Below are 142569 nucleotides of genomic sequence, written 5' to 3' on the forward strand. Positions count from 1 at the left end.
ATAATGTGTTTACGTTATCCCTTTGATGTTCTTTTAGCTTTATCAGTTTCTACCCCCACATGTGATTAAATTGGCATACTAATGGTGCGATTTCACAAAATGTAAACCGATAATGCAACTGGCACTCAGCAATATTTATATATCAACAACTGGTCAAATGTATGTATGATGTGAAAGGGGTTGTTACTCTTAGTGATGGGCCCACAGAGAATTATCACCCAACTGTGCGTTTCCTTCAGCTCCACAGAGTGTTTTAGTGTCTTTTAGCTCATTGTTTTGGTTTTACGTCCCACAACTTTAATCTTTTGGTTAACTCTCACTGCTGTGATTAGCAATGTATCCAGGTGTAGAATGCAACTGTTTTCAAAGAAAGAGCCCTGATAAACCAACTGTACACTACCTACCCAGCACCCAACAGCAGACAGACATGTAAACAACAGGCCGGTGAACATTGTGGAGCATTCAGCAGCTGGAGAACCCAATGTTTCCTCCTAGGAGTTGGTGAACCATAAACAGAGCTAAAAGGAGAGTTAACATTGGATTTACATTTATCAGGTGGACTCAAACACGACTCCAAGTGGACGCAATTTAGCACGTTAGCCAAATAGACTATATATGGCCATGGTAAAATGTCAGTGTTGTGTTTACAGCTTGTTCCACTGCCTATTTGTTTTTTATTTGTTTATTTTGCACAATAACACAAAAAAGTTAAATAATAAAAAATAAAGATTGTGCAGGTGAGATTAAGAAAACCCCTAGGGGCTTATAGAAAGTGTCTCACCTAAGGAAGAGAGGCTTTAAAAAAGCACAACTAATCAAGCTTTCAAATTGTGACACATCAGCTGGATATATTACAGAGTGAAACAGTCTCCATCATTAATGGCTCTGAGAGATGAATCAGAATTCTGAGTCTGACCAGTTTCTTTTTTTCATTTAGGAACCTGATGCCTCGGACGCTGGATGGCCAGATCACCATGGAGAAGACCCCCAGCTACTTTGTCACGAAGGAGGCTCCTAGCCGTGTCTGCATTATGAACTGCCAAACCAAGCTCATTGTTGTGGTCAGGGATCCTGTGACGCGGGCTGTATCTGACTACACCCAGACACTGTCCAAGAACCCAGGCCTTCCATCCTTCCAGAGCCTGGCTTTAAAAAACTCCACCACAGGTGTGATTGACACCACGTGGAGCGCTGTGCGCATCGGCCTCTATGCCAAACATCTGGAGAACTGGCTTCAGTACTTCCCCTTGTCTCATTTTCTGTTTGTTAGCGGTGAGCGGCTGGTGTCTGATCCGGCAGGGGAGATGGGCCGAGTTCAGGACTTCCTGGGTCTGAAAAGGGTTGTTTCAGACAAACACTTCTACTTCAACCAGACCAAAGGTTTTCCCTGCTTGAAGAAGCCAGAAGGGAGCAGCAGACCTCGCTGCCTTGGTAAGTCTAAGGGTAGACCCCATCCCCAAATCCCATCCGAGATCCTACAGAGGCTCAGAGACTTCTACAGGCCCTTCAACCACCGTTTCTACCAGATGAGTGGACAAGACTTTGGCTGGGACTAATAGGGGAGATTCCTGTCATAAGCCAGATAAAAGCCAGTTTGACTGTTTTTATTTTTTTTTGGCCTTTTCCACCTTTAATTTTTGACAGGACAGCTAGGTGAGAAAGGGGGAAGACATGCAGGAAATTGTCACAGGTCAGATTTGGACCCAGGACCTCTGCATCAAGGTATAAACCTCTCAGTATAAGTGCGCCTGCTCTACCCACTGAGCCAACCTGGCCATACCCAGTTTGACTGTTTAATGCTCCACAGGACTAACGTTCTCAGGGACTGGGTAGAGGAATACTAAGTCCACCAACTTCTGCCTCAGTATAGACTCAACATGACATGCAGCACATGAACTGTTACTTTTTTGATGTAGCATAGAAGCCGACATGAACACAGTGCTGCCAATATGCAAGTTACACACATGGTTAATGGCTTATTTATTAAACCATTAAAAGATTAATGTTAAGCGGAAGTTAGAAGAAAAGTACATACCAAAGGGATGGAAAAAAACATTGCCTTTGAATATCATTTTTGACTTTTGTTTATAAAATAAGCTGATATTTATAGTTTCTGTTGATTTGAAATACAACAGTTACAGATTTATTTTATGAAAGAAATGTATTTATTACACGACAAGGCAAGACATAAAACTGAATTATGTTTTCACTGACAGGACATTGGAAAAAATGTCATACTCCATGTTACACCACTCTCTTCTTAATTATTAGCAGTGTTACTTTGACTGCATAATGTTTTCATTACATTTTCTGTTTCCAAATGTCCTTTGAAATGCTACATATCTTAGTTTGATGTTGCAGGGTATTTCTCTGTACATTGCAGTTGATATACCAATGATACCTCATCTGTAAATATTAAATGTGTTACAATGATCAGAAACCACACATACACACTTTCCATTTGTAGGCATTTGTAGATATTTCTCCTCTCAAAGCCACACATATTTTAATTGCCTTTAACAGTACTAACTATCCACTGTTACTCACTTAAATAAATTACTGTCTTGAGCTTTGATTGTTTTCAACTATTTAAAACTCCATATGTAAGGTACACAAAGCACAGTGGTGTGTTTAAAACTGTAATTCTGATGCTTTGTGTTGTGAAGTAAAGCTGTATCTGACATGACATCCCGAGTACAATGTTTCGTCTTTTTTCATTTCATGTGTTACTGTAATGTTATCAAGCAAACTGAGGATGTTTCTATAAAGACTGCTAGAATAATGATATATATTTGGCCCTCAAAAAGTAAACCTAATCCAATAAATGTAAATGAAACCTATGCCTATTCTAATCCACGTAAAGCTTGACAGACATAGCAACATTAACTAAGGGGGGCGGGCTTAGCGAATGGTCAGTTCTTCCATGGTAACCCAGTTAGTGCTGCCCATGGATGTATTATATTGACGGTGGTCAAATCTAATTGACCAAAATGTCTCTCTCTCTTTCTGTCCCACACTTTATTTATGCTTTCAAACTTTAGCTCCAAAATCTCATTCTTCCCTCTTTTTCTCTCTCACACTGCTTTTCCCTATCGCCACTTCCACACAGTGAGACCACATGCACAGTCTGAGGCCAGTGAGCTGCTGAGGCCTTTAATTATGAAATATGTCAGTTCACTCAGAAAGCCCCCGTCCTTCCTCTCTGGGTTAAGAATTAGCAGCAAAGCCCTTCTCTTTTAACGTATACACTATCCTGTATGGAAGAAGAAGAAAAAAAAAACATCTGTTGGATGGAACAACCAAAAAAAAAGGAACCCACTTAAGATCTGAAAAATACACTGAGCTGCAGATGTTTTGTTTGTTCGTAACAATGAATGGAAATATTCCTGACAAGTGCTCAAATTCAATGATTAAACCAAACATATTCAATCAAAACTATCAACATGGAGCTTTTATTGCTTGCATTAGCGTGCTAGTGTATACTGTACCTGCAAGTTTGCATGCACATACACCCATTGCTTTGGCTCTTTCCATACATCTTGCCTTCTCTAATTTTAGTCAATATTTCTGTCACATTCCCCCCTCTGTTTTATATGTCTGGCATTAGTTTTTAGAGGGCCTCGCTAAAATTTAAATGTGCTTGCCTCACTTCATCTGTGCCAACTTTTATTACCAGCCATAGTGATAGCTGCCTTTTCGCTGTGCCAGTCCAACAGCAGGCATTAAAATGGACTGATTTCCCATTCTGCCATCTGCGAAAGATGTTAGTGTCAGTGTTCGCAGGACTAGCCTAGACGTTAAGTTTCATTAAATCAGCAGGACATTCGGCATAATCTACGGTTGTCACTAAACACTGGTAATGATGTGATAAATCCAAGTGAGGTGAAGGAAGAAAGAGCGAGTATAATGTAGGAATGATTGAGAATGTGTTCCGTTAAAGCGAGACGTAAAGATGTACGTTGGTGTTCATCAAAATGAGCTACTGCATATCTAATAAACCATAACTTCATCCAACTCTGTGATCTAAGCAAACAAGCCTTACAGTGTTCCATCAGGTCCGTCTTTGCACAGATTGCCCTGTAGAGACCACCAGCACTTAGTCATGTTTTATGACTCTGTCATCAATATTGTAGGTGTACGGCAATTCACAAAATTCACGATTTGATTTGATTCAATAGAGTACGGTGCTGTCACAGTTCCAGACATCCTCACTGCAGATGTGTAAATGTCTTACTTTTCCATTACAAATTTATTTGAGGATTCAAGAAGAATAGTAAGTAGGCAATAAGTAAAACATGTAGATATGACTTATCCTTTAAGTTTTAGTGTTGATTCCTTTTTACACTGAGGGGAAGTTTGGATGTAACCATTTAAAGGGACAATTCACCCCCAAATCAAAAATACATATTTTAAATACATACTTTAAATTCGATAAAGAGATTTTAGACTCAACACCTACACCAAATCCAGATAGAGAGACAATCACTTTTCTCAAAAATTTGTTTGAAATCCAGGATATGCTGAATTACAATTGCTTAAAACAACTGAAATGTATGGCCAATAAATCACAGGGCCATAAAACTCCAAATCTTCCCTTCTCATGGGAACAGTAATTTGTTTAGCTTTGGCTGGCATGCAGCTTCCAAGGATTTTGAGCATACAATTTAATGCATGCCATCAATTCCAACCATTGTGGATTTGTTTGCAAGAGTGCAAATAGCCCAATGTGGATTGAGTTGCTGGCCACTGTGACCATTTGAGATTAGGCGTGATGAGGGATATATATTTTGTGCGGTGACTCTTGTTTGGGAATAATGGGCACATGGCAGACTAATCAGAAACACCCCAAGGGAGGGATGAACCACTCTGAAAGCTGCGTTGAAGGAAAGGGGGAATGATTGCTACACAACAGATAAAAAGTAGGATTAGAGTGTAAAAGCGGTTTCCCTTTGAGGAGCCACAAATGAAGACGGTTCATACTGAGGACTCCACACATTTTCCACCCATACCGCAGTCTCCTTCGATTCAGGGAAGAGATGCTCGGGGATTTTCTCTCTTCTCTGTGGTTTAGGCCTCACAGCATCTTGTAAAATGGTGACTCCAGCTTTAATTGATGCAAGAGTAATTCGGGTTAGAGAGATTTACAAATGTTCATGGTAGCTCAACTCAAATTAGGGAAGTTTTTTAGGGTTTTGGCATTAGGAACTTTTACAATAGGATTTTATAACAATGTTTTTCTGGACACATTTCAGTGCATACTTCTGATGCCGTTTTAGTCAGCAAAATACCAGTGGGTGTAAACCTTTTACACTACGAATTAAAACGGCATTCTTACATTCAAAATACAACTCTTCTGGAACATCCTTATTCGCATGGAACTTTAAACACTGTATGGAAGAAGCATTCTTAAATTAAATGCTGTGTTTGGTTGGTAAACCTACAGTATGTTCCATGGCACACTACCCACTTTGCTTTCCACCTGCATCTTCAAACAAAATGTTAACACACTACGTGCAGTCAATCATCCTGAATGAAAGAGGCTCGCACCTGGCCTTCATGCATGGTTTCTTTTCATTTGCCAAAGACCCCATTCATTATTCTACGAATGAATTACAGCCCTTAAGTTTTACTTGCAAAAAGAAATCACAAAATGTTTTTGGATTTGCTCCATGGTGTTATTAATTCCCCACCACCCACTTGTCCATATTGTATGACATTGATTAATTACATGCACTGTAATTGTTACGTGCAGAAGAACCAGTCAAGACGTGTCAATGATTTTTGAAAAAAGTGGGGTAAGGGCAACTTCAAGGTGTATTCACTGTAAGCACAGGGTTGACATCCAAGGATGTAAACTTAAACATACATACATACAGTGCAGACACGCAGTAGCCCATCTGTCTTTCCAAAAACTAAATAAAATCAATTTCCTGCCCATGTGAGTGTGTGTCTTATTGATGCGATGTGTCATATCCATCCTGTCTGACTCAGTCCTTCCAATGGTTGTGTGTGTTGGTGGTTTCTTTCTAAGAATGGCCACACCACATCACTGTCTAGTGACATACAGTGCAGCACGCAAAGCGAGGCATCACGAATGGTCACTTTCTGAACACACACACTGCCAAGTTGTAAATCATTTTCACATGTTGGACCTTCTTGCCATACATTTCATGTCATGAGCTGGTGCTTTAATCCACCGGAAAAAAAGGTCAGTGCAAAATCTTTTAAAATTAACTTTCTGTCATCTAAGGATGGTATGAGTTAGGATTTGTGCAATTCATGGACAAAAACATGCTGTTGTGTGTTTCTCTTTACATGTTTCTTTATATAAAGATTAACTTAACTGGGTTTCATTGTGAGAAAAAGAAAGAAAAAAGGTACAAAATCGTACTCCCCTTCAGAATCTTTATAAACCGTGGATACATGTTCAAGCCCGTATTCATGTTCAAGTTGTTTTCCGTGTGAACCTGAGAGATTTGACCCGGTAACCTCCAGCAGGATAAATGGGCTACTTCTGCACTAAAACTACTGCTAAACTGATGGCTACTAACAGATGTTTGAATATGTCAGTGGTAATATGTCACATATTACTACAGACAGCTTAGGGCTGGGTGATATGGAGAAAATCAAATATCACGATATTTTTGACCAAATACCTCGATATCGATACTGCAACGATATTGTAGTGTTGACTATTGGTGCTTTCACAAAATATTTACACAATGAGAGTTTTGATAAATAATCATCTGTAATGTGGATATAATGGCTAAGTGGGTAAAGGCAAATAATAGAACAGTTACAACAGTCTGGTAAGTTCAGAAAATGACATAACTTTACTGTAATGCAGCCTTTAAAATCAGGAAAAGACAACACTTATGCCATATTACGATATTACGATATCCAAAATCTAAGACGATATCTAGTCTCATATCACGATATCGATATAATATCGATATATTGCCCAGCTCTAAGACAGCCTCATATTCAACCACTCATGTATCCCGTCTTATCATCGTACAGTCCCTTTTCGTCTATATGTGCACCTACATGTGTAATATGCTAGCATGCTCACAATGGGCATTGGGAGTTGTCATTAGTTTTGCAAGTATTTATAAAATATTCATAAAGTATTGGACAAACCAAAATTTTACTTGAGGATGTCACTAGATGAAAAGCCAGGGGATCACCAAAGTGATCACAATTTATCCTGAGAGCGACGTAAATGTGTTTACCAAATTTTTTGGCAATTCGTCTTATAGTAGTTGAGACATGTCACTCAAAGTCACAAAAGTAAACCATCATTGTGAGAAATGTCAGATCATCAAAGTTATTAGGATTTATCATCTGGGACCCATAAATATGTGTACCAAATTTTGTGCCAATCTATTTAATAGTTGTTGAGATATTTCAGCGTAAATATCTCAATGTAAAAATGTATCTTTACGCCATGTTTTTCTCAGTATTAGATAGGATGGGGTAGAAAATTGACTCTGTTTACGAGAGAATTCCCTCAGATCTCTCTGTTGCACAGTTACCAGCTGGCTTGATTTCATGTCACAAGTGACATCATTGGTGTGTGTTAGGTCGGAAGACTGTGGTCGCCACGTAATCCCCTCTCCATTGAAAGCGTTAAATATACCTCAGCAAACTCCTTCTCGATGACAACACCACTTCATGTGGTGAATGCTAAACCAGAGCTGAGCACGAGCTTTGAAGCCATTGTTAAAAACCTTTAAGGGTGTAATACCTTCAGTCAAACAGGGACAATGAACAGTATGATTCATATCTCATAAAAGACGACACCTGTGTGCACATGCCACACTGTGCACTGCTCTAACCATGTTCTAAAAAAAAACAGGCCACGACTACATTTCCCAGATACCAAATCTAATTGAATCTGTCATAACTGCTCTGATGATGGACACATATAACCACGGAGTCCCCCCAGGGCCAGGGCTTGGGTCCTGTGAGTCTTGGAGATAGCATGCCCCACAGGTGTGGGAAGATGATGTACACAGACTCGGGTTACGGCAGACTGGCCTGGGACAGGTTGATGGAGGCTCTGATTGATCCTGAAAACAGATAAGCCTGTGGAAGAATTGTAATTGAACCTGGAACAGATGTTAAACAGTCCAGGAAGAATGTGTTTATGATAAAGATTCACAGCCTGAAAGTCAAAATTACACTGGAAGAACAGAAATACTATGGCCATGGGAGTCTTTTTGGTGCATTGTTGAAGGTCTAACCAGACAACATATGTTAAAGAGGCAACAGGGTTCACTGTGTAGTTACATAAACTATCAAAACGTGGTCCATCAAACATTCTGTAGAAAACACATCTCAGCTAATTCAACTAGCAGCAAAATGTGTTCCAAATTTACAAATAACCACATGTAGCCAGTGCCAAACCCTCAGTCCTCGAAACTCCCTCACTAACATGACTATTTTCTCAACTTGAACTCATCTGGGATAAACTCTACTTTACATTTAAGCTACTGACGGGAACATTGCATTAATTCAGACTGTGATGCCTAATGTGACTGTAAATATCCTCATCATAAGTATATCACTCTAGTGAAAATATAGTAATGCATATAGTATGAAAAGTTGAAAATGCTATAGATGTTGGTTCTTTATACTGCTATTATCAGACTATCACTATAATCACAACATTTATTTCCTCTACTTCTATATCAGTAGTATCATGACTATTTGGGTATGACGGATGCTGTATGACTGTATTAAATCAGTAGTGATGTATTGAAGCTTAAACATCTTCTCCATTACATTTCAGAGGGAAATACTTCTTCTACACTATATTTTGTTGGCAGCTGTAGTTACTAATAACTTTGCTGAGTCAGATGTTTAATACAAAACATAATCAACAATTAGATTATGATATATTGTTATAGGTTAAGCTTCCCAGCAGTTTATAAAGTAGTTAAAATTAGCCTCGCATTTACCAGCTGCAACATTCAGGTGATGAACAAATGAATGCATCAATAATTATATAAAAAAAAATACAATTATATAACATATATTATTGTGAAATGTGTCATTCTGAATAATTTTGATGCCTACATTTTGCTGCTAATACTTTTGTACTTCTACTCAAATTTAACAAAGTACTTCTACACCGTTGTATCGGTACTTTCACGGACATCACAGCACTTCTTCCACCACTGTATTTAACTCAGTATATACAGATTATAAAGTTTTTAAATACTTCTTAATGCATATCAATCTAGTCATTTTATATCTATAAAAGTACAACACTGACTGGTCTATCTTCAATAACAATAATAACATACCCTTTGATCGTTTTGCTGATTATACATTTTTATTTTAACTTTATTTAATAAAAACATGCTTTTCACAATCCCTGGTTTAAGTAGCTAATGATCAGAAGTGCACTCATGAAATCAATCAATGTTACCAAACTGTGTTTTATTCAAGTACTGGCCACAATGCAGCATCAGAAATATGGTGCTGATGGCACAGCGCTGCCATCTGCTGATCCACACAGATATTGAAAATATATTTAAAAATAATTACATTCAACCTTCAAGTAAAACAATCTCTTTTCATGAATCTGTGTATTTAGTTCGCCTAAAGTCATTCGTGTTTTGTTTTATTTTATTTTGTTTGTTTTTACTACTGGTGTTGTCTGTCCACTCTGAAGCTCATGGTGACAATGTCCTCGATCCCAGCCTGCAGCTTATCATGCTGCTGCACGGCGGAGACTCCTTTCGGGGTCCCGGTCAGGATGAGATCCCCCTCCTCCAGGGTGATGAACTCGCTGATGTAGCTGATAAGATAGGGGATGGAGAAAATCATCTGGGAGGTGCAGCCGTTCTGCCGCAGCTGGTCGTTCACCTTAAGCCACAGCTTCACGTTCCCCGGGTCAGGGATGCGCTCTTTGGGGATGAACTCGCTGATGGGACAGGAGGTGTTAAAAGCTTTAGCCATGGTCCAGGGCAGACCCTTGGACTTACACTCGTCTTGGACGTCCCGGGCTGTCATGTCCAAGCACAGAGCGTAGCCTGCAACGTGCTCCATAGCGGTGGACTGAGGAATGGCCGTCCCCCCTTTCCCGATGACCACTCCTAACTCCACTTCATGGTGCAGGTTACTGGAGTACATGGGCACCAGGATGGAGGAGCCCTCTCTTACATATGCAGAAGGTGGTTTAAGGAATAGGACGGGCTCTGTAGGAATCGCATTTTTCAGCTCTTTGGCGTGGTCGGCATAGTTTCTCCCCACACAAATTATCTTCCTCCCCCATTCCCAGAATCGAGATATATTTCGTGCTGCCATTGTGGAGAAATGTGAACGTTTGAGCCAGTCTGAAGCTGTCAGCACCAGTTAAACCAAACTTTGACCGACACTGGTCCCAGAAGCGAGATTATTAACCTACGGCAAGCCTGAAAGGACATACAGTAAACTCAAAATATCAAGTTAAAGCTGTTATATCAATCTATTTAAGAAGTTTATCAGGACTAAAAATATCAAATATCCCCCACATATACCATACTGTATACTGATGGATTCGTCGTTCAAAAAATGCAGAAATAACCAATGTATTTGAGTTTTTAACTGAATATTCCTGATCTACTCCCCCAGACTTGATTGGTGGAGCCTGGGAGGTTAAAGTTGAAAAGGGACGGACGCGGAACTAAACCGAGCTAAACTTTTCTGGTTTACGTGAATGCGATAACGCTTTATCGGCTGTTGCTATGTTATTGAAGTCACTAGTAGGGGGTGCCTGCACTCTGCTTGGAGCTGCAACAGCCTTCAGATTTGGTACGTGGTCACGATTTTTCACTGTGCAAACATGTAGCTTAGCATGTTACCTTGTGCAGTTACATGAATGTAAACTAGTTACGAACGGCTAATGTTTTTCTTTTGTCGTGTCTGAAGAGGAGGGTTGTGAGCACAGCTGGCCTGTCTTAGCAAACACTTGCACCTAATTACATACAGCAATCCCCATTAACAGTCAAGTTAGATCAATGCTGTGGCAGCTAGTTAGCTAGGTGAAAAAAATGAATGCATTTTTAAAGTTAGCATGGAAGCTAACGTTGTTTACTTTATGTTGTTGTCGTGTTAGCTTAACTTACAGTTTCATACTTGTCCAGCCAATGGCTAACGTCACGGTTTAATGCCATTAGTTTCCTGGTGTTGTTTGTGGCTCCATAAAATAATATTTCTAGGGAAAGGGTGCCTGTCATGAAGACAGAATATTTTATAGGAATAAAATTAATTATTTAAGACAAACGGTGTCCTCATGTCATTCTTAAAGCGAGACTAGTCTATATATAAACACACCGGGGGGAGGGGTGTTTAGAGTAGTACAGTAACACAATATAGGAAAAGTACATATAGTATAATACTTAAATGTAAAGTAATAAGCTGTAGACATTATGATAGTAGTGATAATAATATGAGAATATTGACTTGTATCTTCTCATGAAGCACCTGTGGAAGTCCAGGCCCAAGCAGCTGCCCTCCTTCACAGCGCAGTGAGGAAATCCTCTCTGGTAGAACAAGCAAATATGAGGATTGAACTTCTCCCTGCACTCAGTGACAACTACATGTACCTCCTGATTGATGTGGACTCCAGAGAAGCAGCTATTGTTGACCCTGTGGAGCCAATAAAGGTTTGTGTATTATATTGTAGTACTTTTGAGGTACCTTTTACTCAAGCATTTCCTTATACTTTTACTACTATATGGACCGTTGGCTTTGCTGTATTATTAAACCAACCACTATTTTGTAAAGTAGTTAAAATTAGCTCCACCTTGACCAGCTGCCACATCAAAAGGCTGCTAGCTGTTTTTGCATTAATAATCCAGTGCAGTACTTTTATTTGGAATCCTGCATTCCAAATCTTACTTAAGTAAAAGTACAGTAATATCATTTGCAAAGACTTCCATTTAGGGCTACAGCTAATGCTTATTACTGTATATTGTTGTTTTGACTAATCTTTTAGTCTGTAAAATGTCAAAACATAGTGAAGAATTCCCATCAGAGATTTTCTGAGCGCATTTGAAGTTCTTCACTCCCAAACCCACAGATATTCAATTGTAATGATATAAAACCGAAACAATGCAGCATATCTTCACATATGAGAAGCCAGAACCAACAAATATTTTGCACTTTTGCTGGATAAAGGTTTCAAGCAATTGCCAAAATTGTTGGTGATTCATTTTCTTTTGATTTAATCATTAAGGCACTACTCCAGTTTGACCATTTCCTGCTTTAAACAGGTTGTGGAAGCTGTCAGAAAACATGGTGTAAAACTCACAACAATTCTGACCACTCATCACCACTGGTAAGCTATAAGTTAAGTCAATATTTTATTTTACATATAGTGTTACAATGGCTATCATTTTTTTTTATATATTCATGAGAGAATTCTGAAAACTAGTTCAGAAAAAGACGATGTAGTGCGCATCCATGTAGTTGCTGGTGCAGGGAAAAAAAGTAAATGTAGAAAGAAGGTATAGTCTGTATAACCGCTCACTGCTGATTTTGCACTATTAAAGTATTTTTCGGAGCGTTGAGCTGTTGTGCGGACTTTACCTTCTTTCAGAATTCTGAAAACTCTCAAGCTAACCAGCCAAAAATGCCAGTATGCTAAGAAACCTATCTGCATAAAACGTTTGCTGAGGAATAGTAACAATACACTGATAATTTCCCCCTCTCAGGGATCATGCTAGTGGAAATGAGAAGATGATAAAGTTAATGCCAGGACTGAGGGTCTATGGAGGAGATGACAGAATTGATGCTATTACAAAGAAAGTTTCTCATTCCAACAATCTCAAAGTAAGACTATCAACCAATCTATTCTACCATCCAAAAATAAGCCTCAAATGAGTGATGTTTGCTCACCGGTGTCATTCTTTCCCAGGTTGGATCGCTCAATGTCAAATGCCTGTACACACCATGTCACACAACTGGTCACATCTGCTACTATGTGACAAAAGAAAACAGCACCGAGCCACCAGCAGTTTTCACAGGTATGTTTTTAATCACATCAGATGCATATATTTTGTCCTTCACAAGAAATCGTACAGGCACAAGGTATAATTCTAGTGAAATGTAATCTGCAGATGTATTGCACAAATAAATACCATGAGTCAATGAAGTCTCTGACAACAGCCTTAAAGTGTTCATATTATGCTTTTTGGCTTTTTCCCTTTCCTTTATTGTTATATATCTTTTTTGTGCACATTATAGGTTTACAAAGTGGAAAAAGCCCAAAGTCCACCCCAAAGGAACTTACCATCTTCCAGAGAAAACACTGTTCACAAACTGCTCCAAACAGCACTATTGTAGTCCAGCCTTTACTTCCGTGACGAACGTGCGTCACTTTGTAACCCACGTTATAATGCTCGCCTAGCTGCTAGAGTGGCACGCCCTCGTACTCTGCAACTGACTAGATAGCCGTACTTACTGCTCATGTGCGACTCTCAACAAAGATGGAACAGAAGTGAGATGCCTCACTCTGTAGCTAAAACGGAGAGCTCAACATACAGGGTGAAAAGAGGAGCTGCAGCGATGTGCAGTACAACAAATATATGGTGTTTTCTGAAAATTAAACTACATAAACCTATTCTGGTACAACCTCTAAATACAATAATGAACCTGAAAATGAGCAGAATATGAGCACTTTAAATCTGTCAAGCTTGCCAAATATGTATTGATGCAAGCTCTGTATGTGTGACCTTTTTTAATGCTCTAAGGATTTTTTTTTTTTTTTCCATGCAGGCGACACGCTGTTTATGGCTGGTTGTGGTAAATTCTTCGAGGGTACAGCAGAGCAGATGTACAAAGCCTTGATAGAAATTCTGGGAAGCCTGCCTCCTGAAACGGTAAATATATGTACTCCATCGGTAACGTGTATTATTGAAAAATGTTTTTAAGAGGTTTCTTCAGCAGAGATATGCAACACATTTTCAATTCTGGGTGTTGAAAATGACACATTCTGATAAAGTATACCTAAGCTGTATGGCAGACTGGCTAACAATGGTGTGTTTGTTTGTGTTTGTTTGTGTTTTAAGCATGTTTACTGCGGTCACGAGTACACCGTCAGCAATCTGAAATTTGCCCGTTCTGTGGAACCAGACAATGAAGTCATTCAGAAGAAGCTAGCTTGGGCAAAGGTATTTGACTGACGTGTCACATCCAAACAATGACTGCCTCAGATGATCAACCCCTGAAACTGAAAATCTTAACGTCTGTGTTTGAATTTCTGTAGGAGAAATGCAGCAATGGAGAACCTACCATCCCGTCCACTTTGGCAGAGGAATTCACATTTAACCCCTTTATGAGAGTAAAGTATGTAGAGCATGATTTCATTCTTAGTTATATTTTATTTACTTACAACACATGTATATGTCGGAGTAGTTTTGTTTAGACCTAATTACAGTTCTTTGATCTTTGTTCTTTGTTTAATGCAGAGAGAAGTCAGTGCAAGACCATGTAAAGCAGACAAACCCGGTTGAAACCATGAGAAGTCTCCGGAAAGAAAAAGATAGCTTCCGGGTGCCCAAGGAGTGATGGCCAGTGCACTCATGCTGACTGTTTCTTAACTGCTTCCAACACTGCAGCTTGTCAATAATCGAGTACTACAGAAATCTATATAATATCTGCACTTCAATTTTAAAGCGAATTCAGGTAGATGTACTACATTTACTCTCAGTCAAGGCACACATTTTATATCCCTATATTCAGCCCTGATATGGCTATAAATGTCATGTAGTTGTATTTGGTTTGTTTGGAGGATATTGGTGTGATAGTTGTAAGTAATATATGGCCATTAATTGAATGATTTAAAATCAATGAAAAATAAATTTGTTCATCTGTAAATCTGAGTTTAAGAGTATATTTAGTATTATGTTGTAATATATTCATGTAAAAAACCTCAACTTCATAAAATGTTAAAATTGAAAGATTTTTAACAAGACAGGGAACTGCTTGAGGAACAAATGTTGAAATATGTAACATTTCTGTAAATTGATGAATAATTTCTTTGTAAAGATTCAAATCAATGCTTTAGGAGTGCATTTATTTTCATATTTCTTTGGAAGCTGTTGGTTTGATGTAAAATTCGGCACAAATGCTTTTTATTTCTTCCTTTTTATTTAAAAGGATTTTGTGAGCAAAGCATTGTCTACTTATTGGCTTGTCAGCATTAAATGTTAGATACCGTGAATGCTCTTTTGCATGTAAAGTACAATCTTACAAAGAATATTGCATTGTGTTCTTTGGAAAAAGCAATAAAACACATTTATTCAAGTCAGTGGAATTAAGTCTTGAATTGAAAATGTGCTTTAAAATGGCTCATTATGCAGACTGGCCCAATTACAACTGTTATCATTAATATTATATTGGATTATTAAGAGCATTAACATGTAGTCACCACTATGCATCATGGGTGTGTTGGGGCCTTCAACTAAGTTATACCCTGTTGGGTAGTTTATAAACTGCGTCACATTTTATATGATTGTATATTTTATATAAAAATAAAATTTGTACTTAACCTTTTGATTCCATTAAAGTATTTTACATCCAGATTTAAATCTTTATAATTTGGAAATCAAATTTTCTTTTTTAATGGTTTTATTATATGGTTATTTTATAACATTTACCATACAAAATACTGTATGGCAAATGTATGTGTGTGTGTGTATATATATATATATATATATATAAACAAATCTATGAAAAAAACATTCAGACCAAATTTCCTTTATTTCAAAATCCAAGATGGAAAGACATTGTTGAATGTTTCCGGCTCGATTAAAACGTCTTGGATTTCACATGATGTCTCGATGATGTCGCGAGAACTTCACAATCTGAATCGTCTGAATTCAGAGATGTAGAATAATAACTTTCAGACCATAACAGTCGGACAAGGATACAACAACCTCTAATCGATATCAGATAGACTGAGGTAACGGAGGTTCATTTATTGACTTGTGTTTAATTTCCCATTGATGTTCAAGCTGTAGAAAATGTTCAGTTTTATGACACATCACCAGAGCCAGAGATAGTTTTAACGCTGGTCCTGCTAACAGAAGTCTGAAGACAGTTGCATGCTTTCATTAGCTAACAGTATCAGTGATAAATTAACAACTGGTGCATATTGATAGTTGGATGATAATGTTGACTAATAAAACTCTTTCTGAAGTGTTGCGCACTGTGGTGCGCATGCGTTTAACGGTGCCATGAAGGTAAAGGTGATCTCCATACTGGAGGACAACTACATGTACCTGGTGATTGACGAGCAGAGTAAACGGGCCGTAGCTGTGGACCCTGCTGTACCACACCGGGTGAGAGACAGATCCTCCTGTTTTGGTCCATGTGATGAACATTAAAAATGTGTCATCTTCACAGATTGTATTCCTGTCAATTGACTAAAAGTTACATACATGTATTTTTAAAGCTGCTAGAAATAGTGAAGAGAGAGGGCTTGTCTCTGACAGCTGTCCTCACCACACACCATCACTGGTAAGACCACTGGTTTGGTACAAGAGGGCGGTAGCCTTGCCATAATAAAGTAAATCAGTAATACCAGAACACCCAGACAAATCACTAATAATAATTAACCAACATCTTTTTACTGTTCAGGGACCATGCTCGGGGGAATGAGGCTCTGTTGAAGGAGGTTCCTGGGCTGAGGGTGTATGGGGGAGACGATCGGATCGGGGGTCTGACGGATAAAGTAACTGACGCCCAGGAACTCAAGGTGCCCAAAACGAACAGTAAAATGTCTCCAGTTTCCATTTTCAACATTATTTACAAAATACTGTTGTTGTTTTTTGTTGGGTCTCTGCCATGTTGTCTTTTGATATTTTGTTTTCTCTATTTGCAGTTTAACTCCATCAATGTGAGGTGCCTATTCACTCCCTGCCATACCTCTGGGCACATGTGCTACTTTGTTTGGGAGGATGAGTGCACTGACGCCCCTGCTGTGTTCACAGGTCTTTGTAAACATAAAGAGCTGGGGAACCAGTTGAAACCTGTGAAGTACATTTCTGAACACAGCTCATACCTGTACAGCACATGTTATGTGGTATCAATTGTAAATATAACTTCATTTTGAGTGGCTAGAGATATGAATCCTTGTTGACCAGTACGATGTCCATTGTTCTTATTGTGATTGCGATGACTGGGACTGACCACTCTCTCTCTTCCTCCGCTTGTCCTTTCTTTTGGTTGTTAGGGGATACATTGTTTATCAGTGGATGCGGGCGGTTTCTTGAGGGCACAGCAGAACAGATGTACCACAATCTCACCCAGGTGCTGGGCTCCCTACCTCAAGACACGGTTTGTGGAAATAGGATATTTTTGTTGTGGTTGTGTGCAGCACTCACAGGGTTATCGGCAGCTAACATGACCCCAGATAAGAACTGCTGTAAGACTGCGTCACAGTGATGAACAAACACACGTACAATGAGGTGATTGAGTGCAGCCTGGCTCTCTTTTCTGCCTACATAGTACAAAACATCTAAAAAATGTCCAGAGGCCCAGAATGACCAAGATACTCAAACTCTACTGCTATGTGTGTGAGTTAATCAGAAATCCTGCCCTTAAAATCATTCTTTGTTCATCTGTAGAAGGTGTTCTGTGGACACGAGTACACCATTAAGAACCTGAAATTTGCCATGCTGGTGGAGCCAGAGAATGAAAAGGTTAAAGAGATGCTGAGCTGGGCCAGGGTGAGCAATTCAATGAAAACTGCTTAAAAAAATAAAGCTCATATTCTCTATTTTTGTTATTGTCAACAAAAGACAAAAAAACCTTAGAAGTGCTTAGTCTGTCTCATAATACTTTACTCTCCCAAGCCCACTGATTCCAACGTAAATCTTTAAAAACGGGTCACAATATAGACTGTTAATTTTTTACAGTATATAGTATATTAAATGTAGGTCTTTGCAACAATACCCAAAAATTAGTAAATAGTGCATTTGCTGGGGGCTATTTTCAGCCGTGGAATAATACATATTTACTTGTACAGTTTTTTAGTGAGTATTTCCGGCAACAGAATGGTGTTTGTGGGATTGAATCAAAGGTAAACTACAGTGCACGTTAAAGGTAATGAAGTTGGCTCATTAAAGTGTTTTCAATAGTTGTTGCACAACAATGGAGGTCTATAGAACAGTGAAATAAGCTTTACATAACCAGCAATCATTGCTGGTTATGGTCTTTTCATGGCATTGGACAAAAACTAAAATACTGCCAGTTTTATTCTTTGAATATAAATTGAGAAATATTTATTTTGCTGCGTTGCCTGACAGTTTTTGTTCTCGCAGGCGAGAGATGATGATGACAAACCCACAGTGCCTTCTACCCTAATGGAGGAGTTTGAGTACAACCCTTTTCTTCGCCTCTCGTGAGTTTGAATATTTATATACAGCATGTATGAGAGGATGAACCTGGTGAATACATGTCTCCAGCCATTTTGAGTTTTTCAACCAATTTAAAAAAATTGCCAAAAAAAAATGATTCAGACTTTCTTGTTTTGGCATGGATGTAGTTTATCTTTGCACTTGTTTTGGTGCTTCTCGTAGTTTTAGTACACAGCATATGTTGGTAAAACAAGTTTATTTGGATGAGCTTGTCTTTCCAGATGAATCTGGACATTTCCTGCCACAATTTTGTGTTATACTCTCAGTTGTTGTTTCTTTCTTATCCTCTTCCTTTACTGTAGAAAGGAAGGAGTACAAAAGTTCACTGGAAAGACAGACCCCATAGAGGTGCTGAGGGTCCTGCGGAAGGAGAGGGACACATTTAAGAAGCCCAAGCAGAGGCTTCCTCCCCATGCCATGTTGGCTTTGGAGTGGGGGCTTCTCAGACCCTGAGATCCAGTTTCAGAGATCTGAACATACTCAACTATCAAGGAGAGATAGTTTGAATGACTGAATGCAGCAAGACACAACTCTGTAGAGTGTTATGTGTTGCTCTAACCCTCAATGTAACCAATGTATACTACTGGGAACCTGGTTGACCATAATGTGTGTGTTGTTTAAGTAATAATGAAACAATGACTGCACAAAGAAGGCAGTGTAAAGCTGCTTTCATTAAATATTCCTACAAGCTAAATTAACGAAGGGCTGGTCTCTTACGCACAAACTAACTGCACCAGGTAACGTCTGCTAATACCAATACTAATGTGTTTTGTGTATTTATTGCTTTAAATAACTGGTTTTGGGAGAAAACTACGCTTTATTTCTTTATAACTTATTTGGTTTTTGAATGTTTGTGTTTGTTTTCTGTCTGGTAACCTTGTTACTGCCAGTGCATTTTACTTTACTTTTTTACTAATTTCAGTTTGGACATACCGTATATATACTGTACAATTGCTCTCTTTCTTGCATTAGCAGTTGGACACAATTGATTTACTGTAAAAATACAATTTAAGTAAATTTAGACTGCACATACACATACCTTTGGTAACAGTAATATGATATGTTGTACAAGGGTAGAAAGAATGTACATGCAGTGTATATCATTATTGCTTTTCATCCCAAAGTGAGTAAATCCTCACTTTGCTAGAGCGTAATATAGAGTCAGAGTCAAGATTATTCAATAAAAGATATCAGTCTGAAACATTATTCTGTTGGAGATCTTTTAGAAAAAACTTGCAAGTGGCCAGGTTGGCTCAGTGGGTAGAGCAGGCGCCAGAGGTCCAGGGTTTGAATCCAACCTGTGACGTCTTCCCCCTCTCTCACCTAGCTGTCCTATCAATTAAAGGCGGAGAAGCCCAAAAAATAATCTTTGCAAAACAAATGGCTAGAATTAAATAAAGTTTTTATTTTTCTATATATATATATATATATATATATATGTATGTATGTGTATGTATGTATGTATGTATGTATGTATATATATAATCAATCATGAGTTAAATAAGGAATGATTATACTTTTCTTTGTGTTATTTCAGCTCACATTTTCAAGTGTAACAGGTCCCAAACAAATGAATGATTTACTATACATTTGAAAGGACAATCAGCAGTATACTGTAATGGCAAATAATCAGACCAAATAAATAATTTGGCTTCAACATTGTGTCTACTATCTACGCCTATTATCTTCCACTTTGCCAGGCACACAATTTTTAGATGAGGGGAGAAGTGGTTTAACAGGTTATTGGCATACATCAAAACTGCTTATATTTGACTTTGCCCATAACCCTGAAGAGAGACAGAAAAAGTCAGTTATATTTGGACGGTTCTGTAGTCAGTGTTTGCTGAAAAATGATGCGCTTATCATGGATTGTAGCAAAAGCTTGTTTCACCACTTCATAGTGAGTCCGTTTTTCATCTTCTCCACAGGGTGGTAGTGTGTGTGCAGCAGCTCTTTGGCTCTCTCCTCCCCTACACTGTGGAGCCAGGACTGGTACAGCTCGGCCACACGGGTGTCATCTTCTGGTGATAGGGAGCGCTCTGCCTTGTAGAGCTCCTCAACTTTCTGGAGAAGCTCCTTTGGGCTCTGACCAGGTTTGGGCTTCACCTGTCCACCACCATTTAGACAACCTGCATAATAACAAAAGGTTAGGGGAACATGCTGGGTTTATTGTTTTAATTTGCTTGCAAACATCGGCAAATATCAAATTAGTAAAGCAGTGCTGGTGAGACTTCTCTGCAAGTTGTGCTTGTCAGTTATCCATCCGATAACTCGATGCATGTATTTAAATTGCCTGTCTATTTCCACAGATGTGACTGACCACTGCATTTAATATTTTCCATGTGCACATATATGTAACAAGCATGTCATTTATGACACGTGAGGCCAGTTGAAAACACATGGTAGTAGTAAATTCTTTCTGGTGTGGCAAATATATGCTGTACCAATCAAGCAAAAACACAATGGCTCACACTAAGGAAGAGTTCACATCTGCATGTTTCACTTTACCTGATGGACAGGCCATAACTTCCACAAAGTGGTAAGGTGACTTCCCCCTCTTAAGTTTCTGCACCAGGTTCTGGATGTTACGGAATCCGTACGTGGAAGCAAAGTTCAACAAGACTACTCCATCTTTCTCTAGAGTCACTTCTTGGAAGTCGTTATTCCTGTGGCAGAGGAGTTAAGTTAGCAAAACAGGGTTTGGCAGTAAGCTGGTATACTTCGATCCGCACATGTAAAGTCTCTCAAACAACATCAATACGCTAGACGCCTGGCTGAGTGACATTATAATTAAGCATTATCGACAAGCATTTTGGGATCATTGAACTGGAACAGCTCTTCATTCATACTGAATTTAAGTCTGACTGTTCCAGACATAATGAGCCTCCACAAACACCACTAAGCAGGCTTCTTAAAGTTGTTGAGACAGACTCACCTGAGGATCTTGTACGTGAGATCCTTCACCTCCTCTCCAAACAGCTGCTTAGCAGCATAGGTGAAGACATGATGGAGGTAACCCCCTGACCCGCTTCCGGCATGGCTCAGGAACTCGCCCCCACTCACACTGCTGAACCTGGAATAATATGTAGTGTGTGAGTTCACTTATTCTTCTGGAAAGTCATGCGACGGATAACAAAAACAAAATGTCACAGAACTTACAATGTATCTAGGGGTGCAGGTTCCACATCATTAAGAGACACATTTTTCTCCTCCAGCATTTTCTGAACCTCTCCTACACACAAGACATGAGAAAAGTATAAAAGAGAAGATACTCCACATTCATATAGACCAAAAAAAAAGCATCATAAGAGTAGTTCCTGTACCAGATGTGATGACACAGTCCACTTCTCGAGTCTCGTCTTTTTCCAGGTAGAAGTCTGACCTCGAGGCCTCAAGTTTCTTATCAAAGCAGGGCATAACTGCCACATGGTAGATCTGCTGTGGACTTAACCCCTAACAACACACACAATACACAGCTCAACTCATTATTCTAAGTAATATATATAATAAAAAGTGTCAAAGTCACTTTAACCTCCATGAGGTGGAGCACACTGTTTGACTGCAATCTCTGATGTGTCCGGTACCTGTTGTTCAGCAAAATAGCCTTTAACCAGAGAGCCCATCATCGCCTGGGGGGAGCGAGTGGTACTAATGTATGGAAGAATAAACTCGCCATGGGTCTTCTCTGCATAGCAAATCCAACCTGAGCAACACACACGTACACGAAGGGAGAGGTATTTGAGCAAACACTGAAATAATAATAAGAAATGTAAGTATTATTACACAACAGTGAACTTCGCTGCCGCCTCTTGCCTTTTATTAAGTATAAGTTATGTGGTCCACCACGAATATGACAAATGAGGTTGACACGCAACAAAGGCCTGCATGGCAGGATGCTCCAACCTTAAAACATACAGGGTTTGTAGTGGAATACCTGGACAGGCCGATGTCAGCATGGGAAGTCTGTTGCTGTCCTGCTCCTTCCTCTGGAAACGCTCCACGAACTCTCTCTGGCTTTCCAGCAGGCTAAAGGTCCGACTAAAGCTTGTTTCAAACACATGATGAACCCCTGCCATAATGATAATAATCTTCAGAAGTGACTTTGTCTGCATTATTTTCATTTCCTGTTTTACTTTGTGCTGTTTGACTTAAATAGAACAGAAAAAGTAATATTTTGCACTCACCAAGGCCTTTAAAGAAGGATGTGAGCCTCCTGCCTGTCTCACTACTGCTGAGGTCAAAGTATGCTGCGAGGGAGGCTCTGGACTGCGGTGACACCGACACCACCACCACCTTCTGCTCTGTCGCGTTTAACTGTGGAGGGAGACACTCAAAAATATTACTATTACATTCAAAAGGCTGCAAAAGCACCAATAACCAGACACATACTACACAAGCATTCAAACACATACATCCATCTCTACCTTGTTATTGCGCAGCACTTTTAAGAGCTCCTCGTGGCTCTGCTGCGTGATGAGGACGCTCTCAGCTGAGGTGACACAGCCACTGCAGGCCAAACAGTCATTCAGTGAGATCTTTGCTTTCTCCAGCTTCTGCTTCCCACCATCCTGCAAACACAAGAGGTGAATAACTTCAGGGTAAATTGTGGTGCAATAATTAAATTTTACTTAACACGCAGGTTTTGATTAAGCCTTAAAGCCCACCTGGTTGACTTGGACGTAACTGCCATCATCTTCTATTTGAATCTTGGCCAAAGATTTACCTTGTTTCTTCTCTATTTTAATAGGTTTTACACATTCCTGCAACAGAAACCACACATGTAAGCCAAACCTACTTGAGTTAATTTTTTATGAACTTTATGCACAAGATAAACACAGCAATTTATAACAACACCCACAGGTACCAGACAGAACTGGGTAAGAACAAACTAGAATAAATAAGTAGCAGGTAACGAAATAAAATACCAGACAAAAAAAAGTCAACACTCGGGTTTTAGATAGACCAACCTTTTTAGACTGATTCAACAGTCATTTCATTCCCCCCCACCCTCACAAAGATCACAAGAAATGAGTAAATTCATCGCGACAGGTAAGAAATGAGAGTTCAAAACGCAAATGATCAGTGTCACACCATCCTGCATAACGTTATATCGCAGGTGATTCTAAATAATATAAAGTGACATATACCAGGTCTACAGTTTTTCAAGGACTTTCAGTTAGACAAGTTGGGCAATAACTCAAGCTGCAGTAACGTATTGTCTATTGAGTGAAAGTATAACTTAATATCTATATCCACTAAAACCAAATTATCACCCAACACTACTATTTCACCGTAGTTACATCATTGCTAACATTAGCAGCAAGCTAACTACTTAGCTAGCAGGCATTTTATGTTTTTAACATTAGCGGGGTTTGCGATCAGTAACAGTTAAACCAATTAGTTAGTATTACATTATCATACGCTTTTGTCAAGCGGGTTTCATGGTTGTGGTTATTTTTTAGTTGTTCTCTTACACAGCCGGTTTGTAGAACTGACTAAGACCCCTGTTAGCTAGCTAACAGTTACCACGAATGCTATGTCGGTACGTTTTCGCTATCGACTGCTTTTATAAAGGAAGTGAATTATTAGCGTTACCTATGTCTTTTTAAAATAAAGCCGATGTTATGACATGTTAGAATAGTTCAACTACCTGAGAGGGTGTGATAAAATCATCGAGATCTGTCAGCTGCAACACACTGCTAAAGTGCGAAGCCATAATTACTGCCGTAAAGTGTTTGTTGTTTACTTTTGTGTCGTGAATAGGTATCCAGCAGAGATAAACCTCACTATCAACCAGATCTTCCTGTGCTTACCTATCTTGTCTATCTGTATTTTATATGTTTTTTTTAACGTACTGTAAGCTTATAAGAAGAGGAATCCACAAGTTTATAATTTTAAAATGCTGGTATGAGTCATGTTCATCCAAAATAAAAGGGAAGGGATGTCAGGCACTGGGAAAATAGAGGTCAAGACTGGTCAGAAATAAACAGGTAAAACATTATCTTTAAAAAAAAATTAAACATAGTCACGGGTTTATGCGATGACACCCCCTCACCCAATTATTCCTCTTTCTAAACTGCATCTCTCTGTAAACTGTATCCCTCTTTTACATGTTTTCTTTTTTCTTTTCAACTATTTCATTTGTTTTAAATTGCAGCAAGAAAGGTCTCTCTGTAAATTGTATCCCTCTTTTACATGTTTTCTTTTTTCTTTTCAACGATTTCATTTATTTTAAATTGCAGCAAGAAAGGAATGCAGAACAAGAATCATTGTACAGTTTTAAGTTCTTTGTTTCTTGATGCAGTTACCCTGCATGGCAAATTACACAAGTGTTGAATGTAAAGTTGCTGCCTGGACTGACCTCTAGTTGCTACTTCTGTGTGTTGGTTAATCACATGTCATCATCATTGAATACATGGTCACTTTAAACATTTAGGGGCCATTTAAGGAGAAAAATGCACTATGGGCCCCTAATCTCCTTTCAACCTGCTGCCAAAACTCTTTAGGAGGGTGGGCTTCTGTTTTATTTAACCTTTATTTAACCAGATAGTCCCTTTTTGCTGTTGGATATGTTTCCAATGTTTAAGAAAGCGTCTCCACATTACTGTACCATCCATCTTACATGAATACAGCTGAACATGCAGATAATGTTTAAAGCATCTGTGAGAGCAAAACATAGGCTACATGCATTATGACTTTAAAAAATATATTATTAATAATCATTTAACCTATATAGGCTATCACATATACATAGGGGATGAATGGAAGCCATCTATATATAAATGTATTTCAGAAAGATTTTGGAACATACTGAAATATATATTTCACACGATTCTTGCATCTGTCAGTGAAAAGACACACGCACGCGCCCTTTTGTTGTTATGACTACGAGGTCGTAAATCCGCCATGTTTTCCCCCCTTGTGGCGGCGTTGCGACAGAGACGGAGAATTCGAACGACATGAATGTAGAAAATAATCATACGGCAGAAACAGAAAGGGAGCAAACGACGAACGGCAACGAGACGATCACCATTGAGACAACACTGGGAGATGAAGGTTAGTTATTTTTCTGGGTGAAACAAGACTGAAATATTTATCAGATATTGTGTTTGGGCCTAGCTAACTTCCTCCATCATGAATTGTTGCTAGCAGCTAGCAGCCATTAGTAACAACATTAGCTAGCGTTAGTTGTAGCTTTACTCCAGCCAGTCAGCAGTCTTTAGAATGGTTTAACGTTACATCAGCTAGGTGGTAGCTGGCCGCACAAATACTTAGTGAAGTTGTCTCATTCTGTAATGTGTATGTCTCCGTGCTGTCAGATGAAGATGTGCACAAGTGCGGACGCTGCCAGTCCGAGTTTTCCACGCTGGAGGCTTTCATCCAGCACAAGCTGCAACACAACTGCAAACGTGTGGAGTCACGGGAGGCGAGCAGCCAGGAGGCCAGTCAAGAGGTGTGGACTGTGATGTGTGGGTTTATATGCAGGAGACACTATAAACAGCAGAGGTAGACCAAATGTTTATCTACGTTTTGCCAGGTTACTGCAGCCAATGGAAGTTCTTCAGAGGTGAAAACAGCTGAAGGTGCATCCTCAGATGAACCAGTGAAGGCCACTAATGGTGGGTCAAAATTAGAACTGCAACTTACTATTTATTATCAATACATTTGCCATTTATTTTCTCGATAAATCGGGAAAAAAGGCCCATTATAATCTCCTGCAGGTGACAAGGTGACTAATTCCAGTTGCCTAATTTATCCAACAATCACTCCAAAACCAAATATTTTCAGTTTACTCCAATATATGACAAAGTAAAGTATTAAATGCACATATATTTTTGCTTGAAATAATACTGAAGCAGTAAACTCAAAAAAAAGAAAAAAGCTGCCGATTGTTGTTGATGATTGACTAATACATTTATCGACTAGTCAACATAATTTCAAACTGTAAATTAGATCTCAGATCTGCGGGAAGACTAATTTGTTATTTTGTCTGTTTATCAAACAGATGGAAGCAGTGGCATATTGGGTCGAGGTCGCAGGAAAAAAAATGTATCGCTCAAAGTCACTGACCACTCAGATGGGACTGAAGGATCTTTATCTGACAATGCTGACAGTGACAAGCCTGTGTACAAAGTCAACCAAGAAGGACGCTACATTTGCCAACTTTGTGACAAGACATTTAAAACAGTGAGTCATACATATAATTTGTGTGTGTGTGTGTGTGTCTTTCATGAGAAAATGTGGGTTTTATTTCCTAGTACCTGAGATGAGTAACATGAGATCTTCTAATTGTTACCAGGCAGGGTATTTATCACACTTTATTGCTTGTATTGTCTCTCTAATACGTTCTATTTTCACCCAACAGACCAACATCTTGAGAACTCACTTGAAAACTCACAGTGACCAGAAGAACTTCTCATGTGACCTATGTGGGACCTCATTTCGCACAAAAGGCTCCCTGATTCGTCACAACCGTCGTCACACAGGTACAGCCGGTAAACAGGGACTGTTTTTGTCTTGAATGGATGTCCTCTAATACATTTTGATGATAACACTACTTTCTTCCTGTTCTCTTGCAGATGAGCGGCCGTATCGCTGTACCCTATGTGGCCAGTCCTTCAGAGAGTCGGGTGCCCTCACCAGACACCTTAAGGCCCTCACACCCTGCACAGAAAAGATCCGCTTTGTTCAGTACAAGGAGATCTTGGTCAGCAAAGATGGAGTACAAAAAGGTCAGATTTATACAGCAGGAGCTGTTATCTTGTGCCAGGTGTGTCTAGGGCTGGGTACCGAATTCAATACTTTTTAGGCACAGACCGAATTGCCCCTAAAGTATTGAGTATCGAAAAATGCCTCGTCATTCAATACCCAATTTCAATACCTAAGGAGTGAATCCTATCAGCGTCCGAGAGCCAATAAGCATGCAGCATGCTTCTACCAAGATCTAATAATGTTTGTGATTGGCTGTGTAACATTACACGTCGTAGAGGCAGGCAGTAAAAACTCTGTTACACAGAGACAGGGCTCGCGTAGTAGGAGCTGAAAAATAAATAAAAAGATTTGTGCCGCAATGTTGTAATTTCTTTTCATTTTATAAAATTAGAATAGAAAAAAAAGTATCGTTTAGGAACCGGTATCAAAGTCAGAGTATTGGTGCCGGTATCGAAAATCTTTGAATGATACCCAGCCCTAGGTGTGTCTGTGCTGATGAGGGTAGGGCACAATCTTATCTATCAAAGCAAATGAGCTGTAGCGATCGATGAAATACTTGAGAATTTTAAAAGTTGACAATGCAATAGATTTGAGTGCCCAAGGAAGTGACAATCAATTGAGTCACTGACCGGTTTGTTTGAATTGTCCAGGAGTCGAAGATGATCACGCTGCAGTGGAAGGGCAGCAGCAGGAGGTAGTGGTTGTGGAGCAACAGCCAGAGGATCAGGAGATGGTAGAGGCTCAGACTGCTGTTGTCAGCGTGGTAGAGGCTGGTTCCCAAGAGGTCCTCCATCAGGTCCACTTCACAATGGAGGTGAATGGAACGACGCAGGAGCAACAGGTGAGTAAAGAAAGGGTGCACATTTAGCTAAAAGTCCTGTATTTGCTGTAACTGATAATAACTCGCACAAAACACATACTCTTTAATTTCCTTAAAATGCTTTTTGGTACATTTTTGCAATGGTAAAGAAAAAGTGGAGTTGTCGGGATTTGGTATGAGAGTGTTTTGCCTGTAACTTTCATCCAACCTTTTCTGTTGTTCTGTTGCTCTGCCTCTGGCCAGGTTGTAGTAGAGCAATCTCAAGCAGAAGCCCTGGCTGCTGCTGCAGCAGCAGGCAACAACCTCATCTGCCAGGCCATTATCAACTCGGGCATTGCACTGGGGACGGAAGAAGCCGTGGTTCAGGAGACCTCGCAGGCAACTGAGGAGATGGATAAAGTAGTTTCTGAGTGCCCTGATGCTGATGAGAGTATCACTGAGATCCAGGTTAAAGAAGAGTTTGTGGAGATGGAGGCAGAGGTAAGGAAAGAGTCATTTGGATTGACCAGTACATTTATTGCATTTCATTGTGTTGTTAGATGTTTTGCAGTGCTTTGAAAACAGGGTCAACATTGGTTTGACAATTTTATTTTTCCTTTTCTGCAATGTTTTCAGTTTGTCCTTTTTAAATATTAGCTTACCATTACTATAAAAGTGCTGGCTCCCATCACAGACCCCAATAGAAGGAGAACACTATTACTCAATATTGAAACCTTAATTTTTGAGTCGCTGACAAAAACTTTGTTGTTTGTTGTTGAGTGACTTTTAAAATTGTCATTTGATGTGAAACTAGAGGTTAGTAAGCTGTGTGTTCAGCTCAGTTAAGTCTTTACCACGCCCTGTTCTTGAGATGCTCTGAGCTGCAGAGATCAGATCATATTTTGCTTCTGCCAAGATTTCTACACTGCATTCAGCATTCAGTTCTGGCAACATTTGAACCAGTTCTCAGCAGAGCTTGGGCTGGTGTTGCAATGATTATTTGCACTCTTTTTGTCTTTTTTTTTTTTTAGCTTTAGTTTTTAGCTTTTTTAATGTCTTCTTGTCTGCTTTTCGTTTCTTTTGCAGGAAGCAGGTGATGGTGATGATCAAACAACCTTAAAATTGCACATGTGTCCACACTGTAATCGCTCCTTCAAGGGGCTGAATTACTTCCGCTTTCATGTCAAAGGCCATATGGGTAAGTCCATAACTATTAATAATGACTCACAGCATGACTTTGCTCCATTCTTATTATCCTTTTGGTCAACTTTTGAGAACAATGTGAAACCAAAAGAAAGCGGTTGATTGTACACTGACCGATTTTTTTTTTATTTATTTTTATTTAATTTAATTTTTTTGGGAAAAAGAATTACCTTTCAAATTTCAGGAACTTTTATGGACCTTTTGTTGGCCAAAAAAATATTTTCGTTCTTCTCTGTGTAATCCTTTCTTTTATGCAGGTTACAAGCCTTTTAAGTGCACACTTTGCCATAAAGAGTTTCTAACTGGTTACCTACTGAAGAAACACATGGAAGTCCACGTCAGTGAGAGGAGGTACAAGTGTGGTGAGTGTGGCAAGCTGTACAAAACCATCGGGCATGTACGTGAGCACATGAGGGCCCATTCAGATGAAAGACCCTACCGCTGTGCCAGATGCAACAAGGGCTACAAGACCAAGGTGAGTTCATTGTTTAGTTTCTGACCAAGTTATCACTCAGACACAATGAAAGGCTCTTAACAGATCTCTTTGTCTTGCTCAGAATGCCTTGCAGGTGCATCAGCGGACCCATGGTGACGAGAAACCTTATGTGTGTGAGTTCTGCTTGAGAGGCTTCAGGGAGAAAGGCTCTCTGGTGCGACATATCCGCCATCACACCGGAGAGAAGCCTTTCAAGTGCCCAAAGTGCGGGCGAGGCTTTGCTGAACACGGGACTCTCAATCGGCACATGCGTGCAAAAGGTCTGTCTGTTTGACAGACAACAAAACTTGAAGGAAAAAAAGCATTTGTAGCACTGACAGACAAACATAACAACAACATGTAATTTCCACCAGGAGGATGCCAGAAGGACGATTCCAGTGAGCCGCAGGATGCGATAACGGAGGAGCAGGCGTCGGTGGACAGCCTCGCTACAGAAGCCATTAACTCGGAGGATCCTCATGCTGTCCTGGTGGAATTCTCCTCAGTGGTGGCAGACACACAGGAGTACATCATCAAGGTGAGACACAGGGAAGCAGGGTTAAGAGAATGTGTAGTTTCTCTCCTTACATCACAGCTTCAGGGTGCATCATGTAAATCGTAAGTAGAATTTTTTGGCATCAAACTTTTTTAAGCACCTCTATCTGATGGTGAGTTGTTGTTTTTTCCTTTTCTTTTAATTAGTAATCAATAACAGGATACGTGCGGTTATATCAGAGAGGAGTAACCATACACTGAATTGACAGGAATGGAAATGCCTACTTCAACAGCATTTGTTGTGTTCTACATTATTTTGTAAATGAGTGACTGACAGACACGGTAGTCAAAAACAAAATACCAACACAAAAATAATGTATTTGCATGGTCCAAATATTGGAAGTAGGATGGGCCAGTAGATTCATTAGAAGTCAGCACTACCCCTTACATATTGTTTCCAAATGATGGTCTTTAGCTTATTCATATCAGAGAAACAATTTAAAGACAGAAAAAAGTGCCCTTTCTTGTTAAAGACAAATTAAACGTGTGGGCCCGCCAAGGCTGGAAAGGCCTACAAAGGACTACGCTACTTTTAAACCCTTGGATTAACGCTGTGGTAGAACTGTAGAGCAGCAACTGAATTTGCAGCCATTTGCAAATGTTTACTCTATCTTTATTTTTTTTAGTGCAAACTAGAAGGACTTAACTAAAGGTGATTTATGTAGATGACTTGCATAACAAGTTTTACCACAGCAACTTAAACTTACCTAAACAGCATGCATAAACAATGTTTATAATTTTTTGTTTTGTGCTAATTATTTCTTTTGAGGTTGATATCATGACTAGATTTAGACCACATATAAGAAATTACTTTTCCCCCTTTTATTCATTTTTTTTATTCCAGTTATTGTTAAGAAGCTAATTGAATGCACTTTATTAATGATTGGCGTAACAGACTGCTAACTTTTGTCATTAATTGTATTTGCTCTGCTTCTGTCATCCTAGACTCAAACAGAGGAGGAGGTCCGGGAGGAAGAGGTTACACTCATTCAAGACAGCCAAAATGAGGTCAGTATACACACACACACACACACACACACACACACACACACACACACACACACACACACACACACACACACACACACACACACAAGAACGTCTGCATGATTTATAGCAGTTACAGAGTGTGGATCTGATAAGAATTGCTAAATGTATTTTCATTATCTTACAACTCTTCTCCTACCTTTTTTTTTTTTTATATCAAACCTCACCCTGCAAGATGGGAAACCACATCATGAAAGTGGTGCAGCGAATCGTCAGCCAGTCACATGCCGCCGGCGGCACAGGCAGCCACCAGATCATTGTGCGCAATGTGGCGATGAACGAGGAGGGCGCATCCATCTCTGACTGCGGTGACACCATCACCATCGCTACACCTGAGAGCCTGACGGAGCAGGTGGCCATGACGCTGGCCTCCGCCATCAGTGACGGCACGCTACTGGCCACGGCGGGCACCGTGGAGATGGCAGACGGAACCGTTACTATGGTTACCACAGAGGAAGCAGTGGAGGAGGGAATACAGATGGTGCAGCAGCAAGAGGAATATGTCATCACCTCCCCAGAGGAGGTGGAGATTCAGACTGTCATTATATGATCAAAGAGGATACTAACTGTGGACTGATACATTTGGCTGGACTGTACCTGTGTAGCCCATAGAGTTTATATGAGCCTCATGTGTGAGTTTTGATTACGAAACAAAGGCCAAAGTGTTTATAATGTTTATAATTACAGAAATAGAACAACCTACAAAGAAACGTCTGTGTGAAACATCAAGAATGAGTGTGGACTAGTTCTATTGTGTATTTAATTTTTAAATGAATTGCTTTACTAGAATGAAGCACTGCATTCAGTAGGTTAGCTGCATTTTTTTTTTTTATCTTTTAGGTGCATACAGTTTAAAAGATGAACCAAAATAATTTAAGGTTTTCATTTTGAAGGCCTGAACAGATGCATATTTCTTTTTAGGTGGTACAAACGGAACATGTCTTTGCCTTCATCTGTTGTAGCCTTGTCTCCTTTTCTTTTGCTGCAGTCAAAAAGTGACATTCCTTCTTACTTTTGCTACCTTAAACGGCATCATTCCATCGCAGTTTTTACTTCTGATGTCTGGGTCGGCTACAGTACAAGTTTTGAAACCCTTCATCTCCAAATTAAAATGTGTTGCCCTTTTAAAGGTGGAATCTGCGATTTTGGAGAAAGATTGTTTGTTGATATTTCAACTCCACACTCAAACAAATACCCCCCACCCCCTCCCTTGCTCCTTTTTTACCATCCCTCTCGCTCTCGCTGCCTTTCTCTTTCTACATCCATACCCTTTCCTCTATCCTGGGTACAAGCACGAACACGGCTGTTGCTGTTTGCCTGGAATAATGTTGTGTGGCTTGGTCCGACTATGTTTGTTACCCTTTTTACAGAGCCAAGGCTGCGCACACATGGACAGTAAGGAGATATTTGCTGAATTTAACAAAAAGGGAACTGGGATAGAATCACAGACTCCCACCTTTTAAAGAGCCTGCCTGTTTAAAACCATTACCATTCAACTGATTACCATTCAAGAAGAGTATGAACTTTCCACGGTACACTGTTTAATCATAATGGATCTTTAAGCACAACCCATACACTAGACCCATTTAAATGTGGTCCGTTTACTTAAGCAGAGTTAGTATCAAATAAATGCTATTTTCTTTTCGTTGGCTTCCTTTTTTTCTGTGCTGATATTCTGTTTTTCTGATTGAGAAGATTTCTGGCCTTTAAGTGTGTGATTGTATAGAGTACTGGTTAGATTTCTGTGAGCATATTTGTTTTTGCAAACATTTTTGATTCTCGCTTTTGTTAGTGAGAGAAACAATCGCATAGAACTTGCCTTGGTCAACCCTAAATAATAAACTGCCACTGGTTCACTGTGGCTTGTTGATTTCTGCTTTCCAATTCATAGTAGTTGTGCTTCCCCAAAGACCCCCCAACCTTAGTAAAAAAAATAACACATGAATTAATTGCTATAGTAAAATCTTATTTTTCTTATCTTGTGTAGCATTCTTATTCCATTTTTTTCTCTGTTTTTTAAAAGTGTGTGGCTGTGGAGTGAATGTCATCTTCCATCTCATCATGGGAATACCACCTGCTTTAAAACCACACACACCTGCCAGGTAAAACACATCTGGTACACAATGTACACACACTACCAAGCTTGTACTGCCTGATGTCATGCTGTCACGTCGGTGTTAGTATTTGCAATCCTAGGCTTAATTCACCACAGTTAATTGGCTTGGCTGAAATTTTGCAGGCAACCTTGAGCATATCTGCAGGCTACATCTCTTGTCTCTACATCCAGTACTGAGGTTAACGCAGCCGCTATAATCAGAGTGTCCCTGGCTGGTATACCACACACTGGTTTCTGGGTCACTTCTCAGCCCTCTGAGAGAGCCCTATCCAAATGAGCAACAGAGGAAGGCAGAGAGAGAGCGGATGGGAGAGAGAGAGAGAGAGAGAGAGAGAGAAGCAAAGGTATTTATAGAAAAATGGGGCTTCGCAGTACCTTTTCTTGCAAAGAACCATTTCAGGACCGTGTTAGTGTGTCCCAGTTTTCTGATCACCACTCAGCCATAGGGTTTGGACTGAGGCTGAGACTGGACCACCTCACCCAGGATGAAGAGCCTGACTTTCAGACACTATACCCTCTTCACCGGCCTCCCTTTCCTTAGCTGCAGACTGCTGGTTCTCTGATTGAGAACAGAGGGAGGCATTGGCCCAGATAACCTACAGATGTGACCTTTTAGGTGCACTTGTTTTGCCTAGCTGGGTGAAGGCTTTTGGCACCAGTGAGCTCAGGTAAGGAGCAGCACAAAGGTGTCCGAGGGCACTCTTTGGCTGCATCAACCTCCAGGCCGGGGGCGAAGAGAGGCTGGCTGGAACGTGCCCTGCCGCAAGCCGGGCGAGGATGAGGCGTTTCCTGAGCAGAAAGGGCCGCTTCTCCCTGCGCCAGAGCAAGTCTGGTACCCGGAGTGCCTCTAAAGATTTCTGTAAGTCTCCTTCTCTGAATGGTAGTTTGTACATTATGTTTCTGAACTGCTTCATCTGCTGGAGGTAAGATAAAGAGGAGAGCTAAAAGGAGCTAAAGCTGACATTGTGTAACTGGGTCGCAGGCTAGAGAGAATAGGACAGACAGAAGTCTGAGTGCTGCTTGTGTTCTGGTGGAGAGAAAATATTATGAGCTCCATGTCAGTGATTTCCCAATCTATTTTAGATCAATAATCAGCTGCAGTTTGATGTTTCCTCAGCAAGTCGATACCACATTCTGTGGCTCTTTGAGTCTTTGCCTTTTGATATATGTTTTATTCACTCAGCCACATCTCTCCCTGAATATATAGCCCTGTGCTGCAGTGAGATCTGATTTGTCTTTGTTTTGCATTTAAGCAGATCTGGCATTTCTTTGCCAAGTTTTGAACAGACTTATTTTCTCACTTCTCATGCACTTTTGTGTTACTTTTCTTACGTCTCGTCTCTAATTTGGTCTTTCTCCATCTGACTGACTTTTCCTCTGTCTCCATCTTTCTATGCCTCTAATCAGTTACAAAAAGAAAAACAGAGCAGTTTGGTGCTGACTCTTTGATTAATGACTGCATGCCATTGTTTATGCATCTGCAGTTTTATAATGTGTCTTACAGTGTGCTGTTCTATTTCCCAATGTTAAATTGTCTCTTCTAATTTTGCACCTTGGAGTCATTTTGTCATTTTATAAGACTTTTTTTGTTGATGTGAGTGCCAGTGCTGTCTTGACTTGAGCCAAACATTACTTATATTCACACATATTTACACAGAAATCTAACATAAACACAAACAGTAGATTAAATGAAGTTTTTAATTTCCTCTAAGTAGCCTTTTAATATCAATGTGAAAAGTAACTAAATTAAACAAACTACCAAACTATCAGCAAGTGTTGTGGATTTTCATTTTAGTGAATATATATATCAATATGAAGTGGTTTTGGGGTGTTGATGTACTGACCAATCCCTATAATGGCCTATATATATCTTTGACGTATCTAGATGGCTGTAGATAAAGTCAAGTGAGCCTGCTGGGACACGTTCTGCTGCAGTAGAAGGAGGCCAGTGACCAGGGGAAGGCCAGCAGTTCATGCGGGCTACATACCATCAGTCAGAAATAACCTCCTTCACTCTATTCTTTTCTTCTTCATTTATTCAACTAAGAGAAAAACTAATCTACCAATCTAAAAAAGTTGTTTAAGTGACTTCTGTCTCTTTATGTTTGAGGGTTCATTACATAGACCCGTGTACCTGCTGCTACAGCTAGGCAGCTCCATCTCTGAGATGCCCTAATTAAACCAATGGACTCCATTTTACAGCTCACAACCTGCTTGTCTGTATGAGCAGCTTGCTCCTGATTAGAAATGTTCCTACATGCTAATAGGACATACATATCGGCAAGCAGTAAAACATTTCACCTCACAATTAAAAACCCATTAAAGTCTAATCCGACATAATAACTCCGGCTTTCCTTTGACACTAAGCTCCTGCCTTGTTTATTGCCTTGTTGTTCTGTCCATCCTCCAGACCTCGGCCTCCCAGCCACCAATCAGAACTGGCCTGAGGCATTTGGCTTCCGATTAGGTGGCACTGGGCCCAGCTACATCCTGTCTGTGGTGGAGGGCAGTAGTGCCTACCTGGCTGGCCTGCAGCCCGGGGACCAAGTGGTGGACATTGAGGGCCAGGATGTGACCAACCTCAGCACACCGGCTCTGATCGCTCTGGCTCAGACCCTCAAGACGGTACCACCCAGCATCGGAGTGGTGTCACGGATTGAACAGGTCAGACGACACCCAGTAATCCACATTTTTGTGTGTGTGTTTTTTTTTTTATTGGTGGAAAAACACTAAGAACATTCAGGTGAAAACGGCAATGAGGTGGCAAACATGCTCTCCCCTTCCTCAGATTGACATCGCTCCTGGCCCAGATGGCCGTTTTGGGTTCACCATCGTTGGAGACAGCCCTCTGATGGTGGAGGACTGCATGCCCAACGGTCCTGCTGGACGCAATGGCCTCAAGGCTGGGGACTACGTCATGGAGGTCAACGGCATCCCAGTGAAGCATCATGAAACGGCAGCGGCCATGATCAAAGCAGCTCAGGGTCGGCCTCTGCGTCTGGGCGTGCTCAGTATGGCCCGGCGGCCCAAGCGACTGAGCAGCAGCATGAGGGTGTTGTCGCAGAGCGGGGACAGCATCAGGGAGAGTCGTGCCCACAAGGCCATGGAGTTCAATAAGAAAGTGGGTGGGAAATAGATAGTTTATCTGTTTGCTGCATTTGTTTATTTTTGTATATCAATTCATGTCTGTGTACCCATCAGGTGGAGGAAGTGCTAGGAGAGGAGCTAGATGTGAAGGAACATCTGTTTGAGGTGCTCAAGCAGTACGCTGCTGAGAGGGATGTGGAGACTCTGGCTGAGGCCCTGCCCGACATCTTGATCACAGAGGAACATCAACAGCTGATTGACAGCGTCAGGTAGCCGAACAGTTGCTCAGACAGACATTATTTATAGTCAACCATGTCTGTGTGTCCTGTTTTGAGTCTGCGTGACCAACTAGTTTTTTAGTCCTTCTCGTGCAGTGATCAAAGGAGTCAGATGCAAGAGAATTCTTAAAACTGTTTATATCCCCTCTTCCCACGCACTTTAAACAGACTGCAAATAAAAATCAGACTCACTGTGCGACAAAGTTTTGCTACAGTGGTGGCTTTACATCTTGTTTCAGTTATCTGTCCCTGCCAATGAGGTAACCAGGACAATGCATACATATTTCAGCCTGCAGTGCTGTTTCACGTCTAAACTTTCAAAGGGTATGAATTTAGGGTTACATTTTAGTTAATTTTTTTGGGGAGAAACCAAGATGTTTATTTTTAGGGATAGTTACTGTGTAATGACCAAACAACCAAACCCTTCTTCGATTTCTTTGTTTTGTTTGGGTTGTACATTGTTAAATAGGAAGCGTTTAATACCTCTGTAAATGCTCGGGTTTGAACAACACCTTAACTGTAAAACATTACCAAACATGGGAGCACAGTTCATTAACAGCCAAACAGGACATTCCAACTAATCCAAACTGTACATCTCAATAAATAATTAACCTTTCTAGAAATGCAGAAAAACATCCCAAAATGTAAAACTAAATCAATCACCCATTGATAATTTATTCTATTTAGCGGAGTGGGGAAATTAATTTTCAACAAGGCTAACTGAAATCCCTATGCAGATAATGCCCTGGCTGTGTTGTATTTCAAATTGTTTTCTCATTATCATTGTTTTTAGGAATGCTTGTAAATGCACGAGGGAGACATGCAGTCCATTGTGTCATAGACAGTTGAGCTATAGGATTAACTGCACAGCACAGCCTTTACACAACAATAAGGGCACAGTGAGAGAGCAAAACCTCCTTAATTATCTCATGAAATCAATAGTTAAGAAAATCCCTCTCACTTTTTTTTTTTTTTTTTTAAAGATTATTATTTTGGGGCTTTTCCCTTTATTACATAGTGACAGTGGATAGACATGAAAGGGGGATGACACGCAGCAAAGGGCAGCAGGTCAGAATCAAACCCGCGCCGCTGCAGGGCTCAGCCAACATGGGGCGAACGCTCTTACTGGGTGAGCTAGAGGCCGCCCCAGAAACTCCCTCTCTTAGCATTTTATTGTGAAATGTAGGAGAGGTGTACATCAAGAGCACATATTAATAGCTGACCTGATGTCAAGCACTGACTGCGGCCCTTGGGTGCAGCTTGTTCTGTTTCTCCCCTCTCAGGTACAGTACAGTACAAGAGTATGGTTAAAAATTCACCGCAGCATATTGCATTTCTTTCTCCACATCATTGATTAGAAAATCAAAACCCAAATCACAAGAGCTCTCTTTTTTTTGTCCGCCCCTCCCCTCACTTTTTCTCACTTTGACTTTCTCTCTGTTGGTCTCTTTCTTTCCCATTCCTCCCTGTCAGCTGTGATGCACTCTTTGATACACGCACAGATTTTTTTTTCGCGGATCACATCACTGGATGCTCTTTATTCCCTCCTCTGCATACAGCTCTTAGCCGCTACAGCCAGTTTGCTGCTGCTGGTTGAGACATGCACACATACGAAAACAGACAAACATGCAGATGCTTAGACGCCGTGCACACAGCGCTCTTTCTCACACACACATGCCTGCAGTCCTTGCTTTGAAGTTGTATGTGGGAAGAAATTATGAATTGCTGCCTCAGGTGAGTACTGAAAAGCAATTTGGCATTGTACATTTGGAAGCATGCCATCAAGTTTATTTAGGATTGGTCATGAAGTAAGCTGAAGTGCTTTTAAAGCATTCTATAGTAGCGATCTAGTAACAATCAATTAGCGTTCAAGTTTTCCAGCGACTGTTTTTCGGGAGTAATTCGTTCCCTTTCCAGCTTAGAAACAAAGCTGTTGTCCAGTCATCTCAGTTTCCTCCGACACAGCTGTCTGTCTCACAGCTTTGAAAGCACATTTCCTTCCTTAGAAAGCTGCCTGTGAAAATGCTTTGCAATGTTTGTTTTGCACAGGAGTCCCATTAATTATGCATTAACTGTATCCATAGAGGACTGAGAACAGTTTTACTGTAGTTGTACTGTAACTCTCCCAAGAAGAGCCAGAATATCTCTTTAGTTGAATCTTCTTCAGATAGCTGTAGTTACCCATAATGGTCCACCCTGGTGTGTTTAGTTCAGGTGCACTGTAACCTTGACCTAAGGCTTTGATATGCAGAGTTTCCCTTCCTCTGCCTGCTTTGTCATTGTGTTGTTGTCATTTTCAGCGCTGTTTGTGCTGTGCAACTAAATGTTCTTTTATGCCAATTAGGCTCTGGAAAGGGCTAAAAAATATTTATATTCCAGGTTTGGAATAGCTCTTGATGTTTACAGCAGAATCTGGTGAACAGGTTTCTGTAGTTGGAACCTGAGGGAGTTTTGCTTCCAGGTTGTCCATGAGCCATGCCTCAGGGTGGTGTTGGTGTTAATGGCTGCTGCTGTGTAATGTAATGTGGAAGTTCTCTGTTCTTGTGGAAATGTGTTGCTGATTATATTTTTAATAGGCATGTTTAAATGCAGCTTTTTTTTTTGTTTAGGGCCATGCAAGCGGCATGGCTGTAGGGACGGCAAAGTCAGTTAGTCCACCACTTTTGGTCCAGACTGAAATATCTCAACTATCTATCGCATAGATTGCCATGACATTGGTTACAGATATTAATGGTGCCCAAACGATGAATCCTAATGAACATTACTATTCTCTGACTTTTCCTCTAGTGCCACCATGGCGTTGACATTTGTGGCTTTGAGAGAAATGCTGCAAAAAACCTTTAAATTGCCATGAAATTTGTAACATACATTCACATCCCTTTTTAAGAAGTATTGTAATAGCTGCTTTGGTGAACCCCTTAACTTTTCCCATAATTAACGCAACCATCAGGTAAATTAGTTTTTATTTTAATTCGTCCAATGCTTCGGATAATGAATAAATACCTTCAAAACTAATCACAATCCGATCAGCTTCAGCTGTACTTTGTGTTTAGTGCTAATTAGCAAATAGTAGCATGCTAACACACTAAAAGATACAGAGTGAGTGCTAATATGTTGTTTTTATTTGTCAATTGTTGTATTTTGAATCACTGGTTGTCGATGACCAAGATATAAAGGAACCAGAGATTGTTAGTCATGAGCTGTGTGCCAGTGTTGTCGTTTGAGGTGTGGAGAATCTATGTGTCTGCCACTGAAGCTGAATCTCTCTTTTATTTGCCCGCTGTCTCCTCCCCCTATTTCTGTCTTCCAATCTGTCAGTCTCCCTCTACCTCAATCACTGTCACTTCCTGTGACAGTCACACACACACACACACACACACACACACACACACACACACACACACACACACACACACACACACACACACACACACACACACACACACACACACACACACACACACACAAACTCTCTACTTACCCCACCTCAGTCCAGTAATCAGAGGGCACTTATCAGAGGATGTGAGGTGTACTTAACAGCTTACGGAAGTTATTTCTTCTGTATTGCCTTGTAAAACTTGACCAGCTGGGGCACACTCTGCTCAGTCTGCCTCAGTCCCCTCACCGATTTGCCTCGCCCTCCCACAGGATGTGTTCTATTTTTAAGCAGCCTACTTCTTTTAATAAATTCTCTCTTAGGTTTCTGACACATTTGCCAGTCTCGATTCTTAAATGGCTCTGAAACCCAAGGGTTAGCGAGTGCTTGAACACTTGAAAGTTATGCAAAAGATGATGTATCTGGAGGGTCGTTAGAGTCAATCTTGGAACATCTTTTCGCTCTTTTGTTCATGCGGTTCTGTAGTATTATGGTAATTGAATGTAATTATGGTGAACTGAAGGCCTGATACCCTATCTGTATATAGACTTCAAAGATATGAATTAATTAGACTGATGCATTCTCAACCGAGGATTATAATAATAATAATAAATTGAATTTATATAGCGCTTTTCACGAACTCAAAGTCGGATTCAGTCGGAGTATTTTTTCTTTCCATTATTATTTGAATACCATAGTGTTTTTGTATTTTACAAATGTTTTATGAATCAGTCAAGGTTTTTAGGGACATTTGGATAGATGTCAGATTTTGCACAGACATGGCTGTCAAAGTTTCTGTACATTCACTTATGTGCACACTATTGGTTCTTACAAACACACACACACACACACACACACACACACACACACACACACACACACACACACACACACACACACATTATGCTGACCTGCCTATGAAATTCCACTGGGGCCCTCCTCTCTTCTCCACTTCTCTCCTCTCTCCCTCCTCACGCACTCCTCTGTTCATCTCATTCTTTTCTTCCTCCTCACTGAGGAAAGAGAAGATTTGTCACTCACTATCTCTTACTGCAAGATGATGGACGACTCAGTGACAGGGATTATCTTTTAACTGTGATTTAACTGTGACTACCCTGCCGTGACCTGGCTTGACCCTGTCTTCTTTGGAGAAGGAACGGGACAAAAGATGGGAACAAAGAAAGAGTGCTGCCCCAAACATGAAGTTGGAGAACAGCTGATGATGCTACCTGAGGATGTTTTGGAGGTGTGGAGGGATGAGAACCACAGCCACCCTCCCTCTCTCTCATTCTCTCTCTTTCTTCTTCTGGCTGCTTTCCGAGCCTGCAGCAAGCGCTTTTGAGAACCAGGACACCTTCCTTTTTCTCTTCTTTCTCTTCTTTCCCCTTTGTCCGGGAGAGTTTGTTCAAACTAGATGGGGACTCATCGAGATAGAGGAGAGGCATTAGCATTGCTTAACTGAGCTCAGGCACTTCCTCAAAGCCCAGAAGAGCCATGGGAAGGGATAGGAGCCTTTCCAGACACGTTCGGTATGGAACTTTTCCTTTGATCTCAGCAGTGTTCACTGCGCTTTGTGTTGTTTGTGCTGACTTGTATCTAAAGTTGCTGAAGTATTGTTGTGCAGCTATTTCCTGTGTGTTTGTCATCACGTTTGTATTGATGATTATTTTAAACCTTCAGTCAGCATGTAAAAATGTGGAACTCTGTACTGTCCCTAAAACTGATTCCAGCATGTGAAACGTGATTAGAACACATCTCCAAATAACTAATGATACATTTTTTCTTCTTGCTTTCTGTGGCTTTGTAATTAAACTCTGTGTCTACAGATATGCTTTGTGTTTGCAAATTCATAACTGGTCCAGCTGTCAAATTAGCTGATCAGAAGTGGGTCTGATAATAATGGTTCTTGCAATGAGTTTTCCAGCTGATTGCAATTGTCATTCATCCCTCCGCGTGCTCTGTCCTTGATCCACCCCCTCTTCAGGCCTAATTAAAGATTCCTCTTGCCCTCCTTAAAATTGAGGGCATCCTAAGGCCTACATCCAACTTCAACGGCAGAAAGCTGTGAAGTTTCTGCTCACTTGTTTTACCGGGTTTACAAGATTTCACAAGTGAAATATTCTTTTTTTAAAGATAATTTTTTGGGCTTTTCCGCCTTTAATGGATAGGACAGCTAGGTGAGAAAGGGGAGATAGAGGGGGAAGACATGCAGGAAATTGTCACAGGTCAGACTTGATCCCTGGACCTCTGCATTGAGGCATAAGCCGTCAGTATATGTGCCCCTGCTTTACCCACTGATCCAACCCGGCCACACAAGTGAAATATTCTTTGCCTGAGATCGTAACATGACAGAGTGGTGTTGGAGGTGATAAAGTTAATGGAAATCAATAGAGCCCTGTCACTGTGAGAAATACACATTCTGTTTAGTTTTCCCTATCCACCGTTTGTCCGAGTAACCATGGTGATGTATGAGTGTAGTTTGGGAAAGTTCTGTGGCCTATATTGCCTGTAATCACATGCCTGCTTCATTCCCAGTAGTTACATGACCCTGGCCTAGAAAGCGCTCTAGTTCTCCACCTATCTTTCATTGTCTCTGACTCTGCCATATGTTACTGATTGTGTCGTCATATCTATCCCTGCATGCAATGTTTTATGCCATTCTTCATATTGATTCATCACTTAAACTCTTTCAACAACTTCTCTTTCTTTCTTCATCACTCACTCTGCCCTTTCTATGGGCTAAGCTTACTGACTGTAGTACTAATTAATGTTATTGTGTTATTGCTCTAACTCGAGTTGTTATAGTTCTACTCTTGCTGTACAAAACTGACCCTGGAGATAGCACTTCAGAGCAGCCTGCTGTCACAGATGAGCACATTTCAGCCCTCCAGGGCAGTGTTGAGAATATTTGGTGCATGAACACACCCAACTCTTAATCACTGTCACCTACACAAACTATTTTCCTTGGCTTTTATTTATATGGATGTCTTCATAGTAAGCAGATGAAGTTGTATCTATGTAAGTGATTTCTTTCAAGACAGGCCCTGGCATCACATCCACTTGTTTATGTCCACAATACACTATACTGATAGGACTAATAAATAATTGTTTATCATCATCATCATCATCATCATCATCATCATCAGCAGCAGCAGCAGCAGCAGCAGCATTATCATCCAGATTGTGCTTATTTAAAAGAGGCTGAATAACAGATTATTTTAACGTGATAGTTGATTGCATTATTTGACAGTAAATCAGCAGTTAACTCAAGACTCCCATTACATGTGTGTGTAATACTCCACACGCTATCAGACTAGGAGAAATACAACTGTACTGTTGCTGCAGTGCTATTCACTTGCAATATGCAGCCGTAAATAACATGCAACTGTGTCGTGCTTTAATTGGACACAAGACTCTGACACATGGATTGCAAAGCAGAAAATCTGTCTTGTTCAATGTATTGTATATTCTTTGTATGATTAAATGCAGCAGATAACTACATTCAGAAATCTAAATCAATTGAAGGTCATTGTTCACTTGTGGTGTTAAATAACAAACGGTGCATGTGAGAGAGAGAGAGAGAGAGAGAGAGAGAGAGAGAGAGAGAGAGAGAGAGAGCCTGGGAACATTGGTGAGTCAGATTTTTCTCTAGGTAAGAAATCTCCAGAGTGGGAATATGTGTTAGCTTCCATCTACTTTGGATTGCAAGATAATGGAGGCAGATCAGTTTATGCGTCACTCTTAATTTAAACCCACTACCTGCTGTACGTTTTTATGAAACTACCAAATCATCTAATCCTTGCCTCCTAACAATGTTCCTCAAATGTACCTGCAAAAGGACTGTAACAGCTTTGAAAAACCAAACCAAACCGCACCGCTGAGCCCTATTTTCAACAGTAGTGTTTGAGTTGTGCGGTGTATCTGGATGCACATTGGAACTGGTGCGCTGAAAAAAAACAAAGCACTCTTTTCTCCTCTGCACAGTGGAAGTACCCAAGAGATTCATGAAGACAGAGAGATAGAGAGAGGCTTGTGTTGAGAATGGAGGCAGCATCATTTTGTAGGCGGGATGGGTGGGGGGAGGCGGTGGGGATATGCAAAATAGAGAAGGGACAAATGTGTGTGTGAGGTGTGTGTACATGGGTGTGAGATTGAGGTTGCTTGTGTATGTGTATCGGATAAAAGAGAGAGAGAGAAAAAGGAAGAAGGCGTCCTATATTTAAAGGAAAATCGCAGCCTCAAACACTTTTTACAACACAGTTATTGGCAATGATTCTTCCATTTCTGGGTCGGTGTTTTGTTATGTATCTTGTTCTCGCAGATAATTGGCAAAATACTGTATAAAACTCATGCAGCAGACAACACCTCTAGTATAATTGGGTTTAAGGGGAGTAGACATTTAAAGTAGAATAAAACATCAGTGGTAAATGTCAGGTTTTAGGAAACAAGACAAACAAATGGTGCTGATGTTGAACAATCCTACACTGAGAAATCTGTCACAGAAGAGACAGCGCTACCAATTTTTACACCAAGCCTCAGAGCTTAAATACAAGTCTTCTTTGACAAGTTTCATGTCACCAACACTACTTGTCCCCACTCCAATCTTCATGTTATTGACTGGACACTTTATTTTCATCTACATGCACTGTATGCGGCACATAAAACAGACTGGAGGAAAGTGGCTGCATCAAAAAAATCACCCCTGGAACATACTAAATCTCACAAACTAATATCTAAGATATCTTATGGTGGGTTTTTGCGTTAAGAGGATAAAGGCATTGGGAGTTTATTATGGGAGGAGAAAATAACACTGGTAGGGGGAGAGGAGCACTGTCTCCCAGAGGTAACTCTGAGCTTCATGCTTTTTGCATATTAGCAGGGAGCTCTCACTGATACTGAGCACTCTTACCTGCAGCTGCTAATGTGACAGGACCACACAAACAAAGCTCATCTCTTATCTCTTTTATTCTCTCACATGCATGCATACTCTCACAAAAACACACCCACAAACTAATGTTGGACCAATCCCTTCTACCTGCCTCGGCCCTCCCATGAGACCATATTACCAATTAAGTAGATCCTGCAGATGGAACAATAGTCAGTACAAGAATCCCTCCAGATTTGGGATAATTTGGACGATGCTTTCAAAGATCAGGATAAAGAATTTTTGAGTTTTGGGGATTTTGGGCTGGAATGCTGCTTTGATTTTGTTGGTATAAAGCTTTTCAGTGAAGCCTTTTTCTGAGTTTGTGTCTGATTTCACAATGTTCGCCAGGATCTTCATTCCCAAGAAGCACCGGGAGCGTTTTGACGAGGTGGTTTCCCAGAGCCTGATGAGCCGGCTCAAAGGGCGGAGCTTCAGTGACCCTAGCCGCAACCACCTTCGCCGCAGCCGGAGTGAGGATCACCCCGAACGCCTCCTGGTCTCCACCCGTGCCAGTTCAGTGCCACGCACCCAAGCAGAGGAAGGCATGGTCCCCCCTGCCCGCGGCATGCGCAAGACCACCTCACTCATAGCTGGACACTCCAGTGGCACCACCACCAACTGTAGGTCTGTATTAAGTGTCATATTGCAGATTTTTATTTGACAGTATTTTCATGGCTTATGCTGTCTTTATTTAGTTCCTGTGTGTTTTGGCCTTTTATCAGCAGGAGTCCCATCATCACTCTATTTCCCACCAGCTAAACAGTGTATGTCATTTTTAGCTATCAAAGAAAACCCGTTTCCTAAAATAACATCACCTCTCCCCTTACGTCTGATCACATTCATAACCAACAGCAGCTGTGACTGGTCTTCCTGTGTAAGCATGGAATTTATGTGAATTAAGATGAGTAGGAGTAAAGTGAAAAATAGACGGTTCAGTGGTTGGAACATAAACCTATTTAGAATGTCTGTTTTATTGCTGTCTTCATCTGCTGTGTGTTTTTTTCCTTTCTTGTTTTTATGAATTGATGACAGGATGTTCTCTGTCTAGATATAAAAAAACTGATCACATTTTTTAGGATTAAAACATGGTAAAAAAAACCAAGTAAACAACGTGATTACAAACATCCTATCATTGTCTATTGAGTTGTAGGAATAAAGTGCCCCAAGAAACTGCTTATCCCTTCTATGGCTTTGCCTTATGAGGATTATACACAGCTCCCCTGGGATATACTGTCCATATTTAAGTGGGGTTGTTCATGCAGGATGGGAATTTAAAGTAGTCTGCTGAATATGGAAATCTGCTGGAGGTCCACAGTTGGATAAAACTGCATTAACTGTCTCATTGCAGATAACTTTTTACAGATAACAGATCGCAGCCACGACACTGTGAAATGAGCTATTGTGATGAATAAATTATACCACCCTTACATAACCACAGTTTGTGTCCATTGTGTCATATTTATTATGTCTAACAGGGTTTATATGGTAACCCATGCATTATTTCATATAAACGTTACCTTAATCATATATTAACTATGCACATTTCGCAATTACTTGAGATAGAGCTGAGTATTTTTGAATACCTGCTTCTCTTTTATTCCTAGGGCCTTCGTTTATTACTCAGTCCTGCCATTAACCAAAGCTCAAATTTGTCTCCTTAGGACAGTGAGAGTGTGTAAGGGTAACACAAGTTTTGGCTTCACTCTTAGAGGCCACGCTCCAGTGTGGATTGACTCTGTCATCCCTGGTAAGTAAAATGTGTGTGTAGCTAGTTCATTATACTTAATGTGTGTATATTTAAATGGCTCGTAAATCACATATGAGTACTTTTCGTTATTACGCTGTAATAAAACTGTTATTACATTTGACAGACTGTTATAGCTTAACAAAGCTTCCAACTCTACCACTGTACTGTTCTTGTAATGAGAATAAATCAAATCAGACATCTCTTACTCAGTTTCTGTTCTGCAGGAAGCCCAGCAGACAAGGCAGGTCTAAAACCAGGAGACCGCATCCTGTTTCTCAATGGACTGGACATGAGGTTGAGCTCTCACCGGCATTCATTTTAGAATTTTTTTTGCAAATTTGTGCCAAAGTTCTACATAAAATCATGCAGTTTCTAAATCTAATTAATCAGAAAAGGATTGTATTTACAGGCAAACATGAATATGGTAATACGGTTCCCATGTTGAAGAAGTTTTTTTTTTTTGTAGAGCTCACAAAGTTGTTGAAGGGAGTGCAAGTCTCATTTCACATGGATTTGGTAGAAAAATAAAAGCAGTTTCCTGAAAAACAGCAAAGACAAACAATGATAAAGAAGCTCCCCAGAGAATGTAAAACTGCAATGTTCTCTGCAGAATACAGAACACTTTTCATTTGTTTACACATCAGTAAAGTGAAATGACTAATTTATATTGTGGGATTTTCATTCCAAAAACTAATTGGCACATGCAGTTAAAAGGCTATGACAGTGTGAGTGTGCATGTGTTTTCATGTGTACCATGTGTCTGCCTGTAGGACCTCATCCCATGAGAAGGTGGTGTCCATGCTCCAGGGCAGTGGTGCCATGCCCACTCTGGTAGTGGAGGATGGTCCCCCTACTTTCACCCTGTCAGAGCAGGACCTCGCAGGGGGTGGTGTTCCCACAGAGCGTTCCCGCTCACCTGTGCTCAGCTCCCTGCAGTGGGTGGCAGAGATTCTGCCCCCCAGTATCCGGGTTCAGGGCCGCACCTTCGGACAGCAGCTGGAGCACCTGCTGACCATCCAGGAGAGGTACACCATCTGCAAGTCTCTGGAGAACTTCTTCCAGCACAGGTGAGCAAGGTGTAGGGCAAAAGATTGGAAGAGAAGGGGAGTGGGGGGAGAAAGAGGGGGACAAAGGACGGATGTGAAGTAATGTGCAAACGGGGAGGAAGGGAGGGGGACAAAAAGTATTGAGAGAAATAACTGAACACATTTTTGTACTGTTGGGGTTATTATGTTCCTTTTTTCTTCAACCATAATTGGCATGTAAGTTACAGTGAAACATATGGAGGTATAAAATACATCACGTGAAAAAAACTTTTTTGCACACCTCTTTTGTCGGGCAGGTGCGTAGGATATGATCAAAGGCAACAGATCAAAAATAGTAGAGAGAAAATCCCGAACACTGACCATTACGCAAGCAATAATTTATTAGAAAAATACAACGTTTCGGTCTCAGACCTTCATCAGGTAATGAAGGTTGATGAAGGTCTGATGAAGGTCTGAGACCGAAACGTTGTATTTTTCTAATAAATTATTGCTTGCGTAATGGTCAGTGTGCGGGATTTTCTCTCTACTATAAAATACATCACAAAATGTATCTAATAAAAGGGGTACTCCAGCGGTTTAGTGTTTAAGTTTCAGGACTTACAAGAGAGATTTTTCAAAGATGCCAAGATATCATCATTTCATTAGACCTTGTCTGCTTGCTAAATGCCTTTTAAAGTTTGTAACAGAGGCTTTCTGCTTTAAAGTCCCTAAACTAAACAAAGATAGCATTGAGACCCAGATGACATGATACAACTAAAACTCCTTGTAATGAGTAAACGTGCTTTCCTGTGTAAAATTGGTGGAGTGCCCCTTTAATTTTATGTCTAGTTTCCCACATACATGGGTGATCATACCCACAAGCTCAACTTCTGACCTCTGATTGGACAGCCAGGCGATCTCTGTCACATTGCCTGTGTTTTCATGGCAACAGGAATGTTGACACTCTGATCGTGGATGTGTTCCCGGTGCTGGATACTCCAGCCAAACAGGTGATCTGGCAGTTTGTTTACCAGCTGCTGACGTATGAGGAACAGGAGCACTGCCAGAGCAAGATCTCACGCTTTCTTGGATACAAAGCGCCAGGTCTGTGCACACATTTGTCCTTTTTAATTCGTGGTGTATGTGCTTTTTGAGGTGTATATGTGTCTGAATGAAAATGGGTTTGTTTGTGTGAGATAGACGCTCTCATTGGGGATCTTTAATACAGTAAATTCACTGGCTCAGTAGAGTGCAATCAACTCAGGTACCGCATACACCTTTGCATCTTCCTCTGCATTGCCAATATGTGTGTGTGTTCCAGTTCCACCACCACCACCACCTCCTCCCCCTCCTCCAGAGCCCGAGGTTGCCCCCGAGCCCCATCGACGTAGCAGCTCCATGAGGGTGACAGGGACCACGTACAGGAGCAGTGTGAGGGGACGTAGCTCTGACGACCTGGTCATTGGCACACACTTGGGCCAGGGTACAGAACTTCATTATCTTCATTATCATTTATAGCAACAGTAACACTATGACCACCATGACACTCTTGATCCTTATCCCCACCATCGCTATTATTTTCAGAATTCGCATTATCCTCATTGTGATCACAGACACAGTCCTGTTAAATCCTAGTTAGATTTTTTTGGTAGAATCTGTTAGCTATGTTTCCAGCTTCCAATTTATTTGATGTGGCAAGCATGGCTTAGTTCAATTCATACTGTATATTATATACAGAATAATAGTTATATAACATAATGTATTCCCATGTAGCCAAAATCGTTTAGTTGGTTGCTTCTCCCTTACTGGCCCAAAGATAGCCTGATCCAACTGTAGCTGACTGTCAGCCCAACCATACATGGGCCAGGGCTAACTCGGCTACCTGGTTGTCACAGGCTTCCGTGCAGAGATGCTGCTGGAGACAGGGATGAGGTTGGCTCCAGGAGAGAGACAGTCAGGAGATGGTACTTCCCTTCCTGAGACTCCCAACAACCTCACCAATGTAGGTACCTAAGTCCTCAGGGGAAAAGATACATAGGATTCACCTTTTATAGGGCAACTCTTACTCTGGTTTCTTTGTACATTTCTACCATACAAGCTGTCAGCGGTGTACGCTGAACTGGAGAACATGTATTCAACCAAGAGGTCCAAGTCTCTGAAGAGTCGTGCTCCTCCTGCTCCCGAAAGTTTGCTGGATCTGGAGCCTCCCTCGCGCACAGCCTCCCCTACAATACATGCTAACACAGGTAGCTGAAAGCATACAGTACATATACACTGAAGTCATAGCAGCTCTAATTATATTTAAATGACTGTATAAAAAGACTACCTTGCAGATCTATTGTATGCATGATTGAGTGTGTGTGTGTGTTTTAGTGTAAGAGAGATAGACAAAGATAACAAAATCTTTAAAAAGTACTGCAGTGCAAGAGTAATAAATCCAAAGGTAGCCAACCCATTTCTGACTCAACAGAATATGCATGCATTTTACATTTTACACACATGATTTTTGTTATTTTATGTACATAAATATATACAGCACAGAGGAGTCTTGAAACAACCCACTAGTTTTGTTGTTATTAGTTTGCGTTTATTTTGTTAGATTAGATCCTGTGTAGGAAGGTTCAGAGCTGGCATCACATGCCTTAATATTAAGCATTATTTAGAAATTTTTTAAAAGTTGCCATCGTTGACTTGGTTTGGTTTGCCCATGAGGGATAGGGATGCAGAGTGCACATACCAGGTTAAGATAGGAATATCATCTTATTCAATCTACATCAGACAGATCCAGGCTCTTAGGTTGCAGGGAATTTTAAATTGTCACACAGTAGTCTAATAAACACTGAACATCATAAAGTAATGAGGATATTGTGATGGTGGAAGTGGAACTAGAAAACACACATTTAAAGACCCTCCTCAATCAAAAATGTGTTTTCTGCTATGGTTTTAGCTATTCTGGGAGACATGTTCAGATTAACTGTTTTGTGCAGAACCTTCTCCAAATGCAGAACTTTTCACATTTTGCAATTGTAGAGCGAAAGCCTCTTCTTACTTGCACACACCAACAATGTGTTACATTTTCTTTGTTAAATCTAGTTCATTATTGACACTGTCTTAAATTGGATGGGATGGTGAGGGATTGGGGGAATTTCCTACATATTCTCTAGAAAGGAAAGTGTGTACTTGTCAGAGACTGTTATTGATAGCCTTTTTGTATTTGCTCTACTGCCACTTCATCCACTGCATGTCTCTTCCTTATCTCAGGTAGCCGTAAAGGCCCCCCAACCCCTACATCATGGCCAGAGCCTCTCCCCAGCCCCCCTACACCCCAGTTCTATCCATCAGGGCTGACAAGCCAGACCAGTGGTGAGTCCAACCCCTACATTAGCCTAGACAGTCCCCCTCCGTCACCTCCAGAGCCCTCTGACTTCCCATCTAGTCCCCCCACCCACCGCAGCAACAAGCGGCGTTACACCTTCTCCAAACCACCACGCTCAGAAGACACAGATCGCTTTCTGGATGCACTGAGCGAGCAACTGGGACAGAGAGTGGCCATCATTGATGACTTCCTGTCTCCGGAGAATGACTACGAGGAGGTAGAGTGACAGTTACATGAAGTCTGAAACCTCATTATGTAGTGAAAAAAATAGCTGATAATTTGATGACTATTGATGTTCATTCAGTAAACGTGTATATTGTCAGATGTTATCAGCTATCACATGTTATGAGTATGACAATCTGAATCATTAACTTTTTATGTGTGCATGCTGCACTTTACTGATTATTTTCCTACAAGTTGTAACTCTACAAAAGAAACCCTAAGACTGTAGAGAAGTTTCAGATAGTCTGATAAAAATTATTATAGAGGTCATGTTTTTGGTGTAGAAAAAAAAGAGAATGTACAAATATCCTAATATATCAGCTAAAATATTTTTGTGAAAATAACCATGATTCCATAGTTTCTGGTGATAGCGGGTTAATTCGGCATGGTACACTGATTCCCTATGGTATGTTGCGTCAAAATGTGAAATAGGACAGACCCCTTGACATACATATACAGACAGAACGGGTACAGAACATACTCTCCTGTAAAGTAAGTGACAAAGTGAAAGTAGAACAAAACTAGGTTAGAGAATAATCTTTTGCATAAAATTGCATTACAAATGGCCTCACATACAAGTGTTTTCTTTCCCTGTGTATGGATATACAGTTTCTTTCAGTTATGTTTTGCCGTCCTTCACTAATTACTTTGACCTTAAAAAATAATTAAAAACAATCTGTGATCCATTTAAAACACAACATTATAATCTGCTGTTAGTCCCACATTTATTGGCAGTTCAAAAATACAACAACTGAATGAGAATTAGTTGCCACAATACATCTTGTTCACTACTTTTTATGTGAGGTGCCTTTAGAGAGTGAACCGGGTTGTTGACAGAAGTACACAAGCTGTCGTTACATCTGCAGTCAGAAATGTTCTGTTGAACTGTAACCATGTTCATACAGCTCTTGCTCAGACATATAGCCAGGAGATCATGCAGAACATTCCCAGATAGACAACCATTATTATTAACTATTATTTTAGGTTTGGAATTTAAAAAAAAGTTCAGTTGAAGCCAATATATTCATCTAGCTTGAGGAGTTTACTAAAATCATTTCACAAGTTCCTCTTTGACAATAAAGGGCTAATGAAGTGTAATTGGTGTTAATGCCAGGATGTTGTGCAGATGGGCTTCCCAGATGAGGAGGATGAGGATAATGAAGAGGAGTTGGGGGTAGACGAGGATGAAAATGGAGGATTTGTGGCTCCAGAGCTCAGCAGCCCGAGTGATGTTCAAAGCAGCAGTGGAGAAGAGAATGCCTCCTCCCTCACTTACTCTTCCTCCTCCGACCACATCCCTCCACCCCCAATGACCCCTCCACCACCCCCTCCTGTTCAGTTCAATGACCCTCCTCCTCCCCCTCCAGCACCTGCACAGTCTCAGTCTCAGCACCAACAACAGCAACAGCTCAGCTACACCCCTGAACACTCCCCAAGAGCTTATGTACCCATCCGCCGGAAATCTGGCCCCCCTCCCCCACCTCCACCCCGCAGTAATCCACCACCTAAACGGCACTCCTTACATAAAGTGATGCCTACAAGAGAGGACCTTCAGGTCCATGCTACCATACAAGAGCTCAAAGCCTTCCAAGAGCAACAAGCATATAAGGAGAGGCAGGCGTATGAGGAGCAGAAAGCCTTTGAAGAACAACAACTGTTCCAAGAGCAGCAGGCTTACAAGGAACAACAGGCCTATCAGGAGAAAATCTTCAAGGAGAGACAGGCTTATGAAGAGCAAAAGGTGTATGAGGAGCAAAAAGCTTTTGAAGAGCAACAAATGTACCAGGAGCAACAAGCCTACCAAGAAAGACAAGCATACGAACAGCGCCAAGCCTACCAAGAACAAAAAGCATACGAACAGCGTCAAGCCTACAAGGAGCAAAAAGCATTTGAGGAGCTTCAGTCCTACCAGGAGCAAAAAGCTTTTGAAGAGCGTAAAGCGTATGAGGAGCAGAAAGCTTATGAAGAGCTCCAGTCCTACGAGGAGCAACAATCATGTCAAGAGCAGCAGATCTACCAGAGCCACCACTCGATGCCGAACCAGCCAACAAAAGCGGGGCCCCACAACCCAAAAATTTTTTTTCCAAAAAAAAACACCCCTTCTTTTCCTTCACTCTCTCTCCGATCAGCCCATCAGCACCCTAACCATCCTCTGTATATGATGCGCCAAGCACAGCAGCAACAGGCCCACCAGAGTCATCTCCTTCGACGTCAGTCCCGTTCAGCGCCACCGCCACACCAGCCACCGCCCCAACCAACAGTCCACCCCAGCCAACAAGGTCCATACGCTGAGGGCATCTACCAAAGCCATCAGGGCATGAGACCACAGCCCCACCATTCCTCTGCGGAGATGCTCCACCAGTTGCAACAATTCCAGGCCCACCACTCATCTGCTGAGATGCTCCAGCAGATGGAACAAGTCCATGCACACTTCTCCTCATCAGAAATGCTCCACCAAATGCAGAAAACCAAGGCACATCATTCCTCAACAGAGGTTCTGCACCAAGGTCACCAGATGCAGCAAATGCAGCCCCATCACTCCTCAACCGAGCTTCTCCATCAAGCGCACCAGATGCATCGGGGAAAAGCGCACCATTCCTCCACTGAGCTGCTCCATCAAATGCACAATCCCCAGGCCCACCATTCCTCCACTGAGCTGCTCCATCAAATGCACAATCCCCAGGCCCACCACTCCTCCACTGAGCTGCTCCATCAAGCCCACCAGATGCACCAAACTAAGCCCCATCACTCCTCCACAGAGCTCCTCCATGAAGCCCAGCAAGAGCCTGCCTCCCTCCCAGTTCAGCTAAACCGGGACAGCCACTCCCATCAGAGTCGGAGAAGTCTTAAAGGTCATCATCAGACCCAAGTGTCACAACAAGGGAGACACCAAGAACAGCAGATCCACCAAACCCATCACCCCCAGCCCACCAAACCCTCTCCCCAAAGACCCCACTCTATCCAGCAGACCCACCACCACTCCAGCACACCTCAGATCCACCACATCCACCATATGACCCCACAGCCCCCTCCGCAGGACTACCAACACCAGATTCATGTCATCCACCCTCCCCAGCAGCCCCACAGGCCTCAGCCCCTTCTCTCCACCTTTCAGCCGCTCCAGCCGCACCAGCCCACCATCTCCACTTTCCAGCCTCTGCCTCAACACTACCAATCCCAGCACCAAGTTCAGCCCTCCAATCAAGCCACCCGTCCACAGTCCCAGCCCTCACATCACCTGCTGCAGTTGCAACACCAGCCCCAAACCCAGTCCCACCATAAGCAATCCCATGGCCAAAGCCAGCCTCAGTCCCTCCCCCACTCGCTATCTGACCCTTCAGAGCACCTGGAGCCCCCTCCGCCTCCACCTCTGCCGCCACCCTGCTCCCCTCCACCCTTGCCCAGGCCTTCACTCTCCAGGATGGACTCCAACCACATGAGTGTGAAGAGGCTGCGCTGGGAGCAGGTGGAAAACTCAGAGGGGACTATCTGGGGACAGGTGAGCATTGTGGGCTTTTGACACTGGGACCTAAGGGCTCTTTAATGTAATACAATTTTAGATTTAGAATTCCAAATTAAAAATATTTTAACAGTCATGAAATTGTAATTCACTATTTTTGCATGTCTTTGGTAGTTGGGAGCCAATTCTGACTATGACAAACTGCATGACATGGTGAAGTATCTGGATCTGGAGCTGCACTTTGGGACACAGAAGAGCTCCAGTGAGTACACGTGGCTGTATGCAGTGCTTTCAATGGAAGCACAGCTAAAGATCATAACATGATATGTAAATAATTATGGATGAATCAATAAGCCTCACTAATGTGCATAGTATGTTACAAATATAAATGTTTAAGTCAGAATGACCGATGCATTATTATTTCTTAGCACATCATTATTCAGGTTCTTGGATCTCTGCATCCTTGGAGTGTGATTATTTAGTCATTAAGTCTACAATATTTCACCCTTGAATTATATGTCCAAAGAAAATTACAACACGTGAATCCCCAGCTCTTTTTAAAATTACTTTTCCTACCATTTCTCTCACTTTTGACTGTGATGGTGAATTGTAAGTTTATTTTGCACTTGTTCTACTTGTAATTTGATCTTAACTGGCTACATAAAAATGTAAAATATACACAAAATCTTTATTCCCATTCATCTTTCTACTGTCTATTTGGACCTACATAACATCTGGGCATTTTACAAACACTGATCCTATTTTTAGTGCCTGTTCCAGAGCCATCCCATGTGCTAGAAACCTTTAAGAAGAAAGATGTGATTGAAATTCTGTCCCATAAAAAGGCCTACAATGCCTGTAAGTATATGTAAAATTGTATATTTCTTTGTATTTCCATTAGCCCAGATTCTTGGGCTCATTTATGGTTCAAAATTAGGAATTTATAAATGCCTGTTTATTTTCCTGTTAACCTTTAGCCATCCTGATAGCCCACCTAAAACTGTCTCCTGGTGAGCTGCGTCAGATACTGATGAACATGGTCAGTGATAGGCTGGAGCCAGCCCACATCAAACAGCTGCTACTCTATGCCCCCGATGCAGAGGAGGTAAAAAAGTACGAAGAATATAGACAGGACCCCAGCAAACTCAGTGAGCCAGACCAGTTTGTCTTGCAGGTACAGTCCTGGCAGGGTGTGGATGGGTGGGTTGGTTGTATCGATTACCTGTGTCTACGTGCTGTATTTGTGTTTATCATCACTCACTTTTTTGCTTGTTGTGCGTGTTCTCCATCAGATGTTATCAGTACCAGAGTACAAGACCCGCCTGCAGAGCCTCCTCTTCAAGTGTTCTCTACAGGAGAAGACGGAGGAGTTGAGGGGAGCATATGACTGTCTCTACAAGGCTTCAATGGAGCTGAAGACAAGCAAGAAGCTGGCTAAGATACTAGAGGTAGCCAGCTGTTGAGCAAAGTACATATGAGAGATGAAATGTTGCAATTGAAAATGTAATGCAAATCTGTAGATAAATTAGTTCTTTGAGAGTGTTGCACTTCTGCTTCTTACACTCCGTCTTTCATTAGTTTGTGTTGGCGATGGGGAACTACTTGAATAACAGCCAGCCTAAAACCAACAAGACTACAGGCTTCAAGATCAACTTCCTTACAGAGGTACATCATACACTAATACATATTCAAATCAAATGTTTGAGAGGCAGCCTGGGCTTTCTTTCTCATCATATTATGCTTACGCAGTTTATAACTTTATTGTGTCCTTCTGCAGTTGAGCACAACTAAAACAGTGGATGGGAAGTCAACATTTCTACATATTCTGGTCAAGTCGTTATGTCACCACTTCCCTGATGTTTTGGATTTTTCCAAAGATTTAACCATGGTTCCTCTTGCTGCCAAAGGTAGATACATTTTTTTCTTTTACCTCTGCGCCATAGCTTGAGAACATTTTTAAATGGATTGAGCGTACTTTCCTTCTCCTTCTTTTTTCTGTCTATAGTAAACCAGAGGACTATCACATCAGATCTGAATGACCTTCATACAACTATCCAGGACATTCGCTCAGCCTGTCAGAAGATGCCTGTGACTGCTGAGGACCGCTTTGCTGTCGCCATGAGTGTATCCTTCACAGAAGTGCCAAAGACAGCACTAAGATATGTAGGCTGATGAAAAAAACAAAAACAGATTAACTAATGTAGTAGAAGAGATGATGAGACTTGTATGCCCCTTGACTCCAGTGTGTGTAGAACTTCCTGGAAAACAGTCATCCAGCACTCCAGTCTCTGGATTCCCTGCAACAGAGAGCTATGGAGGAATTCAGCAAAACTGCATCTTTCTTTGGAGAAGACGGCAAAGGCACAAACACTGAGGCCTTCTTTGGTATCTTTGCTGAGTTCATTGGCAAATTTGAGGTGAGCAAGAAAGATTTATTTATTATACAGTATAAGTCCTGCTGTCCTACTTCTACAGTGTTACAGTAAAAACTATAGGCATTTTCCCCTGTAGTTCCTTCTCAGCCTTCCACCATACTATTCAACATGCACAACTTAAACAGTTGCAGATAAACACCTCTTATAATTACGTCGTGGATTTTCTACTCTGCCAATGTTTTGTCTTTAGAATGCAGTGTGTTTATTAATGAGCACAGCCTGCATTTCATCAATGATGTATAGAGAAAGTCTGCCAGGCTACGGTACTAATAATGAGCTTCAGACAGTGACAAGATTAGTATGTTGACACTGAGTATTCAGCACTGTGCTGCAGCCTGGCAGGCTTCTAGGAAGCCAGATCTGAATAAATAATAAAAAAAATAATATTTGAAACTATTTTCTTTTATTCAGCAAATCAGTATGAGCACAGCATTCCGATTTATGCAATTCACATTCAGTTTTTATGAGCAAAACTTTTTTTCATGCAGCCTTAGTGGACAAATTGAAAGGGCACCAATATTCTGTATCAATATCTGTTGTAATATATGTTGTAATATATGTTGTAATATATGTATCTATACAGTATATATAGTGGAATATGTGTTTATATATGTATAGTGGAATATGTGTTTATGTTGTATCTACTTTAAGTTATAATAACACTTTATGTGAGCTTACAAACCCTGTTGTTTCTTTACCACAGAAAGCTCTCAATGATCAGCAAGCTGCAGAAAACCAGAAGAGTCCCAGAAGTCCACGAATGGCCTCCCCACTGGCCTGGTAACACACACAGATGCAGATGACTACATACAGTAGTTCATACAGTACACACACATGTCCACAGACACATTCACATTCACATATACTGTATATACATGCACAAACACATACACACCACTCAATGCACAATTTTGAGCAAAAAAAACAAGGTTTTGTGTGTTTATGTGTTTTTGGTAAAATGAAGAGAGGGAAGCTTTGACATGAGGCAAAAATAAATGTCTTTTGCATCAGGATGGACGATTTAGCTTTATACCAGTGGTATAGTATATACTATATATCATTTAAAAACAAGTTTTTGCTGAAGTCTAAAACTTTAATTTCTACAATAAGACTGCCACATAGAAAACAACCCTGTGTTTGTTTGTCTGTCAAGGTATCTCTACTATTTGAAAGACAGTTACTCAGTAACATCCTGTAGTTGAAGTTTTCTTTCTCTAAGCCTGAGTGTAAGTGTGCTATTCCAATTCTACAGTAAAATCTTTGTTTTATGTATTCATGAATAAGTCATAGATTTAACAAAAATGAATTTTATCCTGAAATAGATATTAAATTACTTTAATTAACATTCTCTTGGTGGTTTGGAAGAAAAACCAGAAAATCAGTTTTCCTATTAATTTACATGTTGTGTATTTTTGTAAACCGCCCACCACACTGAATGTAACATAAGTTCTTTACTGACTTATTTTCTCAAGTAAATACTCATCGAAATCATCTGTCTTGATGACAGGTTGTTTCATGTTCTGCTTTGTATCTATGCCTCACTGTCAGCGGATTTTCCAAATCCATACCATGTCAGTTATAGCCATATCATTTCTTTTTTTCTAAATGGTATTGTTCTAACCTCTAATGTTATTAACGTGAATATATGAGACAACATCAGTGCAAAGTTGGCACCTACTATTTGTTTTTATAAAAGACAATTTTAACTGTTCCAAGGATACTTTTTCACCGGTTCACACTCACACTAAGTAGAAGTGGGATGATGTGGCGCTAACAGCGGGCAGTGTGCAATATGTGAATGTTGTGTTCCACTGTTGGATATTATACTAAACATTATTATACTGTATGAAACTATAACAACATTATATTGTGGCTGTATTGTACAGAATGAGAGTGGATATAAATAAAACAGATACAAATGTTACAATATATGAAGCACTTTGTAACTTTCATGTGTTACCCAAATATTTCTTTTATTGATTGTGTCATTGGACCGACCATAAAGTTATACCGCTCAGAGGACAGCAATGTCATTACGTTTATTGTAGCAGATGCAGCATTTTGCATACAAACAACTAATAATACAGCTTCTGAGATGTGCCAGTGCTCTGTAAAGCATAAATCTTAGTAGTTAAGTGATATTTTTTAAATAGTAAGGCAAATTATTATGATAAGGATAATGTGTGCAGCTAGTAAAAGCTTTGTTTTCTAATGCTCCAAGTTCTTTTTTCTGCTTAAATTACAGAATGTAAACCTCTAAAGCATTAATGTCCATTTAAGGCATATAAAGTGTTAAGTCTGTATTTTGTATTGTATCCTAACAATGTGGACAACTATAAATAATGGAATGAAATCTGCTTTTGCCTGGATGTCTTTGTTTTTAAGATTTGTGGTGTAAAAAACAATTATGGTATACCGGGGTTAACAGGGTTATCTTACAGATAAATAATACTGTATGCACTCATGTTATATTGACAGGACAAAGGAAATTCACATGTACACTTGTTCCTACATTCCCTGCAACTCTCTTACGTTGTAAATAACATGTCTTTACAACTGCTGCTGACACACCCCTCTCTCTCTCTCTCTCTCTCGCTCTCTCTCTCTCTCTCTCTCTCTCACTCTCTCTCACACACACACACATACACACACACACACACACACAGATACATTCCCCTTACCTTGTTTTAATATTATGATATCACTGCCCACATCATCTGTGTAATTGATGCATTTAAAACCCACTCAGCAGTCACTTAGCTCATGTGTTATAATAACACATGAGCTTGCAGCGCATGTGTTATTACAACACATGAGCTGTTAAGAGTAATAAATCATTTACATTTTAACTAAACCTCGTCACGAGGTTAAAGTGGAGTTTGATCTTTTGGCTAGTGAAGGAAACTTTTGAGAAACACAGAGATTCCTGCGATTGGACTCATGTAATTTGTGACATGTATTGTTTGGCCCAGACAACTCAGCTCAAGGATAGCCAGTGTGACAACTTACTGTAAGGTGAGTTTATTTACGAAATAATACCATTTAATACACAGCCTGAAGATAGTAAGAGACTGAGTTGTAGCTTTTGCTGATATCTGCATTGATGTAAAGCCTCAATAGCCTATGTATTATGTGTGTATTTGCAACAGTGCTACACAGATGCGTTAAAGTGCAAAATCTTTATCCTAACATGCTTATAGAAGTGCAGTTTATTATAAAACATTAATTTGCGTTCCACTCGTTAACAGTTATTTGCCTATAACAACAGTACAGCAGGTTTAAGAATCATATCTCCAGTAACTGACAAGTAGTAATATTGTGTAAATTGAGTGTGTCTCAGCTGGTGGTCAACTCAACTCTCAACTGGTCAATGTTGGAATATGTTCTTAAAGCATGGGTTCACAATCTTTCAAGTTCACTACTGTCTTAAAGCGCTAGTCAGGTGCCCATATGTACATTTAAAGGGGAACTCCACCTATATTAAGAATTCCAATCAATCAATATTTGTTCTTTTTTATACCCAAATGAGCTTTATTCTATTTTTTACTTGTACAGTTCTTAGTTTTGTTACTATACAGTAATATTTTTTCATGACTTGAAACTATTCAAGACTAAATAGTCTTAACATTTGATTACTGTACTCACTATCACAGCAAAAGACAACAATTTGTTAATTTCTTATATTCTTATATTCCAGATGACCTTTGACATAACAGAAAGCCGCCAAGGGACCAGCATGCCCCCTTCTCCATCGCCCTCTCCTGGGGGCACAACTACCCTGGGTACTGTGGATATAGTTGTGCTGGTAGTCTACTTTCTGCTGGTTCTCGCTGTTGGCCTCTGGGTAAGTACAGGAGAAAAAACAGGTCTCTGTTCTAATACCTTTACCAAGCATTTTTACATAGTGAGTCTGACTGAACAAAGACACCTTGAATGGTCAACAACATCTACAACCATCATTGGCTTTAGCTTAATGAAATAAAATATCACAAAGGTTGTGCCAGATTTTCATTCGATCACTAACACAGTTGGGGATCCTGGTGTCTTCTCAGATGTTACGAATCAAACTTTCCTTCTGCAATTGTATATTTAAGAGGTTTTTCATTTTTCTATCAGTCCATGTGGAGGACAAAGCGCAGCACGGTGGATGGATACTTCCTGGCTGGGAAGAACATGACCTGGTGGCCGGTGAGTCAAACAATTATTATTTCACATTGTCAGACTTATTGAAACTAACTATAGCACACTAGTCAAGAGCATTATAAAAAAGCTAGATGAAGGCAAAATGATATCCAGTTCAACGTGAAATACTGAGTCCATCCTAATTCTGACTCTCCTATCTATATTTAGGTGGGTGCCTCGCTGTTTGCCAGTAACATTGGCAGTGGGCATTTTATTGGCCTGGCAGGGTCAGGAGCCGCAGCAGGGATTGGGGCTATTGCATACGAGTGGAATGTAAGAGATTGTATATATGCTCTTAAGACATGCTAATGTAAAAACAAATTTGAAATGAAATGCTGTTTTTAAAGTGTTCAAAGTTCATATTTGGTGATCAACAGGGAATTCTGATGGTGCTGCTGCTGGGATGGCTCTTCCTGCCCATTTATATCTCCTCTGGGGTAAGGGCGTCTACACGTGAAACATCACGCACATACACATTCCTTTATATATAATCATCTTTGAACCCTTTTTTCTCCAGGTGATGACCATGCCAGAATATTTGCAGAGGCGATTTGGTGGCCGAAGAACTCAGATATTCATAGCTGTCCTGTCCTTATTTATTTACATCTTTACAAAGATATCGGTATGACACAAATCCACAATATATCTCTAGTGTTTCTATGCTGAAACTAATAAGTATTTTTATGCATGTATTTGAATGCTGTTGCATTTGTGTTGGTATCTTGACACCCTACGTGTCCCGCTGTGTGTGTTTCTGGCCAGGTGGACATGTATGCTGGTGCACTCTTCATTCAGCTCGCCTTACAATGGAATATCTACCTTGCTGTGGTGATGCTGCTGTCGATCACAGCTCTCTACACCATAGCAGGTGACTTTTCTCCTTCCTTCGCCATTTTAAAAACCTCTTGCTTAGAAATTAGACATAAGGGTGCCGTTTACTGCTTGTTCTGTGTGTCACTGGCTGTTGTATGTTGTTTCCTAGGTGGTCTGGCTGCAGTTATCTACACAGATGCTGCTCAAACTGCCATCATGCTGGCAGGAGCTCTCACCCTCATGGGCTTCAGTAAGTCAGATCTGACTGAAATGACATCCTCCCATCACCAGCACTTTATAGTTTATCTGACCCTGCTGTCCCCCTGTTGAGGCTTTGTGGAAGTTGGAGGCTGGGACGCTCTGATGGACGGATACCTCAACGCCATCCCTTCTGTTCGTGTGCCAAACTCAACGTGTGGCATCCCTCGAGATGACTCCTTCCACATATTCAGAGACCCGGTGAACTCTGACCTGCCTTGGCCCGGGGTCATCATCGGCATGTCCGTCCCCTCCATGTGGTATTGGTGTTCTGACCAGGTACCAGTGAACATTTTTGTATGGCAAATTAAAAGGTAGAGAACAAGTACCGCAATGTGACAAATGTCCAACTAGTGTACAAAAGATATCACAAACCAGGATATAAAAAACCCTCCTAATCCTAAAACTGGATCATGTGCTGCCATGCCTAATCTCTTCAGGGCGGGATGTCAAAAGCATATAGGGGTCCAGAGTTGCAAACATACATACATAACAAACATACATAAAAAAATATATTTTAATATATTTTGCTTGCAAAATGTCACAAGGTCTTTCATCTATAAATGATGAAAGTGTAATTAAGTGGGTTTTTTTTATCTTGTTTATGATGTTCTACAACATTCCTCTGAAGTTGAGTATGAAAGAGTCTTCATCTGAAAATCCCCATCTTGGGAATTTGGCATGTTTTGCTCCTCAGAGATGTTAAAAAATCCTTTTATACAATATCAGAGTAATCGTTTACCAACCAACCAAACATGAGACAACAGAGAGACACAAGTAGTTCTAATGAGCATTCCCTGTCTTCTCAGTTCAGCACTTGTATCTGATTTGTGCGCATAAAACCTTTACCCTAGATACCTGCCAGACCGAGTAATAACTGCAAGCTATGTGATTTCCTTATCCATTCTGATTACGGTAAATAGGCCCTTATGAAAACGTACTTACATACTGCTGCATCTCTTAACTATTAACTAACTGTCCCTGGGAGGTAACTGAGGGTCAGCTGTGGCTGTGATTCTCTGCAGGTGATCGTGCAGCGATCCTTGTCTGCTAAGACCCTGACCCATGCAAAAGGTGGCTCACTCATGGCTGCTTATCTAAAAATTCTGCCTTTCTTTGCTATCATGCTGCCTGGCATGATCAGCAGGATACTTTACACAGGTACAGTATGAAATGTATGTTTTAATAAATTAAGCCAGCAGCTGGGAAAATGTGCTCGATATACGCTTAATATGACACTATATAATGTATGGCTTCTGTTAAATAGTAATAATGTTATAAAAATTGGGTCTTCAATACTGGACAGACTGGTCGCATTCAGGTTATGTTAATGTATTGAGAGTTTTAATGTTTAAAATTGATTGAGTGTTGTGTGTTTGAATGATATTGTGTAGATGACGTGGCGTGTGCAGAACCTGAGTTGTGTAAACAGATTTGTGGTAACCCGGTGGGTTGTTCAGATACAGCCTACGCCAGACTGGTCATGGAGCTGCTGCCTTCAGGTGAGAGATTTAATCCCCTTGTTACACCTCCTGTACTGCCTTTTGCTCTATATGCCGTTTACATACAGTCCCTTTTATGCCAATCTCTGTGTGTTTTCCCTCCCAGGGCTGCGAGGTTTGATGATGGCGGTAATGATTGCTGCACTCATGTCCTCTCTGACCTCCATCTTCAACAGCGCCAGCACCATTTTCACCATGGATCTATGGAAGACTTTCAGATCCCGTGCATCCGAGTGGGAACTTATGATTGTGGGCAGGTACAGTATGTAACCACCTGTGGACAAGCAGGCATAACCCAAAATATGGTCCTGGTTGCAGCATGTATGCTGTATACTGCAGCACTGGTTTAAGCCTACAATAATAGATTTATTTTTTGCCTTTATTTGATAGTACAGCTAGAATATTGACAAGGAAGGGGGAAAGAGAGAGTGACGGGACCACATGCAGCAAAGGGCAGCGGTTCAGAATTGAACCCAGGCCGCTGCGCTTCCCTGGCGCTTCACAACAACATTTTTTAACATGAGAAACACTTTTAAAGGCCTCTCTCTTCAGGGCCACCATGCTTTGCTTTTTCCTATGAGGTCTTAAGTTACTGGTTAAAGGCTTATACATCATGTAGAATATTTCATTCCTACTCGGATCATCTACAATTAAACAATAAACCATGTATGGCATTATAATGCACTCTGGATAAAATCATCCACCAAATTGCATATTAAATTATTAAATTTTTCTGTCATGCTTACCCAAACCATAACCCCTCTTTCCACGAATGTACAGTGCTGTTCACATAAACAGTTATCCCTTCCCTACAAGATGTCCTGTGATCAAATCTTCAGCATGCCATGTCTTTGCAGAACTGAACTGAAATTATTTGGCAGTAAAACCTTTTCATGTGTGTGGTGCAGGGTATTTGTGCTTGTGCTGGTGGTGGTGTCCGTGCTGTGGATTCCTGTCGTCCAGGCCAGTCAGGGTGGGCAGCTTTTTATCTACATCCAGTCCATCAGCACCTACCTGCAGCCCCCAGTCTCCATCATCTTCCTCACAGGCTGCTTCTGGAAGAGGACTAATGAGAAGGTAAGGTGGTACAGCCTCAGACCAATCAAACTGGTCAGATTGATCAAATAATTCTGTCAAGAATATTTTTTATTCATTAAGAAGAAAAAAGAAATACTGCAGAAGAAAGAGATCCAGCATACTTTTACTTACTGTAGAGCATTCCCAACAACAGGCTGTACACATAATTATTATTTCACCTTTATTTTATTTTTAAGTCATTAAGAACAAGTTATTATTTACAATGGCGGTCTGATGTATTTAATAAATGTATAATCAGAACAAATAAGTTTATACATAACATCTTTATGTGAAAGCTGTGCTGAAACAGCTGTAACTAAATACATGTGTGATTGTGCTTTTCGTCGATTCTCCTCTCCCTCCTTCCATTCATCAGGGTGCATTCTGGGGCCTGGCTGTCGGCCTGTTGGTGGGCTGCATCCGCATGGTGTTGGACTTCATTTACCCTGCGCCCCTGTGCTACGAGGTGGATGACAGGCCCGGGGTGTTGAAATACGTCCATTACCTATACTTCTCCATGTTGCTGTCCTTCATCACCCTAGTTGTGGTGGTTGTAGTCAGCCTGGCTACAGAGGAGCCCAAACCGGAGCAGGTGAAGCCACTTAAGCACATCTAAATTTCGGTTTTAGGTTTATTTTCTGTATTGTTTTATTCAGTTATATTGCACTTATATTGATGGTGACAAGGCACAGAAAAACCTCTTCTTGACCCACTGATTCAGCTGTAGACTGACTAACCTATTGCTATGGTCCATTAATGCCACTACACAAGATACAAAGAATACAAGGATCTGCTCATTTTAACATCCCTCTACAGCACCACAAGGTGTCAATAACACTTCAGGGTACCTTTAAGACAAACAGAGTTTGTTTGCAGTACCCCGTCTATTTTGTGCTGGAATTTACACCTGACCTAACAGCCAGACATATAAACTCAGCAAGAAAAGAAACACCCCTTTTTCAGGACACTGTCTTTTAAAGATACTAGAAAAATAACTAGAGATCTTCATTGTAAAGGGTTTAAAAAATGTTTTACATGCTTGTTCAATGAACCATAAATAATTAATTAACATGCACCTGTTGAACGGTCGAAAAGACAATAACAGTTTAAGGGCGGTAGGCAATTAAGGTCACAGTTAAAAGAAAATTAGGAAAGTAAAAAGACCTTTTTACTGAAAAGTAAATTACTGAAAACACTAAAAGAAAGACGCCCAAGGTCCCTGCTTATCTGCGTGAATGTGCCTTAGGCATGGTGCAAGGAGGCATGAGGACAGCAGACATGGCCAGGGCAATACATTGCAATGTCCCTACTGTGAGACGCCTAAGATGCGCTACAGGGAGACAGGAAGCACAACTGATCGTCCTCACACTGGCAGACGACATGTAACAACACCTGCATAGGATCGGTACATCCAAATATTACACCTGTGGGACAGGTACAGGATGGCAAAAACAACCGCAAGAACTGGCCAGTCTGGTGCAGTACATGAGGAGGAGATGCACTGCAGTACTTAATGCAGCTGGTGGCCACACCAGCTACTGAGGGCTACTTTTGACTTTTGTAAACTTGCTCCTTATGACCTCATAAGGAGCAAGATTCCAGATCGGCCCATCTGAGCTTTCATTTTCTCAAAAGGCAGAGCAGGATACCCAGGGCTCGGTTTACACCTATCACAATTTCTAGCCACTGGGGGACCATAGGCAGGCTGGGGAAATGCATATTAATGTTAAAAAACCTCATAAAGTGAAATTTTCATGCCATGGGACCTTTAAAATATAAAAGCAGTTGAAAGTGACAGGACGTTTCTTTTTTTGCTGAGTATACTATCCTTTAAAATGTCAACAGGAGAATAAATCTCATTCCCTTAGATCTTTGGAAGTTAACTTTTTGCATGTCTTCTTTTGAACAGATAAGTCGCCTCACCTGGTTCACTAGGTTTGACCCAGTGGAGCCCAAAGAGCAGGTCTTCTCAGTGGAGCGGCGCACGAAGAGCTTAGAGGTGATCACTAGTCAGACAAATGAGATGGGAGTCACAGGAAGAGAGCAGGAGAGCAGCAACGGAAAAACAAGTCATCACAGGAAAGGTGGGTCTCTGTCCTGCGTTGCCATTACACTTTTCCATTTGTCAGTCAATGAACACGCCCTCTCCACCATTCAGTCTCTTCTCTCTCCCTCCTGAACTCTCCAGACTCTTTATCCTCCGTGTCCAGCGTCCAGAGCCATTCCAGGCTGATGTCTGCCCTCTACTGGCTGTGTGGGATGGAGAGAAGGAAGGAGGGAGATGATAAATCTGTGACGCCTCCAGCACCTGCACAGGCCATCTGTTCTCTGGAGGAAAAGCCACGTCTACGACTCATTGTCAACGTCAACCTCGTTGTTTGCCTATCAGTAACTGCCTTTATCGTCGGCTACTGGGGTTGACAGATACTCTCAATGGACACATGGTGTGTGGGGTGGGTAAAAACTTGTGTGCAGATTTTTTCAGAGTATGAGAAGAAATTCTACTTTCTTCTTGTTTTCTTCCAATAACTGACAGTAAAATTACATAAATTATATATTACCTCAGTGATTCTATTTCCTTCAAAACATGTTTTACTTGTAAATTGGATGAGAAAATCTTTCATTTACAGTACAGTTTTACATCATTGATGCCTGAAAGACTGCTTATGCCAAATATTTTGATGAAAGCTCCACTTATACGGTCTTCAGAAAATGAATCACAGCTGAATAATATACCTAAACTGGCTATGATGATTGATGCAGACAGTCTTTTGCACACTTTGTTTCCATCTTTGTTTTGAGGATTTTCCTTATTACAATTTGACAAAATGACAATTAACTAATGAGAAGAAGCTGACAACACTTTACAATGTTGAACAATCTTTAATTATCAAGTGTAATGATGCATTGTATGATGCATTATGTGCAGAAAAGCCAACATACAAATGCTGAGAAGAAAAAAAAAAAAAAGGAAAGAAACAAAGAGCTGAAAAACACCCCAACAAGCTAAAGATTGTCAGTTTCAGTAAAAATTATACACAAAGAAGAATTTGGCTGTATTTGGTCATAGCTTTGAGGGGAGTGATCAGTTACACGCTATGTATTGAAAATGCATTTATCACAATCAATCTGTTAGAAAAAAAATCCCTTTAAATGATAAAAAGCTAATCTTTGAGCATCTAAGTCATTTTGAGCATGATAAATCAGGTCAGTTGGAATCAAAATTCAGATAGAAAACAAAATAAAACTCTACCCCACTGGATTACTAGAAGGAAAACCATCTGAAATACCAAAAATACAGCATGTGTACTGTGGAGAGGACACCACTGAACAACTGCATTTTGTATTGCACAAAATATTTGGTCATTAACAACCATAATTGAAGCCGAGCAGCTCTAAATCTTTATTTAATTTCCTTTGGCCCATTTCCATTTCTTTGGTCCTTTACACTAGTATGTTTAGTGCGGTGCTAAAGTGTGTGACAATTATTGAAAAGCCCTTCTAAAAAAGGCAGTTGAAACTGATAAATTGGAAAATGATAAATAGATCATCAGTGGCTGGCTAACACTCAAATATCTCCACACAACTCTGCTGAATAAAAAAAAAAAATACTAGTTGTCGGGTCTATGTGGTGCTAAAACCAGATTCACAGATTTCTGTCTCCAAAAACATTCATAGCACTGAATCTATAGTATCGACAGCAAGATAAAAAAAAAAAAAAGGAGACAAGTGAAAGCTTAGCACCTGTTGAGTTGAGCTGCTATACAGTATATTCAGATTAAGTTCAATAAGCGTTGAGGCTAGCAAGGCTCTGCAGTCCAATCTTAAAATACCCAGCAGTATTTAGAACAAAAGGAGTGTGATATAAAACTAATAGCTGGATATGAGTTTTGTGGTTTTAGGTCTCTGGTTTGACTCTCAGCAAAACCGAAGAAAAGGCAGCTATTTTTTTTCCAGAAAGCACTCTGGCATCCTGTGAGTGGAGCGTGACGAGCTGGAGTGAACCGAAGCGTTTGAGTTACCGGTCGATTTTTGATTCTAAACATTCAAATCTGTTACATGAACCATCTGTGTGAAGGAAGAGTTTGATGAGAGCGATCCCTCTTTTTCCTCACAGAGCGGTGAACTCTGTCTGGGTCTGAGGGTTTAGTTGCTGGGCTGGGGTGGTGGCGGGCTCTTGACCAGCAGAGCTCTCTCCTTGTTGGTCCGCAATCACCTCAGGGATGAGGGCTCGTCCAATCCCCTTTAGGAATAGGCCTCCGTCTGCACAGGACAGTTAGGGGGACTGATCAGCAAATTAATCAGTTTAGAGCTTGTCTTGAACTTGAGCTTAAGCAATGAACCAAACTTTAATTAGCACCACAAACAGTTTCAAACTGGGGAGCGTACACGCCACCTTTGCACACTCGGTAAGACACCAAGGATCGATATTTCTATTAAGTCAACATTGCAATTATAGTACCGGTTAACGTTTTAGAGGTGGAGACAGTTACTATATTGGAGAGTATCCTTGGTGTGTTAATCGTTAAATGTGACAAATGTTCTACATAGATCTGTTCAAGAAAATGCACACAAACGATAACAGCACACTGTCAGTTTAAGGTCTTTAGATGTGTGTAGTTTACACAGAAAACCGCATGTTAGTTATTACAGAAAACCGGCAAAAGCCATCCATCCATCCAGCATTGATGATGGTGTGGGAATCACAGGAATGTTAGTTTTGTTGGACAGCAGAGTTAAAGTGCAGGACAAATGCATAGTAAATATATGTATACAGTATAGGCATGGGCCGGTTACCGGTTAAGCTGTAATTGCAATACAGTGAAACCATGATGTTTTTGCCGAAGGTTATCATACCGTCAGAATCTCATACCGGCCCATGCCTAATACAGTATATGACCAGCAACATAGACATGCAGTGGACACAGAAGCAACACATCAGCCAGTCAGATCCTTACCATTACCTGCCTTGCAAAGCTCATCTTACAGGCAGACCAGCAGCTCAGACATCTGTAATATTTACACATTTCCTGTCATGCATCAGATCACCACAGTTACATTTAGTGTGTGAGGCACTATGCCAAAGTGAAACCAAAAGCCAGAAAGATAAATAGAGAGGAAGCTGAAATTACTCAATACTGAATAAAGTATTAGCAGACGATCAGCAAGTGATTCCAGTCGTTGCAATGCCTACACAGAAGAAGAAATCATGTTTAACAATGTTAAACATCAGTAAAGATGTGTTCCTGTTCATTACATCTGGAATTATGAAATTATTTTATTAAAACGGTGCAGGAGTGCCTAAACTCCTTAATTCTTTGGCTGGGATGTAACCAAGTGCATTTACTCAAGTACTGTACTTAATCTTGAGGTACTTGAGTATTTCTATTTCATGCTACTTTAATGTATACTTCTACCCTACTACAATTCAGAGGCAAATATTGTATTTTTTACTCCACTACATTTATTTGACAACTTAAGTTACTTGGCAGATTTAGATAATACTAAATATGATCAACAAATAAATTATGATGTACTTTTATAGGTTAAGCTACCCAGCAGTTCATAAAGTAATTAAAATCAGCTCCACCTTTACCAACTGCAACATGAAAGTGAAGAACACATTAATTAATCAATAATTGTACTATAATTATATACAGTACTATACATTATTCTGGAATATGCAATTCTGCATAAAGGGTACTTCTACTTTTGGTACTTTAAGTAATTTTTTTCCACCAATACTTGTGTACTTTTATTTAAGTAGATTTGAATGTAGGACTTTTAATTGAAACGGAGTAAAGCAAATATTGTACCCTTTCCTCAACTACATTTATTTTACAGCTAAAGTTACTAGTTCCTTTGCAGATTAGGATTTTACATTCTAAACATATGAGCTTATAATATATGACAAACTGCTAAAGGTTAAACAACAACCGTATATAAAGCAATTAATTAGCTGCATCTCGACCAGCTGCATTAAAATGGCGCTTAAATAGGAATATAACACTTACAGAAGCCTTTCACATAATGAGTACTTTTACTTTGGTACTTTTGTTTCCACCTGAAAAACTTGATCATACAGTACACATGTTCTGCACACAAACAAACACACACACACACACACACACACACACACACACACACACACACACACACACACACACACACACACACACACGCACACAGAGGATTCTTCCAACAATATTTTTGTTACAGTATAAATACCCTTTCTTGATTTCCGCTGCCTGGTGTACATTTTCTGATTCTTTTTGAGCATTGCTGGTACTATTTAAATATCATAATATTACACACGTTTCATATACTGTATAATGAAGTATATGAATACTGAAAAGCATGATTTGTGAGGCACATGAAACGGTTTACCTGTTATTATTTTGGAGGCGGAGCCGCAAATGCCATTACCGTCGTCACTGGCATTGACTGCAGGTTGTGGGGGCGGCGGCATGCTGGGTCGAGGCCGTGGCCTGGGTGCCGGCCTGGAGGGGCGAGGGAGAGATCCAGAGTGGTAGAAAGACGGCGGGATAGAGTGCGATCCATCATGAGGCGGGGTGTCAGGAGGGGTGGGAGTTCTTGGGGGAGAAGGCTCTGACTCCCCCTGAGCCTGGTGGGCTTGAGGAGGCTGTGGGGGCGGGTGGCTCGGAGCATGGATTGGGCTGTCTTTGCCGAGTTGGCGTCTGGGGGTGATGGGTGGGTGATGAGTGGAGCCGGATATCTGGGTGTTGCTGGGCTGGGAGGCAAAGGCGCTGGATTGTTTGGGCGGGGCTGGGGCCTGCTTCTTTGTGCCTTTAGAGGAAAACATAATTACATGATATTAACAATATTGATGGTATTAAAATAATTAATAAATTAATAATTAGGAATGTACATTCTCTCACCTCTGCGAACCATGTGTGGACTAGGCCCCCTGGATCCACCCTGAGAATGGGGGGTTCCTACTGTAAGAACTGAACCATTCCTCTGGGGAGGAGGGGTGGACATGAGCTCACGGGCTGGGCTGTGGGAATACAATGAATCCAAATATTAATCCATCAACATGTCATCTGTACTTTAACATATTTTAACAAAGAAGTGCTGGAAGAACTCATGCAAGCAATATACACTCACCTAAAGGATTATTAGGAACACCGGTTACATTTCTCGTTAATGCAATTATCTGATCAACCAATCACATGGCGACTGCTTCAATGCATTTAGGGGTGTGGTCCAGGTCAAGACAATCTCCTGAACTCCAAACTGAATGTCAGAATGGGAAAAAAAAGGTGACCTAAGCAACTTTTGAGCGTGGCCTGATTGTTGGTGCCAGACGGGCTGGTCTAAGTATTTCACAATCTGCTCAGTTACTGGGATTTTCACGCACAACCATTTCTAAGGTTTACAAAGAATGGTCTGAAAACTGAATAACATCCAGTATGCGGCAGTCCTGGGGGGGCAAAAATGCCTTGTTGATGCTAGAGGTCAGAGGAGAATGGGCGGAGTGATTCAAGCTGATAGAAGATCAACTTTGACTCAAATAACCACTCGTTACAACCGAGGTATGCAGCAAAGCCACAACACGCACAACCTTGAGGCGGATGGGCTACATCAGCAGAAGACCCCACCGGGTACCACTCATCTCCACTAAAAAAATAGGAAAATGAGGCTACGATTTGCACGAGCTCACCAAAATTGGACAGTTGAAGACTGAAAAAATGTTGCCTGGTCTGATGAGTCTCGATTTCAGTTGAGACATTCAGATGGTAGAGTATTTGGCGTAAACAGAATGAGAACATGGATCCGTCATGCCTTGTTACCACTGGGCGGGCAGGCTGGTGGTGGTGGTGGTGTAATGGTGTGGTGCCCTTTCACCTTCAGAACTTCCTTAATTCTTTGTGTCATTGATTCAACAAGGTGCTGGAAGCATTCTTTAGAAATGTTGGCCCATATTGATAGGATAGGGTCAAACACAGTATTAGTATGGTGTTCCTAATAATCCTTTAGGTGAGTGTATAAAATATACTTCCATTCAAAAGCTAATTACATTAGATGAAGGTTATCACATGTGGAATAACTCACAAAACAATGTAAAGACAAGTGTAGAGAAGAAGATGCAAAATCATAAAATCAGTTTGATCAAAAGCACAGTAATGTGTTGCATGCAAAATCAGACATTGTCACAGACGTCAAACACTCCAACAGACACGCAGGCAAGAAAGAAGGGGAGTAGATCTCTAAAAATGACGACTGGTCAATCATCACAACAAGCAGGAAGGATACAAGTTACCTGTAATCAAAACATCACATGATTTGTGTTGCATTGCATTCTTAATTTGTGAAAAGTAAGTAAAATGAAAAGCTGAGGACGTAATAGACATTATTATAATGACTTTCTAGTTTAGGCCTTTCGACATTGGAACAAAAAAAACTCAAAGACCAATCAAACACACGACAAACATAAAGTGCAGGTGAGCACAGGATTTGCTGATTGGCTGCGAGCAGGCGGTGGAGTATTGTTGCTACCTCAGCTCGCTCTTCCTTACCTGCTCTCCTCTGCGCTGAGCTGGGTTACAACCTGAGGTTGCACTGTGGCTACCTGGACCCCACCACCCAGACCAACACCAACACCACTACTAGCACCCCTCAAGCCAGGCTGCTCAGCCTCTGTAGCCGGGGACGGGAGCTGGGACAGGGGCTCAGGCTGGGCAGGACCCCCGGCTTCCAGAGGGGGCAATGGGGGTTGGAAGGTGGGTGAGGTTAGCTGTGGCTGCTTTCTATTTACAGTGTTGGTTCTACGTGGAGTGGGCTCCGGCTGTTTGTTAACAGTGCTAGGGAGGGGGGAGAGGGGAGAGAGTTCAGGAGGGCAAACTACACGCCATCAGACAGAATGAAAGAGCAAGAGACCGAGACAGACAGAAAGAGAGAGATGGTGCAGGAGACAGAAAAAGACGCCACTTCCTGAGTTCAATGAAACCAGTTCAGAAGGAAGAACCCAAAAAGGACATGAAACCACATGACAGTGACCTTTTAAATAGAACTTTGAACAGCGACATCTCTGCAGGGACAGAAGAGACAGATGCCACACCATACAAACAAAATGCAACAGAGGAAGCCCACACAAAACATAAAACCAGCAACCTACAGTGTGACCCAAGCTTTAATTGGGAAACAAAGGAGATAAACACAAAAGTACACAAGAGTAACACATGAGAATTATAGCTCTAGACAAAATGGTATCCCACTGAGACTGAAAAATGATCAAAATGGTTTGTGTTTTTTTTTTTTTCTTTTTTTTTTTTTAAGAGCTTTTTCATCACGTTTGGTACCAATCTTGAGGAAAACATAACTGATTAACTTGTGCTGAAATCACCTCAACATAACAAATGTGGTGCAAAAATCACAAGAAAAACATCATTCCCTTCTTTTACTTATCAATAACTGGATTAATGGGAGCTACATTAGACTGCGACACAACTTTGAAGTCTGGACTGGGCAGATCTTCCGTGGGTGTTTCTGTGACTGTGATGGACTCGTTGGCCACTACATAGAGAGCCGACACGACCGGGCCCCGCGACTCCTGCCTGCTCAGTGTCTTGGGACGGGACGAGAGGGTGAGGGGCAGGCTGAGGGTGGGGCGAGGCAGGTACCTGTCTTTACGGGGGGTGTGACTGTCCCCGTCCTGCCCCACTAGGCTGCCTGGGCGTTTCCTATCCAGGACGGGATCGGGGTCTGGTGTGGCTGAGTGGGTGGGCATGGCAAACATGCCTGACACATTGAAGTCCACCTCTGGAATGAAGAAGGTTGGAAGCAAATTGAGAGACAAAAAATACAATGACGGTTAAGATGATCTTCTTATGCATGTAATAATTTACAGTAGAAAATATCAAGAGTATGAGATGAACAATAATTTGATACAGACATTTATGTTCTTCTCAGGATGATTAGTAATAACTTTATTAATCTGACCTTTCATCTAGCGCCATCATCAGGTCAAAATGTTAATTTGTTTAATACTTTGGGCCCTATTTTAACAATCTAAGTGCACGGCGTGAAGCGCATGGCGCAGGTGCGTTTAAAGCGTGTCCAAATCCACTTTTGCTAGTTTAACGGTGGAAAAAAAGGTCTGTGCGCCCGGGCGCATGGTTCAAAAAAAGGTTGTACTTAGTGTCTTCATTAATTCATAGGTGTGTTTTGGGCGTAACATGCAATAAACCAATCAGATTGTCATCTCCCATTCCCTTTAAAAGCCAGGCGCGTTTGTACCATGGCGCATTGCTATTATGATGGCGGATTTGCACCGTAATATTTCTTTATTTGTAATCTTTTGCATGTTTGTGTGCTGCTGGCCTTCCCTGTGTGTGTAACAAGCATAGTGTGCGCACGCTGTGCACAAGCCTAGGCGCATTTTACTAATTCACTGTTAGAAGGTAGCAAGACGCCAAGAATTCACCTGAACACACCTCCCTGTAAGACCAGCACGCCCAGGGGCGCAAAGATGGGCGCAGGTGTATTTGCCATTTAAACGACGTGGGTGCTGGACTGGAAATTGACAACTGCGTTGGTCTTAAACTAGCAAAGACACTGCGTGCAACATAGGGCCCCATGGTTTATTGTGTGTGTTGTGTTTAATGCCAATTCGCAAGTGTTAACATGCTAAAAAACTAAACTTTGATGGTGTTCTTGGTAACCATTATATATGCTAAACATCATCATGTTAGCATTGTCACTGTGAGTGTGTCAGCTCAAAGCAAGCACCACTGTGCCTAAATATAGCCTCACAGAGCGGCTAGCATGGCTGTAGACTTTTAGTAATGTATGCTGTAATTCATTCCATCTCAGCTACTTTCACTTCATCGTGTCACTAGGTTTGGAAATCATTAGATTCTAGTGATTTCCAATTTTTCCCCAAAATGCCTTCTAACAACTGCTAAGGGCCTGCATTAGCTTGTTAACTGTCCATGTCTGAGAGAGCAAAAGTAGTGGAGACAGCATATACAAAGTTTTTTTAGTCAAGACAACACACTTCTCACTTAAAGCGATGCAGAAACATTTGGAATGAACTTCCAAAACCTGAAGCTTCTTTGAAAAACAATGAAGGTGATTGAAAAAATTCCTGCTTATACATTTTGTTGGCACTGCAATCAATATATTCAGATAAAACACCAGTCTTTCATTCACATTCAAGGGACATTTCACCCCCTTAAATCTCTCGTGTTGTATGGTCCTTTCTGTTCTGTTCTCTTAGGTAAGAGAGAGAAGAAGTACTTTTGTGAAAACAACAAACCAAGATGTTTTACCTTCAGGGAAGAACCAATCAGCATGCTGGATAATGGGCTCAATGATGGCGACCACATGGACAGATGTGGCTGCTGCCATCTCTGCCAGAGTCCTGAACACAACCAAAGACAGACAAGGACAGGAGGAAGCTTTATCAACCTCAGCTTCATTTTGTACTCGGAAAGGTAACATGACGTAACAATACACAGTTCTTACCCCTCAGTCTTTGCCCATAGCAGGTTGGGCCCAAGGACTATGGCGATGTTGCTGGGAGTCATCTTATTAACCTCACTGTTCTGAGCCAGTTTAGCCAGAAATTTCACCAGATACCTGAAACAGAGACTCCAACTGCTTTAAAAAGCTAAAGCCCCAAAGCAAATGAATGGCCTTGGTGTGGATAGGAGTTGTAGCAGCTCAACCAGTGTTTTTTTTTCTTAAATTGTTTGAGGATTTTGGCCTTGAAGGAGGTTTCAAGTGGTAAAATATAAACTAGAATTACCACGTTGCGGTTGTATGCCTCAGCCAACCAGTCAACTCTCTCCAGACTCATAATCTATGTAGTGAAGACTTTAAAGCAATTTAATAAAAAAAGGTATAAAGTGTATTTTATCTTCAACCGGGCATCACAGAAGATCTATACAATCACTACTGTTTCAAGGTGGACACCCATGATTAGTGTCAATTTAGTATCTTCAGTACCATTGACAATCAAAATATCACAAAATATCACTTCATCCTTCAGTCTAGTGGATTTTTGTGCCAAATTTGAAGAAATTCTCTCCAGGGGCTCCTGAGATATCACGTTCACAAGAATGGGAGGGACGGACATCCCCAAAACATAATGCTTCTGGCCACGGCTGTCACCCGGGCAGAGGCATAAAAAAAAACATAAATTAGAGAGAACTTAGAAATATAAGGATAATTTTGTTTCGCAGGAATAAGTTTTCTCTTTATTTTTCATAACCACTTTTCAATCTTCAACCCTTCAAATTTATCTTGGGACCCCGGGTTGAGAACTATTGTTATAAGCAGAAGTGAGTGCTCTATTGAGATGTCTAATAAGGCATCAACATGACTTACAGAACTAGGTAGAATCTGCAGAATCACTTATGAAAGTGAAAAACGGAACAGAAATTACCTCCATACACTCAGTTCTGTTGATTTACTTTTTGAAACGATGCAAAAACACGTTGTGGTGCATCATCTGAACAGACAAAAAATTAGCTAAAGATGCTCTTACCTGAGGTTTGCTTTGTGAGTCTTTGGCAAACGGTCACATGTCACCCACAAGGCCTGAAGCCTCTTGTCAGGGTCAGACACACTGAAACCACACAACCACACACACACACACACACACACACACACACACACACACACACACATAAGCTTGTTACACAAGTACCAGAATATCTAAAGCAACCTGGGAGCACACTGCTTCAGGTGTATGTGTTTAATGCTTATTAGCACAGAGTGAGCTTGTTTTACAGGATATTAAAAGAGCCATATCTGTGTGTCTTCTTACTTGGAGGCCTGTGTCCACTCATCGTACAGGCCAAAAGTCATTAGAGGTTCAGGAAGTTCCCTAAGGTAGGATTTCAGGGCTCCTGTGTATGAAGAGAAAAGCTATGAGAAAATAATCTGGAACAGATGGTTTCATTTTTTTTTTGCGGATTTGTAGAAGAGGTTGTACCGGCGACAGCGTGGGGATCAGAGTAGAACTCCTCAAGCTGTGAGGTGGAGCAGTCCAGCGCCGCTTTGAGCTTCTTCAGTTTGGAAGCTCCGGCAGCTATTCTGAAGAGACCCTGCCAAGAAAATGTAGAGAAAATGACTGATTAGTGTTTTTTTTTTTCTCGAAAGGTACAGGTGACCGGTTTCATCCTAAAATTAAAGAAGTTAGTCTGGGTTGGTATCAGTAAAGGAGAAGTAAAACACACAAAGTGTGTCTACTAAATGACTGAGAAAGTCAAGTTGAATTGTTTTTGTTAGCAATAGAGATGTGGCTCTTTCGGGATGAGTAGCAGACAGATGTACAGCAAGAGTTTTGTTTGAGTTAATAAAACTGCCCTCCTTGGGGAGTCCAGTGATATGGTTACATTTTTAAGAGTGCAATAGTGATCATGCTAATGCGTAACAGATGTCTGCACACACACAGTGCTTGTTCCCTCAGCCTGTGGCCTGTCAGGCAAATTGACCACAAGTTGGTCACAGAAGTTTCCAGACTGTATGTGCCATTTCTATAGTAATCTCCTTCCAGCTCCGACAGAGTGAAGTTTTATGGGTAGACGTTTTTGTCCAAATTCTGGTTAATTAACCCTCAACTTTGCCCTAGTTTCTCCTACTCTTCTGCCATCACTCTATCCATACCTCCTCCTTCATGCCGGTCTCCAGCAGCATCATGACGCAGGCCTCCAAAGGCAGAGCGATCTCACGGTTACTCCTCTTCAGGTGTTCCTCCAGAGCCATGCCGAATGCCGGCTTCTCCATCCAGCAGTCTGGGAGAGAAGTCAGTGTCTTTACACTTAGTGCAGACTAGTGTTTGACAGCATTTCTGTTCTTTGTCTATCAATTATTCTTCTATAGTTATTTTATAGTTGACAGTGAAGATGTAATAATGCTAGGTGTAATGATCTCTCCTTTCATCCCACTGCCTTGGTGTCACAAGTGATGCTTTCCCTGTCTGAAGTCTTTATCATGCACATGCATACATGTTAAAAGCCTAGAAATCCTCTTTCTCCAGGAGAAATCTAGCCAAGTAAATCAAGTTTATTCAATCCCCAATTAAAGAATTTCTTATTAACATACTGCAGGAAGCTGATTGTAACCTGGTTACTTAAGTGCATGTAAACGCACTATGGAAACACAACTTAGGAGAGAAACTGAGATTTGATTTTAGTCATTTTGTTTTCTGAAAAATGACTTTGGAAGTGACTTTGCTCCTCTTTATTACCATCAGTCTGCTGTATGTCCACCTCTAAGCTGTTAGTAATTCATTAAATAGAACCAGAGAAAAAGCAGATGTGGCATTAGATAAGTCTGAGACAATGGAGCTCCGTAAGTACTAAAACTTGCGTGGTGATTATTGACTAGTGATATTACTGTGATTGTGCTCAAAGTTGATAAAAAAAATACAAACACGGAGAAAGAGAGAGAAATGCTTTTCTTCCGTTGAGCAGACTCTGTTTTGATTCATTTTATTTGCACTACAGTCAAGGACGGGTGCAAACTAACAAGCCAGGCAACATTTCTAGAGTATAGAGCATCTGGTGTGCTGTAGAATGTATTAACGAATACCAGCTCTAAAACTACATTGGGGTTTAATGATGAATGCATGCAAATGTTATGCTCTATTATATTGTTTGCAGATTTAATGAATGCATGTTTGATGTCTTGATGTTCACCTTGCTGTAATTGGATAGTCGGTATAGCTGCCTCCAGAGCTGCCAGAGACCTCCTGTGGTAGTCTGCCTGCGCCTCTAATAACTGGTAGACATACACAAACAAACAAACATACATAATCACAGTTCATATAAACAAACCTTTGGCATACAGTGAAGCAGGAATTCAACAAATAATACAGTTATAGTGGAATGGAACATATTTGCATCACATTTCCATTTTAGTTCTAGGTCTTTTACACTGAGGTGTACCCACCATGACAAAATAGCGCGCATGATCTCCCTCTTTGGAACCAAAGTTGTACAAATCTGCAGCGAGCTGGTCCTGTAGGATTAAAAAATATATATATTTCCATACATGGCAAAGCATTATGGCAACCTTAAACCTTCTGCTTTACTTTGCACAGAAACCTTTAATTAAAACGCAGATGAACTCCAGACGACAAAGCAATGACCTTTAATTACGTGGTCCTAATAATGTGCATAGCAAATTTGTTCCCGTTACAAGGCTTCCTTTGTTCAACCAGTTCATAAGATATGATCCTAACCTGATGAAGAGACCCTGGCTGGAATGTACAGCCATCAGATTAAAAGTGTCTTGATTAAATACTGTGTATACAGCATACCGCAGTGAGTGAGTAATAAATTAGAAAACTGTGAATTGCGAGAGAGATTTAAAACAAGATCTACCTTGCATATTTCTACTTTGTTGAGAGCCTCGTCCATCTCGTCTTTGAGCGAATCAGTTTTAGCTGCCATAGCCTGGTTGTTGGACTTGGTTGCCTGGTACCACCTGCAGGCCAAAACATTATTTAGACACTTGGTCTACTGTTAGCATGAGCATATTTGATTTGAAAAAGTTACCTTTCTTTCTATCTATGCAAACTGTTGTTCATTTGCAATTAAAGTTAACATTTAATAATAATAGAGCTGAATCAAAACTAAGAGCCAGTGTACCTCGTCTTGGCCGAGTCATAGTCCAGAACCAGTTTGGCGAGTTGTTTTCGCTGTTTTAGTATATTGGGAATCTCAACCTGTGAGAGAAACAGTGAGGATTATGAGTACACCATGAGTACACATGCATGTCATTAATAGTCAACACTGAGGATAACACCATTACCGTGAGAAAATGTTGCGAATATGAATCATGCAGAATGGTGATGTAACACACAAGATGCCAAAGGCCATGTTGAATTTGGCACAATCCGAAGATTAAACACATAGTGTGTACAGATCCTGTACAGGCTTTTCTACAATTTAAATACAGATTCATGCAGGTCATAAGGGATCACTACAGTATGAAGAGACTTGCAGTGTTTTCACCTCAGCCAGCTGGTTGAGAGGATCCAGGATGTCTCTCTCAATCTGGACTTCATGGTGCATCAGTTCAGCCGCTAGTCTGCTTTCAGCCTCCCCACACACATCCATCATCTTGCTGCTCACACACACACACACACAGGAATGTATTCAAATTATCACTACTTTTCTCACAGTGAGAAAAATGTTAATGTAAAAGAAAACACTCAAACACACAAGAGGCCCCTTGATAGATCCTTCACATTCCTTCGACTCAATCGATCACTTTCAATGTTGTATTATGGTTAATTGAGATTAATGGAATTTTAATTTTGAGAAAGATGGGCATCTCACCCAATCAGACTCTCGTCTCCCAGCTGAATGCCTCCCTCCTGCATGGCCTGGGACAGCATCGTCAGGGGCAGCTTTTTCTGCAAGCAGATCAGCAAATCATGTTTAGCCTACCTTAAGTATGTGAGGAACAAATAGCCAAAAGATAACCCAATGACAAGCATCTACAATTTAGGCAATTACTGCAAATAATCTTTATTTTTCAGCCATAAATATCAAAAGCTGTTGTGAGTTTTCCTCATTTAATAATTATATCCTAAAAAATATAAAAGTACGACAAAGTAACATAACACTGATTCCCTCAGAGTTTTTTCAGTTTTAGAGTGTATGTGTGTGTGTGTGTGTGTGTGTCTGAGGTAGGTCTGTTATTCAGTGATAGTGAAGCTGGCAGGAGGCCAGTGTTGAATATTTTCCTCTTGACTGTCTCTCATATCAATGTGTTGCATTAAGAGGAGATCCTGTTTTATAGCACAAGATAGCAGGTCCTTGCTAATACTGACAATGGTGTCACAGTGATTCACCCTTATTTCATTTCTGTATGAGCTATAGAGTGACTCTGACAGCAAAGTGGAAAACTTTACATAGAGATCCTGACTGTGTAGGGTGTTGCTAACATGCTGAGATAATAAGATGAGGTTATGATACACCGGTTCAAAGTTGCAAGTGTCTACAAAGTGCAACTGCCGAATGAAAAAACAGTAAAGAGAAACTGAGCGCCACTTACATGTCTCTTCTCTGTGTCTGTGCCCAGCTGACTCTGCAGACAGGACACCAGCCTCTTGTGTGTGTTGTGAGACACCAAACGCACCAACTCCAACCGCCTCTCGATCTGTATGTGCACACAAAATGTTATAAAATCCGCACAAACAAAACAGGCCAACTGTGACTGTATAGGATACATACGCACACATTTTTCCTGTTTAACCGAAACAATCCAGGTGAGAGTTACAAATTAAAAACACAAGAAGCTGCACCAGGGCACGTCCATCTCTAAACTTTCCATCCTGCTCTTGTTATTGAAAGATGATGGAGGATGTCAATGCTGTTTGTCTAGCTGTATTCTGCAGCATGCAGTGTTGCAACAGGCAGCTCTGACAGCCAGATGGAAGGAATCATGGTAGATAAGTAAGAGACTGATGTATTGTGGTCTTTACTGCAAACAGGGAAAGCTTCTTTGTTTCAACATATGAGGACTTCATGCAGAGATATCAGGAAGAACAGATGAATCATTCTGACTGCAGGCCTGATCTACTGGTAATAGTTCATGAGCAGTAAAGTATCATCTGTAGTTTTGCATGTTTTAAGCCCTTATCTATAAATCATGTATGCTTTACCTTACATATTCAGATTGCTTTTCTACATTCCAGTGGTTTAAGTTAATTTCACTGCCAATATTGAATACCCATTCAATACATTTTTCCCCAAATCTAAACTCTGTAATGGTTACTTCACCACAGTAACTCATTAGAAAAAATAAGATAATGCACACAAGGGATTGCTTTGACCAAAGGAATGTAACTTACAGCAGAAACAGTGACTTTTATAATGTAATTAACACAGAAAATGTATTCAATGTGAAATGGTCATACAGTATATGGCCGATGGTCGATACCCAACCCGCTTCAAAGGTCAGTATCAAGGCCGATTTAGATGCAAAGCATCAGTGCGTTTTGGTGAGATAGTTTATCCTTCACAGTTACTATATATAAATTAATTTCATTTGTGGAAGTTATATTTCCATCACATACACACAGCTAAAACTTGTGCATTAAAAGAACAACCCATTAGGATTAAGCAAAATGTATAAAGTTCTCTATAATACATTTTCTGGAAAATCTGTTGAAAATATGAGAGTCTGTTTTGGACAGTCCAGCAATATAAAATCAGATCAAGTTACTTCACCACATTGAAAATGTCAAAATTATATAAAAATCCAATATAGCCATAAACACGTCCTGTTAACTGATTTGCAACACAATGGCCTAATATAAAAAGAGGTATTACTGCGTTAAAACACAGTATCCAAGAGCTCAAAAATCAATCCTAAAATCCCCAGAAATGCTGATGTTTTAAACATAAACACTTGAATTTTGTACCACTGAAAGAAGTTGCCATTTCGCATCCAACTCTGTGAGCTCAGATGTCAGTGTTCTTGAATGCACCAAATGTGAGCCTAGCACATAGCCTAGCACAGATCCTGCAGGTAACTGGTTCCAACTAGCCTACTGCTCTGAATAAGTGACAAAATAACGCCAACATGTTCCTATTTACATGTTGTGATTTGTATAGTCACAGGGTTTAAAAATAACGTCACATGAGACACAGCCATCTTCTAACCGTATACATACTGGGAACTATAGTCTCAGAAAGTTGAAGCTGCTCTGGGCTTCTCAGGTGCTGCAAGCATATCAATCCGCCCAAGTAGCAGAAGTAGCAGTGCTTCGCCTTTCTGAGAATATAGTTCCCAGTTATTTTGTCACAATTCGGAGCAGTAGGCTAGTTGGAACCAGTTACCTGCAGGATCTGTGCTAGGCTAAGCTAATGCTGGGGGCGTCAGACAGCGTTACAGCACGCACGGAGATGTGAAAGGTATGTATCGACTTGTCTAACTCTGGGGGTTACAGTGAATAAGCTAAAGTCCCAATAAGGCGGCATGTTCCTTTAAAGCTACATTGTGTAAGAATTTCTCCCATCTAGCGGTGAAATTGTATATGACAACCAACTGAATATTACTTTCTAGCACCTCCCATTCCGAGCGCGTTTTAAGTCCTACGGTGGCCATATTATTCCAAGAAGTACGACTTTGTCCGTGAGTGTTCCGTCCAGTGTAATAACAGTTTTACGTTATTTTGGTACCATTTCATTGCTAACATCAGCTATCAGGTTCCCAAACATATGCAAGCTAACGTTAGTAAAGTATCAGTGCTATCGTTATTCTGTATATTGTACGAGATTAATACTGTAAGGCAGTATGAACAATTATGTCAATGAAACCGAACTTAGCTCTTAGTATCTCCATCGTTTACACGCAGCTGTTCTAGCTGTAGCTAGTCTGTGTTACAACTGCACATGACGTGAGTTGTCTGCCAGGGAAATCACGACACATATGATTACGTTTATGTTACAAGGTAGACAATCCTTTTTCATCATTGACGCGAGGAAAAGTATCCTAGACATCATTCTAGCGTTATGCACAACCATGCTATAGTTAGCCAAGCAACTATAAAACTTCAAATTTACACAAATAGGCAGAATTAACTTTGGAGAAGAAAACAGGCAACTTTGGCGTCCCTTTTTAAAATCCTTGCTCCTTATGAGCTCTTTCCATCTTGGAAAAGCCACTCCAATATTAACTTTGGTCTTGTTGCTTTGCCTGTCGCATTCTCCCCCTCCCTGGCATTCGTCACAGTGCCAATGAGTGTAAAAGCGCGAAAGGCGGAGGTATGTCCCTCTTTGGCTAATGTATTTTAAAGATGGAGGCGCAACATGGCGGCCATCATTCGAGCGAAAAGCTTGTATGTATTCTGAATGATTCTAAATGGCAGATTCTACGCGTACGAGAATACTTTGATGATTAGTTGGTGGAAGTAATTACACATGAATGAGTACATATTTGTGAAAGAACAAAGGGGTTTTTGCTAAGAATAAACTCAAAAAGATTACACAATGGAGCTTTAAAGCCAATTCATTCAATGTAATGTATATGTGTTGCTCTTTTCAAATATCATTTAAGTATCCACTTCCTCTTCCTGTTTGAGTGTAAACATCTAGCTGTCTCACTACATCCCCTCATTTGTTGTTTGATCCCCATCTTGCTCTCACTCTTCTTCCTTTAATTTTATTCTCGCTAATTCACTGTTCTCTTTACAACATGTCATGCTCTCACTCACACACACTTTTCCTCCTCCCTTTCCCATTACTCTCGCCTCCCTCTTTCCTGCAGCTGTTGCTCCATGCCAGACCACAGCTGGATTTGGCTTCCTCGCCTGGACCCAATTGATTTGCTCACCATTCAGCTGATCCCCAGCTCTGATTAATGCATGGAAGTCTAGCTCCATCTGGTGACAGACCGATTGGATCCAGACCTCCAACACTTGGTGCCAAGATGGAAAGAAAGAGGTCTGAGTGACTTCAGTGTGGACGCAGACTGGATACAATGGGTGATTGCATTGTCTCTGCCGAGTTTTTCATGAGTGTACAGAATTGCAGTCTGTATTGCACCATTTACATTTGAAATGTCTCAAAGTTGAACTATCCTTCTCGGTTACTTGTCTGCTTCTTTTTACCTATGGCGTTATGAAGTATTGGCATAGATTAAATAATGAAAAATACTCCTATAACCTCCTTTTAACATAACCAATTAAAAAGTAGTCTGTTAATCTTAACCTTCAATTTGCCAGCTTCACGTCTCAATATCAGCCAGCTTTACTCTGCTCACAGAAAGAGTTCTGGCCTCAGGGAGAAACTAAATTATGGAAACAGACTCTTGCGACACACACACGCGCACACACACATGCGCACACACACATGCGCACACACACTGAAGTCATAGAGTTGAGGAGGAAAAAAAAAAACGCAGGAAAACTCCCTGATCATAGGCACAGACAAGCACACACAATCCCTTAGGCCTGCCTCTCCAGTTTTGGAGCTGTCCAAAGGTTTACAGGATAGTTACTGCCATCTTTTTTTTTTCCAGACAGCAATGAAAATAGTGAACAGAGCTAGCTAACGACCTCTGACCTGCCACAGCAAAAAAAATGTGGAACGTCTAGTGAGTCACAGAGGAACCCGGGAGGGTGGATACAGTTTTGTTTTCTGGCTTGGAGCTGCTTTGGTAGACTGGATAGCTGGTGAACTGATGACAGAGCAGAAACAGGATCTCCAAATAATCATGTCTGCTTAAAGAAATAGTTTGACTCGCTTATTCTCTTTTTAGTCTAGAGTTAGATGAGAAAAATCAAATATCACAATATTTTTGACTAAATACACCGATGTCCATATTGCGGCAAATATTAGATGAACTGAATATTAAAGGCAAATATTACAACAGCTAGTAAGTCTGGTAAATTTAGAAAATGAAATCACTTTACTGTAAAGCAGCCTTTAAAACCAGGAAAAGACAACACGTCATGTCACGATAATTAGGTTACCTTCGGACAAAGCTAATCTAGCCGTTTCCCTCGGTTTCCAGTCTTTGTGCGAATCTAAGCTAACCAATTCCAACATATGAGAGCAATATGGATCTTCTCACCTAAAACTCGGCAAGAAAGCTAATAAACGTGTTCCCAAAATGACAAACTCTTCCTTTTACAGAACGAGCCGGTGTTCTCAACGACAAGGAAAACTAACACTGTAGTTGTCTGTTGAGCTCACTCGCTAGTTAGCTGACAGATACCTGCTTAACATACAGTATCCGATATGAATATGCTCCAGTAGCCACAACAGCAGCCCATTGTGTATCCCAATCAAATACTAAGCTATGGGACCAGTTCCAGCCTGACTCTCTACTGTATGCTATGTGAAAGCCTCCTCAACTCTCCCACTGAGGCTGGACGTGTCCTAACAAGACCAATGCCTTGGCCGAAGGACTTTGGAAAAAATGAAAAAAAGAAAAGACTATTACTACGACACCATGGAAATCATAGTGTCAAATTTCAAGTTGGACAGTTCATGGAAGGGGTTGTGGGAGCGTGTTGGGGAGGGGGGAAAGGAAAAACTATTCTTTCTCTGCTCATGTTTGGAAAGAGGGAAAAACTTTCCCAGCTAGTGTGATTCAATTTAAATGCTGACACTGATTCACAGCTCTAAGAATCAGTAAACTGTGAGCTACACATTTATTTATCAACATGACTGTAATCAGGGCACAGATTCTGACTTGGAGCTCGAGTTGTTATGCTAAAAGACATCCAAGCCACTTCAACTATGCTGACCGCTTGACAATCACATTCCTCACTGAGAGCTGGAGCTAAAGGAATGTCTAACGCAGCACAAAGCTCCTGTCGTTCAGGTCGAGGACCAAAGACGAGAGAAGCATTCTCTGGAAGGGTTGGGTCGGTTTGTGCGCTGTGATTTTGGGACAATGGTGTATGTTTAAATGTAACTATTACCACTGTTAAAGCAAAAAACAAGCCTCAACTGTCTTGAGTACAGCAAAACAACTACATACATTTTTGCTTAAAGATCATCTTGCTCACCGCCAAGTGTTTGTGTTGTGTGCAAACTGTGTGTGCATGGGGTTCATAGTTCACTGCTGCATGTCATAAAACATTGACTTCCATGATTGAATGAGAGGCTTGACCTTCACTTTTAAAATCACTTTCACAAAAGCACTCCATTCTACTGTAAACATGCTCTGCTTTTCTCAGCCTCTCTTGTATTTCTTTACACTCTTTTCCTAGCAGTGATCTCATATAGTTTCACTAGTCAGAGTACTCCCATCCCCCCAACACACACACACAGAGAGAGAGAGAAATTGAGAGAGAACATTGCCAGGGTTTGCCTTGAGTGGAAAACCATGGGGCATTTTTCCTACAGTGCCCAAACCCCTGGGCTGGCGAGGTGTTACTGAATGAAAACCTCCCCAGTAATGTTTTAATGCCAGCAGTTGTACTCCAAGACTGCAGAGAAACTTGGCATCAACAAGCTGCTCAAGCATGATGGCTTTAACAGAGCCTGTGAGGAGAACTTGTAAGCCTTTCAATAACTTCCGCATTTTACTCTTCCAGAAAACGACTTCTTAAGGAGCAGCTTTTACACTGAGTTACAGTAGTGTGTATCGCAATATTTTCCGTAACAATACTGTATCGATACACAAACGCCAAGTATTGATCTATTTTTATGTATGTGTTGGTCAGTTTGTCTGCTTGACAACTATTTTGCAGCAATACAATTGAAGTGAAATGAACAGACAGAGAAATCTAGATTTTTAGAAATTGGGAAAAATTTGAAGTTGGAAAAAAGGTAATAAATTGCAATATATCGCAAAATATTGCAATACGTTTCAAATCGCAATAATATCGTATCGTGACATAAGTATTGTGATGATATCGATGCGAGGCCTCTGGTGATTCCCATTAGAGTCCGGATCTGGACGAATTTTTCTGTCCGAGGCCGGTCCGTGTCCGACAGAGCCGTGCCCGAGCCCGACCCGAGCCCGACACAGTTAAAATCTCATTTGTTTTTCCTCATACTAATGACACATGTGGGCTACGTTTGTGGAAAGCTTTTGTTAAGCAACTGTAGGAAGGCATTCGGAAATGTCAACAGATGAGCGCATCAGCGCACACGGGGCAACAAGCGCACGTTAATCAGCTGTTAAAATGTTCAATGGGTTAACCTTCCTGATCGCTTCGTTTCTGACCGTGATCAGAAAACCAGGAGAGACTGGTTACCTCCAGGGCCGACGTTATAACACGAATAACCACTAACTCTGCTCCGGTTGCATGATCTACAACACGCATTCTTCCTCTTTCTCTAGGCTAGCCCGACACAACCCTGACCATAATTTCTAAATATCTGTCCGAACCCGGCCCGGCCCGTCGGGACCCGTCGGCCTCGAGTCGGGTATCCATGCCTTAATTCCCATCCCTACATGCTACCGGCCAGTAAGCTACGCTGTGTCTGTTTTCTGTTCGGATGTGCGCAAGTGGGCAGGGGGAGAGAGAGAAAAATCACCAATCCTGCTTTTGATTTCGATAGTCAAAACCGAAAGCGATAGTTGAGCTTGATGGTGTTTTAAGCCCCCAACATCGACTTCAAGGCAGCCGACTTCAAGGCACCTAACCCTAACCATTGCCTAATCCTAGTGCCTTCCAGGCAGCACTGCCTGGACGACGACGTTGGGGGCTTAAAACACCGACAGTTGATGTATATGAACAGTTACAGAAAGAAGAATGTCATATTCACCTGTAGGAGGTCATCCTTTAGCACCTCAGTTTTCTCAGCCCTGTTGAGGGAAACACAAATATGAAGCCAAAGGTTAAATACTGACAATACATTTTGAAATACAAACACAGGCAGAAAACACACCTTCGACATACAGAGATAAGACACAACACCATCAACACCCAAACAATATAATGCAATTCAGAGGATGTGAGTAAGGGGCACACCTGTCCTATGGTAAGGAATTTGAATTAAATGCATATTAAATTAGTATTTTGAACTTGTTTCACACTCTACTCACTCTACTACTAATGGATCACAAGTTATATTTCAACTAAACAAGACCTAACTTGCCGTTTAAACTCAAACTGATTAGCACACAGCAAACAAGACCATCAAACTAAAACAGAAGCGCACTTCCAGCCCAATCTGTCTGCAGTTTGTGCCTGCAGCAAAGTTACACAACCCATACTATGCTTAAATCCACAATAAAATGTTGTCACACGATAGACCTGCTAGCAATGTGAAATATAATTTCTGCACACATGCACAAGCCCATCACCACTTGTGCCTGTGGCTTTTTTCCATGATGGACCTGTCGGATTACCCCCCCTGCCCAAACACAAACTTCCTCTTGTGTCATCTTCATCTTATTTGTTATGGCAACAAGGAGAGGTGTGTGTGTGTGTGTGTGTATTTTGTGTGGGAGTTGCCAAGTGGCTTGTTGATGTCTGAAACACACTGAACACACTGCACATTGTAGCAGAGTCTGCAGAAAACTGGACCGAATCACTCCAAATCACCTCTGAAATAAGATACCCATTTACTTCTTTATGTGACCTCAAAGTCTCAAAAGAGATTTCCACCCATTTTTGAATATTGCTGAGCTTGTTAGACCAGCAAACGAGCTCATCGCTCACCCTGTCGATATCTAACAAATACACCGACCACACAGGTATTATGTCTACACACGCAAATCCCTGAAGACCTCTCTCCCTCCTCTACCAGAGCAGGCCCACACTATAGATTTAAATCTCACAGGGATCAATTAACCCTCTCCCACACAAGAGCTATTACCTAATACTGCTGTAAGCTACACCCTACAGATACAGGCTTACCTCACTAATGCCTTAAATATCCTCCACCATTTTTTGAAAACGTCTTTAAGTACTGGCAATCATACTGTAATGAGGGCACCAAGTGTCAAAAACTGTTTGATAATCGTTTTTAAGACTCTCAAATGTAAATATTGCCTGTTTTTCTTGGTCTTCTATGATAATTAATATAATATCTTTGGGTTTTAGACTGTTGGTCAGACAAAACAAGGCCTTTTAGGAAGTCACATCTTGGTCCTGGGATCTTTTGATTGACAATTATACTCTTTTCGGACATTCTTCAGACCAAGCATTTTAACAAGAAAATCTATAGCTATATAGAAAATAATTGTTAGCTGCAGCCTTAGTTGGCATCAAACGTCTGGTCAGATTCATAATCTTGTTCACTTATTCTTTCATCAGACATTTCCAAATTTCAATCAGAATTTTGCTAATTTTAGATTTTTTCTTGTTGTGAATAAAATTCTGATACTCTCAGTATATACACTGTAGCTGCTTGTATTGATGTCTTGACTCTTGATATATAACTAAACTGCCTTTTTTTTGCTCATTTCTTCAACATACACAGCATCATGTCCTGAGCAACAGAGCTTTCCAGGCAAAGAGAAAACTCAAAATGTTTAAAACAGATTGTATATATAAAATTGGTACAAATAACTTCCTTTCATGTAACACTAATGCAGGCAGCAAATATATATATATATATATATATATATATATATATATATATATAAAAAATGTACATACATACATACATACATACAGGCCAAAAGTTTGGACACACCTTCTCATTCAATGCGTTTCCTTTATTTTCATGACTATTTACATTGTTGATTCTCACTGAAGGCATCAAAACTATGAATGAACACATATGGAATTATGTACTTAACAAAAAAGTGTGAAATAACTGAAAACATGTCTGATATTTTAGATTCCTCAAAGTAGCCATCCTTTGCTTTTTTGATATTGCTGCAAACCCTTGGTGTTCTCTCAATGAGCTTCATGAGGTAGTCACCTGAAATGGTTTTCACTACACAGGTGTGCCTTGTCAGGGTTAATTAGTGGAATTTTTTCCCCTTATTAATGGGGTTGGGACCATCAGTTGTGTTGTGTAGAAGTCAGGTTGATACACAGCCGACAGCCCTATTGGACAACTGTTAGAATTCATATTATGGCAAGAACCAATCAGCTAAGTAAAGAGAAACGAGAGTCAAACGAGAGTCAAACGTCAGTCCGGAAAATTGCGAAAACTTTGAATGTGTCCCCAAGTGCAGTCGCAAAAACCATCAAGCGCTACAACGAAACTGGCTCACATGAGGACCGCCCCAGGAAAGGAAGACCAAGAGTCACCTCTGCTGCTGAGGATAAATTCATCCGAATCACCAGCCTCAGAAATTGCAAGTTAACAGCAGCTCAGATTAGAGACAGGATGAATACCACACAGAGTTCTAGCAGCAGACACATCTCTAGAACAACTGTTAAGAGGAGACTGCGAGAATCAGGCCTTCATGGTCAAGTAGCTGCTAGGAAACTACTGCTAAGGAGAGGCAACAAGCAGAAGAGATTTGTTTGGGACAAGAAACACATGGAATGGACATTAGACCAGTGGAAATCTGTGCTTTGGTCTGATGAGTCCAAATTTGAGATTTTTGGTTCCAACGGCCGTGTCTTTGTGCGATGCAGAAAAGGTGAACGGATGGATTCTACATGCCTGGTTCCCACCGTGAAGCATGGAGGAGGAGGTGTGATGGTGTGGGGGTGCTTTGCTGGTGACACTGTTGGGGATTTATTCAAAATTGAAGGCATACTGAACCAGCATGGCTACCACAGCATCCTGCAGCGACATGCCATCCCATCCGGTTTGCGTTTAGTTGGACCATCATTTATTTTTCAACAGGACAATGACCCCAAACACACCTCCAGGCTGTGTAAGGGCTATGATTGACCAAGAAGGAGAGTGATGGAGTACTGCGCCAGATGACCTGGCCTCCACAGTCACCGGACCTGAACCCAATCGAGATGGTTTGGGGTGAGCTGGACCGCAGAGTGAAGGCAAAAGGGCCAACAAGTGCTAAGCATCTCTGGGAACTCCTTCAAGACTGTTGGAAAACCATTTCAGGTGACTACCTCTTGAATCTCATCAAGAGAATGCCAAGAGTGTGCAAAGCAGTAATCAGAGCAAAGGGTGGCTACTTTGAAGAACTAGAATATAAGACATGTTTTCAGTTATTTCACACTTTTTTGTTAAGTACATAATTACACATGTGTTCATTCATAGTTTTGATGCCTTCAGTGAGAATCTACAATGTAAATAGTCATTAAAATAAAGGAAACGCATTGAATGAGAAGGTGTGTCCAAACTTTTGGCCTGTATGTATGTATGTATGTATGTATGTATGTATGTATGTATGTATGTATGTATGTATGTATGTATGTATGTATGTATATATATGTATATATATATATATATATATATATATATAAAATGCCTCATATATGTATATATATATAAATAAATAAAATGCCTCATATATGTATGAGGCATTAGATACAATCTGCAGCCAGAATTCCTACACACTGATCCACATGGTTGCATTACACATTAGGCTTTACTGGCTCCTGAAGGGAAAAGCTACATGAGAAATCTTTAGATTCCTATCAATATTGAATCAGCATTGATTTGACTGGAGTGCAGCTTGGCTCTGGCCAGCAACTATTGTTCTAAGAATAGACTCCCAGAATGCTGGAGCCCAGACCCTCAAAGAGAACTTTGAGCAAAACAACACAGAGAGGCAGAAAAAGTAGAAACAGTAACTGTTCGTTATGTAAAAAATACCTTATGATTACTAAGCCAGTGAGAAAATCCATCAACCACAGAGTACTAACAGTACAATCCTGTTTATATTCATGTATTATATACGTTTTGTTAAAAGTGCTCTGTGTAAGCTTATCTCTCCAAAGTGCTCCAGAGGTATGCAGGAAATCATAAACACTGCCAGCTTAAACCACACTGCAACAACTACATGAAGATCAAACTGCTTCCTCTTTTATAAAAACACCCCTCTGTGGCTGTGTAATATCCCCAACCCTCCACCGTGTCCCCGTCAACAACCATGGAAATGCTTACTCCACAAAAACCCTCCGTGCCCGGCCCTTCCTATGCCAAACAGAGAACCACAATCATCACAAACCGTCATGGGGGACACAAATTCACTGGTTTGTGAAATAGAGAAAAAGTCATCCGAGTGCTATTGTGGTAATCAAAAGTCTATAGTCAATAATGCTTTTATATGTGGAAAAAGATGACTTTTTATAGTTCACGGTAACAGTGTCCTGACTTGGTGGAGGGGTTGTGGTGGACAATTAATCCATCTAAAATCAGGTTTAGGCAAAATATTCAGTCTAAAAAATCAAAAGAAGGAGCTTTATGATGATGTAAATGTATACTTTTTCTTTAAGTTTGTGTAATCAAACTGATGTAGATTAGGTGTTCAACAGAAAAATAATCTGCAACTATTTTGAAAATCTATGAATCGTTTCGGTCATAAAAGAAAATTGGAGTAGCCTATTTACTGCGTCTCGTCAAATTTCAGTAAACTAAATATCTTTGGGTTTGTGACTTTTGGTCAAATAACTGAGAAAACCAAGGCCAGCGGCTACAGGCTTGGAAAGTCATTTTGACGACACATTACGAGGATCATCTGCAGACACCATTAATGCATTAATAACTGGAGTCTCAGTGGTGGCTGCTGATAGAGAACAGGACTGGAAACCCCTATAGGGACAGAGATGAAGGGAGAGGAGATGGTATAGATATTTTGTGTGTGTGTGTGTGTGTGTGTGTGTGTGTGGAAACTCAATGACAGTATCGCCACACATCAGGAAACATGTGTTTGTGTGCACACCCTTGCCTACAACTGCAGAAATAACAGTATGATCTTATATAGACCTCTACTGAAGTGAAAGCTGGAGAGCATGCAGGGCTAAACGGTATTTCTTCTGCAAGCCCAGAATTGCTACCTCCAGGTATACTGAGAGATATACAGAGGAAATTAAATGAATCTTATTAGAACTCAAATTATTAGTCAACTGACAACTAATTGGAAAACTATAATGATCAATTAATCCCCTTTGCAATTCCATCAAGCAACAATTACAAATATTTCCTAGTTTAGCATCTAAATTGTAGGAATTTGCAGCTTGCAGTTGTATTTCATTCTTAAAATAGATATATTTGTGTATGTTCATCTTGGGCTCACAGAACGTATGATGGGCATTTTTCTTTATATTTCATGAAAAGGATTAATCGATAATGAAAGTAATTATCTACAGCCCTAAATCTAAAGAAGTCACTGACTTATTACTATCACAGACACACTATAAGCCCCCACATAAATAGGAGAATAGTAAAGCCTAAGAATTAAACGACATCTGGAAAAACTATTCACCTTTTCAAACTCCTTGTTTTGTCCTAAAAAAAAAGTCCATGTGACATGTGGACAGGTGTAGTTTCTTTTTGACATAACTCAACTTCAAACGGATGCTTTACTTTCCTCAAACTTAAACTACATTACGCACAAAACGTAGCCCAGCCCAGCCCTTCCGCCAAGACAGATGGTAACACTAAATATTGACAAACCATGAGAAGCAACAGTGTTGGCCTGCCAGAATGTAACCTATATGATATCAACTTGCAATAATGCATGTTGTTAAAACACACACTCACCTTCCAACTGTCTGGTTGGCAAGCTGCCTCATGCGATTAAACTGTTTCTTCATGTTTTTTCCTCCTTTGTGTCTCCTGCAAGTGTGTAAAAGTTAGCGGCACCTCGGAGCGCTGTCGTTCATCCACCGTGGATCTAAAAGTTGCGCTACGTCGCAGCCATTGTGGCTGAAAGGGCTGCGCTCCGACCACTTTTACGCACTACAACTGGATGGTTTTACTGATTGAACTCGGTAACATTTGACTGTAGGAAGAAACGTAAAGAGGTTAGTTGAAACAACTCATGACAAGCTGCTGGATCCCCATTGACACGAGTATCCGACTTCCTATTAAACTGGTTTGGACGCAACCAACCAGTGTGGTTGGTAGGAAGGAGGAAGTGCCTTTACTTCCCTACTGTATGCTGCATGGCCCAATGGTGACATGTGATACCTTTGCAAGAAAAAAAAAGAAAAAAAGCATTGACTCAGCTATTGGTCTGTCACGCAGTCAAGTTTTCAATAGAAAACATATTAAAGTGTTAAATTAGGCTGATTATTAAAAATAAATTGCTGAACTAGTGGGACAAATTGGAGAAACATGACAAAAACATTTTGTTTAAAATTAAACCGGCTACAATTTACCAAAAAGAAAAACAAAATAGTTGCATTAGTTGCATTTACTCCACTGATCCAATGTCAGTGTGGGTCACTTCAGACATGGCTAAATACAATCATGTAATGTGTTTGTCCCTCCAGACTGATTGGAGATCAGTTAAATTCAATCATTAAACACCGCATCAGCACTCTGGTGTTCAGAGTCATCTGCTGCCACCTTGTGGCTGCTGCTCTGCCATTACAGACGCCTCTTAAATCAATCTGTGGTTCATTTCTTTTCCTTTTTTTTCACATTATTATTTTACTTCTTCATTTGAACAGAATTACAATATAATGCATTGTATTATCAGAATAAAACGCCCAAAAGATATTTTGTCACTTATCACTAGTAGTATCTGAGATTTTGTGCTGTCACCCAAATAAAATCAGATTCAGAAAAGGTTTTATTGCCACAATAAGTACACTTGTTTGCCTTGGTGAAAGATGCATACATAAACAAACAAAACAAATTAAATTAAACAAATTAAATTAAAAGAATATGAAATGGAGGTGAATTGGATTTTTCTCATGATGCTCCAATTAGTCTTCCTGCATTACAGTAATGGTTAATTCCCTCTGTGGGCCTTGTTATGGGGTTTATGACATTCAGGCTCATATAGCTCAAAAGCATGCCTTTTCTGACAAAGGGCACACCTTATCTGCTTAACATAGCCTATATTACCAGGGTCAATATTATATGGGACCTATGAACTGTTTGTCATGGGACTGATGGTGACTTTATGATCCCAATAAATGGAGGGAAACGTGCGGTGTCTGTTCATTCCTATTTGCAGAGACCTTGCTGAAGGTACTATAACTCCTTTGTTGACGTTAAAGAACAACTAGTGGCAAAGTTTCACATTTCTCAAATCAAGTGAGAACTCAAAGCTATACTGTAGAGAATATACTCTCTTCTCTAGTGATTGAATTAGGCTTGATTAGTCCCTGTTTTCCTGGGTGGGTATCCTGGTTAATACACTTTTCTGTCACATTGTACTTAGTAGTGTCAAAGGGTCCAGGCTTGTCAAGAAAAAGAAAAACAACACCTATAGCCAAAATCAACTGTTATATAGCCTTCTCGTTGACATAGAAAGTAGGGGAGGCTCTTTAAATACAAAAATAATCCATTTATTCCATGTGCACAGGTGATGCTGATGTGGTCCATTGACAAAATGTTCACTTTTTGTCACACTGTGCCACATTTGCACATAAATTATTCTTGCATCTTCAAAACCTCTTTTACTTTTCCTTTCAGTGTGCAGGCAATATTTCTATGAGACATACACAAGCTTGTATTCTCACAAGCTCCTGTGGGTTTAATTAGGTATATATAAACTTCATCAACCCAAAAGATCTTCAATGATCCTGAGGATTATTTTGTTTGATATCTCCGCCTACTGGTAGATCTCAACCACTGTGAAAAACTAACATTTTGTGACCATAAGCAATCCTTCAGTTCTTTTTATTACTATAATTCCTATAAATATAAACACAAATCCAATAAGAACAGCAAACAATTCAAAATTACAGTTTACTTTTGTGTTTCCTGCCAGTGATCTACCAAATAAAGATGTCTGGGTGGCCATGCAAACGCTGCACCATTTCCTCCATGATATATATAAATTGTACAATTTAACTTAACTTTTACCAATTAAAAACAAGTCACTTTTCTCTCTGGTAAACATTCAGCAATTGGTCTGCATCTTATCTAATAAGAAGTCTTTGCATGCCATAGATGCTGCTGTGTTGTGCTTGACCCTGCCATGGAAAAGCAGCATCTGAAAACATGTTTGTGTAACTTCACAGTAAATTACAGGTCATTGACATAAACTAGCTGATTTTTAAACAGTTCACAAACTTGTCAGCAAATTCATCAAATGTTTATCTTTGCAAGTGTACTCTTGTAATATAACAAGAGGACTTGTGATGAACAAACTATGTTGGAGTAATAAGACAAAAGAGAAAAAACTCCCTCTGTAGCACCAAAGTCCCTGTGATTAGCAGGCATAGAGATATTTGTATGCACACCTCAGGTCAGCACGCTTAGTGTTACATCCTCAGCTTGTACAACCAGACCCTGAAGAATCAAACCGCCACCAGCCAGGCCTCCTAACAAATTTGAGAGGTTATTTCAGCCCTGTCTGGGCTGCACTGTTATCATCAACATCTTGGCTGGGTGAATAAAAATGAGTAAGGAGAAAAAGAATTGTGAGGGACAATTTGCAGTAAATGTGTATGACTTAATATCATGTAGAGATGCATTTGTAATGCAAATTGGATGTGATATTTGATATTTCACTTCGACAAACTTGTAAAATATCAAATATCACATCCAATTTGCATTTTTATAGCTAAATATCACATAGGACCCTAGTGTGTCATGTTAATGCTGCAGCAGTGATAGAACTAGGGCTGAAATATACAATAAGGGTGGATTCAATCTACATAAATATTATTGTTTTCTACATAAATAATGGGCAACTCGTCTGAATATCTCATACCTGTTTGTTCTATCAGTGGAGAAGTATCTGGCACCTGTCTGAACCCAACCAGAGCCATCGGTCCAGCCATAGTGAGCAACTACTGGGTTAATCACTGGGTCTACTGGGTGGGACCCATCGCAGGAGGTCTAATAGCAGCTGCACTGGTTCTTATACTACGGTGGCCGGGAAGTGCAATGCAACATTACAAAGAATGAAACACTTTTACATTTTGGAAAACAAAATAACATTTTGGAAAACAAAATAACATTTTGGAAAACAAAATAACATTTTGGAAAACAAATTTACATTTTGGAAAACAAAATAACATTTTAGAAAACAAATTTACATTTTGGAAAACAAAATAACATTTTAGAAAACAAATTTACATTTTAGAAAACAAATTTACATTTTGGAAAACAAATTTACATTTTGGAAAACAAAATAACATTTTAGAAAACAAATTTACATTTTGGAAAACAAAATAACATTTTCGAAAACAAATTTACATTTTAGAAAACAAATTTACATTTTGGAAAACAAAATAACATTTTAGAAAACAAATTTACATTTTCGAAAACAAATTAACAAGATGCAAAACACTTTTACCAGTCCCGAAACAAATTTACAAATGACAGATTCTTCACGGAAAGGGAATGTACCACATACCGGAAGTGATGAGGTTTTGTATACATGTCGCCTTGACTACGGCAGTTATGGATCGAATGCGTCAATAGAGCCGCCATCTTGGAACAGGGGAGGCACTGCCTTATATACTGTCTATGGGCCGTCCTTAATGCATCAGCGTCAATGTAGGCAAAGGTCTAACGGAAATAAAATCACTATAAATCGTCAAAATCTCATGCGATGTTCTAGTTTTTTTAAACAAAAAGACAAAGAGACTAATTAATGTGTTAATACAAAGAATATTTATTATAATCAGTTCACAGATATGAGTACAAACGGAAACTTCACCCTTCTGAACTAAGAGGTTCTGCTTCAAAGTGAAGTTTAAACAGACTGAAATGTCCAGGCTCACTCCCCCACTAATGATTCATTTATTTCTGCATGTATTTATTTATTTAACGAGACTTTAAGTCGTGTTTCGTCGTCCACAGTCCGAGTCCCGCCAGACTCCCTTTAGGAAACCTGTGATTTAAACTTCAGCAGGCTGTGACAGTCCGCTCCGTTTAGTCCTGGATCTGATTCTCCCGGGCTTCCCTTCCCTCCAGCGGGCCCAGCAATACGGCCTGGGTCTCCAGCTGCGTGGTGTCGGTTTTGGCTCCCAGGAATGGACAGTGAGCTCCAGGTCCTGCAGCTGCAGACGGACTCGCAGCGGCCCCCTGCTGTAGCTTCGATCCGGCCGCGGCTGTCGATACGTTCCCTGTTTTTCCAATGTTTCCGTCAGGTCCGCGTCATATAAAAACTCCAAACACCGACCACACGTAAAGTCACCATAAACTTCATTCACGCCATATACTCACTCACAACAACACAAATTGACTGCGCTCACCAACAACACCTCATCACTTCCGGTATGTGGTACATTCCCTTTCCGTGAAGAATCTGTCATTTGTAAATTTGTTTCGGGACTGGTAAAAGTGTTTTGCATCTTGTTAATTTGTTTTCTAAAATGTAAATTTGTTTTCTAAAATGTAAATTTGTTTTCTAAAATGTTATTTTGTTTTCCAAAATGTAAATTTGTTTTCTAAAACGTAAATTTGTTTTCGAAAATGTTTTGTTTTCCAAAATGTAAATTTGTTTTCTAAAACGTAAATTTGTTTTCGAAAATGTTATTTTGTTTTCCAAAATGTAAATTTGTTTTCTAAAATGTTATTTTGTTTTCCAAAATGTAAATTTGTTTTCTAAAATGTTATTTTGTTTTCCAAAATGTAAATTTGTTTTCCAAAATGTAAATTTGTTTTCCAAAATGTAAATTTGTCTCGAGCTTTGTAAAAGTGTTTCATTCTTTGTAATGTTGCATTGCACTTCCCGGCCACCGTATTATACACTTCATACTTTAAATGATCCTTACGTTACTGTATTTTGATTAAAGATTGATCACTGACTGAACAAATTACAAACTAACTGTTTTCCTGCATTTGCAGACTCCTCCTTGGAGACAGGAAGATTCAACTCATTCTGAAATGAACTTAAGTGACATAAATCACAAGTTTGCTTTATCATCTACAGTTACAATATAACCCCCTTATGTTGTTCCACTAAGATGTTTGTGTATGATTATGCTTTCTTTGCTATGCAATCAAATTTGACTTTTTCACTTAATTATAGGTAATTATTTTTGTTTTTTGGCCACGTTAAGTGTGTAACTTGACTCTTAATTCTCTAATAACAAGTGCTGAAGTTTGATGGTTATGAAACAAAGCTTGTACACAATATTATGCTTAGCTTACAGGTTAATTTAATATGATAGTGGTTCTGCCACACTACTATGGGTAAAGTTAGTAAGCTTAGTAAACGTATCTCTTTAGTGCAGAGAAATACATTTTGTTTTTGTTCTGTCTGTTTTATTTAAGGACAACAAGGACATTAGGAAAATCTAGTTTTCAACCAGGTACAGTGACAACAATTACTATGTGGACTTTAGAAAAACTCTCAAACTTATTACATTTTCAATTGAGAAGAACATTTAAAAAAAGCTTGAGCTAAAATTCAATTACTTCAGATTTTCAACCACAAATGCTGTCCACCGTTAAAAGGAGACCAAATGGCAACCTTTTCAAAGCCAAAAGACATCCCTGCTTCAGCTTTGTGTCCCCGGTACCCTGTCCCTGGTCTCTATAGCCGGAGCAGTGAATGCCTGTTCGACACTGGAGGGTATCATGCTGTTTCCATATTGTACCCCTGGGCCTCCCCACAGCAGTGGCCCACATGGGAAAGCAGGCCAGGCGGTGGGATAAACCAATTACCCCCAAAAGTCTGGGTGGACTCCTGCCGGTGCACCACGCAGCAGCTCTGGGCCAAGCCCTCCTGGGCTGGTTCCCCATGAGAGCCTGCTGGAATTCCCAGAGATGAGAATTGTTTGGTCTCAAAAGCCTGCAGAGAGGTTATATTTTGCTTGGAAATTGACATGGTGGCCCCCCTGGGACAATACCCAGGGAGGAGACTTCAAACTGGGCTTCTGCAGGATGAAAAAAACGTTTGTGGAAAGCTTGAGTTTTGGGCAATTTTTATTAAAATAAGATGTTTTGTCTTATAGATACTTAGATATGTAAAAACACAGAAAACGTTTTTTTCATATAGCCAGTGATTTCTTTTATCTAAAACTGTGCAAGAAATGTCATTTGTCTAATTTATGATGTGTAATTAAGCTATAAAATGCCTAAACACACTCCCAGAAGTACATTTGAATGTTTTTAGTGGTTGAGATCTTAAATATATATGATGCTTGTCTAAAATCAAGTTCTAACTGAAACTGAAAGACAAGACATACATACAAAAAGGAGCAATAGAGAGAAATATGAAAGAGCATAGAGCAGAAATACACAATAAGTCAAAATGTGGATGGAGTGAAAGTAAAAGGAACGGATCACCCCTCGTCTAGCTTCTTAGATTCACAAGCCCTGATGGTTTCTAGATGACAGCAGCCGTGACAATGGTCATTATGTCTGCCGGAGGCCTTGTCACTGCAGAGCCATTGTGTGGGCCCCATTCACCACACAGTCATTTACACTTTCATTGGCAGCTATTTAGTCCTCATAAAAAGTTCAACACACCAATTTGTGAGCCCTGCTCAGCCAAGGAGAAGTGTGGAACAGGCAAAGAAAGCAGTTGCTTTAAAAGTCAATTAATTGTTCCCCTCTTCTGGGAGGGGCCGAGGGGGAGGATCCCCAGGCTTTGGGGCCTCACATCTGTCCGTTGGTCTTCTCAGGCCGTGATGCAGGGGCCACATGACTCAATAGAAAAGTCCAATTCAGTCTGCTCAGAGCTTTTCGCCATCTAAGGAGATTTTGGTATTTAATTTTATGGTAGGGCTATCCTATTATCATAAGAATCTGATTACAGGGGAAAAGATGGGATGCAGAAGGAAAAGGGCCAAAATAAGCTTGTAGGATACTTCAGCTCTAAATCCCATTCTCATCAGAAAAACAGAGATTATGAAGCATATGATGGGAAATGGGGGTGTTGGTTCATTTAAGCCTTTACCCAGGGGGTGGAGGGCTTCATGAAATTTAGATTTCTATGCACTGATCATGAGCTCTGTTCACTTTTAAACACTTCATCAGACACAGCTATATGAACTCATCAGATTCTCTGTTTATTAAAGTTAAAAAAAAGAAATCTGCAAATTATTGTGTTGGAAATTTTATTTTGTATTAATTGTGCTGCTAAAACTGACACAATATGACATGTATATTTGTATCTGATAATAAAAATCTGATAGAAATGTTCTTTTTTGTATAGTTAATTAAAACAGCGTATGCTAAACTTGCTAAATCAAAATGGGGAAATGTTTGATTTGATGGTAATTTTGTCTAAAAGTCTATTAAAATATCGAGTCTTTCTGACAAAACAACAGAGATTGCAGACCTTTTCTGATTTATCATGTCCAGTCAAGGCTGATCTTTTACCAAAAGTCTCAATTACTAAAAGATCTCATGTAGTCTCTGAGTTAAATTTGTAAAATATTACTACTGACACACCCAATGCCAGTATGGTAACTGAACAGATCTAAGGGAAAATCATTTTAAAAACAGATAAGTATGCAACAATGTAGCACATGATCCTATGAATAAATGCAAACAAATGTGATTACTGATATAGTGGAGGATTTATTTTGCATTATAAACACAATAATCCTGAGTTAGATGCAAAGGTATTTAATTAAAAGAGTACAACAGACAAAACAAAGAGGATTTGAAACTTAAGATGAATCAGTATAAAAATAACTTCACAATCATATATGTAAAAGCCTATTCGCTATAGGACAAACTGGCGATTATGAATGGCCGTGCTTTAGTCTTCCCTCCCACCTCAGTTGAGGGGGCAATTGTCACACAGAGCCAGCAAAGTGAACAACGGTTGATGTGGGGAGAAGCACAAAGAGAGAGCAGCAACCCAACCCCTTCTCGGTCTCCCAGGACTGAGGGCACTGATGGGAGGGAGACAAAGGCAGGTCCTCTCTGGGCCTCAGGGCAGGAGGCCCTGCTGTTTGCTTCTGCTCTGCTCCTCCAAATGTGTATTTTACCAGCAATTCAATAGCTTCGTCCATGCTGTTGATGCTAGATGCCACCTTGCTGTCACACGACAACATCACAGGGATCCCACAGTGCCAGGACAGGGGTGAGGATGCCTGTGGATAAAGACTGGCCAGCTTCAGTAGTAGGGCTAAAACAACACACTTCCTCAGTCTAAAGGGAAGTCACAGGAATTCCGTCGTGCTGCCCAGGCAGTCTGGTAGACAAACAGGAAGTCTTTGTATCGCGGGGCACACCCTAACCAAGCTTCCCCAAAGTGTTCTGACCCTGTGAAGAGAAACTCTCCATCCCCAGGCTTCACGTGGCACTGCAGGAGTGTGTGGATGTGTCCACGCCAAGACGGGACGGACCGAGGTGACCCAGAGGCAGCTGCTTGTTGCTCAAACACTCCACTGCGCTGCCAGTACACCCTTGCTGCTGACACCTCCACCAGCGACGTCTGACGTTCAGAGTCATGGGAGACTTTCTCGATGAGGCCTCGGACCACTGAAAGAACGAAGAGGAAGACCATGTTTATACACACCATGCATTGAGGAAATAAAGTGAAAAATTTGTGAAAAACCAGTGTGCTTTGGATGTAGAAATCTTAGTAGTTTCCTACATGTTATTTTTTCTTTTCTCTCTTTTCTGTCTTTGTTTTTCTCCATTTACACCTTAGCTGCTCAACTATCCCTTATCTTTAAACGAGCATGGCAGGTTTGTGAGATTGAGGCACGTAAATGAAGCCCAGTGGACAGATTACTTCTGCTCTAAAGCACAGGTCTCTCCTTTTCTGCAGCTCCTCCTGACATCTGTTTGACCTCCTCTGCACTGCCAGCAGAGCCGCTGCTTTTTGAGCACACACCAGACCATAAGAACAGCATTTAAAAGTGTGTCCATTCAACATTAACATGTTAGCAACATTTTAGTGTTGTAGCAACTTGTGGAGCTAATTTGATGTACTTTATATTGTATTGGTATTGCTGTATCGTATGATACTAAAAAACGTTTTTTTACATAAAATCTGTGGATGAACTAGTGAGCTGAAAAAATAAAATATTTGTATACTACATAAATAAATGTAGAGGAGTAGAAGTATAAAGTTGCATAAACATGTTGCATAAAGGGTTACATGCAAGTAAGTACATGCATGTTTATACTATGTAATGGTACATGCAAGTAAGCACATGCATGGTTATACTATGCACAATAATTGAATGAGTGTGTTAAATTACATTCAACAAATGAGATATAATGTTCAGTTTTTCACATTTCACTCTCATTTATGCCACTATACATCCACCATTATATCACGCAAATCACATTCATATTCTTCAGGGTTTGTTTTTTTTACACTTTGGCTACTATACCTTACATTGTTTATATCTCCAATATATCTTAGTAGGACTTTAATGGGGCTCTGTCAGTGTGTCTATATAGTACAGTAAGTGACAGATCTTGGGTTTGTAGAATAAGAAATATTATGTACCCACCAAAGTCACTGTTGCAGATAGCCATGAGGAGTTCTGTGTCATTGCAGGGTCGGCATGAAGCTGTGAGTAGAGACAATCAGAGCAGAAAATTACAGTTGAGATGATGAAAACCTGCATCAAATCATAATCACCCTCTCCCAAACCATGCATAACTCAGCATAGCTCTATGACTATGATTGATAGCTGGGTGTCAATCCTCCTCCCTTTAACTCCCCAGCCTAAAATCTGGCAAACCTACTGGCTTCATTCATCTCCCTCCTCACATCAAAGATGAAAGAAACCAGGGGTTCGATGAAGGAATGCGGCTCCTGTGTTTCTGCTCTGCCCACCACGCCGCCTCCTGATCAAAAAAACTCACGAGTCCTGACCCCGTGTTTGACTCCTATTGTGTCCACCTAATTGAATGACCCTGTGCCAATGCAGGAGACTGCAGGAGTCAAACACTTCTGCAAGACTGGCAACGCAGAAAAGATAATCCAGCAGCTGTCTATTATGGACACAATGACATCACCACATTGGGACAGGCCCGCACACATGGATAAATGCTAATAACGAGACAATAAAAAGGCATTTGTGGAATCTGCAAAGTATTTACGGTCTTGATTCATGCCCCTTGGCCCGGTGCCCTTCAGCTGCTCTGTGGTCTGCTCTGTCCTCGCTGCTTTGTCCCACCGATGGAAACCAGACAAAACACACACTGACCAGCAGCTGCATGCTCCAGTCAGCATGATTGGGGTCTATAATTAAATAACCACTATTTCTCCAAGGAATTAGGACTGGCCAGTCCATCACACTCCACAACAGTTAATGCAATAGAAGGCTTTAAGATTTTATTTGAATTTTTGGTGCCAATTTCTAACTAGAAAATGCATTTCCTGCAGAAAATGTTTGTGAAAGCTGAAAAGCTAAATTGAAATTAAACTGGATTGCTGGCATAATTGCGTAAGAAGAAGGGGAAGTAGTGCGAATAGTTGGAAAAGGAATGGCTTTAATTAGTATGAATTTCATTGAAATGTTGAATAATACCAAAATTGTATTAAAAAAGGGGAATAGATTTTTTTTAAAAGAAGTCATAGTATAGCATGTCCAAAAGTCATAGTATACGTACTTCAAAAAAAGTGATAAAAAGTCATGTTATAGTTTATTGAAAAAAGGGTAAAAAAAGTCAGTATAGTATGTCTAAAACAAAGTCATTATATGGTATGTTGAAAAAAAATCATAGTATAGTAAAAAGTGATAAAAAATCATAGTATAGCATTGTTGAAAAAATGTGATAAAAAAGTAATAGTATAGTATGTCGAAAAATGTGGTAAAAAGTAATTGAATGGTATGTTGAAAAAACTGACTGGGATCAATCCAAGGGTCAGCATCTGCAGTGCCTACTTGCTGGTGCTATTTGTAGCAATGCTGACCACTGAGCCATCATGACAATGAACAGTATGAAAAGTGATGAAAAGTCAATAAAGTCATAAAAAAATCATAGTATAGTATATCGCAAAATGTCATACTGTAGTGTGTCAAATAAAGTGATAAAAAGTCATATTAAAGTATGTCGAAAAAAGTCATAGTATAGCATGTCAAAAATAGTCATAGTATGTCGAAAAAAGTGATATAAAAGCCATGGTATAGTATGTCAAAGATAGTCATAGTAGATAGTATGTTGAAATAAGTCATTAAAAAGTAATTGTATAGTATGTTAAAAAAAAGTCATAAAAAGTCAATATAGTATGTCGACAAAAGTGATACAAAATATTCATAGTAGCCTATAGTATGTCAAGTTTTTTAAATAAAACATCGTATAGTATATAAAAAAAAAAGTCATACTATAGTTAGCCTATGTCGAATAAAGTGACGAACATGCAAACTCCGCACAAAAAGTCCAAGCCCTGACAGGAATGGATCCACGGGTTAAAGTCTGGAGTGCCTACTTGTTGGTGCTAGTTGCAACACTGCTAACCACTGAGCCACTGTGACACTGAATAGCAGAAAAAGTGATAAAAAAGTCAATATAGTATGAAGAAAAAAAATTATAAAAGAAAGTTATAGTATAGTATGTCATATCGTGTGAATCAGCATTCACACAATAGGTACCATTTATAAAGGTTTTATTAATTGTAACTAATGGCTTAATTGCATGCGCTAATGCTTAATAAAACAGTTATAAACCACTAATAAGAACATATTTGGGGTTAATAGGTTGTGGAAAAAATGGCTATAATGGCTGATAACTGACCTATGAAGCTTTAGTTAATGATTTATTAAATTAATAATGCCATTTGTTACACATTCTACAAAACCTTTTAAGGGTCCAAATGTATAAATGCATATTTTTCAGATTGGTCATCATAATGCAAAATTAGAGACTCACCCTGAAGCCCGCTGTGGCCCACGTTGGGTGCAGCAGTCCTGTTGCCCAGCAGCTCATATCTGAAGCCCATCGTGCGTCTGCTCCAGGGTCCATCACTCTGCGGTCTGGACTGGAGGTAGATTGCGGGCCTGTGCGGACCATCCGCCCGGAAACAGAACACCTGCTGCTCGGGCCGCCCGCCCTCTGTCACCAGCAGCTCCAGCTCCCCGGCTCGTTCAATGAACACGCTGGCTCCACGGAAAGAGGGAGACGGTTTGATGCAGACAGTGGTGCTCTGGGAGGAGGACAGATTGGGCTCCAGGACCACCCGGAGAGCCTGGCCAGGGTATATCCACTTCACCGAGCCCTCTGTACAGCGCAACTGCACCTGGAGGACAATCCTGGAGTCCACACCAGCTGCAAAACCGCTGGATGAGTGGGGAAAAAAACGAGAAATTCACATAATTCAACAATGTGCTTTATAGATGTGTTATAAAGCCACTATAAACGAACAAAACATCCCAATGACGTTATCCTTATTGAGTTTATCCTCACTTGACAATAATGCAACTTTAAATGCTAATATTTCATAAATAAATGCTTATATGTTTATTACTATCTAATAAGCATCCACTCTGCAGTTATAGGCTAGATGTTAATAAGTCAATAACACAAGGTTTTATTTTATTTTTTATCATCAAGTCTGCAGTTAATGTTTGTTCAGATTGTACGCAGATCCTTTCTGGACGTTTTCACAACACCGAGTAAGCCAAAAGTTGTTCTTCGTATTAATGGCTTTTAACGGATATATAAAGCATAAGTTAACAATTTAGCGTTGTCTTTCAAGAGGCCAGTCTGGCCTTCAATATGTTATGTCCCTCTTTTTCCCTCTTCAAAATACAATAATCTTGCAGAATTGAGAGAATTTGCTTACCTCCCAGTCCAGTTGCACAGATCAGCCGCGCAGTGCTGTAACTGAAGACTCAGGATGCACATCAAAATAATCACATTTGGCAACATCTCATCCACATGAAGATACAAATTCAGACTGAAGTGGACGGTAGTGCATGGCTAGAAAGTCCGTCTGTCAGTTACCGAGAGCAGGCTACTTCCACGCGCTGCTGCGACGCGACACTGTGACTAGCTTCACGGGATTCTCTCTCTCTCTCTCACTCTCACTCTCTCTCTCTCTCTCTCTCTCTCTCTCTCTCTCCCTCCCTCCCTAATTAGGACTGATCCAGTTGTTGGGGAGACTGCTGGAGTCTGCAGGTCTTTGTCTCTGCTCTCTAAGAGAGTTTGAAACCCTTCAGCCATCTGTTAACATCAGTGCGCCTTTCTGCACAGTAATTCATCCACTTCTAAGAAGCTGTCAGCGGTTTATTGTTTTATTTTTTTATTTTTACTCAAGGGCTCAGTATAGGCTACTTCGCATTTTATAGTCTACATTTATACAGGAAAATAGCAAAACTGAAATAGAACAATTAAGTAAAAATTATCAAATCGAGTCTAATTTGACCGACCCTTCTCCAAAAGTAAACAAATCAGGAGTTTGTATTACAGACTGTGCTATACCAGCAGCTAATCTTAGTTCTGTGTTCGAGCTGCATCTAGTGGCGGGATGATGCAACACACAATGACCTCACCCAATGAGGAGGAGGCTGTAACTCAACAGCCGCTAATATTGTAGATGAGTACCAGCTTTCACCAATAATTAATCCACTATGGATGGCTGGTTTCACTTAATTTTAACTTTCAGGGTGTGTTTGTGCGAAAATAGTTTGGGACCGTTTCCCCGTCTTCCTGGTGGCGACATCTTGTGGAGGTAAAGACTTTGGAGCGAAGAAGAAGGCCTCTCTCTCAAGGTTTGCATAAAGCTTGTATACAGGCTATATTTAGGCCCGCAGGCAGCATCAGATCAAAGGGCTGAGGTTCTTGATGGGTATGTTGTTGAGTAAATTACACTCATATGGAGAAGTTGGCCAGATGTTGTCACAGCTACAGAAAAAGCCTTTGCTCCACGTGTCCCAAAACCTTAAAGTTTGGATGATATTGAACCCGTCACAACTTTGAAAATACACACATATTCACAAAACATTGCGGACGAATGCAGAATATAACAGATTAGGCTATAATACACAGCAAAGTATCCAATGTTGCAGTGTACTGTTTATTATTTTGGTCAAAAAAAAGCATTTCTAGAAAACTGCCCTTCGCCACCAAATTTCAATTAAATCACACCACGAAATTCTGATAATAGCCATAACAGCTTAGACAGTGATCACTGGTGAGCCAGAAACCAGACGGAGTTTCCTCACAGGAGTACCGGATGGTCAGATTGGGTCATGTGTCCCAGAGACACAAAGCAAAGTCAAATGAATGGAGGCTTTGTGCCTAAAAGAAGTGGCCTCTTATTGGCGCAGTGCAGCCTGGATCCTTCACATAGGCTACTGTAAAGGTCTGATGGACCAAGGTGCTGAAAATTGGGTGCTGTCAGAAAACACAGTCAATGATGGGTAAAATCACGGCCCCTTAAAAAAATGACAGTTTAACGCATTCAAAAAAACTTCGCTCACTGAACTCGACACAGGGTCACAGTTTGGGACGTCCTGTGATTCAGTCTCTAATGTTGTTGTGCATAAAGCCATCAAATGTCTAACTGGTGTCAGTAAGTAAATCCTATTCAAAATCATTTACAGTGTTTTTAAAATTAAAACTGTTAAAACCAACTCACTGCTAGACTGTAAACTTTAAGGCCTAACTTGCCCTTGTAAATCTTCCCGTCTGTAATCCGACCACGTGCACTAAACGGCAGTGCTGATGATGAGTAAGATGATAATGGTGCTGCTGATGATGAAACAAGAAGAATATGCTTGTGCGTTGTAGTAATGAGGTCCACCAAAGCTCCAGAGTTCTGAGATATATTTTCATTCTCACGAGATTTGATTCATAGCTTTTTAACTTCTGCTAAAAAAAAAAAAAAAAAAGAAGAAGAGAGAAATTCAAGTAAACATCAAAACAGATTAATTGCAGGATTTCTTGAATTTAAGATCAGGCCCTCGTTGATTGAATTGAACCGGTGGGGTCACAGGAACATGTGTGACCAGAAACTCCTCACACTAAATTACAACAGCAAAACAACCTATTTTTTATAAATCCAAAAGAGAACATTTTATCTCTTGGATGTGCTAGAATAATTCGTCGTACAGAAGTAAAGCCTTTACAAAAATACTTTATTCCGCCGTCCAATCATTTTTAGATTAGGGGTTAGGGCCGCGTGGGTAATTTATTTAGGTCTTCAATAGTTTAATTGTCCTGCAATCAAATAGAATTAATTCTAAGTGAGATTGAGTATTTCGATTATGTGACGTGATCCTGCTGCCTACTAACATTATTAATAATTTATTTGGAAAATGAAAAAAGTAGGCTGTATGTTATAGCCTCCATTTCACAACCTTGTTAGACTCATGTGGCCTTACAAAGTCCAAACTCACTTTGAAGCTCGGATGAAATGTTGTAACTTTGAACAGTCATAATCAATAGTTGGATGCGTTTTAGCAAATTAATGTTGTGGGATTATTCCACCGATTAGCCTCTGTGATTGTTTATGATGACGTGTTTGAACAGTTTCTAAAAAAAAGACAAAAACAGATGAGAAGATAATATTGAGTGTAAAAAAACAGAAACTCACCATGTCACTTTCATTTTTTTTATTTTCAGCATATTAAATATCTGTATGCACACGTTTGAAAGTATAGAAAAAAATATAGTATTACAGTAGGCTTGTTAGTTAGCTTCTTAAACAATTATTTACGCATATTAGCCTCTTCTGACCTATATCCGAAGCATACTCATCTTTTCTCTCTGAAAAAGCCTTTCTCCGTTCTGCTCTCTCTCACGGTTACTGTCAAAAAGTTCATGGTGACATCTGTCACGGTCACAGTGTCCAGGTTGGTGTAACTGGGGGTCCAGGACGAGGCTGGTCGCGTGGACTGATCATGGATGGACTCGGACTGTGTGGAGATGACAGCCGGTTGTTCCCGGGGCAGACAGCACTCTTTCACCTGATGTCTGTGGTGTTCTGCAGAGCTGCTGGGCCGAGGAATAGACATCCTGCTCAAACACTGAGTCCTGTCTCCCCCCTGATCACTTTTCAGCACATCTGGACTGAATGCGCAGCTGTAAGACAACCCTGCGTGTCTCTGCTCGCGGCTGTGTTTGGGTGTTATCGTGGTCTTCTCCTGAAACCTCCTAGTCAGCTGGATGAGGCTGTGATCTGATGTCTCTCCGTGATGAAACAAGCGTCGGGACATGTTGGACAAACCGTGTGACACCGGCTCCTCCAGTGACCTGCTCCGTTTGGTGTCCGGCTCTGCTGAGCTGCCTTCATGATCTTTCTCATAATGTAACTGCAGCTTGGGTTTGCGCCCTCTCTTTTTGGGGAACCGGACGGCTTCTTGGGCTGTCAGAGAAGCTGTTGGAGTCGGTCTGGGCCTCCTCTCTGGCTCTGGTGGTCGGATGTGGACACTTTCCCCTCTGTTGACCGCGCTCGGTGGGAAGATTGTGGGAACCACGGCGCGTAAACCCTCCCGGGCCCTCGGTGTTATGACAGGCTCCGGGATGGGATAGGAAACCTGGATCCCCCTGGGAGCCTCTCTTCTAAATTCATACGCCTTTTCTTTAGCTTTGGCCTGAGGACAGAGCAAATAAGGTTTATGAGAGGAGGCTTTCCGGAGATGAAAATGTGAAGTCTCCTGAGGAAATTTAAAAGCTTTAAGAGAAGCAGCTGCAGATCTGTTTGGTTACACTGAGTGTGTCCAAGGCCTCGTCCTAAAACTGCTTCGCTTTTTAAGGAATGCATGTCAGCTACATAAAACTATATTATAGCCTATACACAGGATGTTTAAACACGGTAGGCTACTCAACTTAACCTCATGAAAATCACAGAGTGGGTAACTAAATGAAGGCTTTTCGTTTGTGTTGCAATTGTCATTCCACCAGTTTGTGAATCACAGTCCAACAGTTTCAGAATGAATATGGATGTAGTATGTCATATGATGGAAATTACTCATCATCTGTATCGCCTCAGGAAGGTGAGAAGATAAAATGAAAACCATGAAATGCGCATTAAAACGTGCACCCACCTTCAAGAGAAATGTCTCAGGTTTGGGACCCCTCTTCTTCGGCCCGAACAGCTCCCTTTCGCGCTCCCTAATGAATAAAAAAACAAACATTAAAAGACTAATCACAACACATTAACAAATATATTTAATTTAGCCTATTTTTGAAACGGAAAATCTAATTTTCCAAGTGAGGGCAAAACTCTGCCAATGCAGTGAGATTTCCCCAGTTTTTAAGACAGTTCTTATTAGAAAGAAGCTAAATCAAAATAAATCAGAATAAAACAAATGCGCTGTTTGTGATAAGGGAATTGGATCGCACATTGCAACTATCTGAACTGCAAACAGAATCATCCCGGAATCACTTCCTTCCAAAATATATTTAAAGATTCAAATGTAGACTAAATGTCTTATTTGAATGAGCATGTTTGTGGTACAGAAAACGCGGTGCCGTCTTGTTTGTGAGAGAGGCCTACTGCTGCGCTGTCAAACCCTCACCTCTCCTCGAAGGCAGCGAAGAGACGTGCATCCAGAATGTTTTCCTCCGGCTCCCAAGTGCTGTACCTGTGTCCCAACAACAAGCAGGAGAGGTGTTTTTTTTTACCGCGAATCACCCATCAACACACACACACACACACGCGCGCGCGCGCGCGCGGTGTAAATACTTTAATCAAAGCGATCGCGCTGCAATTCCAGACTAGCGGACAGTGACGCATGGTGAACCCAGCCATTGCTAAAGCTAGTGTGGACTTTAATGCATCCAAGCGGGCTGAAGCTCAGACATTTACAACCTCATGACTTGTGCACACGAGCCACCAGGCATACAGTGACCTGTCACTGACCTACTGCACACAAGAGCATGCAGATGAAATGATTAAACAAAACATCCACAAGCTGAATTACGACAGAGTCTGAGGTGGTGCAGTTGTACGAGCGGCCAGGATGGAGCGCTGTCCTTCGCAGCCTCGGTTACAATACTCACTTCTGAGACCAGCCCTTCCATTTCACGAGATATTCCCAGCGACCCTGCAAAACAGATCCGTAATAGATTCAGGTTATCAGAGGATTGCCTGCAGGCTCCGCACAAACAAATGGTTGCGTAATAGGTGTGGAGACACAGCCTGTGGGTTAAAAAAAAGAAGAAGAAGAAAAAGCAGCGAATACCCGTCTGATCCGCCGTTTAATGATAGACTCGGCTGCGAAGACGCTCTCACCAACAGCCGAGAGCTCCATGATTCACCATGCACCTCGTTTATTTCTGTCTCTTTTATTATTTTTTTTGGCTTCCCCGTGTCCTCTTCGGGTTGTTTAATTCCGCACATCCCATAATACGCAATCTGGAGAGGACGTCATCACGTCTTTTTTCTGTTGCCAGGCACCGCAGTCGGTAGGACGGATCGTGGTGGAGCACATTGACTCGGTTGTTGCTACGTGCTCCGGGTTTCTGAGTGAAGGGGCGGAGTCCCGCTGCTCTGGCTGCTGTACAGGAATGTCTGGCACAGTGGGACAATCAAAGTCAGAGCGGTCCACGGACCCCCCCTGAGGTCCCCGAGGGGGTACAAGAAGAAGAAAAATAAATTTTAATTTCACTTGTATTAAAAAAAAATTGAAATGAAATCAATGAGAGAGGAAATTGACCGGTTTAATAAAATGTTTCCTCCTCACGTACAACCCATTTACAAAACCCATTTGTAAATATGAGTCAATAGCCTACATGTAAAAGCAGGAATAATTCAATAATAACATTCAAATTAATATCCTCATTGATATAAATGCCTACATAAAATTGTACCAAGAGGGAACATAAACGGTCAGATATGTCCCATATATGGTAAAAACTTTACAGTAACCATCAGATACACTTTGATTTGGATAAGTTATTGATTATTTAAAATAATGTGTTTAATACAATCTGCACACAACAGTTTCATTTACAACGTCAGCTTTTCAGGTGCTAAATAGCAACAGAAATTAGCCCACAAATCACAATGTAATGCCACACGATGCGTAATTGGACTTTTGAACATGGGGAATATTTTACGCACGCTGTGTCTGTCCGTAAAGCAGCAAACAATCGTTCACCTTCTGCGCACATAATTCAGTTTGTAGCCCACAAACATTGCGTTTATAACACAATGGATTACCCCCCCAAAAAACTAATCAAAGGGTCGGTCGTTTTTTAATGATCCAGGGGCTATTTATTTTTGTTTAATCTATTGCACGTAAAAAGTAAAGGGACGTCAGTTAATTTAAAATCTTTAGATTTTTATTAATCAAACCAAATTACATAAAATGCAAATATGGTCCAAAATGAGCGCATTAATGTCGATTCCTTCACTCAAAACACAAACCGAATATTCACAGCCTTTATAGTCAGCAGTTTTTATTCTAAAGGGCTACATTTCAATATTCTACTTTCTGAATGAGTTTTGAATTTCGTTAAGGTGTATTTTGGTAAACTGTTTGGTTGGAGTTAGTGTTAGTGAAGTTAAGTTTTGGCTAAATTTATATTATTAAATCAGCTGAACTGTTTCTGGATTATGTAAACAAAATATTGAGAGCCAACTTTATTTCTGTAATCAATGGAAGAATGTTTTGTGCATTCATAGACAACAAAGATGATATTATCTTCTTCATTCCTTCTTGTATAAATATGGCCATGAGGGCCTGATGTTTCTAAGATTTCGGTTATTCCTCAGTGATGGCAGTACGATTATTACTTTGGAAACATTATTGTGATAATAATAATTATTGTTAACATTATTTTTTATTGTGTTTTTCCTTTATTGGCTGCTTACTCCACAAATAAAACGAAACACTTATATTGTATTCAAACATAACATGTTTGTATTTCTGCAGTCAGTAGCAAATTATAATTTTATTATTATTAGGCTAGTATTATTATTATTATTATGAAAAAAAAGCCCAACAGCCAGCTTTTCTGGAATATCTTGAACAAGTAATATGGTGGTGATTTAAACATTTATTCGGAATAGTAATCACACAAATTAACCACCAATGCGAGTAAAGTGCGCAGCTTTAGCTTCATTTTCTGCAGGCCTCATGTGCAATTCCCTACAATCATCAGCTAAAATGGAAAAATAGAATAAAAAAAAATAATAATAAGACATTTGGCCCAAATCTTAAATTTGGCAAAGAGAAACGTCAGCGTAACCTTGCAGTCCTTCTACCTGCCAAAGCCTCCAGGTCACCATTACCCTTTCAACTGAGCTGAAAGGTCAAATAGGTTACAATTTGAAAAAATAATTCAAATGAATTAAAATGCTCTAAACACAATAGACCATGGGCACAATACCGGATTATATTAATTTTCAGAATTTTTACTCCGTTTTGCTTTCTGTTTTCCAGTCTGTCTATTCAAAATGAATACGTGTGCAGGCCTGTGAGAGTGTATGTTCCTTGAATGAATAAAGCGGGTCTAAAGTCCCCGCATCACGCATCTCAAAGCCTTTTTGTTGATGCTGTGCAACAACAAATTAATTGGCCACTGAGGCCATATTAAAAGACGTTGCAGCTTTCACAGGCGGATGTAGATAAAAGGTGACATAATAACAGAAACCCTTGTCGTATCTGAAATACATCACACCCTCACAGCTAATTGACACGATTTTACCAAAAAATGCATAGTATAATTGAAAGATATTGCCTACAAATGGATTTCTCTCCATTTCTTCTTGATCAGTGCTCTTTATTAGGCTGTGTTGTGAAATCCTGACTTAATAGTTACATTAAATGACGCCCATGAAAGTAAATAGGCATGGCTTTAATTAATTGTAATTATTTGTGAGGTTAATTAGAGTTTGGATCATTTAGCCTACTGCAGATGTGGGAAATGAAATCGCAACATAAGGGAGGGAGGCGGTCTGTCGTCTGTCCGTCTTAATTCTCTAACAAGATAGTGAATGATATATTTGCTGCTATCTGTTTAAATTCTCCCCGCTGTGGAGCAGACAAAGGCGGGCGCGCCTCGGACAAAAGATGCGTTGTGGCTGCCGTCGAAATATGAACCACCATTTTGATAGTCATAGACCGACATTTCCTGTCGGTACTATAATGGCTAGAGCATGCACGGTTTGTGTTCAGAGAGAAAGGCGGCTGGTGCGTGCAGAGAGCAGGCATGCTTCACACAGACTGCTGCGCTGCTGCGGTTCTCCATATTTGGCTGTGAGTCGATGAAAAGTGAGTCTGCGGGAGCCGCAATGGCGACAGCCGTACATGAATAAACAGTGCTGGCTCTGTGAGAACATTATTGGCTCTCTGGTTTCTGGGCAACTGCTGCACACAGCTCGCTGTTCACTGTCCTACTTTACCGGGCGACATTTTCTGCTGAAGGTGGCTCACACAACCACAAGCGAGAAACCTGCAGCTTTGCCATATTTCAGCGCATGCTTCGAATTAGAAAGCATCCTTTACAGCAGCCTGATACACAACACCACAACACCAGCTCTCTTTTCTCACACTGTAACTATTTTAGGTTTATAGGTTACACCTATTTGTGTTCAACAGCTCTTTGTAGATACAATGAAAGATCCACTCAATTGTTAAAGTGTATTTGAAAAGAGAATACAGGTAATTCCATAATTAATGGAAGCCCCTTTACTTTAAAATATGACCTCTTTATTTATATATATTAATGTTGTGTGAAACAGGCCTCCTCCAGGTCACACTGGGCTTTTATATGATCCAAACAATCCTGCTGCTAACATGATCATGTGAGGCTTCACTGTGCGGGGATGAAACCGACACTGTGCAGGCTGCTGGTGGGTAAGATGATAAAGGGGGAATGTGAAACATCACACTTGGTCTATAAATATGTTCCCCTGCTCAACGATGTTTCAGTTTCCTGATGCATGACTGACTCACATAGTTGGTTTAAAGCCATGAAAGGCATATAGAGATAGCCTTGAGACAGAGAGACACAGAGAGAGAGAGAGAGAGAGAGAGAGAGAGAGAGAGAGAGTAGCTGTGTGTGTTCATGACTTGAAATTCCGCTCATATCAACTGATATCGGCTGAGTTTCGCAACTGAGCAAATGTGCTGTCATGCGTGTCTTTGGCAGACAGTTTTAGACAGTCCCCCGTGGGCCCGTTTGGAGTAATCGTTTGGATTTTCACATTTTTACTTTAAACAGACATCCAGGAGCTCACACAGCGCAAACAACAACGGAAATGTGTTCTTTATTTGTTAATTAATAGATGTATTTGGATGTATGAAGTGGCCACTGACAGCGATGTTTGAACTTGAAGTTAATCAGGCCTAACTCTTAATGTGCACTTCGGCTGGTCCTAATAGGCCATTTCCAACGCGAGATCCCAGAGAGGTAGAGGAGATAAAATGTCTGATTTTATGAGTGAACATGGGTTTAGGACAAATGTACAGTTAATGTTAAGGTAATTCTTGTGAAATGGTAGCCCTATACTAACTGATAAACGGCCTGATGCCATACAGATGACAGACATTTAAAGGTGTCAGGTATGTGTCACCTTTAGTGTGCCACCCCATTTGAAAATCATTTTCTTTGGCTTCATGTGGATTTTATGCACTTGTAAGCCAGAAAACTACTTCTGTGAGAAATAAGGGAGTTCAGAGAGAAAGATTATTCATTTAAAAAAGAAATAGGTGGAAATGATGGAAAACTGGCATTCTTCTAGCATTTCGACATTTGTGTCACATTCGAAACACAACAACACACAACAAACACACACACACACACATTCCTGGGCCTTTCTATCACTCAAAACATTCAAGTTATTCTCTTAACAAGCTTGAGATTCCAGCATATAGCAACAACAATTTCGGCTTATAATTTTAGATCAGGCCTTTTAATGATCCTAAGTCAAGTCAATTTTGTTTATACAGCCCAATATCACAAATCACAAATGTTGCTCAATGGTCTTTACAATCTGTACACCATACCGCACCCTCTGTTCTTAGACCTTCACTTTGGATAAGGAAACCTAATTGAGGAGGGATCCCTCTCCCTGGACGGACAGATGTTCAATAGATATTGTGCGTACATAATAACCAATATAATACAATTATAGACAATACTGACAAGACAAGACTGAGAGAGGCCTACACATTTGGCAATGTCATGAAACTTGCCTCTACATTTTACTGTTATGATAATAATATAGGGAGAATTGGTGTCATAGTGAAACTGGCCCTTTACAGACAACACAGCCCTTCATAACAACTTACCCAATGATCTGGAAATGCCATGAAGCCTATTGTAGATACAATATTTTTAAATGTCATGCTGACAGCCTTATTGTGCTGGAAGGAACAGGCTTTTAAGCCAAGTGACGGCAACACACTTACCCTCCATGATGCCTTTCTTTTTGATAGAAACTAAGAATGAGATAACAGCCATTCCCTCCAGTAATGTTGTGATGTTTACATTCCTGCTTGGGGTCGAGCTGCAGTAGAAAAATAATCCATGGGTAAAGTTTTAATAATACAAGTGGCCGGTGCAGTTATGCAATACAGAGGGCCCTTTGTGCAGGATCATTTATGATTATGCAACATGATCTGTTTTTCTATTCATGGTTCACAACCAAGTTAGTGTTTCTAGTGTTTATTGTTCCATTCTTTCTCTGTATGAGCAGAAAGGCTCCGTAACAACTGCAGGGCATGAACAATGATTTAAAAAAAAAAAAAAAAAAACTAGAAAAAATTATGAAGTTTGCCAATAGTATGCTCAATATAACCAACCCACCAAATATCAGTGCAACAACATATCAGAGGTCATTTCTTTCTTTATTGTGAAACATACCATCCAGTAAGCTGTATCAACAGCAATAAGTCAACCCATTCTTGGTAGAACATACTTTATATCAATCATTTTGATTTTAAACCAAGTGCCAGAAAGAACAAACAAAACAAAGCAATAGATCAAGGATAAAAATGAGCAAACAGACTCAAAATATCTTTTTAACTGTTCAATGGAGTCACCTGCAGCTTCTGATGCAGAGAGCATCTTTGTAACTGGTTTTGAACAACAAATTAAATGTCAATAAATATGCTTCATTTTTTATCATAGCATTATAGCATTCTTACTGGTTTTGCATTAAATGAGCGTAGAAGGCAATTTAGACTCAAATGCAGGTTACACCCAACAGCTTTGACATTTGAATTTTCAGCAGCATAATCAAAACAGCCTGCACTCATTGGAACACATGTAACAGTATACAAAGGCAGCCTCCCGACACATTCAAGCTGTGTAACACACTCATAACATAAGCTTTTTCTAAAGCAAATAGAAGTCAAACGTGTTTTTCAGATCATATAATGAGCTTCAAAAGCAAAATGAGATGAACATTGCTAACCTGTGTGACATTAGGGGACTCCTAATGAGACTAGCATATGTATTTTTAAAGTAACTCCAGCCATATCTGAGGTCAACAATAATAAATCCCGACCTAATTATGGTAAGAATCGATACGTCGTCTTAACGGGAAGTCAAATATACGTAAATGACACCATTTTCTTAATGATAACAAACCTTTGAGATGTCACATTTTCATCCATAAATGTTTGCTAAAGGTGAAACGTGCAACATAGCAATAGATTGGGTTGCAAGGGCATATCCATTGACGGCTTTGTTGCTTCTCAATAGCAAGACAAAAACCTGACAAAAGAAGAAAAGACCAGGACATTTCTTTAAAGTTGTTGACACAGCAGAGTGCGTCCCACACTGTGTTTAGATTGTATTAGATTGACACGCCTGCTTTTTACATTTGCAAGTCATCATGGCTAATCATTTCTCAAACAAGCCACAAACAAAACATGTAACTAAATATGCCAATTCAGTCGAGGGTACCTGTCTGAAGTAAAAAGTGAAATAAGACTTAAAGGGAACAGCTGTTTCTCCACTCGTAATGACACAAACCAACATATGAAAATGTTATTAAGTGCTTTCAATTTGATCTTTGATCACCATTACTCAACAACACCCTCTCTACTTTCTATCAGGACCAAAATAAGTGATACTATTCATACAAAATATGTATAAACTTTCATACATCTCAGGTTATAAGTTTGGTACAGATATGAAACAACAGCAAAAGTATCCCATTAAGCTCCATATGACAAATAAACAGTTTTTTTAAAAAGTGGAACACATCCACCTGAATGCATTCGCTCAAATCCTCGAGGGCACTTTCTTGGCTACGACTTCACAGAGGAGTTACAGTATAAAACAGTATAAGAAACATATTGAATTTGAATGATAAATTATAAATTTCCACATATACAAAATTCTGATGTTTTTACATTATGTACATATTAACAGAATTCATCCAATTGGTCACTGGTAGTCCCATTTTACAAACGGTTTATTAAAAAGAAACATATTCCTTGAAGGTGACGGTGAGACTGTTTGTTGTGATGTCAGTGATTATGATATTTCCCATAAAAGGGGAGGTTTTTTCAACAGGTGCTTCTTTAGATTTCTCTGTGGATTTCTGTGTGTCTTCTGTCACAGGAGGTGCGTTTGTGACAACAAGCTCAGGCTCCGGCTGTATTTCCAGCTCCACCTGCTTCTTAGTCTTTGGGCAGCTCAGGTCCATCGGCTCCTCTTGGCTGCCAGAGTCCACAACCTCATATGTACATGTGCTGCTGTGGCGTGGGCCGCTACAGTGGAGGTCCATAGGTTTGTCCTGAGTTGGCATGACTACAGTGCTGGGGACACTGAAGCTTCTTGAAGTCAGGTAGGTTTTGGAGACACTCCTATCCTCAACATGATCTGATAGCTTTCGCTTGCGGTCGTTGGGGAAAGAAGGGATCCTGATCTGGTCGACGGATGTAGGGGTCGCGATGTTGGTGTCAACAGCCCAGGATGTCAGGGGCGAGCTAGCGGTCAACTGAAGGGGTAGATCATCCGGTAAATCGGCCTGACCGCGAGCCACTTCGGTGTTGTATTCCTCTGCTGTGCTTGGCGAGGGTTTGGAGAAATGTCTGTCCTTTGGGGAACACTTTAAAGGATGCTCTGCGGCAGGGAGGGAGCTGCCGTTACAGAGCTCTTTGGGGATACCGTTCTCCGGGTGCTCCATCATTTTGGTTGTGTGTGCTGGATTGTTCTCTAGAGGTTTGGTGTTTTGGTGTTTCACTTCGCTCGATGATTCCCCGTGTTTACCCTTTGCTCCATGAACCTTGTTGCCGTCCATATATTTGCTCATGACAATAACAATACGTCCATTCTTGTTTTTGTTCTTGATTATCTTCATTTTGCTGCTAATAGCGCTAGGCAAGGTTGCCTGCTTAGGATTGGGTTTAAGGGCTTGTTCACTTTTAGTGTCTTTAACAGCTGGTTTCCTCACCTCCACTGCCAATTCTTTGACTTTGCTCAAGCAGCCTGTGTCTTTGTCTCGAACCCATTTCTGCTGCAGGGCCAGCGGTAAGTTCCAGCCAGGATTTGCCGGTTTACTGGCCAGTTCCTGAACTTTGACCACCTCTTTGAGCCTGGAAGGCTGAGCGTCATACATGTTCGGGTCCGGCTCATAGTGGTGGTGCTTCTTACTGTTGAGCTGGTAGATGAACTTCTTCTTGCCATTGGTTGGCTGGTCAGCAGGGACCTCCTGGCTGCTGGGCTGGTACTGATGGTGCTTCTTGCTGTTGAGCTGGTACTGTTGAGGCTGAGGACGCTGGACCGGGACAGGATCGGACTTGACGCTAACCTCTGCATCCTGAGATGATTCCTCAAAACCTGCAGGGATACAGGATCTTCTGGCAAATGAGGGTACCTTGAAGAAAGAGACAAGAGACCAAGTTGAACATTTCAACTGTTTTCATTAAAATCTTACTGTCAAATCAAGAATATAATAGTCTGACTCCCCAATGTAGACTGCTGGTATAAAGCCTGCCATTGGCCACCTTTTTCAGATGCATCCCAGAATAGATAAGCGCTGCAGCTACATTTTAGGCCAATTTAGTATTGCACTTGTTGGGGGCTCAGATATCCTGATTTTTAGACCTTTCTATATATGAAGCTCACACAAAGGCCAAAATTCAGACAAAATGAAAGTTTACAAGATGCTGAAGCCTATCGGATATTGAAATAAACTATCCAATCAGGTCTCAGGTTAAAACAACCTCCCTCCCACCATCTTGTCCCCTCCCCCTCCTCCTCCTGTACAGGCTGACCCTTCAGGCCGTCAGAGGGGCACTGCAGCGGAACGCTCAAGACGCTTTGGCTGTGACCTCAGGTCAGAGAAGTGCCACCAGACATGTCACGCTTTATCCCTGATTGCTGGCCACGTGTGACTCTGGCAGAGTGGTATGCCTCTTAAGGAGTGACACTGCATAGCAATCAGCTCAGAGTCTCTCAAAATATATAATCACATTTGGCTCAGAATAAGGTCCTGTAAAGGCCTGAGTTAAGATAGTCATAGCACGACACAAGTGCTACTTTCAGCCATTTATTTTTTGTCTTTTGCAAACAGGGACAGATTCACTTTGTGCAAAAATACCCTACAATAACACGCTCTCTTTAAAACTTGTGTTTTGCATATGAAGCTATTTAGCATAAAGAAATAATGAACATGAGTGCACTCAAGCAACGCTTGCGTAACCTCAGGCAACAAGCCGTTTCATGATGAGTGTGCAGACAAGTCCAGCTATAGAACTCCATCCTCTCTTTGCCTTTTACTCCATCTCTTTAAAATAAATCTACGATCACAATGACTGCACCTGACAGGCCCTTTCCTCCTTTTTGGTTTCTCAGAGTGAAACTTACTGTAAGGCTTAAAAAAGCAGGACATTTCCACAGATACTATCATGTCTGCGATGACCTGTAGATGATGAAGAAGAAAATTACCTGGAGTAAAAGATGTTTTGGTTTTGGCCCCCGTTTGCGATATCCCATCAGCTGCTCCTGACTCTCTCTGTGAAAACAAAAGATAATTACATTTCCTTCCACCATATTTACCTTCTATACACAACATCTCATTTGACTGACAGTGTTTCACCTTTCTGCATTAAAAATCTAATTAGATCACATAGAAAATTACAGGTTTGACATTTCAAGTATTCGTTAATTCCTTTCTACCTATTCAAGGTCAAAAGTGGAATCTAGATTTGGAGGACTAATGAATGCCCACATGTGACCTGCTGCAAAGCATTATGGTCCTTATTTGCATTGCTCTCCATGGTAATCGGCCATTCCATATTCTCATTATCCCGGAGAAATTCAATTAAGGCTACAGCAGGGAAAATCTCTCCTTGTCTTTCAAAAATCCTCCCTCCTCCAGCACGCCCTTCCTTCTACATTCAATCTCTAATTAGGGTCATGAGGTAGGGATGAAATTGGATAAATACAACATTGTGGAGTACTTCTGGGATACATGCTGTTGAAAACATGCAAACCACCATGCCTTGTGCAACACAACGCCTACAATCTGACTAATAACAAACATGGAACTGTTTTTATAGAGGGAGGAGTAAGGAAAACGTGTTATTGTTGTAGTGACTAGACCGAGCACTTGGGGTGTCTATGAAATATTGTTCCCTGATATAAACCTTGACTCATCATTGGCTCATAAATAACCAGTGGTGGGTGAAGGCCGGCTGCACACAGGCTTCACCAGGCATGCGTAAACCCAGCCCATTGTTGGCCTCTTGCTACAGATGTTCAAACTATCAGAGCTGCCAGAAAATTGCCACAATAAACAGGCTACATTTTAATGCTATAATGTGTGCGATTTCAAACAGCGTCCAACGGGGTGACCCCTATTCACAGAAGATTTGGCAATTACAGCCTCCCTCGTCGGATCCCCTCCCCCATCCTCTGGGAGCAGAGAGGAATCCACACACACGGCGCAGAGGCAGCCCTCCATGACCATCAGCCCAGAGCCAGACACACACACACATAGCCAACCAGGCAGGCAGGCTGCGGGGGAATATGAGAGCGGTACACTGGAAACGTTGGAGAGCACTGCGTGTCAATTAGCCTTTTCAGAAATGTGAATTCCTTTCCCCAGCCATAGTGTCTTTACGCCAATCCCACGAGCGACCTGGTGGCCTACAGAGGGAGTATATCTCACAGGCCTCATGGGTCCAGCAAGCATGTTGTGCACGCGCCACAGGGCTAAAATGACAGCAGCATTTGTATTCATTAACATCTTAACCTCCGAGATTGACATTGATGTGTTTCTGATTATCTTACAGGCTTCTATTAAGCCTCTTGACCCAAGATTGAAAGCAGGTTGACAATGTATGCATCCAAGGTGAGATATTCTTTGTCCACAACATTATATAGCAAAATAAAGGTGGCAGTTGCATGAGATGTGTCAAAACTAGTGTTGTTGAACGGTTTTCTCTTCGGTGGAAAGGGCTATACGAAATTTAGCCTCCAGAAGTAAAGCATAGCCTGTTAGCAGATCTCAGACAGTATGGTGATGAGGCAGCAGCTTGGCCTCCTCACATTAAACCTCAACAAACTGCTGCACTTGTGCCCTGCACCCTAAATAAAAACAGCCAGGCTCTGGAGTGCAGCTGCTAATTTAGCACCTGTCCTGCTAAACCTTTCCAGTTGCAAACTAGTAAAAATATGATTATAAACATAAAGATTATAAATATGTAGTTTGATCAACGCAGGGATTGCTTTTACAATTTCATTGGTCCATCATGCACCTTCTGGCAAAAAAGGCACCTTATTCGGTTTTCTTTGTGAAATTGGGTCATGGCATGCGTTGAGCCTTCAAATTCCTGACGCAAAATCACATAATAAGATGATAATTTGTTACAATTTACATCTACATCCACGCATATTTCTGCGTGTCCAATCTTCCCATTAGTATGATTTAGGAATTCTCACTACCACATCCCCAGCCTTTTCCCCAGGAGACAGTCCTGTGGGAGGAGGAGGAGGAGCAGGGAGGGGGGGGATCAGTGATAGAGTTACTAGAGCGCCCCTCCTCCCATGCCCATTTATGGTCATGGCTGAACTGGAGGCTGCGCGACCTCGTCGGAAGTCCACATCTCTCTCACCTGTGTTGAAAGGCGACGAGGAGACGCGGGTCAAGGATGTTTTCCTCTGGTTCCCATGTGTTGTATCTGCAGAGAGGAGATAGCAACTGTCAGAGAGCTGTCACGTTCAAACTTCTTTTTTCGAACTTACACACGTGCAGGTCGCAGCCTCTGTCCGTCAAAAAATACACATTCCCACATCTTCACTGTGCAGTCAGTGTAGAGTGGACAGGTAAGGCAGGCCGCCAGTTTAACATAAGATTTGTTTTGTGTGCAACAACTGTGGCTATCAGTCACATTCCCGCTAAAGCAAATCCACCATGAGGACGCATGCATCTGCAGAGCCAAAATTTCAAACACAAATAAGTATGTGCTCTCCAAAGGGTCCTCCAGCACCAGCATACAGTCGGCCATTTTAGCACCACTGTCTCGTAAATTCGCTGGCGGAGCAGAAATAATTAAAACGGGATTACATGGCTGTGCCTACCCCCTTCCCTCGCATAAATTAGTGAAGGCATCCGCGGATACACTGAAACACATACCGACCGCGCTCTCCCAGCTTTCTCTCTCATACTCACTCACACACACACGCACACACAACAACAACAACACACACTGTGCGCGCACGCCCTTGATGAATGGCATTTTTAAGTAACAACACTTGCTTTTGTTGCAAAATAAAACATTTTTTCATTGCACATGTTAATTATTGGAGAAAATGTTGCATTAAGACTTACTTGGGAGACCAGCCTCGCCACTTGACCAGGTACTCGATCTTGCCCTGTGATGGTGGAGAAGGAACATTTGGTGAGGCTCATGTCAAACGCAATATTTCAACGTCCTGAGCGCGTATGCAAACATGCTCCCTCTCACGTTACCTTGCGGATGCGCTTCTTTTCAATGCCCTCCACCGCAAAGACGTGCTCTCCGGCGGCAGGGAGCTCCATTCTCGCCTGAATCTGATCGCAGGGGACGGGGGGTAGGTAATGTTGGCTACGCACCGTCGATGTGCCTTCCGCTCGGTACGTGCAGTGCGCGCTTGGTAGTTTTCCAGTTGTATCCAAACTGTATTCCCTCCACCTCTCCTCCTCGCTCTCTCTCTCTCTCTCTCTCTCTCTCTCTCTCTCTCTCTCTCTCTCTCTCCCTCCTTTGCACACTCCACAGTCCTGTCTATGAGCATATACAGATATTCACAGTGCGGCTGCGAGCAGCTCTTTTCGTGCAATAGCTTCAGCTCGGTGCATGACGTCAGGAGGGGGGAGACCTTGCACAGAGGTTGAGGTTTGTCCCATGCGTACTTGACTGCGGGGGGGGGGTATCTGGAAATCTAAATCAATAACTACGTTACTGTTACAGCACAAAATCCACTTGTGCAGTTGTATTTTTTCTTTCGATAGCATGGTCGTGGGAATCCCTTCTCCAACAGCTGATGTAGCCTATTCACATGAGAAAATACTTTAAGTTGAGAGTACGAGTTTTATTCAAGTACATGACATTTGTGGATGTATAGATGCATTTACAATAGATATGCCTACATATCCTTATATTAAAATTCACATAACATTATTTATGCAGCAACACTGCACCTGAGGGAGCTGAAATTACAAGTTTTGTCAACCATCTCCATTTATCTAGGCTACCTACACCAGTAAAAGCAGTTTCATCATGACACTTGTATAATAATAGGCTAACACATATAGTCCTCTATAGATGACAGCACTGTGTCACCTAAAACTTGTTTATCGCTCGAACTAGGCGCTGATGTTGAACAATGAAGTTCCCCTTTTTATTTCCGATCCCCTTAAAGCAGCACAGATGTGCAGACGGATGCTTCGATCTGCTGACAGCGCCCTGCAATTATATACATACTCACACATACTCTGATCGTCAAACCAGTGCCATGTCCTTTGGGCTCAACTGCCATTAATTTGACACGCAGCAGAGGGTTGCTGTGCAGCCTTCAGCCTACCTGTGGCAATTTTCTAAAGGTGCCAGAAGGCTCAGCTTGTTTCCCCTAAAATCAGCATGACAGTCTGTTCTCGGTTGTAGGCTACTATTGGTTGTCTATCTGCATCTTGACAATTTAAATCCAGAAGCATAAACCACATCACCAGTGGGTATGTAATTTGTGCTGTAAATGTCACCCGCAGTAAGTCACTGGATTTATGGGGACTTAATTGAAAACATGAGAGAAAACGCGCGTCTTTGCATTAAACGCATGCTTTTGTGATTTGTGCGCATGATTGCCATCCAAAAGGCGTAATTCGTTTGAGTATGTGGCACTGATTGCGTAAAAAGGGAATGAAACAAGCTAAGACCCGATGCTTTTCTTGCTCCAAAAATAATTCAGCACCACAAGGGTTAAAATGAAGCCTCTAAGCAGAGCGGCAGCGGCCAGCCTATTAAATACAGGCACGATATATCTCTGCCCTGCCATATAAGGCAATGGAGAAAAAGCGCCGAAATATGCCATTTTACACTCATTAATTCCCGAGTTTCTGTCTTGAAATGTGTGCAGGAGGGGGTTAAGACTCAAACATCCCAAACTGCTCGATTAAAACTCCGTATTTTCGCCTTTTATCAGTTTTTTTTACTGTGCCCTTCAGCCGCGGCCAGGGAGCGCATACGCCCTGCTTCCCTAGCAACAGCATGAAAGGAGAGAGAGACTAAAAAAAACAGACCGAGAGAGATACAGACAGAGACAGAATTTAAGTTTGTGACAAACAATCGAGCTCTTGATAAAATGGCACCGAAGAGCGACATGTCGTTTCCTTAAAGAGTATATTGTCTTTGAATAGATTTCATCGAATCGAAATGCATATTCAAAAGCACAGAGGTCTGAGAGCATTATAGAGCAAATGTTGGAGTTGGGAGGTATTCACCGTGAGCTCTTGTTTACTCACCAGGTACCCAAAATACAAATTATGTATCATTTTGTGTTTGCACTGACGGGAATGACGCCTGGAGTCTGCGTCAAGACGAAGAGATAATCATTTAGAAAATCCTCTGACTCAGCCTGTCGGAGTCTGTGACCTCATTACAGCTCGATATAATATAAATATATTTGGTAATACTTCCAAAAAAATCAATAGACTTTATCAGAATGGGCTTCAATCACCTGGCAGTAGCCTACTGTAAAGTGAAACAGCGTCAACATGCAAAATGACTTCTTAATTTACAGCGCTCAGGTTGCACATCGAGTATGAAGGTTTGAGGAATTTGAAACCATTCGTTCTTTAACAAAAATATATATATAAATATAAATATATATATATATTTCATCTATCTTAATGAGCTTGCGTGTGTTTTTTTTCTCTGTGACCGACAGATCCATAAAGCTCGAAGCACTTGCTGATAACTGATCATCTTGGGAAGTTAACATGACCAGACCAAATCCTTTGAACTTAGATATGTTTTCACCACAATCTTATCTTCTTTATGAATGTGAATATTTACGCGTCGTTGATCCCTGTACGCCCTCTCAGGAATGCGATCAGGTGATCCCGTGTCCCTTTTGCACGCGTTCACCTGTGACTCTGACATTCAAGATGTTGATAAAAGCCGCTGGCTGGAAATTAACCAGAGTTTCGATTGCAGCTGAAAGCAAAATCCGCAAGCAAATAAAAAAGACACAGAATGAAAATCGTATGTAACAGGGCGTTGATCAAAATCTACCTGGTGCCGATTAGGTGATTTGTTTAAGCACTAGTTGTGAAAACTCCTCAATCCCAAATTCAACAGCGCAGAGACGCTTGTGATGTTTCTCTCCATTTGACACAGGTATTCTCGGTGTGAAAATGCCCCTGAATGAACGACAAACACGGATATTCAGACTTTGTGAATGTTCGTATCAAAGCTGTCCTTGTTGTGTTCCCTTTCTGGAATTTGTAGACTTGTTTTTTTTAAATGCTCCAAAAAAAAAAAAACTTTAAACGTTTATTTTGTCCTTGCCTCGAGGTCAGATGAGCTGTTATCTAAAACTATGGATAGACTCAGGGTCAATCGGTCTGTTTTTTTATCTCTTGTTTGAAGGGACTCTTTTGAAACTACCATATGGTAGTTTTTACCTTTTATTTCAGTTTGTGTTCATGCTTTATATCATTACACATTGGATGGGTATTTTGTTTGAGACATGTAGAAGCAGGAAATATAGTTTAACATTACAACTCTTAACTTTTTCTGAGTTTAAAGGAGGTTGTCTGGTAGACTTGAGAGTGGGAATTCTACAGAGGAAAAGTAGTGAAAACCTTGTGCATGTAATGTTTGTGGAGTGTATTTATGTGTGTATAAATGTGCCTGTAGGAGGGCCAGAGTCAGGTTAAGTCCTGATCTCTGTGCCAGTCTCAGCAGGAACCACAGAGAGCTCAGCCTTGTTTTTTTTCCGTCATTCTCCCTCTTTCTGTCTTTCACACACACTTTGCATGCACACAGCTGGCTCGCTATCCACAAGCAATCCACAAAATGGTGGGACATTGAGAAGCCAGGAGGCCTCCCCTCCTTGGCACCCAACCACCCACAATGCCAGGAGTGCCAACTGAGGGAATGGAGAAAGGAGGGGAGAGGAGGAGGGAAAGGAAGGGGCGAAGCTGGGAAAGTGTGATTGATGCAGAGGGCAAGGAGAAGAAAAAGGTGTGGTGGGAAGAGGAAAAGAGGGACAAAAAGGAGACAGGAGAGAGGAAAGAAAGAAAGACCTCTGTGTCGGCCATAGCCAAGCATCCGCTTCATTCCTCCACAACGACGAGGAAGAAAAGAGTTGATTGGTTTAAGGGACAGAATGCAAGGACAGGGTTTAGAGGAGGCAATGGAGGGGGCTATTACAAAAATGTTAAGAGGGCCCTACAGCCATTCTCACGGCGCTCAGCGGGCGGTCATTAAGCTCCACTATCAGACAGGCTGATGTAGCAAGGACATACAGATGAAACATGCACACAAATGGCAAGAAGACAGAGGAATCAAGGTTCACTACTGTTGCTAAAAACAGAAGATGGAAACTCACTGACTGAATTACTGAAATAGAAGCTTTTTAATGTAAATATGCTGTATGATTACAATACAGATTCAATGCTAATTATGCTGTAACAATACCATTCCCTTTCCAGTACCTGCATCCCCTTCTGCTTCAGGTGCTAACACAGAAATCTCCCGTTCCCTTTGTCTGCCCCTGACATATGTTTAATTATGATAATTGTAACAAATGAAAGCTATTAGGAAGCCATTCATCTTGGCACTGCCGATGTTAATGCACTATGAAGATGGGGTGGGGAGGGTGTGTGTGTGTGTGTGTGTGTGTGTGTGTGTGTTCATGCGTGTGTGCGTGCATGTGTGTGTCTGTGTGTGTGTATGGGGGGGGGCTGAGGAAATTCCTCCTCCAGTGTCATTGTCACGGCCATTGTTGTTGCACCGAGGCGACAGGTCTGCAGAGAGGGGTGCTCCTCTGCCAGGGTGGGCTCTCCTCCCTCCCTCCTCTTCCACTCTGTGCCCTACCGCCTGCTTGCCTGCAAGGCTGCCATCGTGTGGGGTTCACCCCCACCACCACCTCCTCCTCCACCACCACCACCACCACCAACAACAACATAAGCTCCCCCCATTGATCCCCCTCTACCCAGGAGCCCGAGCAGGAGGTGGGGGGTGCATGGAGCCTGGGAGAGAGAGAGAAAAAAGGAAGAAAGGGGCTACACAGAGCACCAGGCTTCCAGGGGGGTGGAAGGGTGAGGGCCGAGATCAGGGGCAGATGAAGGAGGTGGTGCAGTGGAATTCTGACAGAATGCAGCTGAATACACGACTTGTCGATACGGTATTGAGCTGCAGCGAGGCGGATAGCGTGGATGTTTCACTGCTGAGAGAGTGTACAGCTGCCTCATTCTGTTCATGCATGCAGCACAGTGCTACTGAATGTTGAAATAATTGATTCACTGCCATCAATGATGGATACTCCATGGTTTTGTGCAGGAAATCACAAACGTAAGCTTGTAGCATGAAGCACAATAGTAAGCACACAATAGGACGCCTCAGAGAACAATAGCTGAATAATGATGTGGATTTTTCTCTGATCTAAGGCAGAAGTGATTCCCTCTGCACAGGGTGGAGACCTCACAGACGCAGATGCAGCTCCTCCAAAATGTGCCTGTGACCCAGTGTTCAGATTTAGCTCCCTTCAGTCTAATGCCATGCTAATGTTGAGTGACGCAGGCCCTTATCCTGAGAACCCTTTCCTTGCTTTCCTCCCCTTCCTTCTCCCCTCCCCATCTCCCGGGAACAGCTTATTTGCCTGTTTTTAATTGCGTTTTAATTTACATGTAAGCCTGGAAGCACCATGATGAGGAGCTGCTGCCTTTCTGTTCCCCCCCCCCTCCTTCTTCTTCTTCGTTCCCCTTTTTTCCTCGCCACTAAGGAATCATGAACTGTAGCTTTTACAGGAGGAAGAAGAGGCTAGATTGAGCAATAAGAACCTCAAATGAACACAACAAACCGTGGCAGAAAAAAAACAGGCACAGGCTCCTCTTTATGGGGTCAACACGGGTTCAGGAACAATCAAGTGTCCGAGGTAGATAGGAACATGACACAGAGAGAGGGTTGGGAGGGGGAAAGGGGGTTTGCAAGTTGATGATGTAGATGAAGCGACCATCTCCCTGTCAAAATGTAATAAGAGGAAGGGTGGACAGTGAGCTCGCCGACAGACAACTTTAATGTGCTCGTCTATCTATATGGAAATTCAGCCACGCAGGCGTTCACCCCTCTGCTTCTTCTTCTTTTATCATAATTCACTTTTGAGTTTTGATTGGCTGTGTGGAGAGAAAAGAGAAGGGGCTTCAGAGGAGGAGCTGAGAGATAAAGCAAGCTTTCTTTACTTGAGCAAAGAGCACAACAGGGATTTAAGATTTGTATTAAATTTAGAGAGATAATCGAGCACAGTGTCTGACATTTTCTGCAAAAAGGTGACAATCATTCAGAAACTGCCATCCACAGCAGTTTTAAATCACAAAATAAACAAAGACTTTGTGGCTTAATATTATCTATTGTTTTCTAGCTCATGTTCTTATTCCTTCTTTGTCATTTTTTTCTCTCTCAGGCATTCAAAAAAGGAATCTACTGTCTCACTAACTCAGGCTGTTTACCCATCTTCTGTGCATTCAAAGATATCCTACATTATAGAAAACTTTTCAGACAATAAGCCTTAATACCCACATGGCTTTATCTTCACCTCTCACACTGATGGCCTATGGCAAGCCTGTCAGGACTCATTATAGAGGCAGAGCTGGCAGTGTGTGTGTGTGTGTGTGTGTGTGTGTGTGTGTGTGTGTGTGTGTGTGTGTGTGTGTGTGTGTGTGTGTGTGTGTGTGTTGTGTGTCACTCATCGCCCTGCCACGTGCACCAGCCATCATACACTCCACACAGGAACTCAGTGTGTGTCACAGGTACTGCAGCTCGCCACATCAGAGCAAAACAGGCCTCTTCCTGAACACAACAACACAGACAGCCCTTTGTCTGCTGCATGTCCTGTATTGTCCCCTTCTGCTCTCACTGCACTGTGTGTCAGTCATGTGTTAGATAATGGTCTTATACTAATAACACAACTTTTTAAATACATAGAGTTAGAGAGAAGATTCTTGCTCCCAACGATGGAAACGTGACTCCTAAGCTCACACATACACAAATACAGTATGTTGTATCTGTCAGGGGAAAACAGGTGAGAAGTGCCACTGAAGAATTTAAAGGCCCTGTTTTCTCAATCAGCCTCTTACTATGAGTTATGGTGTCCTACATAAATTACAGTGACTAGTAACTCGTTCAATGCACATATATGGGCATGTAAGTATTGTTTTAAGACAGACTGGGAACCTTTCCTTTAACTGTTGTATTGCAAGACAAATTTCCGTGTATACGGACAATAAAGTGCTATCTATCTATCTATCTATCTATCTAACTATATTTCAGTGTGAAGCAGGTCCTAACCACACACTATTGAAACAACAGTTTCAATAGTATGTAACCTGGATGTGTAAGAAACTTTCACTTTTGTAATTTCTATCTAAATTCAGCCAGCCAGCGCGATTACAGCTCCATCTGAAAAAGATAGCAAGTGCACTTTTGTGTTAAGAATCACTTTGTCAAAACTACTATAGTTTGAAAGCAGACCACACGTCTCCATGCTTACTGAGTGATATGAATAAATGCAGATTTACTGGAGGAGCCTCCATGTGAGGAGGAATCCCTCCCAACAACAACACACAAGATCAGGGTCTCTAGAAAAGCCTGATTCAGCAAAGCTTAACATAATTCACCAGCTTCATCTTTGTCAGACATAAGACACACAGAGAAGATTGCCTCGCTTACACCGGCGTCCGTGTTCCAATTCGATATGGTTTCTCCATGATATATCTCTCTTGTCTTCATGTGATGGTTATTTAAAGGGAGAGCCATGGATTTTCTCCCACATACAACATAATGGCAAATCAATAACACAGGCCATACGGGGAGAGTGGGCATTTCGTACAGCGGCCTAAACGATGGGAGGCCAAATTGAACTGGAGTTCTGGCAAAAAGGAATAGATAGATTTTCAAAATGCATTATATAAATAAATGTTTGATCGTTCTGGCCATTTATAGGGTAGAATGCAAAATTTCTCATAATCATTATGTCACAAATCTCACTGCACACCGTGAGATTTACCTTCTGAAATCAAGATATAAATTCATTTCTTTGGTGTATGTGTGTGTGTATATATAGTGTGTGCTCGCTCACACATGGAGCATTAGGACATGTATGCTGATGTGCCTGAAGGGTCCCTGGTGTGTGAGCACACACACACTTAAACACACTTATGCATGTTTTTTCCCATGGCAAGACCTGTCAGCCAGCAGACGTCTGACATCATGCTCTGAGCAAGGAGGAGGTTTTCCACCGCTAGTGTCTGTGTGTGTGTGTGTGTGTGTGTGTGTGTGTGTGTGTGTGTGTGTGTGTGTGTGTGTGTGTGTGTGTGTGTGTGTGTGTGTGTGTGTGTGTGTGTGTGTGTGTGTGTGCGTGTGTGTGTGGGTATGAGGAAGGAGGAAGACGGTTGTTATCATGACTTATGGATTGGACAGCAGTTTCCTACTGGGCAGAGAAGACAGGAATGGTTACACAGAGGAATGCTGGGTTTTTTCAGAGCGGAGGGGTTTGCAGGAAGGAATGAGAGGATGACAAGAAAAAAGAACATGGAAATAAATCTCCACCAACCACAAGCAAAGGCAAAAACACAGGGAGAGAAGAGACAGATGTCAAGAGACAAGAAGCCTGGAGGTCCTCTGTGTTTACACTTTCCATTCTGTCAGTCAGTGCCTCCTCCGTAGTCTTTATCTCTGACAAGGCTGGCAATCCCTCAATGACTCACCATTCTCTGAAGTGCTGCGAACCTCACTTTGCTGGAGGGGAGGGTTGAGAATCGACAGCAAATCCTGCTTAATCATTCCCGCCACCGCCACAACCAATAGCCTTTGGATATGAAAGGATGTGGATTCTGTGGGTGGGAAATAAGGGAGAGTAACACTTCAGATCCAGATATGGTGACAGCTGAAGTAACAGTTTGTGACTGTTCAGCTTTACCCACGCTCCCACACTGACAAAGAGAAGGTTGTCTTCCTTGTGTCCCAAGTTGGAAAGCCGTCATCAGGGCGAAGCTTTCGCCAAACTCCTTGGGTCGAGGCTTGTTTTTAAAGAGCCTCTTTTGTGTTCATGCAGCCTGAGAAGAGCGGATGATTAACAAGTTGTCATTGTGATCCAGTTTTCTCAGTGTGGACACTGTCAGATCAAACCTTAGTGCCTCTTCTTCATGTTTTCATTGATCTGTGTGACTGGAAATGGCTAAAAACAAATCATTTTTGCACACGGACAATAAACTAGAAATAAACCTTAACCTACTACAGTCATATATACAAACAAACAAACATACTACCCACATGAACCCCATTCAGTTCACACAAACACACCACACAGTGTAATTTTATAGACAGCATTGTGTCACTTTTCACACCTTTGCAGAAACTGTACACATGCACCATGTGTGTGTGTGTGTGTGTGTGTGTGTGTGTGTGTGTGTGTGTGTGTGTGTGTGTGTGTGTGTACACACACACGCTGACACAAACACACACATACATACATACAAACACACACATAAGCTCAGCGGTGCTGTGGCTGAACGTGAATTATGGAAGACATCACAGTTTCATAGGTTTTTTGTTTTTCCACAGTGTGCACACACAAACACACACACACACACACACACACTGCCCAGGTTGAGTCTGTCAGAGCAGTGGATGAGCGGAGCCTGGAGGAGGGCTGGGATGTGTGATGTTAATCTAACACTTTTGAGCTTGAGAGTGAGCACAGTAGCTGAGCTCACTCTCACACCTTTCTATCTTCCACTGAATCTGACTTACCACATATACAGGCACATTCAGGCACAAAGTCCTAAGAGGGTGGTTTGTAGTGTTTTTGTCGCTCTGGGTGTCATTACTCACAAAGAATTGAAGCTATAGACAGTAGAAATGTCTATCCATCATTCCATGTTCATCCGCTTATCTGGGGTCTGGTTGCAGAGGCTGCAGCTCCAGTAGGGGACCCTATACTTCTCTTTCCCAAGCCACATTAACCAGCTCTGACTGAGGGATCCCGAGGCGTTTCCAGGTCAGTGTGGAGATGTAATCACTCCAACTAGTACTGGGTCTTCCCTGAGGCCTCCTCCCAGCTGGACGTGCCTGGAACCCCTCTCTAGGGAGGCGCTCCAGGGGCATCCTTCCCAGATGCCCGAACCACCTCAGCTGTCTACTTTCGATGCAATGAGCAGCGGACGACTGAGCTTCTCACCCTATCTCTAAGGGAGACACCAGCCACTCTCCTGAAAAAAAAAACATTTTGGCCGCTTGTACCCACAATCTAGTTCTTTCGGTCATGACCCAGCCTTTATGACCATAGGTGAGGGTAGGAATGAAAATTGACAGGTAGATCGAGAGCTTTCCCTTCTGGCTCAGCTCTGTTTTCGTCACAACAGTGTGGTAAAGCGAATGCAATACCGCCCCCGCTGCTCCAATTTTCCGGCCAATCTCCCTCTCCATTGTCCCCTCACTGGCGAACAAGACCCAGAGGTAGGCTACTTGAACACCTTCACTTGGGTAAAGGACTCATTCCTTACCCGGAGTAGGCACTCCATCGGTTTCCTGCTCAGGACCATGGCCTCAGATTTAGAGGTGCTAACCCTCATCCCAGCTGCTTCACACTCGCTGCGAAGTCATGGGCCGATGATGCCATCAGGACCACCTCATCTGCAAAAAGCAGCGATGGGATCAATGTCAGTGAGGGAAAAACATTCAATAGCTGGTTGAGACAAAAATATATAAAGTCCAATTTATGCAAAGAACGAGACAAGCTTCTTGTTGCATCTGGATGCAGCTAACTTTGGATACAAAAACAACACTCATGGTCCAGGCAAAATCACACTGAACTGCTCACACATCCTGCTGGACTGTGGATGTAGCTATCAAGACACAACCAAGCAGGCTATAGAATAAAAAGGCTTCATGCATGGAGTCCCCAACAAAACTGGTTGTGCCCCTAGGTGGGCCCTAGATCACTTATCCCACGAGCCAGCCCTGCAAACACACTACAGACACTAAACGATATTTCTGGTTATCATGCATACAAGTGCAAACACAGACAATTGCTCTCACTAAACACACACACACACTATCCTCTTCTATCATACTTGTCATCTGCTCTCTCATATTTCTGCAGAACTGCCAGATCGTGTTGTTTACACCAGCTCAGCTCAGCACACACCATGAGCTATGAGCACATGTTTGAAGCTGAAAAGAGGAACAAGGCTCTTTAGCGCCACATACATAAGTGTGCTCATTTTCTACAGTCATCTATGAAAAGTCAAAGGCAGTTGCAAGGAAACATATAATTCATATAATATTATAACTATTTCCACACCCTTTCTAGCCTCTAAGTGTCAACATCTCAATGAAACAGCCTCCTCAAGACAATACCACACTGTAGATGTCTGAAGTCCCTTAAAATGTTTCTGCAGAGGAGCTACTTCAGAAAAATTATACTGTTAAGAGCATAAGAGAAAAGGGGGCTTCTGGGCATGAGATTAGAAAAAGTAGAAAACTAAAATAAAAAATAGGAACTGGGACGGAAGGATGGGAAAATACAGCATGAGGAACTTAAAAATAGACTGAAATGCAACATTTTTGTGTAGAGTGTTAGTAGAGAATTAGTTTATTATATGAAACCGGGCCAATCAGTCCTCAAAAAACTTAAGTCAAGTGCTCATTTGCTGAACCCATGAGAGTAGAAGACAGATGATTTGTCTTAAAATTGATATTTGAATCATCTTTAACTTTAAACTTAAAGCTCTGAAGAAAGCCTGTTGTTGTCAAAGTCTGTTCCTTTTTTAAATTGAATAGCTATAGTGCGTAGTTTCTGTCTCCCCCATGAGGAATTCAACAACACTGTCATTGTGTCCACATGATACAAGCCTTCCGTGATCGTGCACGCGCCCCCACCCCTCCTCCACTCACTTGCCAGTAGCCAAAAACGACACAGAGGATTAAAAAAGCACGATGGACTCTTCAGAAGAGGTAATTATCTTCACTCGAGCTTCTGCGCGGGAAAGTCACCGGACGACACAATCTTCTGAACACAGCCATACTGAGAAATACAGAGAGAGTTGTGTGGAGATGATAGTCTTAATTAGCTTTGTAGCAACTCATTTGGGAATGGCTTGAAAGTAACAGACGTTCATTAATATCAAAAAGTTATGCACTAAAGCTTTAAGGTGTTCTACTAACACATGTTTTCTGCTATCTTTAACTAGTAGAACAGCTTTTCATTCATGCAAAATCTGAAGAGTTTCACCCTTTTTCCAAAGCTACTAATGTTCGGGAAACACTCTTAGACAGAAAGTGCAGTCGCTACTTAAAAACTAATGAATGGCCCATTTAACCATCAGATTGATATTAAATGGCTGCTGCTAAACTCCAGGTAGTAAAACGAACGCAGTAACAATGCCATAAACGGACGCAAAGCCCTTAGTGTTTGACTGCAGTTCGCTTGAAGGTATTGATTCAAATGGCAACATGAATGATTGCATCAGTTGGATTATTGATGGACACGTGGAGAAAGAGTGTGTAATTAAACAGTCCCCCGTGTGTGCTCAGGTCACCCTGATGGCTTTCAGCAATAAACACAAGATGGACAGAGAGGGGACGGAGATCTATGTCTGAGTCTCAGATTTCAAAATGGGAAATCATGGCATGTGAGTTCATGGAGAGCAAAGGTCTATTCTGGCACTTTTTTGTGTTAACTTGAATTCTGAGACGTTAATCCTAAAGCCTACAAATACATTTTTATCAAACGTGGCCAATTGTTTCTTCATAAAAACTAATTTTGAGTCATGTTTTTTCATGTCACACATATGTCCAAATCTTTTTCCCCATGGGCCTGTATGCGGTGACCTCTTCCATCATCTGCAGGGGAGAATGACTTTGATTCCTATTTCAGCGCCTCATCTCATCCATCTCTCGCAGCTCTCCATTGTCTGAAGCTGCATTTAAATGACAGTGATACATAATGCACATTACAAAGACAAAAAGGTCGACAAGGCCCCGTTTTTACACACATTAAAAACTGTGACAAAACCACGCCAAGGCCATGCATAAAAAATTCACAGGAGCTGGGAATTTATCGCCCCCGTCTTTACGGCAGCATCCAGAGACTTAGCCAGGCGGAGGTGTGTGCGAGGATCCCATTAAAATGCACTACAGAAAATAAGATTTGGGAGAACCCTGTGAAAAACCATGCATGTAATCATCTCTCTTACCCTCTCAGTTTATCTGCGAAGGATTTGGAAGAGGCTTTGGTTCCCCACCCTCTCTGCCCCCCCCCCTCCCCTCCCTCCTCCTCCCCATACCACACATTAATATTCATAGAGAAGATTCTCTCCTTGCTGTCTGTTGCTGCCTGTAGCCCACAGACTCAGCTTATTAGGAATCTAAAATAAGGCGAGCAAACTCTCATCTGCGAGAGGCTATTGTGATTTTCATAGACTGCCTGTGTGGTCTGATAATGTGAAGGCTACACATAGCATTAATCATGTTATGAATCCACCAGACTATCAGTGTTTGAAAATCTTTAGTTTTAGTACAAATATATGTTGTGGCTAATTGGTCCATTGTGAATATGTTGCCTTGTGCTAAGCAATAGATTCACGGTTCAGTGCTGCAGCGTGAGTTCACAGACTGACTGGTTGATCTTGTGGCTTGTTTTGGTCAAAGCCGCCGTCGTGGAGTGAGTCAACGTGAAACAGAGTGCTCTACTTTGCCTTTCCTGCTTTGGTTCATGATGAAGAAGAAAGTGACTCATACCTCCCATGAACAACCTCAGTAATTACATGCTCAAAGTCATTGAGTCCACCTTGCAGATCTCTGAACAACAAGCGCCACAGTGACTACATATGACAGCATTTTCTTTCCTCTCAGGGTCACCGCAATTTAGTTTTTTTCCCAACACACTAATTGTAAAATATAACTAATTTCCAAGTTTGATCTCTTTCCTAATTTCTCTTTCTCTCTTAAAGGATCAGGTGTGACAGGATGCCAGATGTTGGCCTACATGCAGTATGCAAAGCATCCACTTGTCCCACACTGACACACGCACGCACACGCACGCGCACACACACACACACACACACACACACACACACACACCCACACACACACACACACACTCACACAAATATTAATATCAAGAATATCTAGAACTTTAAATATAAAGCAAATGGTTTATGTCCTTGTATATTCCCATGAATGCATTTCAGTGTATTTTTTTTAATAGCCCTTATTTGACTCTAGAAATAGACAGGAAACATGGCAAGAGAGCAGGATAGTTCACATTCACATTTTACACACACTATGACTAGAGGATGGTAAAATGTATTTAATTGCATTAAAAGTCAAAAGTAATACAGTAACTAGTGCATAAGCTGATAAGAGGTTTAATGTGATATACTGCCAACAAGTCAATAACACATACACATATACATAGATGGTCAAAATGTTGGTCAAAGCTTCTGCAAACATTTGCCTGCGCCCTATCTGACCCTCTTCCCAAAAATACACTGGAGTGAGTTGAGTGCAGAAAAGTGTAGTCTCTCGCTCTCTCTCTCTAACCACTCTCTCCTCTTTCACATGTAAATTAGTCTTTAATCTCTGCTGCTCTAATAGACAACCATGGCAACGGCAGCAGGCCTAATGAGGCAGAGGCGCAGGTTAAAATCTGCCTGCATGCTACCACCATTCGCACGATCAACAGTTTAAATACTTACACACTCACTCGCTTGTCCGCATATATCCCACATGCACACACATACGTATACATGGCACACATGCATATGTGCACTCTTGCATCATAGCCCTGCACAAGAGAATTCCTGTTTAACATTTGTTAATGTTGTAGCTTGTGAATTGAGAAATAAAAGAACCATGTAAACAAACTGCAGTTCAAATTTAAAGCTGGAGCCCTTACAAGCTAATTTTTTATGAAGCAGTTGTCTCAATAATCCATAAGCATAATTCCCCCCATTCACACACACAACACACACACACACACACACACACACACACACACCACTGATAAAGCCTTGAAAATAGTGCTCATTTCCATGTAAGTGGTACTGATGCTCCGGCACTCTGTTGACTGTAATGTACAACCATATTAAATCTATTAGACCAACATGTGTTTTCAGAATAGTTCTACCCACAGCGAGCTGCAGTCTAAAACCTCAAACACACAGACAATCAATGAGTAAAAGAAGAACGTGGAGGTGGCTGGCTCTCATAGGCTTTGGTTTGATAGCTCCAGCTGTCTCGTTTAGGACTACATGTGTGTATATTAGATGTGTGTGTGTTTGTGTTTGTGTGTGTTTGTGTGTGTGTGTGTGTGTGTGTGTGTGTGTGTGTGTGTGTGTGTGTGTGTGTGTGTGTGTGTGTGTTGCAGAAGAGCGACAATACAGCAGTGCGTTGCAAATATTTCATGAGAACATCTATATTGTTTTTCCATTTTAAATCCTTTTTTATTGGTGGGACATTTTGCTTCTCAAAATTCCTGACTGTCACAAACTGCCGCCTCCCTCCCTCCCTCCCACACACACGCCGCATACACACACACACACACACACACACACACGTTTACAATACATTCTTGTGAAGTTGTCTCTGGAATGAGAAACAATATGTTCTGTATGTGACAATGTCTCATTGTGCTGCAGCAACATGACATATACTGATAGCGAAACTCACACTGTTTGGTGTTTTCATCGCTTTCCATTTGTTTTTTTAACGCAAAATGCATTACTGACATGCGTACACAAATATGGTCATGGGTTTTTGCCAAACTTTGCGTTAGTTCAGTGATTCCTCTCACAAAAACTTAATTTACATTTCATTGGTTCACCATGACCTTTAAAGACCTGAAATTAAAAAAACAAATATGTGTAGTGCAGTTTACATTCAAATATACCGGTAGTCATTGTATAAGCTTCTATATAAAGGAAGGGAAACAGTTTATATATAATAAGGTTTAAACAATGAAACATTTTCTCAGTTCTTGCTCTAAATTCTGTATATCAAGTTTGATTGAAATATTTGCACAAATACCACTGTGCCGATAAGTACAACCTGTCACATTTGTGAAGGCTTCTCTCCGTTTCTTTTCTTACAGCCACACAGGGAGCAGATGTTGACACACTCCTACAACACCTTCTTTGTAATTATTCTGTGTACACCGACACAGTGCTATCACCTCACACAGGGGTCTGTTGCTAAACCGGCCTAATTAGCAATTAACAGTCAGATATAATCATGAAAACACTGTCTACTGGGATTCACTGGAGGACATAGGCTGTAAAGGAGAAAAGAAAGACAACTTGAACAAAAGAATATAAATGTATATAAATATTGTTTACATAATGTACATAATGAGTCAATCTTTTCATAATAATAAAGGAGATACAGTGTGTTTTATATTTGCGACATGATTGTGTCCTTTTGTCTTGATAGAGGGGCGTAGGCTGCTAAAAGACTGAACACTCTGTCCCTCTGTCTTTGGTGCAATGTTATTTTCGCCCTGAGGCCCAACACAATTAACA

The 142569-nt window shown here is 41.0% G+C and overlaps 11 protein-coding genes across 17 annotated transcripts in view; 6 read left to right on the forward strand and 5 right to left on the reverse strand.

The window, feature by feature from the left end:
- Positions 1–2681, forward strand: part of LOC120573928 (heparan sulfate glucosamine 3-O-sulfotransferase 6-like) — a 12967-nt gene extending 10286 nt beyond the window's left edge. Inside the window, exon 2 of the mRNA XM_039823844.1 lies at positions 938–2681. Coding sequence (XP_039679778.1) covers positions 938–1556 — 619 coding nt within the window. The 3' untranslated portion in view covers positions 1557–2681. The remainder of the gene's footprint in view (positions 1–937) is intronic.
- A 6640-nt stretch (positions 2682–9321) lies between these two features.
- On the reverse strand, positions 9322–10453 carry fahd1 (fumarylacetoacetate hydrolase domain containing 1). The gene has a single exon (XM_039825780.1). The coding sequence runs from the start codon at positions 10315–10317 to the stop codon at positions 9655–9657; it is 663 nt and encodes a 220-aa protein (XP_039681714.1). The 5' UTR covers positions 10318–10453; the 3' UTR covers positions 9322–9654.
- A 192-nt stretch (positions 10454–10645) lies between these two features.
- Positions 10646–15310, forward strand: LOC120575138 (hydroxyacylglutathione hydrolase, mitochondrial-like). Its single transcript, XM_039825779.1, has 9 exons — positions 10646–10803; positions 11473–11657; positions 12267–12331; positions 12708–12825; positions 12911–13019; positions 13771–13874; positions 14064–14165; positions 14261–14340; positions 14463–15310. The coding sequence occupies exons 1-9, from the start codon at positions 10737–10739 to the stop codon at positions 14560–14562; spliced, it is 930 nt and encodes a 309-aa protein (XP_039681713.1). The 5' UTR covers positions 10646–10736; the 3' UTR covers positions 14563–15310.
- Positions 15311–15826: 516 nt separating this feature from the next.
- Positions 15827–19110, forward strand: LOC120575115 (hydroxyacylglutathione hydrolase-like protein). Of its 2 annotated transcripts, XM_039825746.1 has the most exons (9): positions 15829–15958; positions 16196–16337; positions 16451–16515; positions 16636–16753; positions 16880–16988; positions 17231–17334; positions 17625–17726; positions 18321–18400; positions 18719–19110. In XM_039825746.1, exons 2-9 carry the CDS (start codon positions 16233–16235, stop codon positions 18867–18869), a joined length of 834 nt encoding a protein of 277 aa, XP_039681680.1. In that variant the 5' UTR covers positions 15829–15958; positions 16196–16232; the 3' UTR covers positions 18870–19110. The 2 variants fall into 2 exon arrangements, with proteins under 2 accessions (XP_039681681.1, XP_039681680.1); XM_039825747.1 differs by lacking the exon at positions 17625–17726 and having other exon boundaries at positions 15827–15958.
- An 812-nt stretch (positions 19111–19922) lies between these two features.
- narfl (nuclear prelamin A recognition factor-like) lies at positions 19923–24172 on the reverse strand. Its single transcript, XM_039825748.1, has 11 exons — positions 24067–24172; positions 23081–23176; positions 22841–22984; positions 22601–22730; positions 22351–22485; positions 22001–22119; positions 21740–21869; positions 21576–21648; positions 21352–21489; positions 20925–21082; positions 19923–20545 (listed from the first exon to the last, which is right to left on the reverse strand). The coding sequence occupies exons 1-11, from the start codon at positions 24130–24132 to the stop codon at positions 20304–20306; spliced, it is 1431 nt and encodes a 476-aa protein (XP_039681682.1). The 5' UTR covers positions 24133–24172; the 3' UTR covers positions 19923–20303.
- Positions 24173–25314: 1142 nt separating this feature from the next.
- On the forward strand, positions 25315–32851 carry e4f1 (E4F transcription factor 1). Its single transcript, XM_039825268.1, has 14 exons — positions 25315–25472; positions 25736–25869; positions 25954–26035; positions 26422–26603; positions 26782–26902; positions 26996–27148; positions 27779–27969; positions 28192–28428; positions 29014–29125; positions 29388–29605; positions 29688–29886; positions 29980–30143; positions 31106–31168; positions 31383–32851. Exons 1-14 carry the CDS (start codon positions 25376–25378, stop codon positions 31755–31757), a joined length of 2328 nt encoding a protein of 775 aa, XP_039681202.1. The 5' UTR covers positions 25315–25375; the 3' UTR covers positions 31758–32851.
- A 299-nt stretch (positions 32852–33150) lies between these two features.
- On the forward strand, positions 33151–59613 carry grid2ipa (glutamate receptor, ionotropic, delta 2 (Grid2) interacting protein, a). Its single transcript, XM_039825269.1, has 24 exons — positions 33151–34182; positions 35734–35987; positions 36112–36444; positions 36525–36679; positions 45340–45615; positions 46653–46738; positions 46963–47032; positions 47509–47805; positions 48716–48867; positions 49085–49246; positions 49659–49765; positions 49862–50009; positions 51025–51356; positions 52488–52727; positions 54645–54860; positions 54996–55083; positions 55590–55679; positions 55799–55995; positions 56114–56269; positions 56400–56486; positions 56599–56728; positions 56827–56945; positions 57074–57238; positions 57960–59613. The coding sequence occupies exons 1-24, from the start codon at positions 34101–34103 to the stop codon at positions 58038–58040; spliced, it is 4023 nt and encodes a 1340-aa protein (XP_039681203.1). The 5' UTR covers positions 33151–34100; the 3' UTR covers positions 58041–59613.
- Positions 59614–60143: 530 nt separating this feature from the next.
- On the forward strand, positions 60144–67643 carry slc5a11 (solute carrier family 5 member 11). Of its 3 annotated transcripts, none has more exons than XM_039824946.1 (16): positions 60144–60271; positions 60954–61100; positions 61373–61444; positions 61607–61711; positions 61816–61875; positions 61956–62060; positions 62201–62306; positions 62421–62501; positions 62583–62788; positions 63535–63670; positions 63904–64011; positions 64118–64268; positions 64920–65088; positions 65465–65680; positions 66998–67172; positions 67277–67643. In XM_039824946.1, the coding sequence occupies exons 2-16, from the start codon at positions 60954–60956 to the stop codon at positions 67507–67509; spliced, it is 2070 nt and encodes a 689-aa protein (XP_039680880.1). In that variant the 5' UTR covers positions 60144–60271; the 3' UTR covers positions 67510–67643. The 3 variants fall into 3 exon arrangements, with proteins under 3 accessions (XP_039680880.1, XP_039680882.1, XP_039680881.1); XM_039824948.1 differs by having other exon boundaries at positions 67299–67468; XM_039824947.1 differs by having other exon boundaries at positions 60149–60266.
- A 308-nt stretch (positions 67644–67951) lies between these two features.
- arhgap17b (Rho GTPase activating protein 17b) lies at positions 67952–95514 on the reverse strand. Of its 4 annotated transcripts, none has more exons than XM_039824943.1 (21): positions 95130–95514; positions 89310–89349; positions 82129–82233; positions 81408–81484; positions 81081–81192; positions 80715–80791; positions 80448–80550; positions 80014–80082; positions 79761–79842; positions 78727–78854; positions 78053–78164; positions 77885–77966; positions 77603–77683; positions 76579–76692; positions 76383–76474; positions 74733–74871; positions 73629–73913; positions 71988–72106; positions 71476–71895; positions 70047–70098; positions 69221–69351 (listed from the first exon to the last, which is right to left on the reverse strand). In XM_039824943.1, exons 1-20 carry the CDS (start codon positions 95180–95182, stop codon positions 70091–70093), a joined length of 2298 nt encoding a protein of 765 aa, XP_039680877.1. In that variant the 5' UTR covers positions 95183–95514; the 3' UTR covers positions 69221–69351; positions 70047–70090. The 4 variants fall into 4 exon arrangements, with proteins under 4 accessions (XP_039680876.1, XP_039680879.1, XP_039680877.1 ...); XM_039824944.1 differs by having other exon boundaries at positions 69239–69351; positions 70053–70098; XM_039824942.1 differs by lacking the exon at positions 70047–70098 and having other exon boundaries at positions 67952–69351.
- A 7509-nt stretch (positions 95515–103023) lies between these two features.
- Positions 103024–108423, reverse strand: LOC120573971 (meteorin-like protein). Its single transcript, XM_039823900.1, has 4 exons — positions 108214–108423; positions 107301–107707; positions 104933–104992; positions 103024–103946 (listed from the first exon to the last, which is right to left on the reverse strand). The coding sequence occupies exons 1-4, from the start codon at positions 108297–108299 to the stop codon at positions 103609–103611; spliced, it is 891 nt and encodes a 296-aa protein (XP_039679834.1). The 5' UTR covers positions 108300–108423; the 3' UTR covers positions 103024–103608.
- Positions 108424–110971: 2548 nt separating this feature from the next.
- On the reverse strand, positions 110972–126600 carry cbx4 (chromobox homolog 4 (Pc class homolog, Drosophila)). Its single transcript, XM_039824678.1, has 11 exons — positions 126262–126600; positions 126121–126164; positions 125405–125470; positions 123234–123300; positions 120763–122160; positions 113729–113935; positions 113561–113632; positions 113379–113422; positions 112895–112960; positions 112421–112487; positions 110972–111967 (listed from the first exon to the last, which is right to left on the reverse strand). Exons 1-11 carry the CDS (start codon positions 126328–126330, stop codon positions 111128–111130), a joined length of 2940 nt encoding a protein of 979 aa, XP_039680612.1. The 5' UTR covers positions 126331–126600; the 3' UTR covers positions 110972–111127.
- Positions 126601–142569: the final 15969 nt, after the last annotated feature.

This window comes from Perca fluviatilis, chromosome 15, assembly GCF_010015445.1.
Source record: "Perca fluviatilis chromosome 15, GENO_Pfluv_1.0, whole genome shotgun sequence".
Classification (NCBI taxonomy): domain Eukaryota; kingdom Metazoa; phylum Chordata; class Actinopteri; order Perciformes; family Percidae; genus Perca; species Perca fluviatilis.

Excerpts from the sequence above, each read along its gene's own strand:
- fahd1 (XM_039825780.1), bottom strand. The coding sequence starts at position 10,317 with ATGGCAGCACGAAATATATCTCGATTCTGGGAATGGGGGAGGAAGATA.
- LOC120575138 (XM_039825779.1), top strand. The coding sequence starts at position 10,737 with ATGTTATTGAAGTCACTAGTAGGGGGTGCCTGCACTCTGCTTGGAGCT. Across the intron at positions 12,332-12,707 it reads CTGACCACTCATCACCACTG|GGATCATGCTAGTGGAAATG; the intron begins GTAAGCTATAAG and ends TCCCCCTCTCAG. Across the intron at positions 13,020-13,770 it reads GCCACCAGCAGTTTTCACAG|GCGACACGCTGTTTATGGCT; the intron begins GTATGTTTTTAA and ends TTTTCCATGCAG.
- LOC120575115 (XM_039825746.1), top strand. The coding sequence starts at position 16,233 with ATGAAGGTAAAGGTGATCTCCATACTGGAGGACAACTACATGTACCTG. Across the intron at positions 16,338-16,450 it reads ACCCTGCTGTACCACACCGG|CTGCTAGAAATAGTGAAGAG; the intron begins GTGAGAGACAGA and ends GTATTTTTAAAG. Across the intron at positions 17,727-18,320 it reads AGATGCTGAGCTGGGCCAGG|GCGAGAGATGATGATGACAA; the intron begins GTGAGCAATTCA and ends TTGTTCTCGCAG.
- narfl (XM_039825748.1), bottom strand. The coding sequence starts at position 24,132 with ATGGCTTCGCACTTTAGCAGTGTGTTGCAGCTGACAGATCTCGATGAT. Across the intron at positions 23,177-24,066 it reads ATTTTATCACACCCTCTCAG|GAATGTGTAAAACCTATTAA; the intron begins GTAGTTGAACTA and ends TTTCTGTTGCAG. Across the intron at positions 20,546-20,924 it reads AGTTATGGCCTGTCCATCAG|GTTGTCTAAATGGTGGTGGA; the intron begins GTAAAGTGAAAC and ends GTTATTATGCAG.
- e4f1 (XM_039825268.1), top strand. The coding sequence starts at position 25,376 with ATGAATGTAGAAAATAATCATACGGCAGAAACAGAAAGGGAGCAAACG. Across the intron at positions 27,149-27,778 it reads CAAAGATGGAGTACAAAAAG|GAGTCGAAGATGATCACGCT; the intron begins GTCAGATTTATA and ends TGAATTGTCCAG. Across the intron at positions 28,429-29,013 it reads TTGTGGAGATGGAGGCAGAG|GAAGCAGGTGATGGTGATGA; the intron begins GTAAGGAAAGAG and ends TTTCTTTTGCAG.
- grid2ipa (XM_039825269.1), top strand. The coding sequence starts at position 34,101 with ATGAGGCGTTTCCTGAGCAGAAAGGGCCGCTTCTCCCTGCGCCAGAGC. Across the intron at positions 55,996-56,113 it reads CAGACCAGTTTGTCTTGCAG|ATGTTATCAGTACCAGAGTA; the intron begins GTACAGTCCTGG and ends GTTCTCCATCAG. Across the intron at positions 56,946-57,073 it reads GCTTTGCTGTCGCCATGAGT|AACTTCCTGGAAAACAGTCA; the intron begins GTATCCTTCACA and ends CAGTGTGTGTAG.
- slc5a11 (XM_039824946.1), top strand. The coding sequence starts at position 60,954 with ATGACCTTTGACATAACAGAAAGCCGCCAAGGGACCAGCATGCCCCCT. Across the intron at positions 61,101-61,372 it reads TTCTCGCTGTTGGCCTCTGG|TCCATGTGGAGGACAAAGCG; the intron begins GTAAGTACAGGA and ends TTTTTCTATCAG. Across the intron at positions 67,173-67,276 it reads AACAAGTCATCACAGGAAAG|ACTCTTTATCCTCCGTGTCC; the intron begins GTGGGTCTCTGT and ends TGAACTCTCCAG.
- arhgap17b (XM_039824942.1), bottom strand. The coding sequence starts at position 95,182 with ATGAAGAAACAGTTTAATCGCATGAGGCAGCTTGCCAACCAGACAGTT. Across the intron at positions 80,792-81,080 it reads CTCTCAACCAGCTGGCTGAG|GTTGAGATTCCCAATATACT; the intron begins GTGAAAACACTG and ends TTTCTCTCACAG. Across the intron at positions 77,967-78,052 it reads TGATCCCCACGCTGTCGCCG|GAGCCCTGAAATCCTACCTT; the intron begins GTACAACCTCTT and ends CTTCATACACAG.
- LOC120573971 (XM_039823900.1), bottom strand. The coding sequence starts at position 108,299 with ATGTTGCCAAATGTGATTATTTTGATGTGCATCCTGAGTCTTCAGTTA. Across the intron at positions 107,708-108,213 it reads CTGTGCAACTGGACTGGGAG|CGGTTTTGCAGCTGGTGTGG; the intron begins GTAAGCAAATTC and ends CCACTCATCCAG. Across the intron at positions 104,993-107,300 it reads GGGCCACAGCGGGCTTCAGG|CTTCATGCCGACCCTGCAAT; the intron begins GTGAGTCTCTAA and ends CTCTACTCACAG.
- cbx4 (XM_039824678.1), bottom strand. The coding sequence starts at position 126,330 with ATGGAGCTCCCTGCCGCCGGAGAGCACGTCTTTGCGGTGGAGGGCATT. Across the intron at positions 112,488-112,894 it reads TTCGCTGCCTTCGAGGAGAG|GGAGCGCGAAAGGGAGCTGT; the intron begins GTGAGGGTTTGA and ends TTTATTCATTAG. Across the intron at positions 111,968-112,420 it reads CTGAGACATTTCTCTTGAAG|GCCAAAGCTAAAGAAAAGGC; the intron begins GTGGGTGCACGT and ends CTCTGTCCTCAG.